This window comes from Equus asinus, chromosome X, assembly GCF_041296235.1.
Source record: "Equus asinus isolate D_3611 breed Donkey chromosome X, EquAss-T2T_v2, whole genome shotgun sequence".
NCBI classification, from domain to species: Eukaryota; Metazoa; Chordata; class Mammalia; order Perissodactyla; family Equidae; genus Equus; species Equus asinus.
In genome coordinates this window covers 70,362,620-70,506,798 of record NC_091820.1, presented here as the reverse complement: position 1 = coordinate 70,506,798, position 144,179 = coordinate 70,362,620, and the positions used below count along the sequence as shown (strand labels likewise).

Below are 144,179 nucleotides of genomic sequence, written 5' to 3'. Positions count from 1 at the left end.
GTGAGGCAGGCCAGTTGGCTGGAAACTCTCAGGCAGGACCTGAGGTAGCAGTCTTGAGGCAGAATTTCTTCTTTCTCAGGGAACCCTGAGTTTTTCTCTTATGTCCTGTCAAATGATTGGATGATGCCCACCCACATTATTGAGGTAACATCCTTTACTTAGACTCAACTGATTGAAGATGTTAACCCCATATGCAAAATACCTTCACAGTAACACTTAGCTTAGTTTTTGAGTAACTAGGTACCATAGCCTAGCCAAGTTGACACATAAAACTAACCCTAATACCATCATATGTTTTTGAATTTCACAAGCTATTTTGTATATACATAATAGTATAATGATTGTGAGTCTCAGTAATTGTTTAAAACAGAAATTTTAGCACTATTAAATAGCATAGCATCACACAAATGAACTCAAGGAAGAGACCAGCATAGTTCCAAAAGCATGAAGTCTGAAGTGAGACAAACCTGAGCCTGCCTCCTAATCCACATCCTACTAGCTATGTAACATTGTGCAAATCATTTACCTTTCAGTTTCAGTTTTCTTGTCCTTTAAAGATGCATGGGAATACATACTTTCAAGCGTTGCTGTAAAGTTGAAATGAGATGTTGTGTTGAAAACATCTAGGAAAGGACTTTAACAATAGGTATAACTTACTGGCTGCTTTCTATATGTTGAACACTCTTCTAAGCTCTTTCACACATCAATTCCTATAACCCTCACAATAATCTTAAGGGGTCCGTACTATTAGTATTCCCATTTTACAGATACAGAAATTAATGCTTGGAAACGTTAAGAAACTTTCTTAGCCAGCATTTGCATCCAGGCTGCCTGACATTGGAACCCAAGCTCTTAACCTACTACTTTGGTTTGAACAAATACAAGTATTTAGATCTGGGATCAGCAAACTACTGGCCACAGGCAGCAGGCCAAATATAGCCCATGCTCTGTTTTTGTATGCCCCATGAGCTAAGAAACTTTCTTACATTTTTAAGAAGTTGAAAGACAATCAAAAGAATACTACTACTTTGTGATATGTAAAAGGTACTTGAAACTGAAATTTCAATGTCCATAAATAAAGTTTTATTGGAACAAAGCTACACACGTTCATTTGCGTATAATTGTTTTCATGCTACAACAGCATTGTTGTGTAGTTTCTACAGAGAAAGGATGGCCAGTTAAACCTAAAATATTTGTTATCTGCTCCTGTATAGAAAACATTTGCCAGCCCCTGATCTATTTACCCTTTCTCCTAACTTTGGACAACATATCCATTTTATACATTTTGTGTTTGTGTGTCTCGTGAGAAAATAGCATGTGTGAGACTAAGAAAATTAAATTTATCAAACAGTGAGAAGAGTTTGGAGAGACAGAATTTGCCACTTCTTTTGATACTGTTATCAAACTATTAATACGATGATAGAAATGCAGAAAAAAATGGCTAGATAACACCATCTACTGAGAAAATTTGAGATTACAGAAGATGTGACCAAATCACTTTTTCTCAACTTTTGTAGCATCAGCATCACCTGGCTTCTTGGTTTGAAATACAGATTTGTGTATCACACTCCTCACATATTTTGGTAAGTAGGTCTGGAGTGCAGCCCATGAATATGTATTTTAAGCTAACAGCCTAAGTGATTCTGATGCAGCTGAGCCTTGAACACTCTTTGAGAAACATCAGTCTAACACAAAGCTTATACCTGGGGGAAACCAAAGACGCATGCCCATTTACATTTCCTCATCTTTTATGTATTTAGCTCAGACAGGTCAACATTGTATCTTGAGCAATGAACTTGGTAGAGAGAATAGTGCGATGATGTGCTGGTTGGAATTAGGGAGGCCTCAGGCTTCACCCCAGTCATACTGAGTCCCAGTGCTAAGACCAGAGCCAGAGACAGGGTTAGGTAATTTAAATCAGAACAGTGGGATTGGTGATGTGGGTGTGAGGAGGATATCTGATGAATTCCCCTAATAGGTCATGTACTGCTGATTTCGCCAGATTATATTGGCTCAGGAGTATAGAATTGTGGTCTGAAGGCACTACAAATGCACCATGCAGTTCCTGCTAAGAATCATCAACTGCAACCGTTTACTCTCCCGCCTTCAGTTTATGGTCCGGGTTCTATTAGGCTCTGCATGTGTATACACATGTGTATGTGCATCTGTATTCCTTTCTGTCTCAGGATTACCACGCAGTGAAGAGAAGCTGGTTAACAAAGGTGAGAGAAGCTAGTAGAAGCAAAGTTACTTGAGCAGTACTAGTAGTGGCACTGCTAACTTTTCTTTCTACTGTGGTACAAGTTAGGAGGTATGACACCTTTGAGCTAGATAGTATTATGAAAGTCAAACAGTACTGATAAAGAAACTGAAGCTTAGAGAAGACAAAAAACTGTAAAGGTCACTGTTATGGTCTAAATGTTTGTGTCACCTCAAAATTCATATGTTGACATCTTAATGTACAGTGTGATGGTTTTAGGAGGTGGGCCTTTGGGCAGTGCTTACGTCATGAAGGTAGAGTCCTCACAAATGAGATTAGCTTTCTTGTAAAAGAGACCCCACATAGCTCCCTACCACTTCTGCTATGTGAAGATACAGCAAGAAGTCTGTGACCCTGAATAGGGCCCTCATTCTACCATGCTGGCACATTGATTGATCTCAGACTTCCAGCCTCCAGAACTGTGAGAAATAAATGGGTCTTTTTTCTTTGTTTTTAAGCCACCCAGTCATTGGTATTTTGTTATAGCAGCCTGAACAGACTAAAACAGTTACACAGCTATTATATGGTAGAGCCACCTAGGACAGAAAGCCAGTTTTTTCTAACCTCAAAGCCCATGCATCTTTGATAATGATTAGCTGCTGGGCAAGCAATATGCAAACAAGCATGCACATAAAAATATCACAATTGTTACCATTTATGGAGAACTTTGTAAGACTAATATTATTTATTAATTTTTGTCTATAATATCTATCATGTTATCTTTCTATGATATTCATATATCATATAAGTATATTATATGTTAATATTTATAATATTTTTATCTATACTTACCACATAGGTATATTTATCTATCATATACCAATATATCATAGGTATATTATATTACATATTTATCTATCATATATGAATATTTGTGATATATGTATATATCATATATGTATATTTATATACATAATATTTCTCATATATGTTAATATTTATCTATCATAAATGTATATTTACTCTTTGCTGGATTTGATCTCCGCCATAGCTCTGTAAATGAAGTAAGATACATTATTATCTCCATCCTACTGATGAGGAAATAGGTTCTAAGAAGTCAAGACCACTCAGCTAGTATATGCAGAAGCTAGATTGGAATTCCGGTCAGTTTGACTCTAAATCTTTCTACTGTATAAAGACACAATCTCTTATGGAGAGTTAAATCAAGAACTATAGTTAGCAAAAAAAAAAAAATACAATCCATCATACATGTCTAACATAATGTGTTTAAACTACAAATGAACATAGATAATTTCTGGGGATTTCAATATTTAAAAGACTATTTATTTCACAGTAGTCATTGATGCAATGTGTATTTCCTGAATATCCCGTGAAACTTGCGGATGAGGTTACACTTCAAACTTTAAGGTGATTTCAACCCCAGCCTGCAGGTTGACTGCAACCTCATGAGAGATTCTGAGACAGTACCACACAACTAAGCCACTCCTATATTCCTAACCCTCAGAAACTGTGTGACATAAAAAATGTTTCTTGTTTTAAGGCACTAAATTTGGGGTAGCCTCCCTGTTTTAAACATTGCCCTCCAGAGTGGTACATTTGTTACAGTTGATGAAGCTACATTGATACATGATAATCACTCAAAGTTCATGGTTTACTCTAGACTTCACTCTCTATGTTGTCCATTCAGTGGGTTTGGACAAATGTATAATGACATGTATCCATCAGGATAATATCACACACAGTAGTTTCGCTGCCCTCCGAATCTCCTGTTCATCTCTCCCACCTCCAACCCCTGGCAACCACTGATCTTTTTAACATCCTCATTGTTTTGCCTTTTCTAGAATGTGGGAATCATAGAGTATGTAGCTGTGGGGAATCAGAATTTACCACCCAAAAATGTGTCTCTTTGGTTTATTTTTAAGAACAAAAGACTCAGAAAAAAACTTAACCCTTCCCCCTAACTGCTTAAAAGGATTTAAGATAGAAGGCCTGTTCCAGGACATTAGAGCTAATACCATAAGATAACTATATATAATACGAACTAGGTATGGTAGGCAGGGAGGAACCTAGCAAGGCCCATTTAATCGAAGTCCTCCCCATGTCCTATTGTTTTTACAAGGTTTGGTAAACATTTGTTTATAATGTTGCTTTTCCATCTCCATGTGAATTTCCTCCCTCCCCCTTGAAGTCCCAAACCTTCACCCCCAACGTCCTCCTTTGTCTTTAGCTGAAGATGGTATTTAAGGTGATGGCTTTAGCCATTTTGGTGAGTTCCTCAGGTTTTCTGGATTTCTCACATGTCTAAATGTTATTAAATTTGTTTGATTTTCTCCTATTATTCTGTCTCATGTCAATTTAATTCTTAGACCAACTAGACGGACCTAGAGGGTACAGAAATACTTCTTCCGTCCCTACATAGCCCTTACAGATTGCTTTCTTTCACTTGGTAATATGCATTTAAGGTTCCTCCATATCTTTTTGTGACATAATGGCACATTTTTTTTATTAGTGCTGAATAATATTTCATTGTCTAAATATACCATAGTTTATTTATCCCTTCACCTACTGAAGGACATTGCTTCCAAGTTTTGGCAATTATGAATAAAGCTGCTATAAATATCCTTGTTCATGTTTTCGTGTGAACATAAGTTTTCAGGTCTTTTGGGTAGACAGAAAGGAATGTGATTGCTGGATCATATGGTAAGAGTATCTTTAGGTTTGTAAGAAATGCCAAACTATTTTCCAAAGTGGCTATAACATTTTGCATTCCCACCAGCAATGAGAGTTCCTGTTGCTTCACATAATTTGATGTCAGTGTTCTAGATTTTGGCCACTCTAATAGCTGTGTAATGATATCTCAGGACTGTTTAATCTGCATTTTCCTGATGACGTGTGACGTATGGCATCTTTTCATATATTTATTTGCCATATGTATCTTCATCCTGGGTGAGGTGTCTGTTAAGGTCTTTGTCTCATTTTTTAATTGGGATATTTGTTTGTCTACTTATTGTTGAGTGTTGGGTGTTCTTTTTATATTTCAGATAATGCTCCTTTATCAGACGTGTCTCTTCTGAATATTTTCTCCCAGTCTTTGACTTGTTTTCCCCTTTGCTTTACACTGCCTTTCATAGAGCAGAAGTTTTAAATGTTAATGAAATCCAATTTGTCAATTATCTCTTCCATGGATCATGCCTTTGCTGTTGGATTTAAAAAGACATCACTGCATCTGCATACACATTAAGAATTGTTATGTCTTGGAGAATTGATCCCTTTATCATTATTTAATGCCCTTACTTGCCCTATAACTTTTCTTGCTCTGAGGAATGCTCTGTCTGCGAATATAGCGACTCTGCTTTCTTTTGATTAATTTTAGCATGGTATAATTCTCTCCATCCATTTATTTTTCATCTATGTATTTAAAATGGGTTTCTTGTAGAGAACATACAGTTGGGTTTTGTTTTTTGATCCACTCTGACAATCTCTCTGTTTCAAGTGGTACATTTAGAGCATTGACATTCAAAATGATTATTAATTTGGTTGGATTAATATCAACCATATTTGTTTCTGTTTTCTATTTGTTGCACTTGTTCTTTCTTCCTACTTTTATCTTTCACTACTTTTCTGCCTTTTCTAGTTTAATTGGGCATTTTGTATGATTCACTTTTCTCTCTTGCCTCTTACCATTTCAATTTTACATTCTCCATTCTGTAAGCTGTCACTTTCTGTATTTGCTTGTCTCTCCAGTCTTGATAGCAACTTTTTTTCCCTGTGGCCTCACCTCTCTTATGGATCCTAGGAAAGTTGTTGATTTTTCAGTCTTACAGCTTTTTACTTGATGTTAAGATGGAGTGGTGATTTCTAAGCTCTTTACATGTGAACTGGAAAGCCAGAAATGGTATTTTTTTTTATAGTAGAAAAGAACTGTAAGAATAGATTCATTTGGGATCATCCTATCATGTCTTAAAGGGGGTTAGAATAATCTAGGAAAACTTCTTTCTAGACATAGCTCATATGTCAGTAAACTTTTTCTGTAAAGGGCAGATAGTAAATATTTTCAACTTTGTGGAGTGCATCTAGTTAACTCTGCCGTTGTAGTATATATATGAATGAGCATCGCTGAGTTCCAACGAAACAGAAAAGAAAAAGGCAGTAAAGAGAAGCTGATATGATCAAAAGAGTGCTACTTTTCTAACAGTGAATAACCTCAGACTGCCTCATTTAATGCATACGACTTTGAAAGGGGCTCATTTCAGTGAAATTTCTTCCCCAACATTCCAGAGGTTCAGATAAGGCCTAAATCACAAACTTAAACTGTTAAATCTGATATTTAAATTCTTATCTCCAGATTATGTGCTAAATCAATGTTTTCTTTTTAAAATTTGTTTCATTTCATCACTGAAGCATCTCTCAAAATCTCCTTGTTAAGAAGAATAGGTTTTTTCCTGAGAGTACTTTTTGACCCCTATTATTACACAACTGGGTAAATGAAATGTTATGTTTCATCCATCACTGGGAATGATGACCAATAAAATTTAATGAGACTCACAGCAGTGACTCATCTGACCCAGAAATGACAACAATAAAAGAGTGGAAATTTTTCAAAACTTGAAAATTTTTACTTCTTTACATAAATTTGTACACATGGAGCCATCTAGTGTATACCTTTACTTATGATTTCTGGTCGTCTTTGAAAAATAGAAATTGTTGAACAAAAGTTGCTAATTCTCCTAGGGAAGCACAGAAGTCCAGGTATCTGGATTTCTGGGAATTATAGATACTGGGGTAATTAGCCCTATGTGATTTTCCTTTCATGCCCTCCTCCTGTGACAGCTGATCCCAGAAAATTAATTGTGATTTCAATCATGTCTTGTTCCTCCTCTCCTGAAATTTGAGATGTGGCTCATCAGCTGCTCTTGGCTCCAGGCCTTTGCTTCTTCCTACTACAAACCTTGGGAGAGAAATTTTTCTAAGTTAGATATCATTGTAACTTGTTGGCATCCCTCCATAGACAATAGTTATGAATGAGACAATGTGCCTAGGAGACTAAATAAAATATAAGCTGTGATTTTTACAGTGTGTTCTCCCTTAGCACTATAGGGTCAAGACTTATAAGAAGGTGCCCCAGGGAACGGATAGAATGATAATCCCTTCTTCTAGGAACTTGCAAAGTAGAGACTGAAGCAACATAACTGTGAATATCTGCCTGTCCTTTGGGGCAAGAGTTAGCCTTGCCAAAAAAAATAGGAGACCCAATTAAATTTGGATTTCAGATAAACAATGAATACATTTTTAGTATAATTATGTCTCAAGTACGGCGTGGAGCATAGCTACACCGAAACGGTATTTGTTGTTTATCTGAAATACAAATTTAGCTGGTTATCCCGTATCTTTATTTGCTAAGTCTAGTAACTCTAGCTAGAGTGTAAATATCCCCAGTGGTGTCTATACCATAGCACAGAGCCTGGGGAATAAGCTTACTAAGTCAGGATCAGAAACTTAAGACTTTGACAGGCATTTTTTTTTGTAGACTTACGGTTATCTCTCTGTGATCCAATATTTTGTGCCTCTTTCACTGTGTTTGGTAAATTCCTATGAAGTGCATCCCAGCTTGTCAGTTGGTTTGATGAAAAATATAGAGACAGTGCTTAAAACAACATATTTAAGTGAAGCTAAATCCTATCCTTGCAGACCGGCATGGAAACGTTCTGGAATTTGATGGTGATGATGTATGCACAACTCTGTGAATATATCAAACACACTAAATGGTACATGTTAAAAGGGTGAAAGTTGTGTGTGAATTACATCTCTATAAGGCTGTTATACAAAGGTACATATACAGGCATTCCTTCATATGAAGTAGTCAATATTGATGATATTCAATTTGTAAATATTTTTTATTCACTTTTTAAATTGGCATTTTTCTCTTGTAACAAACCAAATGTACTGGTTCTTCTTTTTCAACCTAAAAGAACAAAATCAATGTATCTTTGCTCATGAAAAGTTATCACATAACGTCTTAAAACTTCTTGAATAATGTTAGATAATCTAAAGTCATAATTTTAGCAATATATTGTTGGATTTGTAAAATATATAGATGTAATGTATATAACAATTGTAGAAAAAGAGGATAAAAGGATGAAACTATATAGAAGTAAAATTTTTGTATTTCACTGGGATTAAAGTATTACAAATCTTAAGCAGATTTTGACAAGATGTATATTGTAAGGCATAAGCCACCACTAAGAAAATAAGTCCAAAATTTTATTTAAAAAAATGTGTGAGGAATTAAAACGCTACACATAAAAACATCTGCTTAGTACAAATGAAGGCATTAAAAGGCAAGAGTAACAAAAAAGAGTTGAGACACACAGAAACAAAAAATGTTATATGTAAATATATATAGTAAATCAATAACCTAACTTTCCACTTAAGAAACTAGAAAAGAAGTGCAAAGTAAAATCAAAGTAAGCAGAAGGAAGTAACTAATAAAGACTGGAGGAGAAATAGATGAAATAGAAAGTAGAAAAACAAAGAAAAAATCAACGAAACTAAAAATTGGGTCTTTTTAAAAAAAATAACAAAGTTGGCAAACCTTTAGCTAAACTGACCCAGAAAAACAGAGAAGACTCAAATTACTAAAGTCAGTAATGTATGAGAGGACACCATTACTGACCTTAGAGAAAAAAAAGGCTTATAGGGAATATTATGAACAATTTTATGTTAACAATATACAACAGACTTTTGTGATAAAAACTTTCAACAAATTATGAATAGAATCGAAGTTTCTCAACCTGATAAAGGCCGTCAGTGAAAAACTCAGTTAATGGTGAAACTTCATACTTAAAGTTGAAAGATTTAAAGCTTTCCTCCTGTTTCCCCGTAAGTTCAGGAACAAGATAAGGTGCCTGTTCTCACCAGTTCTATCCATTATTGTACTGAAGGTTCTAGAAGCGAAAAAGAAATATAAGGCAACCAGATTTGAAAAGAAGGAGTAAAACTATCTCTCTTTGCAGATGACATGATCTTATATATAAGAACTCATAAAGAGTCAACAAACAAACCTTTTAGGTCTAATAAACAAGTTCAGCAAAATGTCAGGATATAATATTAATGTACAAAAAGAAATTGTTTTTCTATACACTAGCAGTGAACAACTAAAAATGAAGTTGAGAAAGCAATTACCTTTACAATAGCATAAAAAATAATAAAATAGTAATATAATTATTTTTTAATTTTAACAGTAAATGAATGAGTTGTACACTAAAATCTACACAGCATAGTTGAAAGGAATTAAAGAAAACTTAAATAAATGGAAAGACATCTGCATACATGGATCAAAAAACTTATTTTCAAGATGGCAGTTCCTTTGTAATGAATGGAAATAGAATGAACCCAGAATAACCAAAACAATCTTGAAAAAGAGGATTAAATATGGAGGACTAACACATCCGGATTTCAAGACTTGCTATAAAGCTACAGTAATCAAGATAGGGTGGTTCTGGCATAAGAATAGACATCTAAGGAGATTGAATTAGAATATATTAACTCCGGATGAATAGGAGATTTAACTTCTGTGTGGATAGGAGGCATGCAGGCCTAAAGCAATGCAACCACCTTTATTTTGCTGACACAGATTAGTTTTTCTTTCTTACGTGTAAGTTAGCCGCTAGTCCTTCTGTGTCCTAGTTGCAGAAAATATATTGCAAAGTTCTGTTGAAGTCAACCTTTCCCATTTTTCAAATAAATTTCTTCAGCAATCCTCTTCCACTCTGATCCTATTTTTGTATTCTCAAGCTGACTGAGGAGGTTCAAGATGGATAGAATATATTTTTGTACATTTACTTTGTTACATCTGTATATGGGATTTGCCTCATACTCAATTTACCTCTTATATCATTTCCTCAGTTAAAACAAGCATACAGTTACATAGAGGTACAACCATACATGGTGGAACCAGCAATCCAACACAGGTAGTGTGATTCTAGATTTCATTCTCTAAACAGTTATGCTTTGTTGCTAGTAATTAGTGCAACAAACATGCAAGTATGGGGATACTCCAGAAGACTTTGGGCATCCAGTGAGAGAATTGTGCATCTTCCGAGAACAAGAAAACCACAATCACAAACAGAAAGGCCCACGATAGAACTACTGGAATGCCAACAAATGTTCTCACATTAGCTCTTTTTTCTTTTAATTATGGTAAAATACACATAAAATTTACTATGTTAGCCATTTTTAAGTGCACAGTTCAGTAGTGTTAAGTACATCCACTTTGGTTTGCAACCAATCTCCAGAACTCTTTTCATCTCACAAAATTAAAAACTTTTTATCCTTAATTGGCAACTCTCCAGTCCACCATTCCCCAGCCCCTGGAAAGCACCATTCTACTCTCTGTCTTTATGAATGTGACTACTCTAGGTACCTCATATAAGTAGAATCATGTATTATTTATCTTTTTGCAACTGGCTTATTTCACTTAGCATAGTATCTTCAATATCCATCAATGTTGTAACATGTTTCAAAATACCCTTCTTTTCTTATTATATATATATATATAATTTTATATATATATGTGCCATATTTTGTTTGTCTATTCATCCATGGATGCACACTTGGGTTACTCATGCATTTTCACTATCGTGAGTAATGCTGCTATAAACATGGGTGTACGTATATCTCTTTGAGAACTTACATTCATTTACTATGGGTATATACCCAGAAGTGGAATTGCTGGATCATATTGTAATTTTATGTTTAATTATTGAGGAATGGTTGTACTGTTTTCCACAACAGCTACACCATTTTACATTCCCACCAGAAGTGTACAAGTGTTCCATTTTCTCCACACCCTCACCAACATTTGCTTTTTTTTTCTCAGTTTTTTTTTTATTGAGTTATTGATAGGTTACAATCTTGTGAAATTTCAATTGTACATTAATGTTTGTCAGTCATATTGTAGGTGCACCACTTCACCCTTTGTGCCCACCCCCCACCCCACCTTTCCCCTGGTATCCACTAAACTGTTCTCTTAGTTCACATTTTTAAATTCCTCCTATGAGTGGAGTCATACACAGATTATCCTTCTCTAGCTGGCTTATTTCACTTAACAGAATTCCCTCAAGGTCCATCCATGTTATTGCAAATGGAATGATTTTGTTCTGTTTTGCAGCTGAGTAGTATTCCATTGTATATATGTACCACATCTTCTTTATCCATTCGTCTGTTGATGGGTACTTAGGTTGCTTCCATGTCTTGGCTATTGTAAATACTGCTGCAGTGAACATTGGGGTACATAGGACTTTTGGGATCGCTGACTTCAAGCTCTTTGGATAAATACCCAGTGGTGGGATGGCTGGATTGTATGGTAGTTCTATTTTTAATTTTTTGATGTTTTCTTCTGAAAATTTTATCACTTACATTTAGTTCTTTGGTCAAATTTGAGTTAATTATTGTGTAAGGAGTAAAGTTAGTATCCAACTTCATTATTTTCCATGTAGATATTCAGTTTTATTAACACCATTTGTTGAAAGGACTGTTCTTTCCTCATTGAACGGTCTTAGAACCCTTGTTGAAATCATCTGACCATCTATCTGAAAGTATATATCTGGGCTCTATTTTATTCCATTGGTCTGTATGCCACTACTACATTGTTGTAATTACTGTGTCTTTGTAATAAGTTTTGAACCAGGAAGTATAAGTCCTCCAAATTTGATCTTCTTTTTCAAGATTGTTTTGGCTATTTGGGAGTCCCTTGTGATTCCATATGAATTTTAGAATGGATTTTTCTACTTCTGAAAAAATTGTTATTGGGATTTATTACAGATTTCATTGAATCTTTAGATCATTTTGGGTAGTACGTCATCTTAACAATATTATCTTCGGATCTATTTACACTGGATATCTTTCCATTTACATGTGTCTTCTTTCATTTCTTTCACCATCATTTTGTAGTTTTCAGTGTAGAAGTCTTTTGCCTCCTTGTTTATTTTTCCTCCTAAGCATTGTATTCCTTTTGATGTTATTGAAATTGGAATTGTTTTCTTGATTTCCTTTTTGGAATGTAAATTATTAGTGTATAGAAATGCAATTGATTTATGTGTGTCGATTGTGTATCTTGCATCTTTGCTGAATGTTTATCAATTTAACAGTTTTTTGGGTAATGTTTAAGTTGTCTACATGTCTACATGTAAGCTTGTAGTGTCTGTTAATGGAGGTAAGTTTATTTCTTCCTTTCCAATTTGGATGCTTTTTATTTTCTGTCTAATTTCTCCAACGAGGACTTGTAGTACTGTGTTGAATAAAAGTGGTGAAAACAGGTATTCATGCTTTGTTGAAAATTGAGTATTTGAAAAAATATCCACCTCTCCTAGTCTTTGCGGACTGGGTGTGTGCAGGAGAAGATCTTCATTCATCAGCCCACTCATGAAGGCTCAAGGTCCTCTCAGGCCTTTTCTGAAGATGCATCTTCTGTAAGTATATGTGTGTGCTTTTTTTTCCCTAATTTCCCCAAATTTATAGCTATTTTTAAATGTCTTAATTTCCCTAGGAGTATCACCTCTGCTTCTTCTCAGAGCTTAGAGGTTCTATTTTATTCATCTGTCTGTAATTTCTTGCTCTTAGACACCCCTGTAGCTTTCATGCATTAAGGCCCACTCCAACTGCTTTCATTGGTTTTCAACCTGACACCCAAACTGTGCCAGTGTTCCTATGAGTGCCCTGAGTTAGACGAGATAGAAAGCCATTCTGTTGGGCAGCTCTCAGTCAAGCCAGAATGTTGCAAGCAAGTTCCACCCTCTCCTTTTTTTCCCAGGAATTGGGCCTGTGCTATGCTGTAGCTCTGGAAAGGATTTGGACAAGGGAGAGCCAACACTTCATGAAATTTCCTGCTATTTTGAACGCGTCTTTTTCATGGTTAGGCATTCACTTGGTTACTGCAGTTTCTTACAGCCCAACCCATGCCCTCCAAGGAGAAAAATCTCCTTCCACTCTCAGCTACAAAAATTATTTTATCTACCAGTGGAGTATTATAGTCTTCGTGTAATAAACTTCATGTAAGTTGTCTATTCTATACTAAGTCTGCCTAGGCCAACATAAATCACCTGCAAATGCCCTGATGCAATCAGAACAGGTTCTACTGTTGCCTAATTAGAAGAGATATTAGTGTGACTTGGTAATATTTTGAGTCATTAACTTACTTTTTTCTCATTATATTTCCCTCTTCCCTTTCTCTTAATATATGAACGCAACTTGACTTTCATTGCCTTAGGAGAAATAGGTTGCAGGCAAGAAAACAGATACAGCTTGAAATTCTTTCTGACTTTGGATTCTCAAATTTTAAATATTCAGGAGAAGAGGACTTACAGGCAGATACAGAATGTCTTTAAGAAATAAGAAAAGAGAGAACTTTCTACTAGATAGTAAAATGATACTCCATGGTGGAAAAAAAAGACCAGGTATTTGAGAGAGGTGTGCGAGATCCAAAAACAGATACAGCACGTGTACTTGCAAATGACATCGTCAGTGACAAGAATTGAGAGAGGAATGACTGAATGGTGCATCTCAAAGGAATGGAGAACATGGCGGCTTTAGTGAAGATTCAGGGGTGTCATGCAGAGCATAGAAGTAGCAGAAGGCTTAGGCATGAGAAGACCATGCAGGTAGATACACTAACTTATGCAGCTAGAGGGGAGAACCCTGAATTAAATTTTTCTTTTCCTTTTTTTGTTTTTGTTACTTCATAGTCTGGTAGAATGAAAGTTTGGGTTCAAAAATTTTTTGAGTTATGGCAAATAAAAAACTATTTTCTCAACTTGAGTTTGCATTTTAAGATTTATATCAACTAAGTAAATATGCAGTTATGTGACTTGGGACAAGTGTTAACAATAGAAAGTATTGCCAATATGTCTAATTTATCTAAATAAGAAGACATGCAATAAATTTATGAATTATTATACTATCCCTTTTAAGAGAGTATAGAAAGGAGATAGTAGAGGAATGAAGTCAGCAAGATGGCAGAATAGGAGGTCCCCAGCCCTTATCTTTCCACCCAACCCCATTTGGAAACTATCCATGGATAAAAGAACCTTTGTGGGAGCTTCATGATCCAGGTAGGAGATTGTGACACCTTCATGGATTCCAAGACCAAGGAGAGCTGCTTAGAGAAGGCAGGCCTGTGCCACAGGGAGGAGGCCCACCAACCACAGACCAAACTGTAAGCCTGGAAGCAGCCCCATCCTCATCTGGACTCAGCTCCAGCCCCACTCGCCCATGATCAGGGAGGCAATCCTTTCTGCCTATGGTCCCAACAGGAACCATGTCCACCCATATCCCTGTAATGGACCCGCTGGTTGCAGACCTGACTGTGGACTCATAAGTAGCCCCATGACCCAGATCCAGCCCCACTTGACTGTCTCAGAGGAAATCCTGTCTGCCCAGGGAACTGACAGGAGTCATGCCCACTTAAGCCCCAGGTAACAAGCCAGCTCATTGCATACCTGGCTGTGGAACTGTAATCAGCTCATGATATGACTCCATCCCCGCTCAACCACAGACCCAAGGCAGTTCTGTTTTCTAGGGACCTGACAAGAGTCATGCCCACCCATGACTCTGATAGCAGACCTGCTGACTGTAGACCCTATAACACCACTGATGCCTGCAGAGCTCGCTCCATTCCTGCTTGTGTGCAGTCTTGGAGGGAGCTCTGTCCACTTATCGAACTGGCTCCAGACTTGCTAGCAGACACAGCTTTAGCCATGCCCACATTTGACCTGATATCTCTGCATAAAGATTCTGGCAGTAGTCTTACGTGGAAACTACCAACAAGATTGCCTACAGATCCTATTAGCAACAATACCAGAATCTCTGACCATGCTGAATGTTGAAGGTCTTTACCTGTCAAATCCAGTTTGTAAAAACCAAATAACTGGAAGACTACTACCCCTTCAAATGCACATACACAGACACAACAATACAAGGATCACAATAATCAGGCAAACAGGACACCACCAAAGGAAACTAATAAAGCTCCAGTACTTGACTCTAAAGAAATGAAGATTCATAAGCTACTTCACAAAGAATTCAAAATAATTGTCTTAAAGAAACTTCAATGAGCTACAAGAGAACATAGACAATTCAATAAAATCAGGAAAACAACATGTGGACAAAGTGAAAAATTCAATAAAGAAATAGATACCATAAAAATGATCCAAATAGAAATCTTTGAGCTGAAGAATGCAACAACTGCTCTGGAAAATTTAAAAGAGAGTTTCAACAACAGACTCTGTAAAACAGAAGAAAGAATCAGCAAACTGAAAGAAGGTCATTTAAAAATACCCATTCTGGCCAGTCTGGTGCTGCAGCAGTTAATTTTGCAAATTCCACTTTAGTGGCCTGGGGTTTGCCTGTTCTGATCCTGAGTGTGGACCTACATACCACTTATCAAGCCATGCTGTGACAGGAATGCCACATATAAAAAATGGAGGAAGATGGGCATGGGTATTACCTGAGGACCAATCTTCCTCAGCAAAAAGAGGAGGATTGGCAGCAGGTCTTAGCTCTAGGCTAGTCTTCCTCAAAAAAAAAAAAGTATATCCATTAGAAGAATAACAGAAAGAAGAATGCGAAGAGTTAAAAAGCCTATAGCCCTCATGAAACATCATGAAATAACCAGTATATGTATTATGAGATTCCTAGAAGAGAGAGAGATAAAGGGGCAGAAAGCTCATTTGAATAAATAATGACTGAAAACTCCACACATCTAGGGTCTGAAATGGGCATCCAGATTCCTGAAGTCCAGAGAATCTCAAGTAAGATAAACGGAAAGAAATTTACACCTAGTGCATTATAATGAAACTGATGAAAGTCAAAGGCAAAGAATTTTGAAAGCAGAAAGAAAAAAAAGGACATTTTGTGTATAAAGGAACCTCCATAAGACTATCTGCAGATTTCATAAAAACAGACATATCAACCTATGGAAAAGAATCAACACCCAAGAAATAAACCCATGCATATATGATCAACTAATATGTTGCAAGGGAATGAAGAATACTCAATGGAAAAAAGACAGTCTCTTCAATAAATGGTGCTGGGAAAATTGGGTGTTCACATACAAAACAATAAAACTAGACCCCTGTCTTACACCACTCACAAAAATTAACTCAAAATGGATTAAAAACTTAAATGTCAGACCTGAAACCATAAAACTCCTAGAAGAAAACATTTGGAAAAATATCCTTGACATTGATCTTCACTACCATTTGCTAAAAATTTTATTGTGGTCTAAATAGTTTATAACACTGTGAAATTTCAGTTGTACATAAATATTTGTCAAACACCGTGTAAATGTGCCCCTCCACGCCTTGGGCCACCCCCTTCCCCCTGGTAACCACTAAATTGTTCTCTTTGTCCATAACTTTGTTTATATTCCACATATGAGTGAAATCATATAGTGTTTGTCTTTCTCTGTCTGGGTTACTTCGCTTAACATGATGCCCTCAACGTCCATCCATGGGGTTGTGAATGGGATGATTATGTCTTTTTTTATGACTGAGTGATATTCCAGTGTGTTTATATATACCACATCTTCTTTATCCAGTCATCAGTCGTTGGGCACTTAGGTTGCTTCCACATCTTGGCTATTGTGAATAATACTGCAGTGAACATAGGGGTGCATAAGTCTCTTTGAATTGTTGATTCCAAGTTCTTTGGATAAATTCCCAGTAGTGGGATAGCTGGGTCATATGATAATTCTTGTTTTAGTTTTTTGTGCAATCTCCATACTGTTTTCCAAAGTGGCTGCACCAGTTTGCATTCCCACCAGCAGTGGATAAGGGTTCTCTTTTGTCTACAACCTCTCCAACATTTATTATTTTTTGTCTTGATGATTATAGCCATTCTAATGGGCATAAGGTAATATCTTAGTGTAGTTTTGATTTGCATCTCCCTGATGATAAGTGATGTTGAGCATCTTTTCATGTACCTATTGGCCATCTGTATATCTTCTTTGGAAAAATGTCTGTTCATATCCTCTGCCCACTGTTCAATTGGGTTGTTTATTTATTTGTAGTGCATTTGTGTGAGCTCTTTATAAATCAGGGAGATTAACCCCATATCAGATATATGATTTGCAAATATTTTCTCCCAATTGGTGAGTTGTTTTTTTCATTCCTTTGCCTTCCAGAAGCTCTTTTGTCTGATGAAGTCCGAGTTGTTTGCTTTTTCTTTTGTTTCCCTTGTCTGAGTGGACATCGTATTTATAAAGATCCTTTTAAGGCTGATGTCAGAGTGTACTGCCTGTAGTTTCTTCCCAAAGTTTTAAGGTTTCCTCTCTTACCTTCAAGTCTTTGATCCATTTTGAGTCTATTTTTATGTATGGAGAAAGGTAATGATCTCCTTTCATTCTTTTGCATGTTACTGTCCAGTTTTCCCAGCACCATTCATTTAAGAGAATTTCCTTTCTCCATTGTATGTTCTTGGCTCCTTTGTTGAAGATTAGTTGTCCGTATATGTGTCGTGTTATTTCTGGGCTTTCATTTCTATTCCATTGATCTGTGTGCCTGTTTTTATACCGGTACCATTCTGTTTTGATTACTATAGCTTTGTAATATGCTTTCAAGTCAGGGATTGCAATGCGACCAACTTTGTTCTTGTTCCTCAGGATTGCTTTGGTTTTGGAGTGTTGGTTTGTTTTTTTGAGGAAGATTAGCCCTGAGCTAACTGCTGCCAATCCTCCTCATTTTTTTCTGAGGAAGACTGGCCCTGAGCTAACATCCATGCCCATCTTCCTCTACTTTATATGTGGGACACCTACCACAGCATGGCTTTTGCCAAGCAGTGCTGTGTCCACACCTGGGATCCAAATTGGTGAACCCCAGGCTGCCGAGAAGTGGAACATGTGAACTAACTGCTGCACCACCAGGCTGGCCCCCAGGTTCTTTTTTCATTGCTCCTTTTTACAGTGTTCTTTATTTCAATATCCTTTATTTCTGCTCTAATTTTTATTTACCTCTTCCTGCTGACTTTGGGCTTTGTTTATTCTTTTTCTAATTCTCTTAGCTATAGTTTAAGACTCTTTATTTGAGCTTTTTCATATTTGTTAACATGGACCTGTATTGCTATAAATTTCCCTCTTAGGACCACTTTTGCTGCATCTCATAAGAGTTTACATGGTGCGTTTTTGTCCTCGTTTGTCTCCAAATATTTTTTTATTTCTCCCTTTATTTCTTTGATGACCCATTTGTTGTTCTGTAGCATGGTGTTTAGTCTTCACATTTTTGTTCCTTTTCTTGTAGTCAATTTCTAGTTTCATGGCATTATGGTTGGAAAAGATAGTAGATATGATTTCAGTCTTCTTAAGTTTATTGAAGTTTGCCTTGTTTCCCAATATATGGTCTATTGTTGAGAATGTTCCATGTGTGCTTGATAAGAATGTGTATTCTGCTGTTTTTGGATGGAATGCTCCATATATATCTATTAAGTTTATTTGGTCTAGGTTCTCATTTACGTCCACTATCTCTTTGTTGACTTTTTGTCTGGATGATCCATCCATTGATGTAAGTGGGATTTGTGGTCCCTTATTATTACTGTGCTGTCATTGATACCTCCTTTTAGGTTTGTCAATAGTTACTTTACATACTTTGGTGCTCCTGTGTTGGGTGCATACATGTTTATAAGTGTTATGTCTTCTTGGTGCAGAGTCCTGTTTATCATCATATACTGCCCCTGCATGTCCCTCTTTGCCTGTTTCATCTTGAAGTCTACTTTGTCTGATATAAGTATGGCAACATCTGCTTTCTTTTGTTTGCCAATAGCTTGGAGTATTGTCTTCCATCCCTTCACTCTGAGCCTATGTTTCTCTCTAAAGTTGAGATGTGTTTCCTGGAGGCAGCATATTGTTGTGTCTTGTTCTTTAATCCATCCTGCCACTCTGTATCTTTCGATTGGAGAATTCAATCCATTTACATTTAGAGTGATTATTGACATATGAGGGCTTAATACTGCCATGTTATCCCATGTTTCCCAGTTCTTCTGCATTTCCTTTCTTCTCATCCCATGTATTTCGACTACCAATTTGACTAGGTAGTTTTCTCTGTTGGTTTTCTTCTTTTCCTCTTATTTTATCGTAAATGTCTCTGTTCTAATTATTTGTTTAGTGGTTACCCTTAGGTTCATGTAAAAAAATCTCATAGTTGAGATAGTCCATTTCTTGATAGCCTCTTCTTTCCTTAGACTATGCTGATTTCATCCCTTTCCCCTTCCCCTTGTAAGCTATTTTTGTCGTATCCTTTTCCTTCTTGAGTCATGAGTTTGTGGTTAAAAAGATAAGATCACTGTAGTTTTGGTGTTTTCCTTTTGTTTATCTTTGATATTAGAGTTAAGTGTTTACTAACCTGATCTGATAGAGAGCTGCCGTTTTCTGATTATTGCCTACTTATTCGTCTCCTTGCTCAGGGCTTTGTAGTGCCTTTCCTATTTTTTTTTTTCAGGTATGAGGGCTTTTTTGATGATTTCTTGTAGGGGGCGTCTTGTGGCAGTGAATTCCCTAAATTTGTGTTTATCTGGGAAAGTTTTTATTTCTCTGTCACATCTGAAGGAGATTTTCACTGGATAGAATATTCTTGGCAGAAAGTTTTTGTCTTTCAGGATTTTGAAGATATTCCACTCTCTCCTAGCTTGTAAGGTTTCTGCTGAGAAATCCGCTGAAAGCCTGATAGGGGTTCCTTTGTAAGTTATTTTCCTCTGCCTTGTTGCCCATAGTATATTTTCTTTGTAGTTGACTTTTTCCAACTTCACTACTATATGCCTTGGAGTGGGTTTTTTACATTGACAAAGTTAGAAGATCTGGAGGTCTCTTTCAGATGGATTTCCAGCTCTCTCCCTAGGTTTGGGAAGTTCTCAGCTATTATTTCTTTGAACACGCTTTCTGCTCCATTCCCTTTCTTTTCCCTGTCTCGTATACCTATAGTCCTTTATGTTGCATTTGCTTATTGAGTCAGGTATTTCTCTGAGAGCCTCTTCATTTCCTTTTACTCTTAGCTCTCTCTTCTCCTCATTTCTATAGTATCCTGTAACTGGCTGATTCTCTCCTCCATATTGTCAGCTGTGTTGTTTAGGGAATCCAGAGTTTTCTTTATTTCATGCACTGTGATTTTCATCTCTACAATTCTGATTGTTTCTTCTTTATGGTTTCAATTTCCTTTGTGAAGAAGCTCCTGAATTCATTAATTTGTTTTTCTGTGTTTTCTTGTAACTCATTGAGATTTTTAAGATATCTGTTCTGAATTATTTGTCATTTAGGTTATGGTTTTCTGCTCCTTCAGGGTTGGTTTCTGGATACTTGTCAGTTTCCTTCTGGTCTCGAGCTTTAATATACCTACTCAGTATACTGCTTCATGGGGTAGATTTTTGCTTCCTCATGGTGTTATTATAAGATCACAACTGCCACATAATGCCACAGGATGGTGATCAGTGTCTGTGTATTCTGGGCCCAGCACAAGCAGGGGCTCCTCAGCTCCAGCCACTGAATCCTTTTCTCTCTGACCAACTGATCAATGGCAGATCTGGAGCACCAGGCAGGGGAGTGGTGCTCTTCCTCCCCAGCACTTCTCCCAGTCCCTGCTTTTCGCTGTGTGTGGAGCTCTGGGCAATTGCAGGACTGTGCACTTTCCCTTTCTCTGTCACTGCTGCCACACTCTCCACATCATGCTCTGGACGATTCTGGGGTTGAGGTACTGGGCCAGTGCCAGGATGCCTCTCTCGGTTGCACACTTTCCTCTCTGTGGCTGCCACACTCTTCACGCTGAGCTCCAGATAACTCTGGGGCTGGGTTACTAGTGCCCTCTCTCAACTGGCACACTCTCTGTACCAAAGCTCTGACGACTCTGGGGCTACACACTTTCCCTGCTGCCACCACCAAACTCTCTGCACCTTGCTCTGAGTGAACCTGGGGCTGGAGTGCCTGCGGCCTTTCCCCGCTGCCACTACCACGCTGACTGCACTGTGCTCTGAATGATTCTAGGGCTGGATTACCAGGCAGGGACGGTGCCCTTCTCACCTGAGCACTTCCTGCTGCTGCAGCCCATTTCTCTCACCAGAGGTCCTGCAGATCAGCTCACACTTCCTCCAGAGGATCCAGCCCCATCATCACCTTCAGGCATATGGCTGCATAGGTTTCCCAAACATCTTTTGTGATGTGTATATCTCCTCTGTTGGTGTATGAATGTCCTTTTGATTGTATCTTAGAGAGGAGAGTCCAAGGGAAGAGCTCATTCCACCATGATGCTGACATCACTCTCTTGGCAATCATATTTTGGCTATGACACCTAAGCACAAGGAACAAAAGTAACAATGAATGAGTAGGACTGCATCAAATTACAAAGCTTCTGTACAGCAAAGGAAATGATTAAAAAAATGAAAAGACAGCCTAGAGATGGGAGAAAATATTTGCAAATCATTTTATTGATAAAGAGTTAATGTGCACAATATATAAGGGATTCTTCGAACCAAATAGCAAAAAAAATCCTGATTAAAATTGGGCAAAATACGAATAGACATTTCTCCAAAGAAGACGAATAACAAACAAGTATTTGAAAAGGTGCTCAATCTCACTAATCATCAGTGAAGTGCAAATCAAAACCACAGTGAGATATCACCTCACACATCTTAGGAAGGCTATTATCAAAAAGACAACAAATAGCAAGTGTTGGCAAGGATGCAGAAAAAAGGCAACCCTTGTACAGGGTTGGTGGGAATGTAAATTGGTGCAGCCACCTTGGAAAACAATATGGAGTTTCTTCAAAAAAATTAAAAATAGAATTTCCCTTTGATCCAGCAATCCCACTCTGGATGTAATATCCAAAGTAATTGAAATCTGCATCTCAAAGAGATATCTGGAGTCCCATTTTCATTGTTGTATTATTCACAAGAGCCAAGATAGAGGAGCAGCCTAGATGTCCACGGATGGGTGAACAGACTTAAAAAATATGGTATATACATACAGTGGAATATTATTCAGCCTTTTAAAAGAGACAAATCCTGCCATTTGTAGCAACATGGATGGACCTGGGAGACATTATATGAAGAGGAATAAGCCAGACACAGATAGAAAAATACTGTGTGATCTCACTTCTATATAGAATCTCAAATAGTCAAACACATAGAAGCAGAGAGTAGAATGATGGTTTCCAGGGGCTAGACGGTAGAGGAAATGGGGAGGTATTGTTCAAAGGGTACAAAGTTTCAGTTTTGCAAGATAAGTTCTGGAGCTCTACTGTACAACATATGTTCTATGGTTAGCAACATAGTATTGTGTACTTAAAAATTTGCTAAGAAAGTAGATGTTAGGTTATGTGCTTTTACTACAAAAGGAAACAAAACAAAAACAAAGGGAGCACGTGCAACTTTTGGAGGTGATGGATAAGTTTATGGCATTAATTGTGATAATGGTTTTATGGGTATATCCTTATCTCCAAACGTGTCAAGCTGTATACAGTAAATATCTGCAGCTCTTTGTATCTCAATCATACCTCGATAAGAAAAAAATACCTAAATTTTGAAAGTTATTTTAGGTAATACATGTAAAGAATTTAGCACAGTGCTCATCACATAATAAATATTTAAGCATTAGTTATTTAAAAAGCACAAAGAACATGCATAACCTTTGAGTCCCTAGTGACTATTTCACTCACTATATCTAGGCCTACCCACTCCAGGAAAGCAGGTCTCTTCCAGCTCAAGAATATTGTAAAGGAGTCAGTTTTCCCTTTACCACTTTTCTGTGGTTTTCTAATGTAATTCTGGGTCGTTAAGTCCTCAAAGTAGATAATTAATAATAATTTAAAATATGTTCATCTAGAAACCACTGGAAAACTGTGGAAAACAGTAATACTCACATATATCCATTGCCTATGTCTTTTCTGGATAAATATGATGACCATTCTCCCTTACCCCTTTCCAGTTAGTGAGTGCCGTGTGACTGGTTCAATTCAATGAAACATGAGTGTGTGTCTCTTCTGGGCTGAGGAATTTAAAAGCCGCTCTGCTACTCCATAGTCTATCTTTTCCTGTCTTAGTGGTTTTGGAGGTCACATGTTGGGATGTTGGTGTCACAGTATGTAGAGATCCTGAATATCTCTGAGTCACAAGATGAAGAACAGTCCATTCCCATCTTCAACGCATGTAACCACACACCCAACACAGCCGGTATCATACTTTGCACGAGTGAGAAACAAACATCTGATATGCTAAACCAGCAAGATTTTGAGGTTTCTTTATTAGCCAAGCCTTGCTTGGCCCATTCTTATGACTGTAAATATTGTTACAGTTTCATCTTCCAGTGACTGATGAACCAGATTCTGAAAATTTCTTGGACATACCACCCTTTTTGTCCAGATTATCTGTATGATTCCAGATAATAAATTAAAAGCTTACATAGTCAGCAATAATATGTGACCACTCCTGGGCTTTGCTGAGTAATGCATGTGCTTCATTCTCTACTTTTCCACAGTCACTTTCAGATAATGAGTCTCATCCAGGGAGATGATTATCACATTCATGTATCATCCTTGGATTCAAACAAATCTGGCCCTACCACTTAGTAGCTATATGCTTTAGGGCAAGTTAATTAACCTCCCTGAGTTTCAGTTGTGTCATTTGTAAAATGAGACTAAAAGAAATCTATCTAGAAATGCTGTCAGGATAAAATGAGGTAATACATGGAAATCATTTAACACAGTACCTATTAAATAGAATATACATACTGTCATTTAAATGTTGCATCATTATAGAAGCAGCTTTTCTGCACCACTGTCTGTAGCAGGGGCATTTGAAGAACTTAAAAGACTTTTCATCTTAGCACTCAATCTGGCCTACCCTAATATGGTGATAGAAATGTTATTATTCCAAGAATCACTCAGTGCAGATGATTCCATCCCATGTCTACTTTCCCTGGAAGGCAGTCCAAACCAAGGGCAGGTATCATATCTGGGAACAATGCATGGTGAAGGATCCCAGGACTAGCAATGGTGGGTAACCTCAACCAGCCCCAAACCTGAAGGGCAAGGGAAGGGAGTAGTTATTGAAACCCAGAGAGAGATGTAGCTATAGAAGAGGGATACCCAACAGAAGCTGTGGCTTTCCATAAAGCAGGCACTGCCAAACTGCACCCTGGCAGGAAGAGAGCCAGGGAAATAAATATCCTAAACTTTCTCTCTTACTCACTGATTCCTGCCAATACCTCCGGTCGGACTAGTTCCCAAATGGAAGACAGAGAACAAAGAAGCTAGGTTGATAGAATCAGTAGCGGTCAGCCTCCCAGGACACAGAGCAGGGTGAAAAGAGTAGAAGGAGATCTGGAGGAGCAAAGGAAGAGCAGATACATTATTTTACCCAAGGCCTGAGTTTCTAGAGAATATTGCATAGAAGGAGGGTTGCATAGAGGCTGAAAGTGACTTTTTCCAAACTCGAGAGGGTACAGAGGTGGTGCTACCTTTCTTTACTCCATGAAGGAAGAAGGACAAAGGTGGCAGGACCTCAGAGAGGATAGCTGAGGGTTGAACATAGGGAGGCTATGAACTTCTGCTAGCTCAGAGTAGAATATAATTTACTTTATTAAAAATAAAGAAACATGACATCTGACTTTATGAAATAAGCATCCTACCTACCAAACACATACTATTACTTATTTGTGATTTTCCAATTCATAACAATAATTCTAGTTATTTTATCCTGGCAAAAGTTATAGGTTATCTTTCTATATCCATCCTATATGGGAAAGTTATAGGTTATCTTCTTATATATTCCTTCCACTTATCTTCCTAAAGACATGACCACTAGATATTTAAAAACGACACCCATATGTATCTGTGAACATTTTGCCATACTCATTTCCGGTCTTTTTTCTGCAAAGGTGCCAACTGCTAACATGAGGTTAGTGTATATCCTTACAGTCCATTGTTTTGCACTTTTACATACACATATAGTGACTTTTTTAAAAAGTTTACAGAACTGGAATCATTATATCGTCCCTTTTGAGAAACAATGTATCCTATCTGTCCTTGGATATGTTCCTCTCCAGTCATGACATACACTGTGAAGAACTTCTCATCTGACTGCCAGCTCTCTGGTTCCTTCCACATCCTCTGTATCAGGTGTATCCATTGTTCCAGCAACAGGACCACCTCCAGGTACACAAGTAATTGACATGCCTCATTTATGGGGCCATGGGAATTCCTGGACACTCTCCTACCCGATTTATGGTCACAGAAAACTCAGAGGTTATTTTCAGCACCTTTCCGCCTAGACATACTACACACTTATTCCTAATTTACAGCTGCTTCGGCATATTACCAAAGCTAGCTGTCTCCCCAGGCTTTATCCTAGGAAATAAGGTATATATCGTCTCTGCTCGGGGATCTCTAATCTTCTCTGGGGGTTCTACTGCTCTTAGGTCTCAGTTGAAGAAGCTAAGGACGTGGCAAGCTCCTCCTTCCCCCAAATGCACATTCATGTCTGTCTTCTTTCATTACTAACCGTCTCTTGAAGAATGTTTCTCTCCAAGCTCATTGTATCTTTATCTAGTCTTATTCGGGAATCAAGAAAACATCTGCTTCTAATTTAACATAACTTTTTGTTAAATCTTTTGTTCTTATCCCTAGATTAATGTCCTTTGAGTTTATAAGGTAGGATTTTATTCTTATAACTCCTGATTGGGAGTATAGTGCTTCAAATTGGAGATGGTTACAGAATGAGAGTGAATTCAGAGAAGTAAAGAACATCTCAGATAATATGTCAGTTCATTTTCTGTTACACAAGCAGAATTTAAAAAAAGATTCCCCTCCCTGTTACAGAATTGGTGAGTGGGCAGCTGCTTGAGTTAACAAATCAAGATAATGAGTGAAAATGGTAGCATTGAGAGATTTGGCCTACTACTGCCTAAACAACTAGAAAGAAACCATCCCTGGGGTTTGCAATGTGAGACGTGGTGTGGTTTTTATTTTTTCACATCTTTACTTAGATATAAATAATGTTCACTCATTTAAAGTTTAGCATTCATGTTTTTTAGTATATTAATAGAGTTCCCCAACTGTAACCACAAACTAAGTTTAGAACATTTTAATTAGTCTGAAAAGAAACAGTATGCTTCCCCCCAGCCCTAGGCAATCATTAATCTGTTTTAATTTTCTATATATTTCTCTCTTCTGGACATTTAATATAAATGGAAGCATACATTATGTGACCTTTTGTCTCTGGTTTCTTTCACGTAGGATAATACTTTCAAGGTTCTTCCATATTGCATCATGTATCAGTACTTTTTCCTTTTTATGGCTGAATGATATTCCATTGTATGGATATACCACATTTTTTATATTCATTTATCAAGTGATAGATATATTTCTTCTTTTCCCTTTTTTGACTATTATGAGTAATACTGCTATGAACAGTTATGCACATGTTTTTGTGTGAACAGATGTTCTGATTTCTGTTGGAGATGTACCTAGAAGTGGTATTGCTGAGTCATGTGGCAACTCTGTGTTTAACATTTTGAACAACCATCAGATTATTTTCCAAAGAGACTACACAATTTTACTTTCTCACCAACAATGTGTGAAGGTTTCAATTTCTCCAAATACTTGCCAAACCTGTTATACCCTGTCTTTTCCCAGTTTTAACCATCCTAGTGGGTGTGAAGTATTATTTTATGGTTTTGATTTGCATTTTCCTAAGGGCTAATGATTTTGAGCTTGTTGGATAAGCTTATTGGGCATTTATATATCTTCCTTGGAGAAATGTGTCTTCAAATCCTTTGCTTATTTTTAAATTGGATTATTTACCATTTTATCTATGTTATGTTTTTTAAAAATGTATTCTGGATACATGTCACTTACCAGATATCAGAGTTGTAATGACTTTGCCAGAGTCTGTGGCTTGTATTTTCACTTTCTTGATAGTGTCCTTTCTAGCACCAATGTTTTTAATTTTGATCAAGTATAATTTACCTATTTTTCTTTTGTTACTCTTCCTTGTTGTCATTTCTAAGAAAGCATTGCCTACCAGAGATCATGCAAATTAACTCCTATAATTTAATCTCAGAGTGTTGTAATGTCATCTCTTACATTTAAGTCTAAGAAACATTTATTTTTTAAATTTTTTTATTCTAGTAAAATATGCATTACATAAAATTTAACATTTTAAAGATTTTAAGTGTACACTTTGGTGACATTAAGTATATTCACATTGTGGCAATGTGCAACTATCACCACTATCCATTTCCAGAACTTTTTCATTATCCCCATCTGAAACTGTACTGGTGAAACATTCACAAGGACTCCTCCTCCTTGCTGGAGTCCTTGGGGACCCTGGTGTTGGGGTGGGTTGAAATTCTGAGACAGGGTTGTCAGCTTGGCACTGGGCCCTCCTGGGTCCCTGGGTTCACAAATGAGCCCCTGCAGCCTAGGTCACAGGCATCAATTGGCAACCCGAGGCCCCAGGAGACATCCAGGGCAGCAGGAACCAGCTGGTGCTGGAATGTGCTGGGAACTTCCTGGAACCTGCTGCGAGCCTGTTGCCATGGGAGCTACCTAGGCCCACAGGAACCAGCTAGTGCTGAGGTAAGCTGGGAACGTTTTTTCACGGGAGCCTGTCAGAAACCTGGCGCCAGGGAATTCAGCTGGCAGCATAGTGGACCAGGATCCCTGTGGTTATTGTATCAACTTGGGACCATGGGAGCCAGCATGTGCCAGAATGGATTGTGGACTTTGGTTCACTGGAGTCCTCTAGGAACCTGAAGCCAAGGAAGCTGCCTTCCCCCATGGAATCACCTGTGGTCACTGGTCACCTGGGACTGCTGGTCCTGGCCAGTTCCCTAGTGGGCTGGAAACTTGAATTTACCGGGCCCCTATGAAAACCTGGAGCCATTGGAGCTGGCAGGCACCAGTGTGAGACAACGGTTTGGCTTGGTGCAAAACTACTGAAAGCCTGGTGTTGCAGAAGCCACCCGGGTCTATGCGAGCTGCCTGGGGCTACTAGAGTCAGCAGGTGTTGGAATGAGCTAGGAGCCTGGCTTTGTGGGGTCTTGCTGGGAGCCTGATGCCACAGGGGCCACCTGGGGTCACTGGAGCTGACAGGTGTCAGGGTAAGATGGGGGCCTAGATTCATAGGAGCCCACCTGGTGTCTGGTGTCGCAGAAGCCATCCTGGGCCACCACAGTTGTCAGGCACCTGAGTGGACGGGGGCCTGGGTTCCTTGTGGTGGAAGCCAACTAGAAAGAACCATGAGAGGTCCCTGGGGCTGCTGGAGTAGGCAGGTGCTGGGGTGAGTAAGAAGCCTGAGTGTGGGAGCCACTGGGAGCCCTGTCATGGAAGCTGCTTGGGAAGCTGGAGTAGGCAGGGGCTGGAGTGAACCTGAGACTGGGTGCACTGGAGCCCACCAGAAACTTTACGCCAAAAATGCCACTTATGGCCGCCTGAAGCAGCAGGCACTGGGGTGAGATGGGAGCCTGGCTTCCTAGTGGTCTGGTGCCACTGGATCCACCTGGGGCTGACAGAATTGTCAAGTGAGGAAGTGAGCAGGGGTCTTGGTTCATGGGAGCCCACCAGGAGTCCTGTGTGGAAGCTGCTTGAAGCTGTGTGAGTTCCCTGAGGCCTCTGGAGTAAGCAGGCATTGGGGTGAGCTGGGGTCTGTGTTCATGGGAACCTGCTGGGAGCCTGGTGCCAAGGATGCCATTTGAGACTGCTGGAGATGCCCGTAGCTGCTGGAGCCAACAGGTACCAGGGTGAGTGTGGGGGTCTGTGTTCGTGGGAGCGTGCAGGGAGCCAACTAGAGCTGCAGGAGTCAGCCTGGTGCTGGGGTGGGTCTGCTCTGGTGTCCGTGGTGAAGTTGGGTGCTCACTTTACTCTCCTTCTCCAATGGGAATGCTGTTTCTCTCCACCCTGGGCTGCCTGGGCTTGGGGGAGGAGTAATGAGGTAGTGTGAATATATTTTTCTTATTTTCCTCAATGCATCTTTTCTTATTTTGGTGTTTCTCTCAGGTGCTGTGATCCCTCACCTGGAATCTTTCCTCTTGTGAAGGTATTTTCATGCATGGATAGTTCAAATTGATGTTGGGCGGGGCAATAGAAATTTCTATGCCACCAATTTGCTGACTTCACTCTCCACAAAGCTCTTTCTGATTTTGTCTTTTCAGGCCTATGTTTAAATAAGACTAGTTGTGCTCTGATGGCCAGAACCTCTATATGTCCCAATTCTGGTAAGGTCTAATTAGTTATGATCCAGATAGGATTATTTAACCACTTAGATAGTCTTTTAGCCACTTTGATACTGAATTTAGCATATGGAACTGGGCTGTTTGTGTAAGGGCCTCCATGACCTTAGATGAAATTTGAGCTTGGCAAATTCACCTGGCCTTTGGAGAGGAGAGGCCATCAAATTCTGATTCTCCATCACTGGGAATATAATTTAAACTATGTAGACCTGGATTTGATAGAGATTTCATAAACTGAGCCCTAATTTATGTATATATCACTAGGGCCTAATACACAGTGGATCCTTAATAAATGTTTGTGACACTATTTTGTTTGGTATACTATTTTTGAAGAATATCGATGTGCTTTTTACCTTTTAAAATTTACTCATGAGATTCTCCATATTTTGCTAATGTGCCCATTTCCCTCATTGTTTATGTATGCTCTGTTTGTATATGTGTGTGTCTAAGGGAGAGGATTAGGATTATGACAGGAATGCATAAAAGGAGAATGTCAATATTAAAGTTCTAGCACATAGAATAGCATTTTTTCCTAGTCTGTAGCAGGCAATAACCTTAAAAAGCAAATATTGCTGAGAGGAGAAAAGCTATAAAAACTTTTTAAAAGTTTCCTTTGACAGATGGAGAGCCAGGTTGGTGAAACAGGAAGTTTGTGTGTGGTATCTTCTACAGATTAGAAAGAAGATACTCCTTCCATTATTCAGCTTGGGGATTAGTGGCTCCAGCAAGGGGTATATGATATAAAGGAAGTCCATTACAAAGAGGAAAAGAAACGGGGAAACCTGTCCTTCTATCTCAAATAACTATGATAAGAGAGATGATGACAGAGAAAGACAGAATGATGACAGCTGACGAAACATGGGTGTTTTTTCTTTTCCTGAACTAAGATCTCAGGGTAGGATTCTTGTTAGAGAGCTTAAGGAAAAATCTGAAATCAGAGGAGTTTTTGCTCTATACCCCATTTGGGATTGTCAGAGGAGACTTCTTTTCAGTGTTCCTCATATCAAAATGGGGCAGCAACCACATCTGAACCAAGTTTATGGATGGCATAGTAAAGCAGAGGGAGGAACCGAGTTTACTTCCTCAGATTCTCCTTCAGCTCCTGCGTGATATAGAAGGGATTCAGAAGTTCCTGCACACCCTATGGAAACACAGGGAGAGTAGCTGATAGTGTTGTCTGGAGAGGAGTTATGATACAGGCCGAGGCCTGCAGAGTCAGGGATCCTGAGCACGGTCATAGTGATTACAGAAAAATCAAGAACCAACATTTTCTTTCCAATCTGAGTATAGTGTCTACATTTGTAAGACCTCACACTTGTTGAAAGAATATATAAATTAATAACTCCTTTTCTTATCTTTGTTAGCTTAAACAAGTCTGATCAGTCATCTCCACTATGCTGTGGTAGCAAGGGGCCTGACTCTATAACTCCTTTTCCCAAGTAGGTTTGACTGAGGGAAGTACAGTTATGTTTTAGTGTCCTGAGCCTATGCAGCTCTCTATTCTAACTGCTCAGATCTGCTCAGAGTTTGGCATCCCAGCTAGGCCATAGTGGCCCAAACATTATTTTCAAAGGCTGTTGGTGCAGCAGTAGCCCTGGGCAACATACATCTCTCTCCTCCTGGTCAATACCTGATCAAAATGAAGGAAGCCCAACTGGACCATCAAGAATATGGGATTCAGTCTTCACCTGCCTTACCAAGCATGACTCTGGGAACAGTCTCCCTATTGGTGCCATCTAGGTGTGATTAGAGCATTGGCAAGCTGGGTTGTGGTAGGTCCTTTGATCTTTTCCTACTGGCTCACACTCCTGTTTAACTTGACAGGCCAAGCTGTGCTCTGGGTTTCCGTGACACTCTGCTTCTACATTGATTTGGATAAGGTATGAGTTTAAAGATCCAACAGACCTGTGTGTGTGTGTTTATTTTTTTATGGCATCTATATGTCTCCATCTGTACCCCCAGAACTGAAGATATCTATAGTCCTCTAGAATTAAAGATGATGGCAGGGATAAGAAACAAAGGAGGGGAATTTTATTTTTGTATTTAAATATTTTAACTATTGGGACAATAAATACCAAAAAGTCATCCAAGCTGTACTTGACATAATCTAAAGCCACACTCTTTATAATCAGAGGAAATAGATTTTATTTCAATTCAATTTGTCAAAGTACAAATATTTCGGTACAACTTAGGTTGCTCTTTTTTAAAACTTAAAAGGTAATAGTACATTTTATGTGTCTCTCTGGATTTTATTTGTTGGTTTTACATACTAGAATACAAAGCCTGTTTAAAAGAACATATTACAGAAATTCTAAAATCGTACATTTAGTTGAAAATTACTTTCATAAAGAAATTTTTTCAACATTCCATCTTAAATATTTTTATAATGCAATAAACAGAAGCAAGAATTTAATAGTAAAATAATACCCAACTAGCATTTTTTTTGTGTGTTTTTTGTAGTGGATATATCCGTCATGTTTTCTACTGGATGAGTATACGTTAACAGAAAAGCATGTATTGGCACGTAAAAGATAATTATAGAATTAACCATGGATATTGAACATTTTGGTGTTTTCGTGTATTAATATTCTAGAATATCTTCTCAATTTTACTGCACTTTAAAAATTGTTTTGTGTTTTAAAACTCGTTTAATGGTAGGTGTTTACAGAGTTTACTGAAATGTTTAAGGAGACTATTATTTTCTAGAAAGTGAATCCCTGACACTCTAAAGCTGAGGTCACAGTTTGTATAAATATGATATTCACTATTTGACTGCACAGATTGTGTATAGGAAATTATAATAATATTTTACGAGTAGCAAATTTACCAAGACAACATGTTAAGGGATACCAAATCTATATGTGTACTTTGGAAGATGGCACTGTAAAAGAGTAAGTCTGTGAAAATTTAAACATACTGTGACCAGCATAACAAACTGTGTCAATGAGCTATTGTTTGGTTGTTTTTCTAGCCTCAACAGAGTGAAAGCTTTCCTCTTGGTAAACGTGAGGTATTATTCAGCTATTTGGGATAGTGTTTAAACAAGAGAATAACGTTTTACTGAAAATCAGACTTTATATTTTAAACCTTAGATGTTCTCTTTATATTAGTTATGTTTCAGATAATAATAGAGTACCTTTTTTCTGAAACATAAAATATTTTTAACTTCTCAAACTTTTAACTTAAAAATTACCAATGTTTTTATGACCTTTCATACCTTGGCCACTATCAATTTCCCTTAACCATTTTAACATGTTAAAGTAATGAGGCTAAAGCTAGACTATTGGATTTCCATTTATATTATCAGCTATGACAACACACACATTTAACACTTACATGTAATTCATGTTTGAAAACTTGTTTTGGCTTCACAAATGAGAGCAGTTGTAACTACATATTAAAGTGACACAAGAATTTTCATGTTTAATTACTAATTGAGGGAAATAACAAGTTTGTTCTTCCTTTTTTTTCTTCCTATTCCATTTCTTGAAATTATCCAGTTTCCTTCCCTTTGAAAAAGATAGTTTTATGGTAGCTTCATCACCACAACACATGCACCAGCTCTTCCAATGTTCACAGGAACTTCCTAACACAAAAAACAAAAACAAGGAAAGAAATGCTGTTTGGATGAACTCTGTCTTTAGCATAATACAGCACATTGAAGTTGAAAAAGTCCTTAGCTATTCTGATCCATTCTTCACCTTGTGTAAAGATAAGGGAAAATGCAGCCCTACTAACAGTCCAGTGTGGTGGAAGGAACATCGTCTTTAAAATGATGTAGACCTGAGCATGGGAGGCAGGTGATCTTGGGTAAGTTTCACCTCTATGATAATTTTCTCCTTTGAAAAATCACAGCTAATACCGCTCATCCTTCAAAGTTTTTGTTAGGGTTAAGTGAGATAACAAATGACAATAATTTGGCATATAATAGTTATAATCCCATTATCTGTTAGTTCTATTTTGAAAGTCACACAATGAAACAGTGAAAAGCCTGGAATAGTATCTAGGTCTCTTAGCTATTGATCTAAAATTTTCAGAAAAGGAAATTCAACAAGCTTAGATAAACATTTTGATTATTGTATTTGACCTAACTCCTAGTTTGCTAAAATTTTTTATTCTATTTCTAGCTGCTTCTAAGCAGTGATAAAGTAAGGAGCTATGTACATGGCAGAATTTGAGTGTTTCTCAGGGTCTTAATGAATCAAATTGTTGGAGGAAAGAGACAGAAACTCATAATGAGCTGTCATTATATTAACACATATTTATTTAGAACAGTAACAAGCTTACTATGTAGAATACAGAGCATCATGAAATCAGTATAAGAGAAGATGAAGTCAGATACCAAATACAATGTTTGCCTGTTTATGGTAATGGGGAAGAGTTAATCATATTTCATTTTTGATTAATCCATCATTTAATTAACAAAGCACCATTAGATATTTTGGAATAAATCTAGAGCTATCACTGGAAAAACCATCAGAAGCATCAGGTTTGCCTTTAGCATCCCCGAGACATCCATTCAGTGCCGGTTCTTGTACCCTCTTTAGAATTTCTCCTGTTAGATATGCACCACTCTTGAGAGGGTTTACTTACAGTCTTTTACTGTGCGGTAAACTCCTTGAGTGACTTATTTGCAATTAGGAGTGTTGCAATTTATACAATCTCTACAAGGATAGGATGGAAGGATTTTTCTCCTGGGCACCAGGCATTAAGAAGGGGCAGGCATTTGTGGAAGAGGACATTACTTTTTGGTTCTCAAGTCATAATACATACATAGAAAGTTGGTCAGAGGGTAAAGCTCTTGAATTAGGGAATATGATTCACTTTTCTTGAAAGGAATGAGTCCATGAAGACAAGCCAATATTCTGTCCCCTTTCATGTAAGGACCAAACGATCATGCTAATGATCAACTAGATCAACTAATAATTATAGCATAGATAAAGTGTGTACTACACATTTCACTAAAAGATTATGGTTAGGGCCCAGAGAGGAAACAAATGGAATTAATTACAAACTTATATTTTTAAATTCTTTATTAAAACCCGAAGTATACCAATTTGATTACTTTTCATGAGAATACCTCTTTCCATTCATCTTTCTGTGCATCATACGACTCAACGGTGTTCACATAACCATGTCCATCATATCCTCCAACCACATAGAGTTTTTCTCCAAGGGGACATACAGCCACACCATCTCGAGGAACGCTCAGAGGCGCCACAGTTGACCATGAATCACTTTTTGGATCATACCTTAAGAGGTTTAGGAAGACATATGAGAGAGGAAGTCCAGTAATGTTAAAATTAAAAATAATAGGCATTAATAAAATATATACTTATCTAATATAATCAATTAAAAACAACTTATAAATACCAAGTGTAGTTTGACTAGTAAATGTTAAGGATAAGTACACGACAAAATTCTCTTCAGCCACCAGAGGTCACTCAAAGCATATCAAAAATGTACTTCCTTTCCAAATACCATGCATTTCTTCCATCAGTACTCAGATTCTCTATGGGGAAATGTCACAGGTTAGCATCTTAACATTATGTGAACAATGCCCCCTCTCTCATTTATTATGCTGGTTGTAGAGCTTTTGTTTTTCCTTGTTTTTTGTTTATCAAAATCCTACACAATAGAGGTCTAATCCTGGTTGTATGAGAGCTTACATTTTAGTAAATCTGAATAAAATTGCCTTTCTGTGTTATAGAAGGTAGTATTCTGGTATTGATACTGTTTGTAGTTAGAATAACCTTAGTCTTATCCTATCTTTTTCCTCTATCAAAGTTTCTATTTATCTTCATAGGAGCCTAGGATTTTTTTCCATTTTTCTGGTTGACCCCTTATCCCCAGATCTTTTCTGTAAGCAAAATGAAAAACAATTCAGTAAGTAATAGTCTAATCCAGGAATTCTTTCCTAAAATTTAAACTTAAAAAAATTACATAATACTAGAATCTACAAGGGGTGAATAATAAAAGAAAACTCATGTAATTATACATGCAAATGCTCTCTGATTTTATATTGTCCCATTTGTAAAACTCAGTGACAAAGATTTCTTTTACAAAAAAGATTTTAATTTATTACATTTTATTAATTTCCTTGTATTTCTATTACCCCTCTTAAATCTGTTCTTATCTTGTTAATCATATTCTAAATTACTTGACCCCAGCTTTCTTATGAACTTGGTGTCAGATCCAGTAATATTTTTAATGAATTCTGAAATCGGCAATAATTAAGATAATGTCAATATTCAGTACATATTGTTGAGTGTCATGTAGCATATCACCTTAAATTCTGATGTTATCATAAAACTCAGAACCAGAAAATTCATAGTTGTATTCTTTAGTTAAGCTGAATCTTCCACACAATTGCCATTGTTAATTGATGCTGCACTCAGACAACAAAGCACACACACATATATGTATGGTTAACCAGGGCTCACAGAAGGATTTCCTTACAGATTTGCATCCAAAACCCAAGACTTTTATGCATTTACATGGTAATGTTCAAAAATCAGGCTAATGTTAATATAATCTGGATACTGCCTGATTAATAGACGGGTTTAGGAAATGTTGAATCTTTTGAGGAAAAAAACATTGGCAATATGGTTACTTTCTGTAAAGACAAACAAAAGCAGTTATTAAAGAAAAAGTTAGCCACTACACTACTTTCAAATTAAAATAGCATCACATTCCTCCTTTTTTGTTTATCTTTTGATTTTCTGTCTCTTCTTGCTTTGAATATAAGTGCATATTTTATCGTGGAAATAAAATGAGCCTGAAAGTAAAGAGAATTAATCATGAACTTATTCCTCCACTTAGGGTAATTAGGGATAATTTGCTTGACTTCTTTGCCTCCATTTTCTCATCAACATTATAGAAATAGTAATCTCTGATCCAACCAACATAAGCTTATGTGATGGTTTTAGAAACCTTTAATTTAAATGATGACCTCAAAAGATTACTTTTTATCCCCTATAGGATATTAACTAGTTTTGCATCTATTAACAGTTTTTTTTCAGCATTCTTAATTGTCTATATGCCTTTACTTCAGAGACTGTTTCGAACCAGTTTTAACATGTTACGGGTTACTTCACTAATTAATGAAACAAAATCTTTGACACATGTTAATGTTATATTTGTATGAAAGTCGTAATTATAATCTTTTGAAAATTATACTTTAGCCCTAGCCATTTTCTCAAGATCTTTTCAAGGAAAATGTTAATAAGGGGATAATAATGGTAATAACAATAACACTGATTACAAAAATAATATAAACAAAACCAATACCAGCAACTAACTTCTATCAAGTACTTAATATGTGCCAGGCATTGTGCTAAGCACATTAACATTTATTATACTGTACTCTATGTGGTTGATTCTATAATTACTCGCGTTTTTCACATGAGGAAACTGATGTTTAGAGATGTAAAGTAACTGGGTCAAGGTCACATAACTTGCAAATAGTAGACATGGGATTTGAACTCAGATCTGTGTGATTCTAAATCCAGTGCTTTTAACTAGTATACTGTACCTTTTTTGGTTCTTGTGAAGTGTCTTTTAACCCTTTAAAAAATTTTTTAATTGTATCTGACTTTTTTTTTTAAAGATTTTATTTTTTTCCTTTTTCTCCCCAAAGCCCCCCAGTACATAGTTGTATATTCTTCGTTGTGGGTCCTTCTAGTTGTGGCATGTGGGATGCTGCCTCAGCGTGGCTTGATGACCAGTGTCATGTCTGCGCCCAGGATTCGAACCAACGAAACACTGGGCCGCCTGCAGCGGAGTGCACAAACTTAACCACTCAGCCACGGGGCCAGCCCCGTATCTGAATTTTTTTAAAAAATAAGTATATAGGGAAATGTAAGTATGTCAGTAAATAAACTTAGACATGTAATTATTAGACTATGTAAATATTTAATTTTGTAGTCTGCCTTATGAACTTTTCTAAATCAAAAAAATATGAACTGCGTTTATATTTTTCCAGTTGTATGTATCAATGCCTATTTAAATTGGTATAAACACTTCAATCCAATGTAAGGGTAATTTTACTGTGAACTCTATAGTTTTAAAATGCAGCCCAATTCCTCTCTCTTTCAGGTCTTAACAGAATTTCACCATTTCAGGGGTTCCTGCAGTAAAGCCAGGAAAATTGTGGCATAATAATGGGAGAGAACATGGTGATTTAATTAAAATATTTTATGGAGCCAACCCTGATGGTCTAGTGGTTAAAGTTCAGTGCACTCGGCTTTGGTGGCCCAAGTTCAGTTCCCAGTCGTGGAACCACACCACTCATCTGTCAGTAGCTGTGCTGTTTTACTGGCTCACATAGAAGAACTAGAAGGACTTACAACTGGAATATACAACTATGTACTAGGGCTTTGGGTATGCACAAAGAAAAAAAAACAAAAAAAATAAATTATTGTATGTATTCTAGATATTTTCCTTATGAAATGTACACTTTTTTGAACCAAACCTAAGTTCTGTAGTCCTATACATTTAGATACAAGGAAGCAAGAAAATGCAACACATGTTATACCACTAAGATTCAACAAGAAGCCTCCTTAACTGCAATAGAAAAAAAAGCATGGATCTAGTATATATAAAGAAAGTGTCTTACTAATTTGGATTCCTTACAAGAAAATTGTTAGTATAAGGGCTTAGAGTTTTTTAAAGATTTTATTTTATTTTTTTTCCTTTTTCTCCCCGAAGCCCCCCACTACATAGTTGTATATTCTTCGTTGTGGGTCCTTCTAGTTGTGGCATGTGGGACGCTGCCTCAGCGTGGTTTGATGAGCAGTGTCATGTCCGTGCCCAGGATTCGAACCAACGAAACACTGGGCCGCCTGCAGCGGAGCGCGCGAACTTAACCACTCGGCCACGGGGCCAGCCCCATATAAGGGCTTAGAGTTTTGTCTGTCTCTCTGTATATATATTTACATGCTTTAACTTTTAATTCAGAAGAAAATATTGTTAAGTCAGGTTTGATTTTCATAGTAACAAATCTTGATGACTTTTTATTTACTAGATACAATTTTGTAGAGTATTGTGTTATTTTGTATAAAATCCTTTTAGAGAATTTCTAATATTTCTCTATAGAACAACATGAATTCTCCACACCAATATCATTCTTGGAACTCTCCCTCCCATGGACTTATCAGTCCAATATAGTTTTAAGTATTAATGGAAACATGAAATAGCATAATTAGTTTTACATGGATTTTTTGTACTTTTGAACAAAGCAAGTTTTCCCAAATATAATAATTCCTGATATTGTCTGTTTAGCTTAAGAGATGATTTAGTCTTGTGCATTACCAACAGTCTTATAAAGATGAGGCTTAGTTATTCTCAGGTATAGAAACATAAATATTTTTAGGCATAAGAATAGAATTCAATGCCTAGATACCATCACTTAAAATGAAAACTACACTTACTTTTTTTAATACAAGTATAGGTTTTTTTAATGCATGTATATATTGACAGGTGGGCTTGTAGCTAACCTTTTGTGTTTTCTATAATCTTTTGTGGTCTATAGAAGGCATCAATAAATTGTCTAGGCAATTTAAAATTTCGATAGAATATCCTTTTCTCAACTTCTTACAATGAATTTTAACAAATATTGAGTCTATTGTATTCTTCTGGTCTTTCTAAAAGTGAAACATGATTCCCCTTAGTTCCAGGCATACACACACACACACACACACATATACAGGATAAAGGCTTAAAATTTGGTACACGTGATGAAATTCTGTGTCAATAAAAGTAGAAATTATTGGCTTGAAGTTTATTTCTATCAGTTATTCTGAGTGTAATATACTGAACTTTTGGTTTTATACTGAAATGGAAAGTGAAATATGATTGGTTTCCAAACGTCTACAAACTCCACTTATATGAAAAAGTTTTTTTGCCATTTGTTTGTCATTTAACCAGAGAGGGCTTCAACTTTCACTTCTGTATGGTGATAGGGATGTACTAGGTTTTCAAGGCTCTTTCCATTAGTAATTATATATAATTTCATCATTGTGCTTCTGGATATAAATAAAAGAGTGAATTAATCTTTATCTTTTAAATATACAGGCAACTCAATCTGATTTTCATTTGGTTTATATCTTCTTTTCAATGTTGTATCACTGGGGAGTGGTGTCAGCAAGATAGTAGAGTAGGAAGCTCTGGGAACTCATTCCCTCACAGAAACAGTAAATAAACACACAGAGACTGGCTAAAGTAACTTTGTAGGAGTTCTGGAAATCAGTCAAAGATCCATATCAACCAAATAAATGCTTAGTCGTGAAAAAGCTACATTTAAATCAGTAGGAAATTTTGTTACATTTTTACTTGCCTTGTCCCACCCCCTCCCAGCACTCACCGCATGGATTGAAGAAAGCAGTTGCCCAGCCTTAGTTCCTTTCCTTGAACCAGAGATAAAAGAGCAGAGCTGATATGCAACAATCTAATTTGGGTGCTTTCTAAGGGATTATTCTCTTTGTTGCCTAACTCAGCTCAGACAGTCAAAAGTGGCACAGCTTAGATCCCTGGCTAGGAAAAACCATGGGGAGAAGTGCACATGGTTCATGAAAGCTGTGAGGACATAATAGATGCATAGACACCTGGGGCAAGAGATTACTGATTGAAGACTACAACACAGCAGCTAAGGCCCTGAGAAGCAGCAGCGATGAGATTCTTAAGGAAATTAAACATTTAAAAGCAGCCATGTATATATTGGATCAAAACAAACACACACAATGGCCCAGGAGGCCCATGAGCTCAGAAAAGGCCCAAGAAGACCTCAAGTCTTTATGTTGTGCTGGTTCCAAGTATAAAACATGACCTGCTATTTAGTGATGGGTTTCCTATGGGTTGAGCAAGTCTGCAGCTTGGGAGAGGTATCTATTATTTCAAATGCCCAATATTCAACAAAAGATCATAAAGGAAACAAGTAAGCAGGAAAACGAGTTTCATTCAAAAGAACAAAATATATCTGCAGAAACCACCCATGTAAAAACACAGGCATTTGACATACAAGATAAAGACATTAAGTTAACTGTCTGATATATGCTCAGATACTTACAAGGAAAACATCTAAAAGAAATCAAGAAAATGATAAATGAACACAATGAGAATGTCAACAAAGGAAAATAAATTATAAAGAAGAACAGAAATTCTGGTGCTGAAATATAAAATCACTGAACTGAAAAATTCACTAGAGGACTTAAGTAGGAGACTCGGGTAGGCAGAAGCAAGCATAAGTGAACTTGAAGACAAGGCATTTGAAATTATCAAGTCTGAGCAAAAAGAATGAAGAAAAGTGAACAGAGTTGTAGGGACTTATGAGACAAAATTATGTGGATCAATATCTGCATTTTGGGAGCCCCAGAAGAAGAATAAGAAAGTCAAAGAAAGAGTACTTGAAGTAATAATGGTTGAAAAATTCCCAAATTTGAGGAGAACATGAATCTATGAATCCAAGAATCTTAGTGAACTTAAAGTAGAACAAACCTAAAGAGACTGACATTGAGACGTATAGTAAAACTGTTGAACATCAGAGAGAAAGAGATAATGTTGAAATCAGCAAGAGAAAAGCAATTCATGACACACAAGTGATCCTCAGTAAGATTATGAGCAAAAAACTTCTCAGCAGAAGATAGAAAGCAGTGGATGACTTATTTAAAGTGCTAAAAGAAAAATCCTGTGAACTGAGAATTCTTTATCTGGCAAACCTATCCACCACATAAAGAGAAGAGATTAGTGGTACGAGAGGGGAAAGAGATTGGGGGCTGGGTGAAAGGGAAGAAGGGGCACAGATTTAGGGGGATGGAGAATAATCAGACTATTGGGGGTGAGCATGATGAAGTATATTCATAAATTTATAAATAACAATGTACACCCAAAATTTCACAATGTTATAAACCATTATGATCTCAATAAAATTACTTGAAAAAAAAAACTGTCCATCATAAGGATGGGGAAACTTAAGACATTCCCAGGTAAACATCAGGCAAAGGAGTTCATTACTGGCAAACCTGTCCTACAATAAATTCTAAAGTGAGTACTTCAAGTTGTAATGAAAGGATATTAGACAGGAAGTAAAAGTCCTAGATATATATGAAGTTCTCTGATAAAGGTAAATACATAGACAAATATAACAACTAGTTATTTTAACTTTGGCTTGCATCTCCACTTTTTATTCTTCTACAGGTCTTACAAGACAAAAGCAAGAAAATAGTTATAAAACTATGTTAATGGGTACACAATATGTAAAGTCAATTTGTGATTTCAATAACAAAGGGGAGAGTGCAGAGCTGTAAAGAATAGAGTATGTTTATGCAATTGAAGTTAAGTTGGTATCAATTTAAAACAGATTGGCAAACCTTTAGGATGTTATACGTAATCCCCATGGTAACCACACAGAAAAGAATTATAGAATACACAAAAAAGGAATTGAGAATGGAATGAAACCTGTCCCTATGAAAAACCAGCTAAACACAACAAAGGCAAGAAGAGAGGAAATGAGGGACAATATTGATATAAGACATATGAAAATAAAGAAGCAAATGGCAACATTTAAGTCCTCAGTAATTAACTGTAAATAGATTAAAGCCCCCAATCAAAAGGCATGCCTTGGCAGAATGGATTAAGAAAAAACAAACCCAGGATGTAACTATATGCTGTCTACAAAACACTCATTTTAGATCTAAGGCACCACAAGTCGAAAGCGAAAGGATGAAAAAAGATATTCTATGCAAATATTAACCCAAAGAGAGCAGGAGTGACTATATTAATATAATACAAAATAAACTTTAAGACAAAAGTTTTATGAAAGAAAAAGAAGCAGATTATATAATGATAAAAGTGTCAATTCACAAAAATATATACAATTATAAACATAAAAGGAGCAAACACCAGTGCTGCTAAATACATGAAAACAACATTGACAGAATTAGAGGGTGAAATAGCTCTACAGTAATAATAGGAGAATTTAATTCCCCACTTTCAAAAGTAGATAGAACAGCCAAATAGTAGCTCAATAACTACATGGAAAACTTGAACATTATAGACCAACTGGACTTAAATATATATGAAAAATTCTAGCCAACAAAAGAGCATGCATTTTTTCTCAATTGAACACTCTACATTATCCAGGATAGACCATATGTTATGGCACAAAACAAGTGTTCATAAACTTAAAAAGATTAAAAACCTGCAAGGTGTTTTCACAATGGAATGAACCTATAAATCAATAGCAGAAGGAAAATTGGAATATCTCCAAATATATGGAAATGAACAAACACACACTTAAACAACTAATAGGTCAAAGAGTATATTATAAGGGAAATTAGAAAATATCTTGAGACGAATGAAAATGAAAACATGACATACCATGTCTTATAGTATGCACAGAAAACAGTGCCGTGAGGAAAATCTATAGCTGGAAATGCTTACATTAAAAAGGGAGAAAAATTGAAAATCAACAACCTAACTTTACTCCTTAGAAAACTAGAAAAGAGAAACCAAACCCAAAGCTAGCATAAGGAAGGAAATAACAGAGATTAGAGCATAGAAAAATAATAGAATACAAAAACAATAGAGAAAATCAAGAACATCAAGAGTTGGTTGTGCAAAATAACCAAGAAAATTCACAAACCTTTAGCTAGATTGAGTACAAGAAAAAGAGAAAACTCACATAAGTAAAATCAGAAATGAAAGAAGGGGCATTAGTACTGATTTTACTGAAAAAAAGTATTATAAGAGACTACTGTGAACTATTGTATGCCAACAATTTGGATAACCTTTATGAAATGGACAAATTCCTAGTAACACAACCTATCAAGACTGAAGCATGATGAAATGGAAAATCTGAAGAGACTTATAATTGTAAGGAGATCAAAAATCTACTGACAAAGAAAAGCCTAGGGTCAGATGGCTTTACTGGTAAATTCTACCTAACATTTAGAGAAGAATTAACACCAATCCTTCTCAAATTCTTCCAAAAAATTAATGAGGAAATAACACTTCTGAACTCATACCATAAGGCCAGCGTTACACTGATACCAAAGCCAAAGACACTATAACAAAACTACCAATGAATATCTCTAACGAATACTGATGCAAACACTTATTTTCTACATAATATTAGTAAAATTAATTCACTGTCATTATTAAAATGATTATACACCATAATAAAATGGGATTTATTCTTGGAATGCATTACAAAAACCAATCAATGTAACACACCAAATTGACAGGATGAAAGGGTAAAAAACACGATTGTCTCAACTGATGCAGAAAAAATTGCATGACAAAATTTATCATTCTTTCATGATGAAAACAGTAACCAATCTAGGAATAGAAGAACACTACCTCAACATAATAAAGGCCATATATGGAAAACGCAGAGCTAACATCATACTCAGTGGTGACAGATGGAAGGCTCTTTTCTAAGATCAGGAACAAGATAAGAATGACAATTTTCATCAGTTCTATTCAACATAGTATTGAACCTCCTAGTCAGAGCAATTAGGTGAGAAAGAAATAAAATGCATCCACGTTCGAAAGGAAGAAATTAAAGAGACCAATAAATGGAAAGCTACCTCATGTTCCTGGATTAGACACAATATTGTTAAGATGTCACTACCACCCCAAATTATCTACAGATTTATTGCAATCTGTATCAAAATCCCAATAACATTTTTTGCAAAAATTAAAACAGTCCATTATAAATCCATATGGAATCTCAGGGAGCCAGAATAGCCAAAATAATTTTGAAAAAGTTGAACAAAGTTTGACTTCTCACATTTCCTGATTACAAAACTTACTACACAGCTACAGTAATAAAAACAGTGTGGTGCATATATACATATATGTATATTTATATATATATATCTCCCATGAAGTGCAATACAGGGCCCAGAAATAAACTGTCAGGTACATGGTTAAATAATTTTCAACAGTGCAGCCAAGACAAATCAATGGGGAAAATACAGTCCTTTCAACAAATGCTGATGGGAAAACTGGATAAGCACATGAAAAGTAATGAAGTTTGTTCTTTACCTTACTTCAAATGCGAAAATTAATTCAAATGGATCAAAGACCTGAACATAGAGCCAAAACTACAAAATTCGTATCAGAAAGCATAGGGGAAATGTTTCATGACAAGGTTTGGCAATGATTTTTTGGATATGACCCTAAAAGTACATGCCACAAAATAAAAAATAAATTGCATTTGATTAATAAAAACTTCTGCACATCAAAGGCACTATTAACACAGTGAAAAGGCAACCCACAGAATGGGAGAAACAATTTTCAAATCATATGTGAGAAGGGATTAATATACACAGCATATAAAGAACTCCTACAACTCAACAACAAAAAGACAATGTGATTAAAAAATAGGCATAAGACTTGAATAGACATTTCTCTAAAAAGATATACAAATGGTCAATAGCACCTCTTAAGATGCTTAATGTTACTAACCAGTAGGGAAACTCAAATCACAACCACAAAGAGACACCACTTCAAATCCATTCAAAACAAAACAAAACAGAAAATAAGTGTTGCTGATGACGTGCATATATTGGAACCCTTTTGCTTTGTTGATGGGAATATAAAATGGTGTAGCCACTTTGAAGAACAGTATGAAAGTTCTTCAAAAATTTAAAAATAGAATTACCATATGATAAAAGCAATTCCACTTCTGTGTATATATCCAAAAGCATTGAAAGAGTTTCAAACATTTGCACACCTATGTTCATAGCAGCATTATTCACATCCAAAGGTCGAAGCAACCCAACTATCCATTGATGAATGAATGGATAAACAAACTGTGGTATATACATATAATGTAATGTTGTTCAGCTTTAAAAAAGAAAAATCTGACAAATAGTATAAGATGGATGAAACAGGAAGAATTATGCTAAGTAAAATAAGCCAGTTACAAAAGGATAAGTACTTATGATTCCACTTTTAAGAGGTATGTAGCATTGTCAAATTCATAGAAACAGTAAAATGTCAGTTGCCAGTGGCTGAGGTGAGGGAGGAAGGGGGATTTATTGTTTAATGAGAATGAAGTTTCAATTTGAGGAGATAAAATTCTGGAGGTGCATGATGGTGATGTGTTCACAACAATGGGAACGTACTTAATGCCAATGAATTGTATAACTAAAAATGGTTAGGAGCTGGCCCAAAGGCACACTCCACTTTGGCGGCCCAGGGTTTCACTGGTTAGGATGCTGGGCACAGACCTAGCACCACTCATCAAGCCAAGCATCCCACATAGCAGAGCCAGAAGGAGCCACAGCTAGAATATACAACTATGTACCGGGGGTCTTTGGGGAGAAGAAGATTGGCAACAAATGTTAGCTCAGGTACCACTCTTCAAAAAACATGATTAAACTGGTAAATTTTATGTGATGTATATTTGCCACACTAAAAAATAATCTAGCTTAATAGAGAGGTGATCAACTATTACTTTGTTAACTGGGGAGAACTGGTACCGATAATCTCAGTGTCACATATATTTGGCTATAATATATTTATATTGGTTATAATCTATATAATATATTTTGATGCAATGATTGACCTTATTTATGTTTTGCATAAAGTCAAAATAAATTTTGTTTGCATCTCTTAAAAACTGATCTCAGGAGAAGCATTCCAGATATACACTGTAGCAAGGAGCTGATCTCTTAAGATTAAACTTTTTTTCAAAAAACTACCACAGTTCAATTATTCCCTATAAGAAAGTATTAAAGTTATCCATTATATTTCAGTTATATGTTTCTCAGAAGAAAAATAACAGTGTTCTTACTCCTGTTTTTAGTCTCTTCCTACATTCTATCCTATATATCACTGTTAGATCATTTCCTCCAAACTGCTTTCTTTGTGATATTCCACTTTCCCCCAAATTTAATTATCCCTTTGCCTACAAGGTAAAATCCAAAAGCTTTCACCCTGACATTTCAGGCTATCAAACAATCTGTTAGTTGTGTTTTGAACTGCCCTTCAAATTACATTTCAACCTAAAGTCTCTGCTCTTATCTATCAAGCTTTCTTGTTTACTTCCATGGTTTTGGTCATGCTTTTTCCTAGACCTGAAATTCCCTCCATTCTTTTCTATGCTTACAAAGTTCAAATTCTACCTACTGTATGATTTTCCATTGAGAACACCATCCCATATTCATCTCTGTCTTCTGAATTCTGATAACCTTACTGACTTTAAATTTGTCACTTGGTTAATTAGGTTAATATTATTTAACTATTATGTTTGCATATATAGAGAGATAGGTAGATAGATTCTATCTAGAAAGGGAATGTGCAAGTATAACTTAATGTCATGAATGACTTATTTTAACAAACATATCACACTTTATCCAAATTAATGTCTCCCATTCAAAGAAGTTAGCTTTGGGAAATTAAATACTTAATGCCATAGAGTCACTGTTCAGAAAATTATTAACATCTCTGTTTAGGAATTCTTTCTGTATGTTTTGTCGTGGTAAGTCTTCATGTTTTGAAGATTGATTTTATTTTCAGAACAGTAAAGTTATTTTGATTTGAGCTGGTGAATGGATTGAGTGATTATAGCTTTGCACAAAATTTCTTTAATCTTACATCTATTTTGTCTCTTTATTTTATAAGGTCCCTATCAATAAAAGCATTTTTTAAATATATTCTTTAAGATGGATCTAAAACACATCTGGAGGATTTCTTCAAAATATTATGAACCTAGGAGTAAGTGCAATTTTACGAAGTATTAATCCTCTGAATGGATTAACACATGTTTGGAAGACTACTTTCTGGTAGCCCAAAAGTCTTTCTCATTTCTGAAAAAATAAATAATCAAATAAGTACATACATAAATAAATAGAAACATTTACCGTTCCACACAATCAGAAAGCCTGGAGCAATGGTTAGAGGCAGGGGCTTCATGACCCCCGACAACATATAAGAATCCATTGTATGTTGTAACTCCCACACCTCCGCGTCTTTTGGACATTGGAGAACATGGACTCCACTTGTTAGTGTGTGGGTCAAAGCATTCCATTGATTTAAGGCAGGAACTTCCATCACGTCCACCAATAGCATATAGCCTGGAAAAAAGACAAATGTGTATGTATGTATGTTTTTGTGTGTGTGTTTGTGTGTGTGTGTGTGTGTATATATATATATATATATACATATATATATATAAATTTCCATATAGTGTTTGCAATTTGTGCATAGAGTGAAAGTGAAAGAATCTTGCACAAAGCATTTCAAGTTTTTAGCTATATATTCTACTCTCTTAGCATTTTGTAATGGATGGCCTGAGTTTGTGAATGGATGTTTAACCTGACGGCACCTGTCAAGGTCTACCCTACCTCAAACCTCCCCACTTAATCATTTTTGTGAAAGTTACTTTGACATACTAGATTAAAAGATCCCATGGGAAATTAACTACTGAGAAAGAATGGAGATATCAAAAGTGTTGGCAGTATTTGTCAATTATAACTCAATAAAGCTGTAAATTAAAAACAAAAAAAGTAGGATGTTTCCAAAGACCAACTCCAGCAATCCTACAACTTTAGGTAGGTTCAATTGCCTAGCATTAGAATCCCTGTTTTTATAAACTATTTAATATAAAAACATTTGTCACTAAGAAGACATTAACAATAAACAAGTGAGGGAATAGTATAGAACCTACACACCAGATTGTTTCCTAGGAAGATACATTAGCGATAACATTAATCCCATAAACTTTAAAATGCTATTTCCTTTGGTGAGTAGTATTTTTGCTCTAATTTAAATTTAATGCTGCCTCAATAAAGAAGATAAACGTTTACTAAACCATATGTCTAAAACTGCCCTTCATGCTCAGTTGTGAACAACAGCAAATCAACAAAACAAAAATTAGTCAAATTTGGTGATTTCAGCTTGTTCTGTAATTGCTAGGAGAGTGTTACTAAGCTGATATCATTCAGGTCAGGCCAGAGATAATCTGATTTAGGAATATTTTAAGCTCTAAGACACTGTAAGGCTGAGTCTCCTCTTAACTATTGACATTCCCTACTTCTACAAGGTGCTAAAAATCATCTGTGTCGAAAGTTCTACTGAACTCATTTATATGATGAGATATTGGCTTTAAGCATAGTCAGTACAGATAGATAAGGCTGTCTCCTGCCACTGACCCACCCTGGTGTCTGAAATTCTCATCACTCAAGTCCCTCCTATATGTTGGTCATTATCTCCAAAGGTCTCTTGTCAGAAACCACACAATTACCTGGAGGAAGTAACAATTCAAGCTGCTAGCAACTTCTAACACTGTCAGGTTTCACTATATTAGTTTGCTGTCATAGGCAAGTGATCAGAAAGATGGGACTAGATGTAATTCTAGAGTTGGGAACCCTGAACACTCAGGAGAGTGAATGGTAAAGAACAAAAAAGATCTGCCCTTTTACAAAGATAGACCAAAGTTTTGATAAGATTTAGTCATAATGTAAAAAGTGGTAGCTTCTTGAGGGTAAAATTGGAACTGGTTTGCCTACAAAGGTGCTTCTCAAATTTAATGGGCCCATAAGTCACTTGAGGATCCTGTTAAAATGCAAGTTCTGATTCAGAAGGTCTAGGGTGGGGCTAAGATTCAGCATTTGTAAGTAGATCTCAGGTAATATTGATGCTCCTGGTCCCAGGACCACACTTGAGTAGGAAGGGACTATGGAATATTCAATTAAATGTTCCTTTTAGACAAGCATTTTTCATCATAATGAAGGAAGGTTTTCAACAAAGTCCTTTTATTATTGATAACTAGGATCTCCTGATCATTGGGAATGCTTACAGATTGATGGATCATATCACTGAAATGCTGTCCCACGTGACCTGGGAGGAAAGAGCATGCATGTTGAGTTACTCACTTGTTGTTTAATGCTACAACACCAACTGTGCTTCTAAGAGATGACATACTGGCCACGTAATTCCACTGACGTCCCTCAGGGTCCCATCTTTCTACAGTATTTAGATAACTCCATCCATCGTGACCACCAACAGCGTACATTGGTCCTTCAAGTGTGGCTACACCTAAAGGATAAAAATAGCATGAGGGCTCACTTGGGTATGTCACACATAATGGATACTGTGTTGTTTTGCAAGCTACTGACTCCTTAAAAATTTATTTTTGTTTTTTAAATGATTTTGTGTACACATGAATAATTTGCTGATCTTGATATGAAACTAAATATGGTACTTTAACCCTAGGAAATTTTCCAGCATAGTTACCATATCATGGAAGGGTATCATAATAATGAAGTCAAAGGAGGTAGTGGAACGCATCATTTCTAGGGATGTAATAGAAAAAGGAAGCTGATTTTATTCCTGTCATAATTTGAATGCCATTTTTTGAATGTAAGGGATAGATGAGATGATACTGAATCTTAGATAAATCTTAGAATTGTGGGTTTACTGGTAGGTCTTTCTAATCCCTGCTTTTTATTATAGAGATCAAGAAAGATTCCCGTGAGATAACTAAATAGGGCTTTTTGAGGTTTAGTTGGAAGTTTGTTCTATTAGATACTATGAATAGCCCCTTTCTAACTGCTTCTCATCTGTTCTGGGAATTCACATAATTGGCTCCCTCCCCCATCACCTTCTTCACCATCTCAATCCGTCTCAGTGCTTTGTCCTCATCACCTCTCCTACCTCGTTAGTAATATCAATTAGATTTTAAAAACTTGCTCTGATTTCTCTGTAAGATATGTTTCCAAGGTACATCTAGGAATCACACTGACACAACCCAACTGGATAATCATATAGTCTATCATTTGACATAGACAATTCATCAGATAATTTGGGGCAAACAACATCAGTGCTAGATCTGCCACTTTTTAGCATTGAGCACTTTTTGGTGTAAAAGTTCTTAAAAAACAAGGCGATTGTTCTTTTTTTTCCCCAACAAACTCTATGATATTGAAAACGTATGGAGTCTAGCATGAAGAAAGATGTACCCTGACATATTTAGGAGAATAAAAGTTTCCCACTGCTCCAGAAGTCTCCACTTCATCTTTCCTAAACTTCTTGGGAACCTCTGGCTTAAGTATAACTTAGAGCTGGTCTCAATCAAAGTGATTTTTCTAAATATCCCTGCCTTGGACCTGTATCCTGATGCTTTTGCTGAAATATAGATTTACTTCTAATGGGAAAGAACATGATTCATCTAACAAGAAAGACAATGTCTCTCCATCATCAAGTGCCCTTTTTGCTAAATTTGAGCTTAGAAAAAAACTACCTGTTGTAATTTTATGTTGCTCAATAATATATTCCTTCTTAAAGATTTTATCCTTTCTAAAGTGGGGTGCGTTTAAAATACTGGGAGAAGGGAGGCAGGATTAACAAGTATGACATCTGAAAAACGTTTCACAGGCTTTTACTATTTGCTTAAGCTTTTCAACATTTTGAAGACATTTTGACTAAAGGGTTTGGCTAAATCCCAATAATATGTAGCTGAATTTAATTTTTATAAAGCTCTTCTAAGTTTACATTCTTTAGAAACTATTCAGGCATACCTCATTTTATTGTGCTTCACTTTATTACACATCGCAGATATTGCATTTTTTTATAAATTGAACATTTGTGGCAATCCTGCATTGAGCAAGTCTATCAGTGCCATTTTTCCAACGGCATTTGCTCACTTCATGTCAATGTGTCACGTTTTGGTAATTCTCGCAGTATTTCAAACTTTTCATTATTATATTTGTCATGGTGATCTGTGATGTTGCTATTATAATTGTTTTGGGCGCCAAAACAGTGTCCATATAAGACAGCAAACTTATTTGATATATGCGTGCATTCAGACTACTCCACAGATCGGTCATTTCTCAGTCTCCCTCCCTCTTTTAATACAAGGCTGCTTCATCTCAGGCGTCCTTATTCCCTGAGATACAATATTGAAACTAGGCCAATTAAGAATCCTACAATGGCCTCTATGTGTTCAAGTGATAGGAAGAGTCACATGTCTCTCACTTTACATCAAAAGCTAGAAATGAATAAGTTTAGTGAGGAAGGCAGGTTGAAAACCAAGACAGGCTGAAAGCTAGGCCTGCTGCACCATACAGTGAGTCAAGTTGTGAATTCAAAGGCAAAGTTCTTAAAGGAAATTAAAAGTGCTATTTCAGTGAACACATGAATAAGAAGAAAGCAAACAGCCTTATTGCTGATATGGAGAAAGTTTTAGTGGTCTGAACAGAAGATCAAACCAGCCGCAGCACTCCCTTACGCCAAAGCCTAATCCAGAGCAAGGCCCTAACTAACTCTCTTCAATTCTGTGAAGGCTGAGAGTGGTGAGGAAGCTGCAGAAGAAAAGTTTGAAGGTAGCAGAGGTTGGCACATGAGGTTTAAGGAAAGAAGCCATCTGCACAACATACAAGTGCAAGTTGAAGCAATAAGTGCTGATGTGGAAGCTGCAGCCAGTTATCCATAAGATCTAGCTAAGATAATGAATGAAGGCATCTACACTAAACAACAGATTTTCAGGGCGGATGAAATAGCCTTTTATTAGAAGAAAATGCCATCTAGGACTTTCATAGCTAGAAAGGAGAAGTCAATGCTTTCCTTCAAAGGGTCAAAGGACAAGCTGACTCTTGTTAGGGGCTAAAGCAGCTGGTGACAAACCAGCAATGCCAATGCTCATTTACCACTCTGAGAATCCTAGGGTCCTTAAGAATTATGCTAAATCTACAGCCTGTGCTCTATAAATGGAACAACAAAGTCTAGGTGATGGCACATCTGTTTACAACATAATTTGCTGTATATTTTAAGCCCACTGTTGAGATCTGCTGCTCAGAAAAAATGATTCCTTTCAAAATGTTACTGCTCATTGACAATGCACCTGGTCGTCCAAGAGCTCTGATGATGTACAAGATTAATGTTGTTTGCATGCCTGCTGACACATCTATTCTGCAGTCCATGGGTGAAGGAGCAATTTAAACTTTCAAGTCTTTTATTTAAGAAATAGATTTTGTAAGGCTATAGCTGCCATAGGCAGCGATTCCTCTGATGGATCTGGACAAAGTAAATTGAAAACCTGGAAAGGATTCACCTTTCTAGATGCCATTAAGAACATTCATGATTCATGGGAACAAGTCGAAATACCAACATGAACAGGAGTTTGGAAGAAGTTGATTCAAACCCTCATGGATGACTTCAAATCTTCAATGGAGGAAGTAACTGCAGATGTGGTGGAAATAGCAAGAGAACTAGAATTAGAAGTGGAGCCTGAAGATATGACTGAATTGCTGCAATCTCATGATAAAAATTTAATAGAAGAAGAATTGCTTCCTATGGATGAGGAAAGTGATTTCTTGAGATAGATTCTACTCATGGTGAAGATGCTGTGAATATTGTTGACATGACAACAAAACATTTAGAATATTATGTAAACTTAGTTGATAGAGCAGCAGCAGGGTTTGAGAGGACTAACTCCAATTTTGAAAGAAGTTCTACTGTGGGTAAAATGCTATCAAACATCATCACATGCTACAGAGAAATCATTCATGAGAGGAAGAGTCAATCCATGCAGCAAACTTCATTCTTATCTTATTTTAAGGAATTACCACAGCCACCTCGACCTTCAGCACCCATCACCCTGCTCAGTCAGCAGCCATCAACATGGAAGCAAGACCCTCCACCAGCAAAACAATTACGACTCACTGAAGACTCACAAGATGGTTATAGCATCTTTAGCAAAAAAGTATTTTTAATTAAGGCATGTACATTGTTTTTTAGACATAATGCTATTGCATACTTAATAGACTGCAGTATAACGTAAACATAACTTTTATATGTACTGGAAAACCAAAAAATTCGTGTGACTCACTTTATTGTGATATTCACTTTATTGCAGTGGTCTGGAACCAAACCTGCAATATCTCCAAGTTATGCCTCTATAACATTAAACTCTTACCTAAGCCGTGCCTGTGTGTTGACATGGGAGGCATCGTAGTCCAGATTTTGCCAACTGGATTAAAACATTCCACAGTATTCAAAGTTTTTAAACCATCTCTTCCTCCCACAACATAGAGCTTATTATCAATAACTGCAACTCCAAACTGAAGCCTACGGCCACTCATCGTGCCAATATGTAGCCAGCTGTTGGTCCTGAGATCATATTTTTCAATTGTTGTGGTACCTGTTAAAGGGATATTGAACAATGGTAAAAACCACTTGTATAAAAGTTTTTAATTGGCATCATTCACATTATATTTATGTACCTATATTTTATTTTATTTATTTTTTCTTTTCTTTTATTGAGTTATTGATAGGTTACAATCTTGTGAAATTTCAATTGTACATTAATGTTTGTCAGTCATGTTGTAGGTGCACCACTTCACCCTTTGTGCCCACCCCCCACCCCACCTTTCCCCTGGTATCCACTAAACTGTTCTTAGTCCATAATTTTAAATTCCTAATATGACTGGAGTCATACACAGATTATCTTTCTCTCGCTGGCTTATTTCACTTAACATAATTCTCTCAAGGTCCATCCATGTTATTGCAAATGGAATGATTTTGTTCTGTTTTGCAGCTGAGTAGTATTCCATTGTATATATGTACCACATCTTCTTTATCCATCCGTCTGTTGCTGGACACTTAGGTTGCTTCCACATCTTGGCTATTGTAAACAGTGCTGCAATAAACATTGGGGTGCATAGGACTTTTGGGATTGCTGACTTCAAGCTCTCTGGATAAATACCCAGTAGTGGGATGTCTGGATCGTATGGTAGTTCTATTTTTAATTTTTTGAGGAATCTCCATACTGTTTTCCATAGTGGCTGCACCAGTTTGCATTCCCACCAGCAGTGTATGAGGGTTCCTTTTTCTCCGCAACCTCTCCAACATTTGTTGCTATTAGTTTTAGATATTTTTGTCATTCTAGCGGGTGTAAGGTGATATCTTAGTGTAGTTTTGATTTGCATTTCCCTGATGGTCAGCGATGATGAGCATCTTTTCATGTGCCTATTGGCCATCAGTATATCTTCTTTGGAGAAATGTCTGTTCATGTCTCCCGCCCATTTTTTGATTGGGTTGTCTGATGTTTTGTTATTGAGTTGTGAGAGTTCTTTATATATTATGGATATTAAGCCTTTGTCAGATATATGACTTGCAAATATTTTTCCCCAGTTAGTGGGTTGTTTTTTTGTTTCAATCCTGCTTTCACTTGCCTTGAAGAAGCTCTTTAGTCTGATGAAGTCCCATTTGTTTATTCTTTCTATTGTTTCCCTTCTCTGAGAAGGCATGGTGTCCAAAAAGATCCTTTTAATACTGATGTCAAAGAGTGTACTGCCTACGTTTTCTTCTAGAAGCCTTATGGTTTCAGGTCTCACCTTTAGGTCTTTAATCCATTTTGAGTTTATTTTGGTGAATGGTAAAAAAGAATGGTCAATTTTCATTCTTTTACATGTGGCTTTCCAGTTTTCCCAGCACCATTTGTTGAAAAGACTTTCTTTTCTCCATTGTATGACCTCAGCTCCTTTGTCAAAGATAAGCTGTCCATAGATGTGTGGTTTTATTTCTGGGCTTTCAATTCTGTTCCATTGATCTGTGCACCTGTTTTTGTACCAGTACCATGCTGTTTTGATTACTGTAGCTTTGTAGTATGTTTTGAAGTCAGGGATTGTGATGCCTCCCGTTTTGTTCTTTTTTCTCAGGATTGCTTTAGAAATTCGGGGTCTTTTGTTGCCCCATATGAATTTTAGGATTCTTTGTTCTAATTCTGTAAAGAATGTCATTGGGATTCTGATTGGGATGGCGTTGAATCTGTAGATTGCTTTAGGTAGAACGGACACTTTAACTATGTTTATTCTTCCAATCCATGTACATGGAATGTCTTTCCATCTCCTTATGTCGTCATCCAATTCTCTCAGAAAGGCCTTGTAATTTTCATTATATAGGTCTTTCACTTCCTTAGTTAAATTTACCCCAAGGTATTTTATTCTTTTTGTTGCGATTGTGAATGGTATTGTATTCTTGAGTTCCTTTTCTGTTGGTTCATTACTGGAGTATAGAAATGCTACTGATCTATGCAAATTTATTTTATACCCTGCAACTTTGCTGTAGTTGTTGATTACTTCTAACAGTTTTCCAATGGATTCTTTGGGGTTTTCTATATATAAGATCATGTCGTCTGCAAACCGCGAGAGTTTCACTTCTTCCCTCCCTATTTGGATTCCTTTTATTCCTTTTTCTTGCCTGATTGCTCTGGCCAGGACCTCCAGTACTATGTTAAATAAGTGTGGTGATAGAGGGCATCCTTGTCTCGCTCCTGTTTTCAGGGGGATGGGGTTCAGTTTTAGCCCATTGAGTATGATGTTGGCTATGGGTTTGTCGTATATGGCCTTTATTATGTTGAGATAGTTTCCTTCTATGCCCATTTTGTTCAGAGTTGTTATCATAAATGGCTGTTGGATCTTGTCAAATGCCTTCTCTGCATCTATTGAGATGATCATGTGGTTTTTATTCCTCAGTTTGTTGATGTGGTGTATCACGTTGATTGATTTGCGGATGTTGAACCATCCCTGTGTCCCTGGTATGAATCCCACCTGATCCTGATGTACGATTCTTTTGATGAATTGCTGAATTTTGGTTGCCAAAATTTTGTTTAGAATTTTTGCATCTATGTTCATCAGTGATATTGGCCTGTAGTTCTCTTTTTTCGTGGTGTCCTTGTCAGGTTTTGGTATCAGCATGATGTTGGCCTCATAGAATGTGTTAGGAAGTGTTCCTTCTTCCCTAATTTTTTGGAATAGCTTGAAAAGGATAGGTATGAAATCCTCTCTGAAAGTTTGGTAGAATTCCCCAGGAAAGCCATCTGGTCCTGGGGTTTTATTCTTTGGGATGTTTTTGATTGCTGTTTCAATCTCTTTCCTTGTGATTGGGCTGTTCAAATTGTCTGCTTCTTTTTGAGTGAGCTTTGGGAGATTGTAGGAGTCCAAGAATTTATCCATTTCCTCTAGGTTATCCATTCTGTTGGCATATAGTTTTTTGTAGTATTCTCTTTTAATCTGTTGTATTTCTGCAGAGTCTGTTGTTATTTCTCCTCGCTCATTTCTGATTTTGTTTATTTGAGCTTTCTCCCTTTTTTTCTTTGTAAGTCTGGCTAGTGGTTTGCCAATTTTAGTTATCTTCTCAAAAAACCAGCTCTTTGTCTCAATAATCCTTTCTACTGCCTTTTTTGTTTCAATAGTATTTATTTCTGCTCTGATTTTTATTATTTCTCTCCTTCTGCTGACTTTGGGCTTCATTTGTTCCTTTTTCTATAGTTCAGTTAGGTGTGCTTTAAGGTTGCTTATTTGGGATTTTTCTTGTTTGTTAAGATGTGCCTGTATTGCGATGAATTTTCCTCTTAATACAGCTTTTGCTGTATCCCATATGAGTTGGTATGGCATGCTATCATTTTCATTTGTTTCCAGGTATTTTTTGATTTCTTATTTAAATTCTTCAATGATCCATTGCTTGTTCATTAGTGTGTTGTTTAGTCTCCACATCTTTGTGCCTTTCTCAGCTTTTTTCTTGTAATTAATTTCTATCCTTATAGCACTATGATCTGAGAAGATGCTTGTTATTATTTCAATTTTTTTAAACTTGTAGAGGCTTGCCTTGTTTCCCAACATATGGTCTATCCTAGAGAATGTTCCATTTGCACTTGAGACGAATGTGTATTCAGCTCTTTCAGGGTGGAGTGATCTATATATGTCTATTAAGTCCAATTGTTTTAATTTTTCATTTAGCTCCACTCTCTACTTGTTGATTTTCTGTCTGGATGATCTGTCCATTGATGTGAGTGGGGTGTTGAGGTCCCCTACTATTATTGTGTTGTTTTTAACATCTTCCTTTAGGTCTGTTAATAGTTGCTTTATGAATCTTGGTGCTCCTGTGTTGGGTGCATAGATATTTATAAGCCTTATTTCTTCTTGATGAAGTGTCCCTTTGATCATTATATATTGTCCCTCTGTGTCTCTCTTTACCTGTCTTATTTTGAAATCCACTTGGTCTGATATGAGAATTGCAACACCTGCCTTTTTTTCCTTGCTATTTGCTTGAAGTATTGTCCTCCACCCCTTCACCCTGAGTCTGTGTTTGTCCTTGGGGCTGAGGTGTGTTTCCTGGAGGCAACAAATTGTTGGATCGTGTTCTTTAATCCATTTTGCCACTCTGTGCCTTTTTATTGGAGAGTTCAGTCCATTCACATTGAGATGATTATTGATGCATGTGGACTTAATGCTGTTAATCTGTCGCTCATTATCTTGTTTTCCTGTGTTTCTTTTCCTGTGTGCTTTATCCTACCCATTTAATACTGCAATTTCTTATGCTGGGTTTCTTAGATTTTTCCTTATTTATGATTTGTGACTCTGTTCTGTACTTTATTTTAGTGTCTACCTTGAAGTTTGTATTTAGAATCTTGTGTATAATATAGTCTATTCTCTGGTGGTCTCTTACCTACTTGACCAATACTGATTTAGACCCTTTGCTCTTCCCCTCCTAAATAATTATTTTCATTTTTTATTCCAACTCGTCTTATTCATTTGTAGTAAGAGTGCTAAGATTGTCCTTGTTTTGGTAGTTTCCTTACCTTTACCCTAATGCTATAATTGAATATTTGCTATCCTGTTCTGGTTCTATCCATTGGTCTCCCTAGTCTGTGGATTGAGTCCCCTTTCTCCCTTTTTTCCTTTTTCAAGTATGAGAGCCTTGAAGATTTCTTGTAATGGAGGGCTTTTAGTTACAAATTCACTTAACTTTTGTTTGTTTGGAAAAGATTTAATTTCTCCCTCATATCTGAAGGAAATTCTTGCTGGATAGAGTATTCTTGGCTGAAGGATTTTATCCTTTAAAGCTTTGAATATATCACTCCATTCTCTTCTAGCTTGTAGGGTTTCTGTAGAGAAATCCACTGACAGTCTGATAGGGGCTCCTTTATAGGTTATGATCTTTTTTTCCCTTACTTCCCTGAGTATTCTCTCCTTATCATTCCTATTTGCCAACTTTACTACTATGTGCCTTGGGGTAGCTCTTTTTACATTGACAAATCTAGGAGATCTAAAACCCTCCTCTACACACATTTCTCTGTTGATCCCTAGATTTGGGAAGTTCTCTTCAATAATGTCGTTAAGCACACTTTCTGCTCCATTTTCCTTTTCCATATTCTCGGGAATTCCTATGATCCTTATGTTCTTACTCCTCATTGAATCCATTATCTCTCGGAGATTTTCCTCATTTTTTTTTAATTCTTAGTTCTCTTTCTTCCTCTGTCTGGCGCCATTCAGCCTGTCTGTCCTCGATTATGCTGATTTGCTCCTCTATGGTGTCTACACAGGCATTCAGGGAATCCGTATTCTGTTTTATCTGGTCCATTGTGTTTTTCATCTCAAGTAATTCTGTTTGATTCTTCTTTATGATTTCAATCTCTTTTGTGAAGTAACTCCAGAACTCGGCTTGTTTCTCTATCTTTGTCTCTACCTCAGTGAGTTTTTTGATTATAGCTGCTCTGGATTCATTATCACTTAGTTTACCTAATTCCAAGTCCTCAGGACTTAATTCTGTGTTTTTATTGTTTTCCTTCTGGTCTGGGGCTTTTATAAATTGCTGGATGGTAGAGGAGCGGTCTTTTCTCATGGTGGTAGAATTCAGTTGCAGTTACAGCCTGTCGCCACTAAATGGGGGTCGAGAGCGGCGTGTTATGAGCTCTCCACCTTGGGGCAAGATGGCTGCGCCCACTGGCTTCGCTGGGGGGGAGGGGCTGTTACTCACAGGCGCCTGTCTGTGTTCAGATCAGTTCTGTTCTCTGGTCTCCCAAGGCTCTTGATTTATGGGGTCCCCGCAGACGGAAGCTTTCCCCCCATCAGCGGGTCTCCACTGAATCAGCGGCAGGAGTCCTGGATGATCCCCCGGTCGCGTGGCCCCTCCCCCGCTCCTTCCCGACCCACACCGCAGCGATGGCAGACTCTAGGTGAGGGAGCGATGTTCTCTCCTACCGTTCCAGCGCCTCCGAAGGTGTAAGCAAAGTTTATGATCTCCACCTTCTTGGTATTGTAGGTCTCTAATGAGCTGGCATTATTTTTGTTCTCTGAAATTCAGTTCTTCCAATCTTTTGTTGTATTTTGGAGGGGAGAGAATCCCGGGTCAGCTCACCCTGCCATTTTGCCGACAGGCTTCTTTTGTGTACCTATATTTTATAGCATGGAATCAGTGACTGAAACTCAAATTAAATTAGTAGCTTGGATGATTCTCCAATCTGGCAGACAGGGCAAGGGTAATATTTTACCATTCCTGGATCCAACTGGAAGAGTCAGAATAAAATAGTTTATTTAATGTATATAGTTTATACACTCATAATGGCTTCTTTGTCTATACTAGGCTACTAGTAGTACTAACACAGATGTCAAACACCATATTTTACAACAGAATATTACCTTGGAACATATTATTGTTTACACATCCATTATGGTTTAAATTACCCATGACCATTCCATATATTAATTTATGCCCTTTTATTTTATTCAGTTTGGGGTGTGTGTCTGTGTGTGAGTGTGCGTTGATTTAAAATACAAGTGCCTAAAGGAACAAGAATGAAAATTCCTTTTAAATAGATCTTTGGGGTTGATTCATTCAATATTCTGTGATGATAGCACAAAGAATTGTAATTTATTATAATGATTATAAAGAATTATAATTTAGAATAGAATTATTATTTATTTTTTGTTTTAATTAAGAATAAATTCTGAGGTATTACCTCCTTTATGTGTTGTTAAAAGTTCATTTTCTACTCAATTACTGAAATACCAAGTTCACTACCATAGTATACTGTCACTACTGTCACAGTAAATTATCACTACTTCATAATAAATTGTCAGTTCAGTAGGCAATGCTTTTTCCCAGTCATTCACAATAGCTGCTGCTTTTTTTTTTTTTTTTTTTGCTGCTGCTATTTTTTGGTAAAAGTTGACGTTGCACAACAGGGGAAGTTTCTGACTAACCAAGGTTAAAATGAAAGAATTAGTATTCACACATACAATGTACCCAAGACAGCTTGTGACAGACTTAGGCAATTTATTCCAATTGCATAAAGCCAATCATAGGAATAAAAAAAAAAACTTTTCAGTTGTTCTTCTACTTGGAAATTTGTGGAGAAAATATAATCCATTAGTTATGATGCAAATATGGTTAACATCTGAAGTGTATCTAATAGCCAATTATAAGGCTATGATATAGGCTCGTATCAAGTCAAAATTTAAGCAGAGTACTATATATTATATCTATGGCTGCTTCTGAAAGCTTTTCTGTATATATTGGATTAGTGGAAACTGTTACTTTTCTCTAATTTTAAATATTTTCTGGTGAATAGGGCACTATAAGTATTTATATGTCTCAAGAGTTTGGGTTTTCACAATAAAGACTTGTGAATATTCAGGCATTCATTTACTCTTTCTCTTTAATCCCTACATCTTTCACTGATAATGTGGATTTGGCTGAAAGCTGACTTACAGATCAGCATTTGCTCTATTGACTACATTTACTGCTGAGAAGTCAAATAACACCACCTAGCAGAGTATCTTTTCTCCGCTAAATAGCTCTGGATGATACTGTTAAAACTGGAATATCTACAAAGACACACAATCTTCCTAAATCTGTTTCCTATCTGTTCCTTCCTATTTTAACTTTTTATTTCATACTCTTTTCTTTAGGAATTTACCAAAGTGCCAATTTAGATTTGGAGTGAAGGCTTGGCTGCACTAATTATTAAGATTATGGAGATATTAATGGTGAAGTAATTAGGAAACTCTACAAAACTACATTAATCAGCTATACATAGAAGATTTATACACTGAAAGGATGTAGAAGTCTGCTTTATGCCAGGTTAATTTTTTCCAGGCATTAGATTAAATATAGAAGGTAAATTTATCCCACATTTCTTATTTGCATCTATAAACATATATGACTGTTAGTTCTGGATCTTGAATTCTGAAGATTTTTTCAGCCCATTTGCCCACCTCCACTTTTGTTCCAACTAATCAAAATGTAAGCCCTCTAGCTGACTTACTATGGCAGCTCTATACTGATAGGGAAACTTAGATTTTTTTACTGATCTCTCTTCTTAGGACCCACTTTGTAACTGTTCTCTGTAAATTGACCTTCTGCCCTAAAACATTGCAAATGTTGTTTCGCAATTCATTTCTAAGCTCCTTTTTAACCCTCATTTATGATCTATTCAAGAAGGAACAAAACCATCCAAACTTTGTAGTATTGTTGGGAACATGATAGTTCCTGTGGTTGTGAATATATCTGATTTAGTGATTTCCTCCATCTACTTTTTAAATGATCTAAAAATGACCACATTAGCCTTTAATTTGTCCACTGCCATACTATCTCTAAGAATTAATTGTTTTTTAATAAATGAAAAGTTAATGAATACCTTGTATGTACAAAGTTTACCATTTGCTCATTTTTAAATTTTAACTCTGTGATCATACAACTTTCTGATGATTCTTTTAATATACATGGTAGGAATTATAGTTAATTCGAGCCACTTGTGTGCTCTCTATATTTAGTAGCTAATTCCAAGTTTACTGTATGAGTCAGAGAGGAAATTAAAGACTGAGGAAGTACTGTATTTCCTAGACATCAAAAGGTGAAAGTTTAAAAAGTATCTTTAAAAAAAGATAAATGAAAAAACTCTGTAAGAAAAGGCATATGATACAAATTCTTTGTTACAGCTTTGTGAGTGTAAATTGGTAAGTTTTTAAAATGTGATACTGATTTATATAGATATATGCTACTCCTTTAATGTTTTTGCTATACTTAGTTTTTTTCTTTATTTCTTTTTTGGTTCTTAAGTGCTCACCCTGGTTCTTCAGTAGATTCTAAGACCCTCAAAGAGAGAGGTCAGTTTTGTTGTTGCTCTTTCTTCTAAAATAGTGTCAGTATAGCAAAAAGGAACATAGAGAGTAAGAATTTCATTTCCAGTCTTTCTAGATGTTTGTACATGGGTTGGCTATCTAACCATAAGGGCTTTAGTTTCCTCATCTGCAAAACTGGGGTAATCTTGTAGCATTGTTGTAAGAATTACAAATGATGTTTGCAGAATGCCAATCAAATATCAGGTACTCAAAAATAGTAGTTTTTACTATTATTGTAGTTGTCTGCAACGTCCCATACAGCCTTTTATGTCTCCATACACTAGGTACTCAACGAGTCTCAAAATAATGGCCTTATTTCCTTCCATATCAAACTGCTAATAGAGTCAGGGATTATAGGTTCACATTACACTCCTTTTTAGAAACTGTTAAGTAGTTATAGATACGTGCTACCATTTTTTTGTGACACATTCATTTATGTAACATTAACTTAAACAACAGGAGCCTGAAAAAAGAAAAAAAAATAGAAAACAAACACAAAAACCAGACAAACACAAAATTTTCCATTTCTCACATTGCAGGTTAGGCTTTTTTAAAAAAAATCAGAAACTAAGGATAACTATGCTTACATTTTGTATTTAGTAACCTTTTAATTTAAATATCAAACAAGACACCTTTTAAAATGCTGCTAATATTCATTCTATTCAACAAAATGCAATAAAGTATCAAGTTTCCAGACGAGATTAATTATAGGATCTCATTTGTATTTGTTATTTTCTGAAGAACACTAGTTCTGTGAAGGTACTCTACTACTTTGGAAATAATCCCATTTGCAAGCTTTTGTTTTACAGGTTTATGATTAATTGGCACATTTCCTATATAGCCTTCCAATTTCCAGTTGCATATATCAAAAGAAAACTATCAGTTTCCAGTAGCACAGAACTCTGACTTTTGCATCATTTTATGCAAGTTGTCAAATGACATATCTATGTACGATTTGGCAAATTTTAAGTGGGTTGATTTTATTTCCTACACGGCCAACTCTTAATTACAAAATCCTTGCATCACTGTTTTGCCAACATGGGTCTATGACTGAGAAGTCAAGTGTGAAAATGCAGAGGTATACAAAAATAGGTTTTAAGAAGGGTTCAGGGTAGAAAAGATGGCTTTGGAAACATTTCCCTTTGATAAATTTCTTATGTAAAATTATTACTTTATTCCCAGATTTGAATTGCTGATCTTGTTGTCAACACTTCAAGATTCTTTGTAATTGACCTTTGAGCATGTAACAGGAAACTGACAGCAAGGAGTTAGAGGACATTCTTCAGTTTCAAAAAACAAATTTGGAGGACCTTGCCCCTTCCATTCATGATACACCTTAAATAATTTTTCCCTGAAAAGATATATTGCAAAGCAAATACTCAAATTTAAAAATTGCTGCCATAAAATACAAGTATTTAATTAGCCAACGCAAATTAAACAGTCATATTCCATAAGGTTCCAAAAAAAAAAAGGAAGTCACAAAATTACATAAAGTACCCTATTTAGGAAAATTAGCTTTAGATACACATTTAAATACGGCTTTAATGCCACCCTTATAATTTGGAGAGTGTTGAGAGTATATCTTCTTTTTTGAATAACTTCCTAAATTAATTAATTTGTTCCTGTTACCTTTCACAGCATTCATGCCTCCCAAAGCATAAAGTGCTCCCACAGTTGATTTTCTAGGCTTCGTCCGAGGGCTCTGCATCATAGGTCTTCTCTCAGGTAAGAGATGATACTTCATAGCTTCCATCAGGAGCTTCTGACACTCAAGATCACCAGTAAACAGGGAGTTGTTTTCAAGATCTGCCAGTAACTAAAAAGTAATGAGGAATGGTATGTGAAATGAAGAGCCCACCATTAGAAAGAATATCTTTTCATTTATATAACTGGAGAAAACTCAAGCTAAGTCAAATGTAGAAGTGTTATTATTTAATATTTTAAGTCACTTAGTAACATATTTTTATGTTCACTTATGAGTTAAAATGATTAAAAGCCTCTTGGTGGTAGCTAATGATCTCTGCAGATTTGTTTGACATATTTATTCATCTTTGGAATATGTACATCTATAACCCCAAGGAATGAAAGTGAAAAGGCACTCACAAAATGTGTTACTGAAAGCTATTAAAATGAATGGCTATGTCTGCACAATGCAAGCATCTCCCAGTCTACTGCATGCAGCTAGAGAAGCAGTCACCTTTTTGGTGGATTTAGGGGAGATGGTACAAACATGCCCAGTTAAAATATCACCCATAGAGGACTGCAGCTTTATCATCAAATCACTTCTGTAAAGTATTCTGAAAGCAGGTGCTTTTTATCTGTACATGCACACGTGTACATCAGTAAAGTACACGTGTTAGTAACTAGTCAATACATCAGCAATAGGAGATGATCAATACTTTCTAATCATCATTGCCTAGTAGACAATAAGATCCTAACTGAATGTGATAAAAGCTAATTTTCCTGAGATGAGTTGAGGAGGAATTAAGAGTTTGTTTCAGAATTTTACTAAGGATCATTTAGCTTGGTTTCTTGGAGTTTGGGGCCCACAGTGTCATAGGACATTAAGAGAAATAGCAAGAGGTTGCTGGAATGGAGGCACTAATCTCACTCTGTAAAATGTCCCTGAAGTTTCCTGTTCCGCACTGGCTAATCCCAACTCTGTTATCACACCACCTGTAATCTCTGATGGATCATTATTTTGACTTGGCTGGTGAGACCCCAGGCATTTCCTTAATGCATATGCTGCTTAAATTAGGTTGGACAACTGGGCTATATAACTTTTTTTCTTTTGAAAATATTCTTTAGAGATCGATCACCATTCTTTTCATATATTTCATTTCTGGACTATTTGTTTAAGGTCATTTTTTAAAATTGTTTTGGAAAATCTATATTCTGTATGCCGTTGCCCACCACTACCATCATCAGGAAAAGTTCACATAGTCTATATTCTATGCAAAAGATAGACTCAGGAGTGGGTTGTATATTTGGGCTGGAAATTTAGTCTCATTCCAACAAAGTAAGAGAAGTCCAAACTAAGCACTTTGCTGAAAGAATGTTATATAGACGTAAACCAGTGTAAAGATAAGGGCCTCTGATCCTTTACACCAGTGCATCTCAAATTTTTGCATATCTAAGAATAATCTGGAGAACTTGTTAAAACACATATTCCTTGACTTCACCCCCAGAAATTGTTTCAATAGATCTGTGATGGAGGCCTGAGGAGCTGAGTTTCTAACAAGCTCCCAAGCAATGCTATGCTGCTGGTCCAGGGACATGTTGAATAGTAATGCCTTAGAGAATCTGATTAATTACACAGACTCTCTCTGAGAATAGCACATATAAGTGTTCACACATTCACACAAACAAAATTTCTATAGATTCTCAACCTTGCATCTAAAATTACTGTGTATTTCAATGTTTCTCTTTTTTGGTGTTGCTATTGCCTTGCCCTTTTGAATAAATTTGCTATACCCAGGAGGGCAGTCAATGTTCTTTCATTGCTTATAGTTCCACGGGATTTAATTACCAGTTAAAGGTACAAAAAAAAATGTAGAGAAATAATCAGCAAATTAGCATTCTATTTTTCAATTTTGGGATTTAATTAGCAATTTTGTTGAAAATCGATTAATTTTAATGTTTATGAAACTACTGATCCACTAAGTCCAGATAAGACCCCTCCAGAATTCCAATGTGGATAATGTTTGAGGTCTTTAGCTACAGGCTGTATAATATATGAAGTGTGAATATGTGCAATATATTCATACATATATGACATGTATGTGTATATATGTATACACGTGTCTATATGTCATATATATATGTACAATGTACATATGTCATATATATATATCAATAGTAAATTGATCAAATTGCTACAGAGAAAAAATTGTGGCTATACCAATGGTAGAATTATGTAATGGGACTGCACTCCACACCTCACTAAACTTCACATACTAAAATTCAGTATTAGGTAGGTCAATCCTGAATCATATCGAAGGGTGTTTGTGTTTAGAATCATTTTTACTACAATCCTTCAGCATGCATGATGAAGATGCCATTATAATGATGCTCTAGTGCATCTGAAACCATTATAGTATGCTTTCAATCATAGCAGCTAATTACCCATGTTAGTAAGTATTATCCAGAATCTAACTCCTTCCTAGAGTCTTCTCTGGGATATTACTGTGCTGATTATTATCACCTTGCCTAGAAAGTGGGCAGGAAAAGAAAAAGAGTTAGCCTAGTCATTTTCTCTCCTTGTTACAAGTGCTGTTTGGTGAGAGAGAAAACTGAAGCTAATGAGAATGCTGAAGTTAAGGGATTATCTGTAGGGTTTTTTTTTTAATCCTTATTTCTTCTCTCTTCATCATTATCATTGCTAATTGAAGGCTGGATATGTCCTTCTGCGAAACAAATCCTATATACTCCAATTACCAGAAAGCCTCTGAATAAAATAAAATTAGACAAATAAGAAATGGATTAATGCCTAGTGGTAGTTTAGAACTATAATTTTCATTACCTGGGTAAATTTCCATACCTGTGGTGGAAGTAAAGGCAGTCTGATGTAAGAAAGCAGCATCGCTAGGTCTCGTTGCCTAGTCTGCACATCATGTCCTACCCACTCCATTAAAGCATGGAAAATGGTTTCTTCATCAGGCACATTAATGTCATCACTGCACAGAAGTTTTGAAATTTCATTGGCTGGAAGCAGGAGGAATTCTTGGTTCTTTATTACCTCGATGAAGTGTTCCTAGAAAAGAAAGGTCTTCTGAAACTTTGTACTTTAGAAACTTCTGAACAAAATAAGCATATCAAAGCATTATCACTTCGTTAAACTTCAGAAAAGGCCAAGGAGACAGATACATGCCTTTATAACAAACAGGTGCTATGGCTGCCCATGATGGGGGCATGAGGAAGCCTTCTGAAGCTGAGGAGCCAAATGGTCCCACTGGGAATTATTTATTGAACACAAGGAAAGGCCTTAACTGCTTCCTTCACAGGCCACATGGCTAGTGTGTGAGTTGATACCAGTGCTTTTCACTCCCAGCTGTTGTGGGTGACAAAGAGTTTATGACTCCAGAACTGAATGAATAATGTCAAGTTGATCTTTAGATAAAAACCTTAAGAGAAAGACTGAAAGTTTTCAGGGTGGAGGCTATCTTGAGGGCATGGGAGAGGTAGTTCTGGCTATGCATTTTAGGGAGCAATATAGTGAATTCCTTTGAGATGAGAAAAAGAGATTGAAGAAAAACTTGAAGAAAAACTCTTCTCTTATGGAACAGCATGATCTTCTATTAACCAAGGAAAAGGTATCTTTTACAATGGATAACGATCTATAGATTTAGCATAATCCAACAGGAACTCCTATGGAATTATTTTTTGCGGGGAGGAGCTGTCTTCCAATTTTTATATATTATACCTCAATTCTCCCTTCTATCATTGTGCTGTCTTGTATTTTGTTAAATATCAAATATCAGGCAGCCGTGTTTTAATTTTTTTCATCAAAACACCACTATATTTTTTCTGATTTATAATGTTACATATTTTTCTTTGACAGCACATTTATCATTTCCAACATTTTTCATAGTAAAGATCTCAAGCTTTAAATGCAATAAAATGCACTATATTTCTGAAATGGAGATAAACATGCTTAGTGGGTGACTCATGTTGCACAATAAGTAGATATTCTGGGAACAGCTTAACACAGCCTCTGAATAACTGGGGGATCTGGATAAATCAAATTACACCCTCAGCTCCACTTGAGTTTAGTCATTGTGGAACTGAGTTAGCCTAATAGCAAAATTATCCATGCAACAATCATCAAGTTTGATAGACCCATCAGGAAGCTCTGATACCATAAATTCCAAGTTAACGTGCCTGTTTAGACAAAGAGCACTCTTGTGACTAAGGCAAACAACTGAGAAAGAACTACTGTTCTTACTGTACTAGAGGTCCCTGGTTGAAAACTTTCTCACCTATAGCAAAATAATGGAGATAGTACTACAAGTAATAATACATTACACTGGTACAGCACTTCACACTTTACGGATTTCTTTCACAAACATTAAGTCATCACCAAAGTGATTTTGTGGGAGGTGGAATTATTCTGATGAGAAAACAGGTTATTATGAATTGTTTGATATCCTGTGTAGTAAATGGCAAAGTATGGACTCAAACCTAAGCCTTCAGGTCTACTTCATTTCATTTGATACTGCAACTGCATTTCATAAGTGACATAATTTTTATGAGAGGGTTAAGAAAAAGATACAGCACTCTAAAACATATGGTTATCTATTACTGGTAGTGTATGTAAACTCTGAAACTGTGCCAATATTAATGGCCCCATGTCTCATTCTCCTTTCTATCCACTCTCCAATGAATGAAAAGAAAATAATGAGAGTGAGAATGATCAAGCAAGAGAGAGAGAGAAAGGGAGATTGGCCCAGTGTGTAAAACCTACTCAATAGCTGATGTGGATCATAGTACACTCTATCAAATTTGGTTATACATTTGAGAAAGTTAAGAAATGATTAAAATGGTTTATATTATGGTCATATTTAGGTATAGCCAGAAATTATATTTTTTATTAGATTTGTTATGGCTTCAGAGTGGCTGCCTGATGAAACTACTGAAAATTTCTTGGCAATATAGTAAATTAATCTAAATAAAAATAAGTGTGTTGGTTTAAAGTACATGTGGCAACTGCAGTATCTAGTACTGTACAGAAATATTTAGTTAAGCTTAAAGATTAATTTTAAATTGTTTTATTTTGGAATTATTTTGCTCCTAATTTCAAGACAAACACTTTCTTCCTTGAACCTTCCCAAGAATCTTCTTTTGTACCTTTGGTTTGATAATCATTTTTTTAAATCCACACTTACATTGTTGTTAAACTTATTAAATCAATATAGCATACTTGACGAATGTTTCATCAATGCAGATTACTATTTATGTGATCGTGATGGTTAATTTTATGTGTCTACTTGACTGAGCCATGGAGTGTCAAGACTTTTGTCCAAACATTATTCTATGTGTGTCTGTGAGAGCGTTTCTGAATGAGGCCCACTCACATCAGGGAGGGCAATCTGTTTTACTCAAACTACAATTCAAATGACTGTAACTGAATCCTTAGAGTTTAACGTTATTCTTAGACCTTATAATTATTTGCATTTTATACTATCAATACAGTATTACAAAAGCATTATTATAGCAAGGCTTTTACTTATTTTACCGCATTTATAATAGACACTAAAATAACTAAAGGAGACAACAGTATTGTGTTCTTATGCACATCCTGCTTTAACACTCAGTTTCAGTCACATAATAGGAAAAGGAAGACAAGTTCATTTTGAGCAACAAAAATAATTCAAGCTGTTTATCAGAATGTGTTTTGTCTGCAAGAGTAAGATACCAGACAGGAAACTGTTAATACTTAGCTCAAGAATTTAAGTAATTTAACAGGAAGCTTTCATGTTTGGCTTTTGTGGTAAGATTAACCTTTGAACTATATAACTGCTGTTCCTATAGATTCTATGGCATCTGTATTTAGGACATAGGAATATAAATAGCATAATTAAGTGACATATGTTAAAATGCCAACTCATTATAATATGACTCTCCACATAATCGTATTGTCCTAGCAATATGTTTGAAACTTCAAATTTTGAACAATGAGTAGGAGTGGGAAGAAGAGGGGGCAAGTTTTATAAGAAATTTTTAGAGAATTCAAATATTAGAAATTTGAAAATTTTAAGGTCTGTATAAAACTCTAGAAAAATACTCTTTATTTATACACATCTCGATCCTAAAGTTGTACTGTTAATTTAATTTGTTATTTTTAAGTATTTCTCTATTGTTCACTTTTATGTACTCACCTTTTATTTTTGAATTTTAAAAAACTATACCAATATTCTTAGCTCAAAATATTTGTCTTTTGGTTGGGTTTCACAGAAAGATCCATCTCTTGTGTTATTCCCTACTTCAGAGGTTAAAAAGTTAATTTTCTTCTTTGCATCAGGGAATTATTAGCGTTAATGGTAAAGGTTCATTTAATATCCTCTGTCTACTTTTTCTTGTTTCCCCAATCTATATTTCATGTCACTGTCACTTGATTCATATTAACACATACAAACATGTTCATTTATTATAATTACTAATAGAATTAAGAGGGATTTTAAGTTAGTTAAGTTAAAGAATTGAACTGCAAATTGTTTTTAGCCAAAATACATGTTTTCATTAAGACATAAAGAGTCCATTCAGTAGAATTGTCTGATTTACTAATTATGATAGTTCTTAAGCTCTTCCAGTTAATATCTCTCCATCAATGTTAGCGTTTTTCTTATTGAATATTTAACTTTCATTAGAAATCATAATTTGTACAATTTCACAAACTAAACTTCTAATAGTGCAGAAACATCAGGGAAGTTATGTTTTCTTAATAGTCTGGATTCTACTTGAACTATGTACTTGTACAATTTAATTTTTGGCAGTATTTCCATTTCTCCAAGCTTTGAGATTTAATTAAACCTTTTTAGTTTCAAAAATGAGAATCTTGCTTGGGTACAGCTCAACCAGACAAATATTTTTATCTAATATCTATTCTGTGCAAGTCATTTGCAAATTATATGTTTACATTGTCTTTTACTTTTATCCCAACATTATAGTCTTTACTTAGGAAAGGTTTTATAATATATATACACACACACACATACATATCAGTAAACAAATCAGTAAGTTAGATATTGTGTTAATATATTATTATTACAAGTTAATTTGAAGCAATTGGTTTTACCATTGTATACTTATGTGCCACATTCAGGAGCTCCATACAGCCCTGGGCATCTCCAAATGATCGAATCCCTAAGCAGTTTGAAGGATGGAGTTGCTTTATGAGAAAATTGGAGCAGACTTCAATGACTTGAGTCAGCTGCAGGAGACAAGCTGCAGCCAGCAAATTTTCAATAGTATCTTCTTTCAATTGCAGGACACCTGGATGGTTTGAAAAAGTAAAGAATGATTCTATGTTCCACAAAGTAAGAGACAAATATGCTAGCTAGGTGAATTTTTAAATTTCTCTCATTACTAGGGCTATCTTTTCTAGTGTATAGTAACCACTCAGGGAATACCTTTTGAGGCCAACATATGCAAGGGATTCTGTATAAATAGTAATAAGATGGCTGAAGGGAGCCAGACTAGATTAGCAAAAACAGCTGTAGCACATGAACAGTGAATGCCATCATTGCAAAGAACAGCAAATTGTTGCTTCTTTATCACCTTAGACCTGCATCTAAATCTTATATCAAAAACTATCTACATTATGACTTGAGGAGCATTATGTCATATTGTATAAGGATCATACAATTGGCCATACAGGTAACTGTCATTTGTGTGGAAAAATATCTTGGCAAATAAGAAGAGCATTGAGCTTATAGGTCCATATTTTTGCATCTGCATTTATTAGCTGATAAGGATGGCTTTGCTCAAATATTATCCCTCAAGTTGATGCCTGTCACTGTCTCAAAAGAAAGAAAATCTTGCCAAGAGTCCTCAAATAAAGAACTGCTTATATGATGATTATTTTCTTAAGTATAAAAAACAAGCTTTGTTTAAAAATGCTTTAAAGAATTTTTAAAAATGAGGTTAGAGCAATTTAAGCTGTTCCCTTTATACTGACATATCTGTATTATTTTTGGAACAAGCATTATTGATGAATAATTGCAAATGTTTTAAGTTATTTTGATAAGTTATATTCTACTTTTTTGTTTTAGTCAAGCTATAGGTAAGTTATAAAGAATGATATTTCATGTGGATTATATAAACCATAAACTATTCCTTTATAATTTTACCTTGTAAAATACCTTAATATGTATTGTATATGGTTCCATAACCATAAAGAAAAGCGTAATACATACTGTGAGATGCTCTATATTTGGTTCAATCTCTAAAGTATGTTGTAAAGGGGTCCAGTCCATCAGCAGACTTTCTTGTAGTGTTTCTTTTCCTGGATTTTGAAGCAAGAGCCCTGCCCATATCTCATGGAACCCAGAGAAGTATGAATTATTCTCAGACTCAGATTTAAAGAGCCACCTGCTATAGACATTGAAACTTGGCCTGGTTATTAAGAAGAATATTAATTTCTTTGTTTATACCTTTTTAAATTGAGGTCACATTGATTTATAACATTATATAAATTTCAGGTGTATATCATTATATTTCAACTTCTATGGAATAGACTGGTATTTATACACAATGGAATATTATTCAACCATAAAAAGATGAAATCTTTCCATTTGCAACAAAATGGATGGACCTTGAGGGTATTATGCTAAGAATATTCATTTCTTAATGAATGAAACTATAAAACTCCTTGAAGGAAACAGTGAAAAAGCTCCGTGACGTTGGTCTTGGCAATGATTTCTTGGATAAGACACCAGAAGCAAAGGGAACAAAAGCTAAAATAAATAAGCAGGACTACATCAAACTAAAGAGCTTCTGCACAGCAAAGGAAACAAAAATAAATTGGAAAGGCAACCTGCAGAATGACAGAATACTTTTGCAAACCATATATCTGATAAGAGGTTAGTATCCAAAATATATAAAGGACTTATACAACTCAATAGCACAAAAGCAAGTAACCCAATTAAAAAATGGGCAAAGAACCTGAATAGACATTTTTCCAAAGAAGACATCCAAATGGCCAATAGGTACATGAAAAAGCACTCGAAATCACTAATCATCAGGGAAATTCAAATCAAAAACACAATGAGGTATCACCTCACACCTGTTAGGATGACTATTAGCAAAAAGACAAAAGATAACCAATGTTGGCGAGGCTCTGGAGAAAAGGGAACCCTTGTGCACTGTTGGTGGGAATGTAAACTGGCACAGCCATTATGAAAAACAGTATGCAGGTTCATGAAAAAATTAAAAAGTAGAACTACAATCCAAAGGAAAGGGAATCAGAATCTCGAAGAGATATCTGCACTCTCGTGTTTATTGCAGCATTATTCACAATAGCCAAGATATGGAAACAACCTAAATGTCCTTCGACGGATGAATGGGAAAAGAACATGTGGTATCTATATACACAGTGGACTACATTCAGCAATAAGGAAGATGGAAACCCTGCCATTTGTGACAACACGAATGAACCTGGAGGGCATTATCCTAAGTGAAATAAGCCAGAGAGAGAAAGATAAATACTGTATGGTATCACTTGTACATGGAATCTAAAAAAAAAAAAGAAAGCTGATTTCCTAGAAACAGTGAGTAGATTGGTGGTTGCCAGGGGCTGGGTGGGGGAAATGTGGAAATGTAGGTCAAAGAGTACAAACTTTCATAAGATGAGTAAGTTCTGAGGATCTAATATATAGCATGGTGACTACAATTAATAACACTGTATTGGGTACTGTATACTTCAAAGTTGCTGAGAATATATCTTAAGCATTCTCATCACACAAAAAGTTAATTATTTGAGATGATGTATGCAGTAATTATCTTGATTTGGTAATCATTCCACAACGTATATGTATATCAAATCACTTTTTATACTTTAAATATATACAATTACATTAGTCAAGTATTCTTCAATAAACTTGGAATAAACAAATAAATACTTCTTGGCCCCCAAACTCATCTTGTTACCTTTGTTTTATAGTTTGAGTAAATATGACTTTATTATTTCAAAGGAAGAGACTGACTAAATCTCTAATGTAGAGTTGGAATATCTCCCTTACACTCTCATTTTTACAAATGAGAATGTACCCACACTATTCAAGAGGGAAAGAGATACGTTCTTGTATCTCTGTGTTAAAATAGCTCTATTCTCTCATGGTCAAAAATTTTTACAGCATATTATTTATCTCCGGCTCTTATGTAGTATTAAATTTAAATCTTGATTCTGCCCCTTATTACCTTAGGAAAGCTACTTAACTGGTCTATCGTTCAGTTTTCTCACTTGTAGAGTAGGAATAATAATAATGCGAGTTATATAATGTAGGGTTATTATGAGTATTGAATGAATTAATACATGCCGAGCACTTACCTGTGTAGGCATACTGCACCAAAGAATTAAGTGCATTAGGATCGACTCCTTCCATCCTGACCTCTTCTTGTTTGGCTTCAAGCACATCATTAGTAAACATTGCAGCAAAATAATCAGACACTGCACTGAGAACCAACCTGGAAACAGCAATGTTTCATAGGAACTTAAATCAGTCCATAATCTCATTGAAAAGCATGAAATACCGTCAGTAAGTCTGTGACACTGGTGAGTCTGTTTTCTGAGTAAATCTTTCTCAGTTCAGTAAAGTGTGGTGAAATTAAAGAAGCAGATTAAGTCAGTCAATTTTCGTTTAGAGGGTTAGTGCTGTTTTTCTTCATCAATTTCTCTAAAGTTTAGCTCTTCTAAATATCACACAGGGAAATGGATCCTATATACTAATGCTTTATAAATATAGGAAGATAGAGAAGGGAACACTTGTTCACTGCTGGTGGGAGTGCAAACTGGTGCAGCCACTATGGAAACCAGTATGGAGTATCCTCAGATAATTAAGGATAGATCTACCATATGATTCAGCTATCCCACTGCTGGGTATTTATCCAAAGAACTTGAAAACACAAAGGCATAAAGATACTTGCACCACTATGTTCATTGCAGCATTGTACACAATAGCCAAGACTTGGAAGCAACCTAGGTGCCCATCAAGGGAAGAATGGATAAAGAAGATGTGATATTTATACACGATGGACTACTACTCAGGCATAAGAAATGATGAAATCCGGCCATTTGTGACAACATGGATGGACCTTGAGGGTATTATGCTGAGTGAAATAAGTCAGAGGGAGAAAGTCAAATACTATGTGATCTCACTCATAAGTAGAAGATAAAAACAACGACAAACAAACACATAGCATTGGAGATTGGATTGATGGTTATCATAGGGGAAGGGGGGAGGGGAGAGGGCAAAAGGGGTGATTAAGCTCGCATGTGAGGGGATGGACTATAATTAGTTTTTGGGTGGTGAACATGATGTAATCTACACAGAATTCAAAATATATTATGATGTACATCCGAAAATAAACAAATAAATGAAAAAAAAGAGAAAATAATACCAACAATTCAGACAAAGAGGGGAAAAAATATATTTTCCTTAATGTTCCAATTTGTAATCAATGGACTGATTCTTTTTCATCCATCCTTGCTATACTCACCAAATGTTCTGTCTGCATAAGGATACTTACCGATGGGCTGGGATTCGAAGGTGTCCAGCAATGAGTAGCACATCACAGAGTTGTTTCTCTTTCAAGTAGTTCTCCATTTTATGGAGAGTTTGCTCTGCATGGTTTACAGCAAGGAACTGCTCCTCAGACGTGTTGGCATTCATTTCTTCAGGACGTTGTGTATCTAATCTGAGAGGGAGGTAAGAGTGAGAATATGGTTTATTCTCTTAGTAAGTGTGCAAATGCCCATTAGAAATTTAGGCACATCAACTTTTAAAAGAAATATATTGGATTAAAGTAAAATTAAAATTTGTCCTTTGATCTTAAATATTTCACTATGATTAGTGCCTAACCTTCCATTAAAGTGTCATGCACAGTATTTATATCTGAAATGGAACCATAACTATATGTGGTTCAGCTGCAGGGCTAGTGGTAACTGTTATATGCCCAAACATAAACTTCAAAATACCAGCCTCTTTCTTTGATTTTTATTGGTATCACAATTACATCATTAGGCATGAAATTGTAGGCATGATTCAAAATATTCTAAAATTTGATTGTCCTGAAGCTTCTCCATGGAGTACTCATTACACATCAGAAATATTTCTGCTTGAAGAATCTCAAGCCTGAGTTCCATAACATTCTTTACAATATGTCAGTCCCATCAAGAAAATATACATATTTCTATCTTTTATATCTCTTTTCCAGCTTTACTGAGATATAGTTGACATACAGCACATATAAGTTTAAGGTGTACAGCGAGATGATTTGATCTATGTATGTATTCTGAAATGATTACCACAATAAGGTTAGTTAGACATCCATCACCTCCATAGTTACGATTTTTTGTGTGTGTGGTGAGAACATTTAAGATCTGTTCTCTTAGCAATTTTCATGTATACAATACAGTATTGTTAACTATAGTCACCATGCTGTACACTAGATCCCCAGAACTTGTTCATCTTCTAACTAAAAGTTTGAACCCTTGACTATTTAGGCAAATATGATGACTGTTGAATTTATCATAATGAAAGCACATCACACAATGGTGAAATTTAAATACTAACACAAGTACATAGAGGCTTACAATCAGTAGAAGCTTAAAAATTTGATGGTTGGATGAACACACAAATACTTTCCTTGTTACCTTTCTTGCTTCTAGGCATCATTTTCCAGCCACCAGTTGGGATTAGTTTTAGTTTCCCCCACCCCTAACTCAGACTGTGTTTTTTTGAAGACAAGGTCCAGGGTGACATTACTCTCCTTGTCTGTTTAATTCAAATATATGATTCATCTCTGAATCTTCTAAACCTTTAAAGACTCCTTGGAACATTCAATCACAATATTGTATAGATAATCAGGCTAACATGGTATGAATATCCCTAAAAATTGCCTGCTACAAAATGTGCTTGTTTATTTGTTTTGGAAAGGAACAATCCCTTGGCACCACAGACTGGAAAGCATTCAGGTTTCACTTAACTCACTTATCCTCATCTTTCCTCTGGTCAAGTAATGTTTGATTCACATTGAGGCAAACATTTGAAGTCTAATTACCTTAGCTAACTTCACATATACTCCATCCTGTATTGGAGAGGGGCATATTCTGAAGGAGTAATCTTGTGTCTCATCGAGAAATAAAAAATTATTATTCAAAGAGATATTGGTAGATCAAATTATAGCATCCAAAATATAACAGACATATTAATCTAAAAATATAAAAATATTGTAATCTACTCTTGATCATTATCTAAGAACATAATAAAATATATCAAACAAGCAAATCGACAATTAAACTAGTCTGTTGAAACTTAACCTGTTCTTTATAATTTCCCAGAGCATATAGATTGCAGTTCTCTTGCCCCCATTTTAGATACTGTAATATCAGGTCAAAAGTTACAATGGAAGCCACTGCATAAGAGAATGTTCTTCTCTTTTCTTCATTGTATGACAACTAAATTGTGACATGGGAGGCAGCATGATGGAGTGAAAAGAGCATTAATGCCTGGATTTAGTTCCTGCTTTTGTATTTACAAGCTGAGTGATCTAGGGCAAGTCACTTTATCTTTCTCAGCATTAATTTTCTCCTACAAAATAGGGATGAAAATAATACATATACTAATATTACCAATAATAAAGCTTATGTCACAGGGCTCTTCAGATGATTACATGAGAAAATGTACACGAAAGCCTCTGTACAGATGTTGTCTTGAGTTAAGTTACTCCTAACTACGAAAATGTACTTATTTCCAAAAATATCTTTAAAAACTTTTTGTTTTGAACTGTTATTTATTTAATTAATAAACTTTTTTTTTTGAGCAGTTATAGGATTACCGAAAATTTGAGAAGTACAGAGAATTCTTTACTTTTGGTTCTCACAAGTAGGAGGACATTTGTGGTTGTTACAACTAAAGAAGAGTGCTACTGGCATCAAGCAGGTAGAGGCCAGAGATGCTAGTAAACATCTTTTAATGCACGAGGAAGCCCTCTACAATAAAGAATTATTCAGCTCAAAATGTCAATGATGCCAAGTTTGAGAAACTCTTGTCTCTCCCTTAATTCTACAATTAGTTTTTTAGGCCTTTGAAAGCAGGGACTATGTATAATTTTTTTTATACAAATGCAGCTAATACAATGCTTTGGCACACAATCAACATATAATTGCTGATTTAATATTCAAGCCAAATTTCAGTGACTAAACATTACTCTATATTAACGTTTTTTTACTGTGGCAAAATGAGTAAATTCATTGAGTTCTGGGAAAGAGGAGGGAAATTTGGGCTATTGTTGCAAAGCACCATTATTTTAATGAAATTTTACCATACCAAAAATTGTGTTTATTTTTAAACATTACTTTTTATAACAGTTTTAGATTTACAAAAAAATTGAGATGATGACAGAGAGTTATCATATACCCATACTCAGTTTCCCCTATTATTAACATCTTACGTTAGTATGGTACACTTTTTACTATTAATAAACCAATGTTGATACATCATTGTCGACTAAAGTCCATATTTTATTTCAATTTCTTCACTTTTTACTTGATGTCTTTTTACTATTCCAAAATCTCATCCAGATACCACATTTGGTCACCATATCTCCTTAGGCTCCTCTTGGCTGTGACAGTTTCTCAGACTTTCCTTATTTTTGATGATGTCGAAAATGTTGAGGAGTATTGGTCAGGTATTTTATAGAATTTCCCTCAATTGGGATTTGTCTGCTTTTTTCTCACAATTAGGTGGGGTTCTGGATTTTCAGTAGGAAGACCAAAGAGGTAAAATACCATTCTCATCACATTATAGTAAGGATGCATTCTGTCAACATGACTGACCACTGTTGATGTTAACATTGGTCACCTGGCTGAGGTAGTGTTTGTCAAGTTTCTTCACTGTAAAGTTACTCTTTTTGCTCCATTTCCATCCTATTCTCTTTGAAGGGAAGTCACTATGTGCAGCCTACACTTAAGGAGTAAGAGACATTATAGTCTACTCCCTTGAAGGTAGAGTAGTTACGTAAATTATTTGGAATTCTACTGCATTGGATATGTCTTTTCTCATCTCTCTGTCTAATTATTTTTTATATCAGTATCAACTCATGGATATTTCTTTTATATTTTGGCTTATAATCCAGTACTACTTTATTAATTTTGTTGCTTAAATTGCTCCAGCTTTGGTCACTGAGAGCTCTTGCAGTTGGCTCCTGTGTCCCTTTCACATACCCAATCATTGTGGGGTTATTTTCAGCACTTCCTTACTTTCTGACACTAGAAGTTACCCTAGGTTCATCTTGTGTAGAATCAGCCATTTCTCCAAGAAGGCTTAGTTCCTTTTATTGGAGAAGCATCTTAGAAATCAAGATCTGAGCACTAGATATGCTCGTTGTGACTCTGTGTTACGGCTTCTAGGTTTTCTCAGCTGATGGAAAAAGGAAATATATGTGTATATACTAACCCAATAAAATATAAATATAAAATAAATTTAGGATGACATTGAACGTGTGAATGAGAATTGTAAACCAAAATAAAAACCAAAACAGAATTTAAAAAATCAGTTGTCCTAAATACAATTACTCTTCTCCTACCAGGATTCTTCAAATAGACTCTAATGAAAACAGAAAACTAAACAAATAATGTTTCCTTAAATGCCCATAGTGTCATACAATATACAAGCCACATTATATTCTCCAAGCAAGTGCTCAGCATTCAAAATGGGCTCATAAGAAATTGAGAAGTCAAGGATTATTGTTAGAAATCTTTCTTTAAGCACTCAGAGATGCAGTTTAAATGCTTACTTTGGGGAAGATGGCAGAGTAGCAAGACTCTGAACTCATCTCCTCCCACAGACACAATAAATCTACAACTACCTGTGGAACAATTCCTCTGAGAGCAATCTGGAACCTGGATAAAAAGAACCCTCACAACAAGGGACAACACTGACAGGGGTGGAAGAGGCAGAAATGCACCTCTGCTGAGGAAAAATATCACACCCTAGTTGCAGTACTTCCCAGCCAGGAGCAATCTTAAAGGTACTAAGCTTTTCCTGGAGGAGTGAGGGTATCTTAGCAGGGGTTCTATGCTACAATAGGGATCCTGACATTTAGATTCAGCACAACCGAGATGATATATGATAGATGATAGTGATCTGGATAAAAGGGTAGAGGAAATCACCAAAGCTGAACAGAAAAAAGAATTAAAAAGAATGAGGACAATCTAAGGGACCTCTAGGACAATATCAAGTGCACTAATATGTGTATTATAGGTGTCCCAGAGGGAGAAGAGAGAGACAAAGGGGCAGAGAACTTATTTGAAGAAATAATAACTGAAAACTTCATAACCTACGGAAGGAAACAGACATCCAGGTACAGGAAGTACAGAGAGTACCAAACAAGATAAACCCAAATAGGCCCACACCAAGACACATTATAATTAAAATATCTAAAATTAAAGATCAAGAGAGAATCCTAAAAGCTGCAAGAGAAAGGCAAAAAGTTACACACAAAGCAAACCCCATTAGGCTATCAGTTGACTTCTCAGCAGAAACCTTACAGGCTAGAAGGGAGTGGCACGATATATTCAAAGTGCTGAAAGGAAAAAACCTACAGCCAAGAATACTCTATTCAGTATGGGTATCAGTCATGGTGGAAGGTAAGATAAAGAGTTTTCCAGAAAAGCAAAAACTACAGGAGTTTATCACCACTAAACCAGCTTTACAAGAAATGTTAAAGGGACTTATTTTAGTGGAAAAGAAAAGACCACAAATAGGAATAAGAAAATTATCATAGAAAAAATATCACTGGTAAAGGCAAATATACAGTAAAGGGAGTGGATAACCACCTATAAAGCTAGTATGAAGGTCAAAAGACAAAAGTACTAAAAATATCTATCTCCATGGTAAGAGGTTAAGGGATACACATACACACAAAATAGGTTAAATGTGATATCAAAAACATAAAATTGTGTGTGTGGGGAGTAAAAGTGTAGGGCTTTTAGTAGGAAGTCAAAGTTAAGAGACCATGAACTTAATATAGGTTATTTACATAGGTTATTACATGTGAACCTCATAGTAATCACAAACCAAAAACTTACACTAAACACACAAAAAATAAAGAGAAAGGAACTGAAACATACTACTAAAGAAATCCATCAAATCACAAGAGAAGAGAGTAAGAGAAGAAGAAAGTAACAGAGAAGAACTATTAAAATACCCAGAAACACCACACATCTATGGACAGGTAATCTTTGACAAAGCAGCTGAGGGCCTACAATGGAGGAAAGAAAGTCTCTTCAACAAATGGTGCTGGGAAAACTGGACAGTCACATGTAAAAGAATGAAAATCAACCATTCTTTTTCACAATTTACTAAAATAAACTCAAAATGGATCAAAGACCTAAAGATTAGGCCTGAAACAATAAGTCTTCTAGAAGAGACTATCGGCAGTACACTCTTTGACATCAGCTTCAAAAGAATCTTTTTGGACACCATAACCCCTCACATGAGGGAAACAATAGAAAGAATAAACAAATGGGACTTCATCAGACTAAAGAGCTTCTTCAAGGCAAGGGAAAACAGGATTGAAACAAAAAAACAGCCCACTAATTGAGAAAAAATATTCACAAGTTATTTATCCGACAAAGGGTAAATCTCCATAATATACAAAGAACTCACACAACTCAACAATAAAAAATCAAACAACCCAATTACAAAATGGGCAGGGGACTTGAACAGACATTTCTCCAAAGAAGATATACGGATGGCCAATAGACACATGAAAAGATGCTCATCATCACTAATCATCAGGGAAATGCAAATCAAAACTACACTAAGATATAACCTTACACCTGTTAGAATGGCAAAAATATCCAAAACCAAGAGTGACAAATGTTGGAGAGGCTGTGGAGAATTTATCCACTTTATTTGGTTATCCAAAGATGGCATACAATTGATGATAGTAATTATAATGTTTTTTATTTTTGTAAATCAATAGTAATGTCTTTTCTTTTAATTTCAGATTTTAGTTGAATCTTCTCTTACTTTTTAGTCAATGCAGAGAAAGGTTTGCCAATTTTGTTATTTTCAAAGAACCAATTCTTGATTTCATTGGTTTTTTATTATGATTTTATTTATTTTTGTGTTAATGTGTATTATTCCTTTCCTTCTGTTGAGATCTAGTTTGTTCTTTTTTTTTATTTAAGGAATGAAGTTAGTTTTGATTTGACATCCTTTTTCTTTTTTACTGTATACATTTATAACTATAAATTATCTTCTTAGCACTGCTTTTGCTGCATCCAATGTTTTGGTATGTTGAAATTTCATTTTCATTAGCTCAAGATTTTTTCTAATTACCCTTGTGATTTTGTCTTTGCCTTTTGGTTGTTTAAGAGCATATTGTAATTTACACATATTTGTGGATTTGCTATTTTTCTTCTGCTATTGATTTCTATTTTACGCCATTGTGATCAGAAAAAGATACTCTGTATGATTTCAATCTTTAAAACTTACTAGGATATTACGCAGTCTGAGATATGATCTAAGCTTTAGAATATTCCACAAGCACTTAAGAAAAAAATCACTATTTTTCTATTGTTTGGTGGATTGCTCTGTATATATCTGTTAGGTTGAATTATTCTATAGTGTTCTTCTCTATTTCCTTATTGAACATATGTCTGGTTGTTATATGGATTATTGATATTGGGGTATTGAAGTCTCCTAATATTATTGTAGGTCCACATAATTCTCCCTTCAATTCTGTCAATGTTTTCTTCATCTAATTAGGAGCTGTGTTGTTTGTTGTTTCTATCTTTATAATTATTATATCTTATTGGTGAATTGACCCTTTTATCAGTATAGCCTTCTTTGTCTTTTGTAACAGTTTTTGACTTAAAGTTTATTTAGTTTAATATGAATATTCTATAGATATTTTCTTTGTGGTTACCACGGAGATTACATAAAACATCCTAAAGCCATAATATATTGTAATCTGATCCGAACTTAATTTTAATCATGTAGAAAAACTCTATTCTGTTACAACTGTGTCCCTCCTTTTTTGTTATAGACTTCACAAATTACATTTTTATGTATTGGATTCCCATAACTATAGATTTATAATCATTTTTTATGGTTTTGACTTCTTAAATCATGTAGATGAATAAAAAATAGTGTTATACATTGATATTACAATAATACTTTTTTATATTGTCATGCATCTTTCTTTGTCTGAGAACTTTATGTTTTGTTTGGCTTTGAGTTACCGTCTAGCATCATTTCATTTCAACTTGAAGGATTCTCTTTAACATTTCTTGTTGGGCAGGTCTAGTGGTAATAACCTGTCTCAGTATTTGTTTATCTGGGAATATCTTAATTTGTCCCTCATTTTTGAAGGATGGTTTTGCCAGATAGAGAATTCTCAGTTGATAGTTTTATTTTCTTTCAGTACTTTAAATATATCACCCCATTGATTTCTGTCCTGCAAGTTTTCTGCTGAGGGAACTACTGATAATCTTATTGATGATTCCTTGTATGTGAATGAGTCACTTCTCGCTGCTTTCAAAATGTTCTTTCACTTTCAACAGTTTGATTACAGTGTGTCTTGTCTGGGTCTCTTTGGGAGTTTATCCTACTTGGAGTTCATTTAGCTACGTGTATTTCAAATCTATATCTTTCTTCGAATTTGGGGAACTCTCTACCATTATTACTTCAGAGAGGCTCTCTGCCCCTTTTAATCTCTCCTCTTCTTCTGGGATTTCAGTTATGAATACACTGGTCTGTTTGATGATGTCCCATAAATCCCTAAGGCTTCATTAACTGTTTTTCATTCTGTTTTCTTTGTGTTTTTCAGATTTGATAATTTCATAAACTTGTCTTCAAGTTCACAGATTCTTTCTTATGCTGGTTTGAGTCTGATGCTGAAACCCTCTAGTGAATTTTCAATTCAGTATTGCATTTTTCAGACCCAGAATTTCTGTTTGTTTTTTAAAATAATTTCTATCTCAATATTCTTATATTCATATATTGTTTTCATGATTTCCTTTAGTTCTTTTTCTGTGTTTTCTGTTAGCTCTTTGAGGATGCTTAAGAAAGTTGTTTAAATTCTTTGTCTAAAAAGTCCAAAATCTGTTTTTTTAGGGTCAGTTTCTTGATATTTATTTTGTTTCATTTGAATGCGCCATATTTCCATGTTTATTTGTATGCCTTGTGGTCTTTTGTTAAAATTGGGCCTTTGGAAGAACAGCCACCTTCCCTAATCTTTGCATAATGGCTCTGTGTGAGGGAAGTCTTTCCCTAATCTGCCCAGCATGAAGGTTTGAGGTCTTCTCAGGGCTTTTCTGGGCATGCATCTTTTGTGGGTTTGCACGTATGCTTTTTATCCCAATCTCGCATATATACAATTGCTTATACATGTATTAATTTCTCTAAGTCTCACCACTGCTGCTTCTTGGGGCCTTAGATATTCTATTGTATTCACTTGCCCATAATCTCTTGCATCAAGGTGTCCAAGGGTCTACAGTTCCTCTGCAGCTTTTATGTGCTGTGGTGCCTGCCCCTACCTTCTGTGGCTTCCAACCTGAGATTCAAACTATACTGCCATTCTCATCTGAGCTCTGAGTTAGGCAATAATGAAATCAGTTTCTTGGGTAGCCTATAGACAGGCCAGAATGTTGCAGACAAGTTCCACTCTTTTCCTTGTATCCTGGGAAGGAAACCAAGAAATATGTTGCTTTCTTTCAATTATGCCATGCCACCCTGGGAAGGAGGTAGTACAAGAGCAAGCACAAATGCCATGAAATTTCCTACTGATGTGAATGTGATTTTTTCTTGATTGGGCATTTTCTTGGTTGCTGCATATCTTTGACTTATTTCCAGAGCTCCCACAAAGCTATTTTAATCAGTCTTTAGTTGTTTACTTGATATATACATGGTTAAACGAGGGTCTGGAGCTTCTTAATCCACCATCATGCTGACATCACAGAGGGTACTGTTTCTTGATTTTATTTGCTTTTTATTTGAAGTTCCTGTCTTTTTTTGAGTAACAGTAAAACAGACATCAGAAAAACCTTTAAGATTGCTTTTACTACAAAGCTATTTTGTAACAATTTTAATTTAAGAAAGAATGGAAAGCATTATCTTAAAAATTGGTGAGGGTGTTAATTTTGGCAGCCTCTTTTTAAAATAAATTAAAAAATTAAAATATGCACACTCTGTAAAGATATTCTTGGGGAGCCTCAGAGAAGCCTCTAAGTTCAAAGTTGAAAATCTGAATGCACTTACATTACGAGAATATGTCTTTTACCATAGTTCAAATGTGGTAAATGCACAGAACCAGGTGGTGCTAACACAGAGTGCATAATTAATATTTAGGCATTTCTGTTCTCAAATAGCTTCATATCGTTTTTTTCTGGTTTTCTTTTGTCAGGCGTTTGTCCCATTTTTCAAGTGAGCCATGGAGGTTAAATGGAAACTCAGGCTTCTTCTAAAGGTTCTGCCTAAGTTCCCAAAACTCATTATAGAAAAGATTGTTTTCTTACTGAGGGAATGTAAAGCCACAGAGAAAAATTAATTTCTTTTTTTAAAATTTCTTTGTACACGGAAATGATTGACTATACAAAAAATTGCTTTCTGAAATCCAGGGTACAACCTTATTGCTTAAATAAAATTCTTGTACTGACTCTCTTTTAGAGAGCTGTTAAAGCTTGATCCATGCGCTTTTCCTGGCAGATAGACGGCACTCAGTAAATGTCTGATCAATATATTAATTTATGCACATATTTTAACACTTTTTCAGTTTGAACTTTACTACATTTGGAGTCTTGAAAATTGATGAATTAAATCTCAACAACAAATCACAAACTTAAAGATTCCTCTTGCTAAGATAGCTATAGTACATATTGGGAAACTTGCAGTCATGCAGGTAATATTACTATTCTGAGTAGCATATTAAGCCAACATCCTAAACCTATATTAGGTAGAGAATTTCGTCTGAAGAAATGATGCATCCTTTTATGTGAAATAAGTATTTTAGTATATAACAGGGGATCATATTTTAAGATGTATGCTGCTGTAAATGACTAAAATTATTTGAAAGGATATACTATATATGGATAAAAAAGCAACAGCTTACAATGTTTCCATTAAATCCAAAGCATATGGCTATCTATGTAGGCATATCTGTTATTAATACTTAGGATAGTATATTTCAAAATTTTGTTATTTAATTATAATAAATGATGATGGCATCAAAGTTGAAAACACTTTCATCTAGTTCTCTAAAGTTTGTTTGATCTGGGATTTCTAGCTTCCAGAATTGTGAGAAAATAATGTTTTTTAAAAATTATTTTATTGAAGTCATATTGGCTTATAACATTGTGTGCATTTCAGGTGTAGATTATTATATTTTGGTTTCTGTTTAGACTGCATGGTATTCACCACCAATAGTCTAGGGTTTTTTTGTGTGTGTGAGGAAGATTGGCTCTGAGTTAACATCTGCTGCCAAGCTTTCTCTTTGTGCTTGAGGAAGATTTGTCACTGAGCTAACATCTGTGCCAATCTTCCTCTATTTTGTATGTGGGATGCTGCCACAGTATGGCTTGATGAGCTGTGTGCAGCTCTGCACCTGGGACCTGAACCTGTGAACCCTAGGACGCCGAGGTGGAGTGCACGAACTTAACCACTAAGCCACTGGGCGGCCCCAATAGTCTAGTTTTTATCCATCACCATACACACGTGCCCCTTTACCCCTTCTGCCCTCCTCCCACCCCTTTTCCCTCTGTTAACCACCAATCTGTTCTCTTTCTCTATGTGTTTGTTTCTTGTTTATCTTCCACATATGAGTCAAATCATATGGTATTTGTCTTTGTCTGACCTATTTTGCTTAGCATAATATGCTCAAGGTCCATCCATGTTGTGGAAAATGGCATGATTATGTATTTATTAGCTGAGTAGTATTCTATTGTGTGTGGGGTATATATACATATATATCACATCTTCTTTATCCATTCATCCATTGATGGGTGCTTGGGTTGCTTCTATGCCTTGGCTATTGGGAATAATGCTGTCATGAACACAGGGATACATAAAGTTTATGGACTACTGATTTCATGTTCCTTGGATAAACATCTAGTAGTGCAAAAATCTGGATCATATGGTATTTCTATTTTTAATTTTTTGAGAAATCTCCATACTGCTTTCCATAGTGGCTGCACCAGTTTGCATTTCCACCAGCAGTCTATGAGGGTTCCCTTTTCTCCACATCCTCTCCAATGCTTGTTATTTCTTGTCTTGTGAATTATAGCCATTCTGACAGGTGTGTGGTGATATCTCATTATAGTTTTGATTTTCATTTCATTAATAATTAATGATGCTGAACATCATTTTATGTGCCTATTGGCCATCTTTACATCTTTGGAAAAATGACTGTTCATATCCTCTGCCCATTTTTTGATTGGTTTGTTCATTTTTGTGTTGTTGAGTTGTATGAGTTCTTTATATATTTTGGACATTAGCCCCTTGTTGGATATGTGATTTGCAAATATTTTCTCCCAGTTGGTTGGCAGTCAGTTGGCAGGTTATCTTTGTTTCATTGATGGTTTCCTTTGCTGTGCAGGAACTTTTTAGTCCAATGTAGTCCCATTTGTTTATTTTTTCTTTTATTTCCCTTTTCTAAGTAGCCATGGTATTTGAAAGATACTGCTAAGACTGATGTTCAAGAGCATACTGCCTATGTTTTCTTCTAGGGATTTTATGGTTTCAGTTCTAACATTCAAGTCTTTAATCCATTTTGAGTTAATTTTTGTGTGTGGTCTACTTTCCTTCTTTTGCATGTGGCTGTCCAGTTTTTCCAATGCCATTTATTGAAGAGACTTTCCCTTCTCTATTGTATGTCCTTGGCTCCTTTGTCAAAGATGAGCTGTGCATAGACGTATGGTTTTATTTCTGGGCTTTCAGTTCTGTTCCATTGGTCTGTGTGTCTGTTTTTGTGCAGTACCATGCTGTTTTGGTTACTATAGCTTTGTAGTATATTTTGAATTCAGGAGGTTTGATACTTCCAATGTTGTCCTTTTTTCCCAGGATTCCTTTTGCTATGCGGGGTCTTTTGTTGTTCCATATAAGTTTTAAGATTCTTTGTTCTAGTTCCACGAAGAAAATCATTGGGATTCTGATTGGGATTGCATTGAAACTGCAGATTGCTTTAGGTAATGTGGACATTTTAGCTATGTTTATTCTTCTAATTCATGAGCATGAAATATCTTTCCATTTCCCTAAGTCTTCTTTAATTTCTTTCAATAATGTCTTATAGTTTTCTTTTGCTGTCTAGGTTAAATTTACTCCTCGGTATTTTATGCTTTTTTTGTGATTGTAAATGGGATTGTATCCTTGATTTCTCTTTCTGCTAGTCTCTTATTAGTGTATAGAAATGCAACTAAGTTTCGTATGTTGATTTTGTACCCTACAACTTTACTGTATTCATTAATTATTTCTAATACTTTTTTGATGGATTCTTTCAGGTTTTTTATATATAGAATCATGTCATTCACATAAATTAATGTTCAAGTCACCAAGTCTGTAGTGGTTTATTATGGCAGTCCTAGCAAACTAATGCAAACTATATATAAAATTAAATATACAGTCAGGTAATATTTTTCCTGACTCGTTATCTCATAAACACTTGCTGATAGCAACTATATGTATTTAATAATAATAAGTGACAAAATCACAAGAGATATAAAAAACTAGTATTAAATATTGGATTAGTTGTAAAAATTAATAAAATTTGAGAGGAGTCAGTATGGTGTAGTCAATAAGAATTTAGGCTTTTTACTCAGATAAATGCTTAATCTCAGTCCCAAAACTTCACTAAGTGACTTTAAGAAATTCAGTAAACTTCCCTAAAGCTCAACTCTTTCCATCTGTAAAATAGCACCAAGTCAAAAGAGATTTTTTTGAATGCAACAGAAGATGTTCATTAAATATTAGGCATTGTAGTCACCAGCAGCACTATCACCACCACCACTGTCATCATCATTATCATCATAATGACCATGTAGGGCTGGCATGATCAGTAAAAGCAACAGAAAAATACAGGTATCCTTAGGAGGATACAAAAAGAGTACAGGTGAGCTTAACCTTGAACTATAGACATGGCCTAGATAAGTACAAAAGAGTGAGAAAGGCATGGAAGGAATGGTGAACCAGGTGAACAATAGCTTGTAAGTATTGTAATTGCTGTTATTTGCCCCAGCTGGATTTCTCTTAGATGTTAGAAGGAATGTAGAAGTAGGAAAGTAAAAAGTAGACTATAAAAAGAGGTTAAACACCGAGAAAAGCAAAGGTCATTTACTAAACCTGGTGTGGGCGATGAAAACTGAGAAAAGGGAAATCTGGGGTCCGGAACTGAGACAATAGGAAGGAGTTGCTCAGAATGAATTAATCTGAAGGGCATTCTAGATGACAGTTGACAGTGACTTGACAAAGCAAAGAAAGTGAAAGCAGTTACCATTTGGCTGCAGTGAGGCCCCCTTTTGAAGGTCTTCTCTGAGTAAAAGAATGGTAATTCTGAGTCAGATACCTGGGAGCAGAAAAGTGCGCAGCATGTTCAGCACCAGCATTCAACTAACTTCTCTGGGGTATACAGATTACATGTGAAACAAAAGTGAAGGCAACAAGTAACAATTACATATTAGTTTTAATGAAATACAACAAGGACTAGAAAAAGAATAATATAGAATTGTGATTTAAACAGAAACAGTGTCAAGAGAAGTTGGTGATCTTTTTTTTGTTTGTTTTATTTGGGGAAAAGTAATTTAACTGAAGGGAGCTTCATGCTTTTTGTTGTTATTGTTACACCATGCTGGGCAAAAAGTGTCTGAAAAGAGGTTAAGAAGTCCAAAATGATGAGACAATCTCACAATCTACACATAAAAGACAGCCCCTTAGATATGAAGATTGATGTAGTTGGTTGAGGTTGGTGAAAGACCTATGAAGCAATTCTTAAAGCCTTGTGATTTTCAATAGGAATAGTGGGTAAGGCAAGGGGAGGTAGATAGTCCTCCAACCAGTTTTTAATATGGTATTAAAATGTTTGCTTATTTATTGTTTTCATGTGGTCTTATAAGACTGTTGATAGTATTTTGTAGCAGTGTTACTGTTTTTCATTTGCTTTATAAGATTCACAAAGCTGTGATTTTTATTAAATACAGAGGTCAGGTTTTCTGCATTAGAATTTTTAATAAGGTTTATTTGTTTAAATATAAGAACATATTTTATCATGAACGACCCTATCCTAGAAAACATCTTAATTTTTCTTGTAATTCTATCCAATATTTTCATATTATATATGAATATATTTCTATTAAAAATAATGATTTTAAGCTACTAATAAAAAATGAATAACTATAGAGTGCTGACTAGTAAGTTATGAAATCTGGTATAATCATTTGCAAGTAATGCAGCCAAATCACTCACTAAGTAAGTACATGCTGGTACAAGATTCCTTTTGGATACATTATTGTAATTAAGGCACATTTTCCACATTTCCCACAATATATTGAATCTGTGATGTCTATCAAGTGTTTCATTTAACATAAGCAGAAAATCTGTCAGAGCTGAAAATAGAACATATTGAAGCGTTCCAAATGTGAAGAGCTATACTTGTTTCCAATATGTTTGCAAGTATGCCAGGAGTGAATGTATTTTTCTTCCCTTCTTGATATCATCACAGAAGGCTATTTTTTATATATAAAAAGACCCATTAGCACCTTCCTTTCCCAAGCTTTCTTGGTATAACCTTAATGCTGTATTACAAAAATCATCTAAAGTTAATGTTCATGTCTGTGCAGATACACATACCACCGTTCTGCATCTTAGTGAAAGCATGCTACCAAGTATTTTAAGCCAATATCAAGATCAAGTCCTAGATCTAGATGCATATCTAAAAAATAAAAAGAAAAATGTATATTCTCATTTATGCCCTAAATGAAAATTAGATAGAGACTGTAATAAAGATATATTTGTGGAATATAAAACTAAGGCTTTGCGTATCATCAAATAAAGACAAAAGAATATATTTTTTGAAATCTCAGGAGAATGCTAGAAACTGAAGTGCTACTACCTAGAGTACCCTTTACTCCAAGTACTATTTGATTTTGCTGTTGTCTTCCTTAGTTTTAAAATAAGATTTAAGGAAAGAGAAAAAATCCACAGGACAAAGTAAGGAAAACTATTGATAGTGAATTTTAATGATGAACATTATAGAATATTGTTAGTTCTTAAATAATTGCTTTTCATGTTGTACTTGTGACCACTCTCTCTTCACTCTAAAATATAGTTAAAGATTTTCTATCCATTTTACATGCCTAAATAAACTATAATTAAATTAGTAATAAGGACAGGTTGGGGGTCATGCTAATATATTTACTGTGGGTAATGTTCAAATGTCTTCCAAATATGCATTCTTTGAGCAAAGTGAAATAAATATTTGCATGCTAACCAAGTGAATATATTTATTTATAAAAATAGCTTTTGCTCTTTTACATCCAAAAAAGTTTTTGTAAAAATAGCAAAACAAAAACATCTTCATGAGGCTGGAGTGGGGGCTGACAGAACTGATGCTTGCCTTATCGGGTACCTGTTATGAGCCTATTTCTCTTCAGAGTTGCTGCATATTATGAGGCACAATTTGAACAGCAGTATATCTAAATTCACTTTATAATGAACCAGATACTTTATAATTTTAACTATGGTGCAAGTTCCCATGCAAATATAAAGCAGTCTTTTATTTTTATCTACACTTATCAGAAAAGGAAGACTTACACACCCTCATACATTACCAATGTAATAATAATAATAGACTATTTATCGAGTATCAGTTATGAGCCAGGCAGTATACTAGATATTTTCTTATATATTAACCCATTTAATATTCACAGTCTGTACGTTAAATTTTTTCCCCTTTTTCAGATATGGAAACAGGCTCAGAAAAACTTTCCCCACATTACATGCTTAGTAAATGAAGAATTTGCTTTTAAACTAAGATCTGTCTGATCCTAAGGCTGATTTCTTTCTAGTATTCCATTTAATTACAATGCCATTTAAGTACTTACATTACATTGCACATTTAATTTATAAGATATTGGAATCTTTGTATTGTCTTCTAAACAGTTGTAATTTAGGCTAGTACAGATAAAGTATATATTTGTTCTAAAGAAAATATTAGAAAAGAAAATTCGTTGGAGACAGCAGTTCTGTAATTTCTGAACTATAATTTCAGAAATTATATTATCTTCTCAAAGCTTCTCAAATAGTTTATTATACTGATAAAATGTAAGGATTACAAATTAGTGACCTGGGAATCACATTTTTAGCTCATGCTATTTTAAGGAGGAAGACAACAGTTTTGGGATTGATTGGTTTAGAAGTCATTTATGAAATACATTAGTTTCCTGGGCTGACCTACTAATTTTAGCATTTTACATCCTTTACTTTTAGAGCTTGTTTCAGGAAGAGAGGGCTCATTTACTCTTCTCTTAAAAAATCTTATCTATGAATATTTTTAAAAAGAAATAAATTATGTTTTTCATTACCAGATTTTAGAGGAGACACAAGAAAGGAGGGAATGATGGTTCTCTTTCAAATAGTATTTTCAGATTGATGATGAAGTGTTTTGATTTATATTTTTTAGACTCCTGTACCAAATCTTTGATTTGTAGTGTATTTTGAAAACAGGGACTACAAGAAAAAACAAACGCTGTATAATGGGTTTCTTTCCTCTTTAATAGAGTTGGATGACTTTACTGCAATTTGCATATAAGGTTCATTTGAATATTTAGGCCATGCACAGTGTTTTTAGTTCTTTTTTCAGAGAGTGACGCTATTATCAAACCCAAAGTAGAGTTGCTGATGAGGTAGTGACAGAAGGAGAAATGCGGAACTGAAGTAATAATTGTACCCTCCCAGTGATCTAAGAATGCTCTACTCAAAGCAGCAGAGGGGATACAATCATCTAAGCCCATGTTTGGCACTCTCTGAGAATCACATCACTGTTTTGTTTGCTGCTTATATTTTTCATATTTCTAAACTATTTATAGGATCAAGTGAATCTGATTATATGTTTACCTCAGATGTTTAAAATATTCAGGACCTGTGACTGTAGATAAGGAACACAAGTGGTATCTTTCAGAATGTTGATATATGAATTGAAAGATAAATGTCATTCATACATGGAATGTAAGTTTTAAAAAACATAATAACGGGTTATTTTAGTCCTCAAAGCTGGATTAAATTTGAATCTAGAAAAGCAAAATATATTTTTTAGACTGAGTTGAATGTTTCTAAGGAATATTTTTTTTCCCTTTCACAGTACTTTTGAATTTGGCACTTAGATATTTAGGTAAGGCAGTGGGTCAGGATCCACTCAGTCAGTAAGGACTTCAGGAGAACAAATGAAAGGCTCAGAATGCGATGAGCCAGCCAAACAGGCAGATAGATGAAGATGAAGTGGGCAGAGATTTACGGAAAGACAGGGCGTGAAGTCAAAAGGCTGAACGTGAGAAACTCAAGAGGAATTAACAGAAAAAAAGAATTCCACAATAAAACCATTGTATATCATATTAGAAACTATTATATTAATTTCAATAATCCATAGAGCAAATCAAGCCACCTAAAAACACAATGACAAAATATGTGTGTCTTATTTCCCATGGTTTAGCCATAAAATTGTTATTATTTCTGGTTCCCACACAATGTTATAAAGTATTCCACTATACATTCTTTTGGAAGTTTTAGCTTCCCTTTTTATCATGCACAAAATATTTCAGGACCCACTACTAGTTAACAGGAAAGTACAGAAAGATGTAGCATTTTACTTCTCTTTGGGTGGAAATAATATCAAAATTAAACTATCAGAATCTATTATGTTAGAGTCATATATGTTTTAACATCGTCATAACAGTGGGAATTTTAATTGTGTACTCCCTCATTTGATTGGATTAAAAGCTGAGAGTTTCAATAATTCTCAAAATAACATCTGTTATTTTTCTAAATTGCTTAGTGATTTTATTCACTTCTATCTCTTCCCTAGATCGGTACATTTTCCCCTTCCTAATTATTTTGCAAAAATTAAATGAGCTGACATTTAAGTAAGTAGATAATAAAATCATTATCTTCTTTATATTAAATTATTGGATTGCTTTACTTAATTAACATATTCACAGTTAATTCACGGACCTATCACCATTTGCTTTTACTAAATGGAATGCCAAAGTATCAGTATATTCTATATTCACATTACCTATTATAAACGACCTGTCAAACTTCATTAATTTGGACTTCTCTAATTTAGAATTTGTAATACTTCAAATGGTAGACTAATACTGTTGAAAAGAGTTCACCAAGCTAATTAATCCAGAACAAAGGAAAATACTTACAATTACAGAGAAGACAGTTTTAAAGTAGAGTAGAAACATTCATTTACAAACCAAAAGTATAACCCTAGTATACACAGAGAAGAACAGATTGGGTTTTGATATACTCATTACAAATAATTCTTGAATAGACATTTAATTAATATTCCTACTAGGCCATATGCATTTAAAACAATTTTCTTTCTTTTTGCAATAGTGTTGGGATCAGAGTCCCATTACTATCATGTCCTGTGACCTAATGTAACCATGTAACCACAGGACCAGGAGCAGAATTTGCCAGCCCAAAATATGCCTCTCTGGCATAGGAATTATTTTGGGCTGATTATTTTTAAGAAACTGCAGACATAGGAGAAGCTCTGAAAACTGAGGAGAACTTACCCATTTGTAAGGGAAATTCACATTTATAAGAAAATTCTCCATTTGTAACGGTGCTTTCCTCTCTGTGCCAGGAAGGCGAGGATGATTAAATCTCTAGAAACTTATCAATAGAGAAGGCAATGACTTAAATCTACATAACAACATCACCCTTGTTTACTGTGCTGACCTCATTGTTTCTTTTATTGAGGTAACATTGGTTTATAACATTATATAAATTTCAGTTGTACACCATTATACAGAAATATACTATTTCAGTGTAGACTACATTGTGTTCACCCTCAGAGTCCATCTGCCATCTGTCACTGTACACACGTGCCCTTTTACCCCTTTCACCCTCTTCTCCCCATTCCCCTCTGGTAACCACCAATCTGTTCTCTGTGTCTAGGTGTTTGTTACTGTTGTTTTTTATCTTCCACATGAGTGAAATGACACAGTATTTGGCTTTCTCCATGTGACTTATTTCATTTAGCATAATACCCTGAAGGTCCATCCATGTTGTTGCAAATGGCAAGATTTCATCCTTTTTTATGGCTGAGTAGTATTCCATTGTATATACATGCCACTTCTTTTTTATCCATTCATCCATTGATGGATACTTAGGTTGTTTCCAAGTCCTGGCTATTGCGAATAATGCTGCAATGTACAGAGGAGTGCATATATCTTTTTGAATTAGTGTTTTTGTGTTCTTTGGATAAATACTCAAAGTAGTATAGCTGGATCATATGGTATTTCTATTCTTAATTTTTTAAAAAAAATTATGTTATTTAGGTCATATTGTCTTATAACATTGTGCAAATTTGAGGTATACAATATTATATATCAGTTTCTGCGTAAACTGCATCATCTTCACCATCAATAGTCTAGTTTTTATCCATCACCTCATCTTAATAACCAAATGTTAAGGCTATTTTTCAGAGGTGTAGGCCAGCCAGGAGCATGCACAGAAGAGAAAATTTTGACCTGCTAATGGAAACTAATTCCTGCCAGGAATTCCACATACCAGTCTGCCCTCTTTGATCCCTTAAACCTTACTCCATACCCTGAATCAGGGAGACAGAGTTGAGAGCCTTTCCTTCTTGTCTCCTTACCAATCAACTGCATAATAAACTGCTTCTTCCCTCAAAGATCGGTATAGCACAGTACTGTCTTCTGTGCACATTGGGTGGAGAGAACCCTTGCTCAGTACCACTAAGACTAATTAGTGGAAAGACATCAAATTCGAATGAACAGACTTTTTGACACAGGAAAAACATGAAGATAGTTTTCTTGTCTATGAAATGATTCCTCTGCACCGAATATCAAATGATGGGAAGATAGCACTTTTTCAATACTCACAGAAAATAATATGTAAATTGCTGATTCATTTAATTTAGCATATTTTTATTGAGAGACTACTATATACAAGGCACTGAACTGATGTATTATGCACCATAACACATGTGAACAGCCTACCACTTTCTACAGAAGGTCTTACAGTCAGATTCTCAAGAAACAAGGTTCACAGCCTAATGTTGTCCTATGTTTCCACATACAAGTAAAGCAAATATTAACCAAAATGGAATAGTGTTGTCTTGAAGTAACCGCTATCTTTTCCCCTCCCCACATGGATTCTTTATGCCTAAACTTAGCATATTTATTTTCCTCTCTAAGCTTCAGTCAAAGTAACTTTTTGAATATTGAGAAGAAATTCAAGAGGAATAAGGTTAGATAAAAGGTAAGCCTGGAAATTCATGGCAGCTTTGAAGAGGTTTTATGCCAGAAAGGTGTGTGTTAACACCTATGCCACCTAGAAACATAAGCAAAGACTTAAGACAAATCATGATTTTATTCTTCTTCCTATTTATATAAAAGTGAGGAGCAGGTATGAGAATTTCAGTTCCTTATTTTAAGGCAATCTTTATGTTCTGGAATGAATTCTAGGTACAATGCCAATATCAATAATAATCATAGTTAACACTGAATTATCACTTGCCATGTGAGAGGTACTTCTCAAAGTAGTCCACGTAAAGTAACTCATTTAATTCTCTCAACAACTCTGTTCTTATACTAATTTCATTCATAAAGAAACAGGCTCTGCAGAGTGTTAAGTAAACTGCTTGTCATAAAGCTGCTAAACAACACAATCAGAATTTGAATCCAGACAGCCTTTCTCTAGACAGCCAGAGTCTTAACTACTAAAGAAAATCTCTCTTTCTGGAGCTTCTGGTTTCATTTGTCTCTTTCTTGATTAATTTCAGAGATTAAATGCAGACTAATAATGACTAACCATATATTAAATTTTGTCAGGATCTGGATAATTATAACAGCTCGCATATGTCAGATTCTTTCAGGCATCCCAGAAGTTGGAAGGTTGCCCAAGAGACAGTTTGTGGTTCCAATTTTCTTACATATAGATTGGAAGTAATAGTTACAGAAACCTACAGAGAGAAGCATAACTTTAAAAGTGCACAGCATTCTGCTCTGCCTCCCTACAGCCATATTGTAACACACAGCTGTGAAGGAAATGGTTGTATCCATACTATATATTGTATCTATACTAAATTTGGAAGTAAAATACCCTTCAATTCTTAAGTAATTTGATTTATAAGTATTTTTGAGACACATTTAGGTAATTTCTTTATTGAAGTCTATTTAGTCTCTTCCCAAATGAATGATTTTCTAAAAAGAGTATAAGAATTCATTCATCCATTTAACAAATATTTATTGAATGCTTACTGAAAAAGGAAGAAAGACATGGAGGGTCTTCCGCCATCCATGGTTTCATGAGATGAATTATTATTTTCTGTGTAACTAAAATGATAAAACAAAATCTATATTTTTATGAGTAGCCATCAATTTTAGTTTCACAACATTATAGTTTGTGGAGAAGTATTTTTAGAAGAAAACATATACATTATACTCTATATTTATATTTAATATAATTATACTTTATATCTATATTTAATATAGTTTGCATTATTATATTTTACTTAGCTATTATTCTCCTGCAATCTAATTGGATACTATTTTCCATCATTTCTTATAATTTCTAATATAGTAAAAATAAAAATTAGTATAAAATGACAATATAGCACCCAAAGGCCACTCATTGTTTGGGGGGAAATTATTACTCATATAGCCAAGACTAGTAAGGGCTGAATAATATGTCTGACAGGCCCTGGTGAAAAATTGAACATTCTTGTCCTCCAGGAAAAAATAAGTAGGGAATATATGACTATATATGCAAGAGTATTATGCTCATGTACCTCAGATAGGATAATGAATGAGGCTACTTTAAACTTCAGACAAGGATATAATTTAGAATTTGTCCTTCAACTAAGAGCATTTTTCAATGAAGGACATAGTCTGAACTTAGTCGAGGGTGGGCTGGTTTGAATCCCACTCCACAGATCATGGAGACTGTACACACATACTGTGCAAAGTTAGAGTGTCAGGCTGTATAAGCAGAAATGTCCAAGTGAATCTCTCATAATCAGCTCTTATGAAGAATGCTTAAGACTCTCTTACTGTGTTAAGGGAAGTAAAAGACTTTAGCACTAAGTATGATATAATAAAGATCCCAAAGACAGGAGAGGAGGAAGGAAAATGAGTGATAGCATTTTACTGGCTCCCTGGAACATAGATAGATCTAAGACCATGACACTAGGGAGGTTACTTCTCCTCTGTTCCTTTTGAAGATAAATGTTTAGGAGTCCAGAGATATCTAGCAAATCTTTGGCAGTTTCTTAAAAATGAAGCAAACAACATCTACGTTGGTGGAAAAAGAAGATTTTTTTTTCATAGTTGTTAAGAAATCCAATAAGAAAAAAAACCAAAATAATGGAAAAGCTTTGTAATTTTAGCCTTGTGGTTTAGTGTAGTTAGAGATTCCAGAAGCAACATTTCTCAGGATCCATCTCTGGATGGCATCAGCACCAACTGATTCTAGTGAGTCTCTACTGCAACAGCAATGTGTAGTTTCTGGGAAGAGGGGTGGGATTGGGGATCACACAGACGTGTGATATCTCAAAGTGATAGTGGCAAGACAAAGGGAAGAATTTGTTCTTTTTTCTCTTTTTTTATCAGTTTTATTGGGTTATGATTGGCAAATAAAAATTGAGTATTTTGATTGTACAATGTGTTTTTTAAGGTTTACAATGTGAAGATTTAATATATGTATATATTGCGAAATGATTACCACAATCAAGTTAATTATCATATCTATCACTTCACATAGTTACTGTTTTGTGTGTGTGTGGTGGGAACACTGAAGATCTACTCTCTTATCAAATTTCAAGTATACAATACAGTATTATTACTGATATCACCATGCTGTACATTAGATCTCTATAGCTTACTCATCTTATAACTGAAAGTATATACTAGTTGACCAACATCTCCTCATTTTGTACACTCCTGTGTAAGATGGAAATATTCCCAAAATCAATCTACAAATTCAGTGCAATCCCTATCAAAATCACTACAGCTTTTTTTGCAGAAATAGGAAGCCTGATATTAAAACACATATGTAATAAGCAAGGGGCACTGCATAGTCAAAAAAATCTTGTAAAAGAATAAAGCTCGAGGACTCACACATTCTAATTTCAAATCCTGAGAAAGGAAAAACGCCTGAGAAGGAAAAGACTAGGAAAGGAGGTATGTGATGGAATATGGGCTTTGAAAAGCTCTCACATAAACCTGGAAATCTAGAAGGCTGCTTACATGCCCAGGGCTGGACACATTCTCAGAAAAGACCTGAGAAGACCCTAAGCTTTTAACTCGGGATGATGTATAGGCTCCATGCAAGCAGGAAGCGAAGGCTAAGGCAAAGTTATAAACAGGCTTGCTAAGTGTTGAAAGAGGTACTCAACACAGAGCCAGTCTGCAAAGACTTTAGTGATTGTACACGAAAAAGAATCATGTTTACAAAGATAGTTTAGAAATTCACTACGCAAACAAACATAAGCTACAAAGAGCAGCAAAAACAAATACCAGGAGGAATTGTAATCTGATATCCATAGCTGCCACATTATAATACTCAAAATGTCTAGTTTTCAACAAAACATTATGAGGCATGTGAAGAAACAAAGTCTGACCCACTCACAAGAAGAAATCAATAGAAACTGTTTCTGAGGAAATGCAGATTTGGTCTTAGACAAAGATTTTAAATCAACTGTTTTAAGTATCCTCAGAGAGCTAAAGGAGACCCTAGAAAAAAACTTGAAGGAAACTAGAAAAATAATGGCTCACTAAATAGAAGATATCAATAAAGTCAGAACTTGTAAAAAGAGCCCAAATAATTTCTGATGAAAAATGAACAGACTCTAAGAGACCTGTGGGATACCATCAAGTATACCAATGTACACATAATGAAAGTCCCAGAAAGAAGTAAGACAGAAGAAGGGACAGAAAGAATATCTGAAGAAATATTCACTGAAAATTTCTAAAACCTGATCAAAGAGCTGAGTCCACATGTACAAGAAATTCAACAAAACTTCAATAACGTTTTTATTATGCAAGATGAATAAATTCTAGAGATCTGCTGTTCAACATAGTGTCTATAGGTAACAATACCATATGTCTCATGTTAAGTGTTCTTACCACAAAAAAAAAGAAATTCAATTAGCTCCAACTAGAATAATCTCAGAGATTCACAATGAAACACAATATAATCAAACTCTCCAAAGGCAAAGACAAAGAGAGAATTTTTAAAGCACCAAGATATGTGAATCTTCATATACAAGATTAATAGATTTTTTCATTAGAAACCACATCAGTAGAATGAAACAATCAAAGTGCTAAGTAAAAAACAAAAATGTCTAACAAGAATTCTTTTATGGCAAAAGTATCCTTCAAAAATGAAGGAGAATTTAAGACATTCCATGAAAAGTAATAGCTGAAGAAGTTGGTCACTCATAGATCTGCCATACAAGAAATCCAAAATGGATTCCTTCAGGCTGAAATATAAGGACCCTAGACAGTAACTTGAAGCAATCCAAAGGAAGAACAAACACTGATAAAGGTAACTGAAGATGTGAAAACAATAAATAAATCCAGTGTCACTGTATTTTTAGTTTATAACTCTTATTTTTATCTATATTATTTAAAAGACAAATTAATAAAACAATAGTTTTGAATCCATGTTAGTGGGAGCACTATGCATAAAGATATAATTTGTGAAAATAACAACATAAAGCAGGAAACTGTGTAAGAACAGAGCTTTTTGTGCTATTAAAGATAAGTTAATAGTAATTCAAACTAGATTGTTATATATTTTAGATGTTAATTTATAATCTCCAGGCCAACCACTAACAAAAAAACTGAAAAGAAAGTGAGAAAGGAATGAAAATAGTACAGTAGAAAAAAAGTCAATTAAATACAAAAGAAGATGGTAATGGAGGAATTGAACAAAAAACATATAATACATATAAAAGAAATAACAAAATGGCAAAAGTAAGTCCTTCCTTATCAGTTATTACTTTAACTGTAAATCAATTAAAGTCACACATTAAAAGGCATAATTTTGCAGAATTGATTTAAAAAATAATCAACATGTAAGCTGTCTTCAAGAGACTCACTTTAGATCCAAAAACACAAATAGTTTGAAAGTGAAAGGAAGGAAATATATATTTAATGGAAATAGTTACCAGGAGTCCTGGTATGTTTACACTAATATCAAACAAAATAGATAAGTCAAAAATCATTATAAGAGACAAAGACATTGTAATTGATAAAAAATTAATCCATTAGGAAGACATAACAATTATAAGCATACATACCCAACAACACAGCAAGAAATCATATGACACAAAAACTGACAGAATTGAGGAGAGAAATAACAACAATAATAGTTGGAGGAGATTGGATCAAGATGGCAGAGTAGCAAGATCCTTAGCTCACCTCCTCCCGCCGACACACCAAAACTACAACTACATATAGAACAACAATTGTTGAGACCTACCTGAAGACTTGTAGAGCAGATTTTTCACAACTAAGGATATAAAGAAAAAGCCACATTAAGATGGGTAGGAGGGACAGAGATACAGTCTAGTCAGGACTCACACTTCTGGCTCAGAGATCCACAAGCAGGAGGGATATTATAACTGTGGATGTCTTCCGAGATGAGCAAGGAGCTTGAGCCCCACAATGGGCTCCCCAGCCTGGAGAATCTGTGCTTGGAAGATGAATCCTCATAGAGTCTGGCTTTGAAAACCAGCAAGGCTTAATCTAGGAGAGCTGGGGGGCTACAGGAAACCAAGACTCCACTCTGAAAGGGCACATGCACAAACTCACATTTGAAGTCCCAGTGTAAAGGCAGCAGTTTGAAAAGTGCCTGGGTTATAGATGAAGGAGATAACATCGACTAATTTTAGGGCATATGTCAGAGGGGCAGGGATCTGTTGGAACTTTGTCTGGGGGCAGAGCACTGGTAGGCCCTATTTTTCTTCCTCCTAACTAGCTGACCCAGCCCTGGTGGATGCTATTTCTGACACTTTCCATCTACCTTGTTAGCAGTTAGCAGTGCTTGCCCTGCCCCAGCATTCCCCTGCAGATCTTCCCTGGCTGACACCTCTCCAAAGTGGCTTCCTCCCTGCCCAACCCAGTGGGTGGCTTTGCCCAGCACCAGAGCCCCTCCAAAGGGCTCCCACCTTGAGGGGCCAGCCCAGCAACCAAAGTGCCCACAGCAATCATGGCTCCGGTACAACAGGAAGGTGCATGCAGTCTACACAGTGGACATACCTGGTGCACCTGGCTCTGGTGACCAGGGGGGATTGTGCTATTAGGCCCCATAGGACACCTTGTACATAAGGCCACCCCTTCAAGACTGGGAGATGTAGCTTATCTGCATAATACATAGAAACAAACAGTTAGGCAAAATGAGGAGACAAAGGAATATATTCCAAACAAAAGAAGAAGACAAAACCTCAGAAAAACAACTAAACAAAATGGAGATAAGCAATCAACCAGATAAAGAGTTTGAAGTAATGGTCATAAAGATGCTCACTGAACTGAGGAGAAGAATGGATGAATACAGTGAGATCTTCAACAAGGAGAAAATATAAAAAAGAACCAATCAGAGCTGAAGAATATAATAACTGAAATAAAAAATCCACTAGAGGGAATCAACACAGATTAGATGATGCGGAAGAACAGATCAGTGATCTAGAAGGCAGGGTAGTGGAAATCGCCCAATGGGAACAGCAAAAAACAAAATTTTAAATGAGGATAGCTTAAGGAACACATCTGGGACAGTATCAAGCATACTAGCATTTGCATTATAGGGGTTGCAGAAGAAGAAGAGAGAGAAAGGGACAGAAAACCTTTTTTAAGATAATGGCTGAAAACTTCCCCAACCTGGCAAAGGAAACAGACATCCACGTCCATGAAGCACAGAAAGTCCCAAATAAGATGAACTCAAAAAGACTCACACCAAGACATGTTGTAATTAAAATGTCAAAAGTAAAGATAAAGAGTAAATCTTAAAAGCAGCAAGAGAGAAACAACTACCTACATACAAGGCAACTCCTGTAAGACTATCAGCTTATTTTTCTGCAGAAAGTTTAGAAGCCAGAAGCAAGCAAAACAATATATTCAAATTGCTGAAAGGAAAAAGCTTACAACCAAGAATACTCTACCCAGCAAGGTTATCATTCAGAACTGAAGAAGAGACAAGCAAAAGCTAAAGGAGTTCAACACTGCTACTATGGCCTTACAAGAAATGCTAAAGGAAATTCTTTAAATGGAAAAGGAAAAGCCCTAACTAAAAATAAGAAAATTATGAAAGAAAAAATATCTCACTGGTAATGGCAAACATTGTAAAGGTAGTGAATCATCCATCTATATAGCTAATTTGAAGGTTAAAAGACAAAAGCAGTCAAATCATCTATAGCTACAATAATTAGTTAAAGGACACACAAAATAAAAAGATGTAAAATATGACATCAAAAACATAAAACATGGAGGGAGGGGAGTGAAAATGCAGTGCTTTTAGAATGTGTTAAAACTCAAGCAACATCAAAATAGACTGCTTTATACTGAGGCTGTTATATAAGAAACTCATGGGAGCCATAATCCAAAAACCTGTAGTAGATATAGAAAAAATAAAGAGAAAGGAATACAAACATAACACTAAAGAAAGTCATCAAATCACAAGAAGGGAGCAAGAGAAGACGAAAGGTACAAAGAAGAACTACAAAAACAACCAGAAAACAATTAACAAAATGGCAATAAGTACATACCTATCAATAATTACTTTAAATGTAAATGGACTAAATGCTCTGATCAAAAGACATAGGGTGGCTGAATGGATAAAAGAAACAAGACCGACATATGTGCTGTCTATAAGAGACTCACTTCAGTTCTAAAGACACACACAGACTGAAAGTGAAGGGATGGAAAAATATATTCTATGCAGATGGAAAGGAAAAGAAAGCTGAGGTAGCAATACTTATATCAGACAAAATAGACTTTAAAACAAAGCCTGTAACAGGAGACAAAGAAAGACATTACATAATGATAAAGGGATCAATTAAACAAGAGGATATAACACTTGTAAATATCTATGCACTCAACATAGGAACATCTAAATACATAAAACAAATATTACCAGACATAGAGGGAAAAACTGACAAGTAAGACAATAAAAGTAGGGGACTTTAGCACTCCACTTAGATCAATGTAAAGATCAACCAGACAGAAAATCAATAAGGAATCATTGGCCTTAAGTGACACATCAGGCGAGATGGACTTAATATATACAGAACGTTCCATCTAAAACTAGCAGAATACACATTGTTTCCAAGTGCCCATGGAACATTCTCCAAGATAGCTCACATGTTAGGCCACAAAACAAATCTCAAAAAATTTAAGAAGAACGAAATAATATCAAGCATCTTTTATCACCACAACAGTATGAAACTAGAATTCAGTTGCAAGAAGAAGACTGGAAAAAACACAAAAACATGGAGGCTAAACAATATGCTACTAAACAACAAATGGGTCAATAAAGAAATCAAAGAGGAAATAAAAAAACTTCTTGAGGAAAATGAAAATGGAGATGCAGTGCTCCAATATCTATAGGATGCAGCTAAGAGGGAAGTTTATAGCAATACTGGCCTACCTCAGGATCAAGAAAAATCTCAAACAAACAGTCTAATAATACACCTAAAGGAATCAGAAAAAGAAGAACAAAGCCCAAAGTTAGTAGAAGGAAGGAAATAATAAAGATCAAAGTGAAAATACATGAAATGATGCTAAAAAAATAAAGATTAATGACATTAAGAGCTGGTTCTTCGAAAGGATAAAAAAGATAAACTTTTAGCCAGACTCATCAAGAAAAAGAGAGGTCTCAAATAAAGAGAATAAAAATGAAGAGAAGTTACAACTGACAACCCAGAAATGCAAAGAATCATGAGATTACTATGAACAATTATATGCCAACAAATTGGACAATTTATAAGAAATGGATAAATTCTTAGAAATATACAATCTTCCAAGACTGAATCAGGAAGAAATAGAAAATCTGAATAGATTGATTACTAGTAATGTAATTGAATCAGTAAAAAAAAAAACTCCCACGAAACAAAAGTCCAGGACCCATACAGCTTCACAGGTGAATTCCACCACACAGTTAAAGAAGAGTTCATACCTATCTTTCTCAAACTACTCAAAAAAATCAAGAAGTAGGAATACTTCCAAACTCATTCTATGAGGCAAGCATTACCCTGAAACTAAAAACCAAAGACAGTACAAAAAAAGGAAATTACAGCCTAATGTTCCTTATGAACATAGAGGCAAAAATCTTCAGCAAAATATTAGAGAACCAAATTCAAAAATACACTAAATGAATCATACACCATGATCAATATGAATTCAAAAAGATCTATGCATCTCTATATTCACAGCATTATTCTCAATAGCCAAGATATGGAAGCAATCTGTGTCCATCAACAGATAAACGGATAAAGAAGATGTGGTATACACATATATATACACACACACCATGGAATATTACTCAGCCATAAAAAAGAATGAAATCTTGCCATTTGTGACAAAATGGATGGGCCTGGGGGTATCATGCTAAGAAAAATCAGTCTGACAGAAAAATAAAAATACTGTATGATTTCACTTATATGTGGAGTCCAAAAAACAAAACAAGTGAACAAATACAAAACAAAAACAAGTTCACAGATACAAAGAACAAACTCGTGGTCACCAGAGGGGATAGGGGCGGGAGGATGGGTGAAATAGGTGAAGAGTATTAAGAGGTATATGCTTCCAGTTATAAAATAAATAAGTCACATGGAGGTAATGCACAGCATAGGGAATATAGTCAATAATATGGTAATAACTTTGTACAGGTTACTGGACTTGCTGTGGTGATCGTTTTGTAATGATATAAAGGTCAAATCACTATGCTGTACACCTTAAAGTAATATAATATTGCATATCAACTATACTTCAATAAAAAAACAATAATAGTTGGGAACTTTAATATATTGAATTTCAATAATGGAACAACCAGACCGAAGCAACTATAAAGAAATAGAAGACTTGAGCAACACTATAAACTGACTAGACCTAACAGAAATATACAGAAGTCTCCATCCAACAACAGCAGAACACACATTCTTCTCAAGTGCACATAGAACCTTCTCCAGGATAGATCATATATTAGGACTAAAAACCAAGTCTTACTGAATTTTAAAAGGTTGAAAATATGCAAAGTGTCTTCTCTGACCACAGTGGAAGGAAACTAGAAATCAATAACGGAAGGAAAAATGGAAAATTCACAAATATGTGGAAATCAAACAATATATTCTTAAATAATCATTGGGTCAACCAAGAAATTGCAAGGGAGATGAAAAATAATTGAAGATGAATGAAAAAATACAACATACTTAAACGTATAGGATGCAGCAAAAGCAGTGCTCAGAGAGAATTTTACAGCTGTAAATACCAACATCAAAAAAGAAGAAAGATGTAATATCATAATTTATCTTTATACCTGAAGGAAATAGAAACAGAAGAGCAAAGTGAAAACAAACCTAGCAGAAGAAAGAAATAGTAATGATTACAATGGAATTTTTTTAAAAAAGAGAAAAATAAGAGAGAATTAATGAAACCAAAAATTGAATCTTTGAAAAGTTCAACAAAATTGGCAAACTTTACCTAAACTGACTAAGGAAAAGAGAGAGGACTCACTAAAATTGGTAATGTAATAGCGAACATTACTACTGATCTTACAGAAATAAAAAGGATTATAAGAGCAGACTATGAAAAATTCTATGCCAACAAATTGTGTCCTAGATGAAATGGAAAAATTCATAGAAACACATAAAATGCCAAACTGACTCAAGAAAATCTGAGCAGCCCTATAACAATTAAAGAAATTGAATCAATCAAAAACCTCCCACAAAGAAAAGGTCTGGACCAGATGTGTTCATTGGTAAATTGTATGAAGCATTTATAGAAGAATTAACACTAATCTTCAAACTCTTCCAAAAAATAGGATGGGGGAAATAGTTTCCAACTCATTTTATGAGGCCAACATTGCCATGTTGACAAGGACAAACAAAGACAATACAAGAAAAGAAAACACAGGGAAAACATCTGCAATGAATATAAATATAAAAATCATCAACAAAATACTAGGAAATCAAATCCAGCAGCATACTAAAAGGATTATACACAATGACCAAGTGGGATTTATCCCAGGAAGGTTGGGTCAACAATCAAAAATCAATCAATATAATAAAAGCATATTAGCAGAGTGAAGGGGAAAAAAATTGACGCAGAAAGAGCATTTGACAAAATCCAACACTTTTTCATGATTAAAATAAGACACTAGGAGTAGAAAGGCACTTCCTCAACCTGATAAAGGACATTGATGAAAAACTGACAGCTAAAATCATACCTAAATGTGAAAGAGACCCCAATGAAATACCACTTCATACACATTAGAATAGCTATTAAGAAACAAATAAACAAACATAACCAGAAAATAACAAGTATTGGTGAGTATGTGGAGAAATTGGAATCCTTGTACGTTGTTCGTGGGTATGTAAAATTATGCCACTGTGGAAAACTATAAAATTTCCTTAAAAAGTGAAACATAGAAGTACTATATATTCCAGCAATTCCAATTCCAGGTATATACCCAAAGAAGTGAAAGCAGGGATTCAAGCAGATATTTGTACAGTGTTCACAGCATCATTGTTCAGCATAGCCAAAAAGTGGAAACAACCCAAATATTCACCAACTGATGAATGGATAAACAAAATGTGATACACATATACAATGGAATATTATTCAGCATTAGAAAGAACTGAAATTCTGATATATGCTACAACGTGGATGAATCTTGAAGACATTATGCTAAATGAAATAAGCCAAAGAAAAAGACAAATATTGTATGGTTCCACTTATGCTATGTAACTAGAACAATCAAATTCATAGACATATAAAGTATAACAGTGGTTATCAGGGACTGAGGGGAGGGGGTATGGGGAGTTATTTTTCAATGAGTATAAATTTCATTTTGGGATGATGAAAAAGTCCTGGAGATGAACAGTAGTGATGGTGTGTGTGTGTACTAAAGGCCACTGAACTCTACAGTTAAAAATGGTGAAAATGGTAAATTTTACGTTATTTATGTTTTATCACAATGCTAATTGCTGAAAGAAATTCAAACAGATGGAAAGACATCCTGTGTTCATGGATTGGGAGACTTAATATTTTTAAGATGGCAATACTTCCCAAAACAATCTACAGATTCAAGGCAATCCCTATTAAAATCGCTACAGCGTTTTTTGCAGAAATGGAAAACTTGATATTAAAATGCATACATAATAGCAAGGGGCACTGCATAGCCAAAATAAACTTGTAAAAGTAGAGTAAAGTTAGAGGATTCATACATCCTGATTTCAAATCTTAGTACAAAGCTACAGTAATCAAGACAATGTGGTACTTGGATTAGGAGAGACATACAGACCAATGGAATATAATTGAGAGTTCAAAAATAAATGCACAGATCTATGGTAAATTGATTTTTGACAAAGGTGCCAAGACCAGTCAATGGGGGAAGAATAGTCTCTTCGAAAATGGTGCTGTGAAAACTTGATATCTACATACAAAAGAATAAATTTGGACCCTTACCTCAAATCACATACAACAAAAAAAACCTCAAAATGAATCAAAGATCTTAAATGTAAGAGCTAAAACTATAAAACTCTTGGAAGAAAACATAGGGGTAAATCTTCATTATCTTGGATTTTGCAATAGTTTAGATATAACACCAAAAGTAGAGGTGACAAAAGAAAAAATTAATGAATTGGACTTCATTAAAATTAAGATCTTTTGAGTTCCAGAGGAAACAATAAAGAGAGTGAAAAGACAATCCACATAGTGGGAGAAAATATTTTCAAACCACATACCTGATAAGGGACTTGTATCTATAACATATAAAAAACCAACTAAACACCAAAAGACAACCCAGGTCACCCCTAACCAAGTATTTGAATAGACAGTTCTTCAGTGAAGATATACAAATGGCTAACAAGCACATTAAAAGATGCTTAAAATAATTAACCATTAGGGAAATGTTAATCGAAACCACAATGAGATACCACAATGAGATACCACTAGGATGGCTATAATTAAAAAAAGAAGTTTTGACAATGATGCAGAGAAACTGGAAGCTTCATATGCTGCTGATGTGAATGTGGTGCAGCCACTGTAGAAAACTGTTTGGGAGATCCTAAAAAAGTTAGATAAAGAATTACCATATTACTCAACAATTCCTGATCCTAGATATATACTCAAAATAATTTAAAATAGGTGTTTAAACAAAAATTTGTATATGAATGCTCATAGAAGCACTATCCACAATAGTTAAAAGGTAGAACCAACCCAAATATATCAACTGATGAATGGATAAACAATTTGTGGTAAACACAATGGAATATTATTCAGCCATGTAAAGGAATGAAGTACTGATACCTGTTAAAACATGGATGAACCTCGAAACATTATGCTAAGTGAAAGAAACAGAAACAAAAGGCCACATGTTGCATGATCCCATTTATATGAAATATCCAGAATAGGCAAATTCACAGAGACAGAAAGCAGATTAATGATTGCCAAGGCAGAGGGAAAGAGGAGGAGGAAGAATGACTGCTTAATGGTTATGGTGTTCCCTTTTAGGGTGATCAAAACCTTTGGGAACTAGATAGCAAGGATAGTTTCACAACACTGTGAATGCCCTAAATGCTACTGAAGTTTTTACTTTAAAAGTGGCTAACATGGTGAATTTTATGTGAATTTTACCGCAATATAAATATTTTATTGAGCACATCTATTATGTTCAAGGTACTGTGCTAGATACACTGCAGAGGAAAACATGCTGAGACACAGTCCCTTTCCTAAAGGAATTTATGATCTTAAGGGAATGTAAGTTCAAAAACAATGTAAAGAGGTACAAATAAAAACATGGGCTTGAGAGGAAGAAGATATTATTTATAGCTTCAGAGTATTGGGAAAGGCTTCAAAAAGGAGGTGATAATTTACATAACCTTCAAATCATGTGTTAGTATACAGGCATATATCAGACGTATGTAGCAGCCTGTTAATCAATTAATAGGTATAGCCTGCCTGCTATGAATAAGGTACTGTGCTTTCTGCTGATAATACAGTAGTGAATACAAGAGACATTTCCATGGGCTACACTCTGTTATGGAAACCTGATGATGTTAATTAAACAACAACAAACATAAGCATTTTGAAGGAAAATTATAGTGCACCCTGTGATTACAGCAGGGTGATTTCACCTTCTCCTAATTGTTCAAGGGGAATGGTGGAAGCAAGCATTCTAGAGGGAACCATAAGACCCTGATAGAGCATGGCAAGATTCATAGAACTGAGAGAAATGAAGTATAGGTGATCATGTAATTTATCTTGCAAATGTGACCACATTTTAGACTGAAAGGGAATTGCTATCAATAATTATGCCAGGACAACAGGAATAAATTGGAACTCTCCCTAAGGAAAACCCTGGATTAGAATCAACTCAAATAAAGCTGAACAGGGCAAAAGAGGGGGAGTTAGTAAATAATGAAGTCAAGAAGGTAGGCCAGATTAATCAGGGCTTTGTAGGAAATTGTATGTGTTTTCAACATATTCCCAAGAACAAAGAGAAGCATTTTAACAAGAGGGAATGGCATGACTGGATTTATGCTTTTAAGCAGCACTCTATCAGTAATATGAAGAGATTGAAGTGGATAAAGTGGTGAAATAAGTAGGTTCAAGGATGTGAATGTAGGTAGGATCAAATGGATTTTGGCAAATGAGTCTGAGAAGGCAGTATGTAGCATACTGTTGATGATGATGATACTAGTCTTCCAATTTTGTGCTTAAGGTAGTAGGAAATCGGGATTCATTGACAGTTTTCAAAAAGGGTAGTATGATCAGATTTTGATAACCTTATTATTGGAGATAAATTACCTATAAATTTAAGCAAACCCTTATCAAGGTAATTTATTTATTTTTCCTTTTTTTAAAAAAATAAATTTTACTGAGGAAGCTTAGCCCTGAGCTAACATCTGTTGCCAATCTTCCTCTCTTTTTTTTTCTTGCTTGAGAAAGATTAGCCCTGAGCTAACATCTCTGCCAATCTTCCTCCACTTCATATGTTGGCTGCATGGCTGAGGAGTGGTGTAGGTCTGGCCTGGGTTCCCAACCCGTGAACCTGGGCCACTGAAGAGGAGCGCGCCGAACTTAACCACTATGCCACAGGGCCGGCCCCGGACATAGCTTATTTTTAACCTGGATCAACTCCCATGGTACATATTTTATAATCTTACAACTCATCTCTCTTGGAAATATAGTCTATTTGTCATATATTATACTTCTGTGAGTTTCAAGGGTTAAACTGTAGTTTATGAATACATTTGTAATCAATTATGTGTGCATTTTATAGTTTTATAATATTGAACATATTCTCCATCAATTTCATTAAATTTCTACAGGATCCTTTTTTAAACCATACTTTTTACCTTGCTACAACAAAAAATGTCCTTTCAAACCCCTCTTTTTGTGATTTAAGCACCATGATTAACATTTTCCTAACATTATTCAAAACTCAAAGGATACAACGTCATAAAAACCCCACAAATTTATTTATTAAGTAGATAGACAATCTGAGCTATTTCATAGTTTCATAAAATAATAATTTAACAGTAGGAAGAAATATTCGGCCTTAGTCTTGTGAAAAATGCAGTGGTTCACTGATTTGATTTAGATGAGAAATTACTGCATGAAATAGGATCATGAAAGTTACCAGAGGGGAAGCCAGGAGGGAGGATGGTGAAAGGAGCAATAGGGCATATGGGTACAGTGACAGATGGTAATTAGTCTTTGGGTGGTGAACATGATGAGTCTACACAGAAACTGAAAGATAATGACGTACACCTTAAATTTATGTAATGTTATGAACCAATGCTACCTCAATAAAAAATTAAATAAACTGTAAAAAAAGTGTTTCTAATTTTAACAATGCTTAAGTGCTTCAAAGAAACATGGTTTTCTTTAGTTTTCTTATAGCACATAAATTTTTTCATTCTCATCCTTTAATTTTATTCTTTTTCTATAGCCTAGCCATTGCTTGTAAAACATACATGTTTGTTATTTATTTTCTCAGAGGAGTCAGCTTTTTATAGAGGCATTTTGCTATGGGTGTCTTCATCCCCAATGGAGTTGTTGATTTATGTTTCTTTTCTGTGTGACAATTGTTGATGATTTTAATGAAGCTGTCTTTCCACACTGACTACTGTGTGTTTCCCAGCATTCAGAAATAGATAAGCCAAAATAACACTGTGAAAAATACAGTACAAAATCTAATATTTGGCTTGGAGGGGGGCCAGGTAGATATGCTAACAAACACTTGCTAGTACCCACAGCAGAAAATGACAGCTAAGCAATAACTTGAATTTCTGTTTGTATTTCTATTTCCAAGGATAACAGTTTTAAAGTGAAGATTTGTGGTTCTTTGTAAACAAAAGTATGTTTGAATTACTCCATTTTGCATTTCATACCAGAGAGTCAGGTTCTGTAAAATCTTTCACATACACTCAGTTCTAAATAAGGCATAAGATATTATTTAAGGAGCCATTGGAAAGCAAAGCATTTACAGAGAGAAATTTCACAAATTGTCTACTGGTTCTTCCCTTCCTCACGTATAAAGTGCAATTTGATCATTAGTCTACACATCGAGTCACTCAGTTAACAAAATAAGTACTTAATATATTCAATGCTGTATGCAAAGTGTTTGGTGGCTATCTCTCTCTTTCTATAATGCAAGGTTATTGCTTTTCAACGAGCTAATACACAGGCACCTGTATACAAACAAACAGACATGAGAAAATGTACATTTAATATCTCTTGTCAAAATTTCTATATTTATCATTTATAATCTACTTTTTTCCAGAGAGGATTGTGGTGGCTGGAAACATTAAAAGATATACTAAAGAACCATTGCAATCAGACAAAATTACAAAAGATAGCTCTCAATACAAGCAAAGAAACAACTGAAAATAAGACAATGAATTACCCAGAACCTGGTATAAATTACTATAGCAGAACAGTAAAATCTATTCTGAGCTTGCTGTAATCCAAACCAAACAGAAAACACATTCTGTCATATACTTTTCTAAGAAACAGAAGCATACAAGTTCATTGGGAGAGACAGGCTTCTTCTTGGCATAAAGGTAAATAGAAACCTGAGTGCTGACTCATTAAATAGTGAACATTTTGTTACTCACTGGACAATTTATTTGACTAATTTTATAAAAGACAGACAGATTTCACAAACCAATGTTTCTCTTAATGCCTTTTTATAAAAACTGAAGGCATTAAATTAAATTGTAAATTCAGTAAAGGCATTTGCTTGGGTTACCACATTACAAAATTCAGGATTGTTGCTTTTGGATCAGCTAACATAACAGAGTGACAGAATTTACAAAACCAAGTTAATGGAAAATTAGCATGTGCTCTAGACCAATGGTTCTCAAACACCAATCAGATCTATTCAGTGGAGGTGTTACATCAGTATCACTTAGTGAACTTTTCAAAAAATATACATGCCTGGGCCACACCCCCAGAAATTTTGATGCAGTATCCTGTTTTTAAGAAATGGTCCTTAAGTGATTTTGATACACTACTATATACTGTCTCTCTCAAATATCACTGCTTTCAACTGAGCTTGTCAAGTACTGGATGATAATTCATTACTGAATTCTCTGATAAAGTACAATTCAATGAATATTTATTGAGCACCTTCTATGTACCAAGCACTGGAATATCTAGGCAATAAGACAGGTAGAATTTCTTGTAGAGCTTGTATTCTGGAGTGAGGGGTATTAGACACACAAATAAACAAATAAGATAATTTCAACAGTGACTAGTGTTATGAAGAAAACAGAATAAGGTGATGTAGGATAGAGAATGAATGGCCAGATGAGAATTGGTTAGTTGATGGAGAGAAGGTAAATACTGAAGTACTAGGAGCATTAAAATGTTGGTATGAACATTTTAGAAAGAATGTCTGAACATAGAAATATTCATTAATAAAGCTGGAATGAAATCTACATGGTAATGATAAACATCAGAGTCTGCCCTTTAAGCGAGATTTCTACAATTTCGTGATATTACAAAGTAACTGTAATCTTTTTTTTCATAGAAACAATGACAACTGCAAGCTAAATGATAAGGTTGGTGATCACTCTCACACTTTATCCCTGTTGGCAAAAAGGAGAGGTTGCATAGTGTTCCTTGCTGGAGTTTTGGGTATTTCAGGTACTAAGTGAAAACTGAAATGTAAGGTTTTATGTGTATCTGTATTTTAAAGCAATAAACAATACAGGAAAAGAAAAAAAACTGTGGATGCCAGGTAAGAGGGCTTTAAAAACAAACCACCAACCTCAGTGATGAATGCAGTTTACTTTACTAAATAAATTTTGTAATATTTAAAAATGAAATAAACTATAATTGATTATTTATAGGGAATCTATTCCATTATAAAATTCTTCTCCTAGACATATTTCAAAACAAACCTAAAACTAGTTCTCGTGACATGGTTATCATGTGTCACAAAATCAGAGTTGTGACAGTTTTATATAATCTTCTACTAGTTAATATATAATATTCAGGACCTCTTAAGAAGTAAATATTTCAAATATTTTCTATGTGGATTCTCTCTCTTTCTCTTTCTTTCTCTCTCTCTCTCTCTCTATAATATTCACCAAATATGTACACACCATTTAGTTCCACACTACAGTTTTAAATTAAAGCATATATATTTAAAAATGTATTTTCATAACAAGATAATAAATCTAATTCATGAGAAAATAATGACAAGCGGTCTTTAAGTATGTTATTGACCGAATCTTCACGAGAAATGACAAGTTTTTTAAATGCCATCTTCTTAATTAGGACACAACATTTTGATATAGTGTTATAAAGTTACACACCAGGGACTTTTAGCACTGAATAAACTATAATGCATTAGATTACCACATACAGGTAGGTGTATGCTGAAATGTTAAAACTTACAGGGTATGCTAAAACATTAAATATAGTTACCATTCCTTTTTCCGGCTTTATTGAAGTATAATTGACAAATAAATTTGTAAGCTATTTGAAGTGCACATAGTGATGATTTGATATAGGTATACATTGTGAAAGGATTCTCCCCATCTAGTTAGTTAACTCATCCATCACCTCACATATTAATTAATTAATTTTTGCTGAGAACATTTAAGTTCTACTCTCCTAGCAAATTTCAATTATGCAATACAGTGTTATCAACTATAGTGCCATGTTAAATTAGATCCTTAGACTGTATTCATCTTACTGCTGAAAATTTGTGCCCATTTACCAACCTCTCCCTATTTTCCCCACCCCAGCCTCTGTCAATCACTTTTCTATTCTGTCTCTATTCTTTTTTTAAAAACAGTATACTCAGCAACTCTAGCTATTTTCAGATAACAGAATCGCCTTGCTTCATTTTACAACTGCCTTCCTCAGTCTATGTTATATATTTATATTTTGTTCTTTTCTGCACTTTTTTTTCGCAGCTATATTGAGATATAATTGACATATAATATTGTGTAAGTTTAAGGTGTACAACATGATGATTTTATATACGTATATATATTGCAAAATGATTACCACAATAGGGTTAGTTAACACCTCCATCACACATAATTATTTAATTTTTGCGATAAGAACATTTAAGATCTATTCTCGTAGCAACCTTCAAGTATACAATACAGTATTGTTACCTATAGTCACCATGCTGTACAATAGATCCCTAGAATTTATTCATCTTATAACTGGAAATTGTGCACTTGACCAACATCCTCCCATCTCTCCCACCCCCTAGACCCTGGCAACCAGCAATCTACCAATCTACTCTCTTTTTATATCCGTTTGGCTTTTTTTAGATTCGACATTTAAGTGAGATCATACAGTATTTGTTTTTCTCTGTCTGACTTATTTCTCTTGGTATAATGCCCTCAAGGTCCATGTTGTCGCAAATGACAGGTTTCCTTCTTTTATATGGCTGAATAATATTCTATCATATGTGTGTATATATACATATATACATTCAGACAGTGCATGAAACTGTATATATATAGTTACACATATATACACAGACATACACACACTCACACACACACATATACACATCACATTTTCTTTATCTGTTCATCCATCAATGGACACTTAGGTTGTTTCTATGCCTTGGCTAATGTGAATAATGCTGCATTGAACATGGGACTGCATATATCTCTTTGAGACACTGATTTCATTTCCTTAGGATATATACACTGAAGTGAGATTGCTAGATCATATGGTAGTACTATTTTTAATTTTTTGAGGAAGATCCAAACTGATTTCCCTAGCAGCTGCACCATTTTACATTCCCACCAACAAAAGGGTTCCCTTTTCTCAACATCCTTGCCAACACTTGATATCTTTCGTATTTTTTATAATAGCCATTGTAACAGTTGTGAGGTGAAATCTCCTTGTGATTTTGAGTTGCATTTCCCTGATGATAAGCGATATTGAGCATCTATTGCAGACTTGACCAACACGCTCCCATCTCCCCGACCCCGTAGCCCCTGGCAACCACCAATCTACCAGTCTACTATCTTTTTATATCAGTTTGGCTTTTTTAGGTTCGATATTTAAGTGAGATCATACAGTATTTGTACATATTCATGTACCTGTTGGCCATTTGTATGTCTTCTTTGGAAAAATGTCTATTGAAGTCTGCTGCCCATTTTTAAATCAAATTATTATTATTATTTTGGTATTGAGTTATATGAAATAGTCATATATTTTAGATATTAACCTCTTCTTAGATAAATGGTTTACAATTATTTTCTCCCATTCTGTAGGTTGTCTTCATTTTCTTGATTGTATTTTTTTTTGGTGTTTCCTTTACCTTTTTCTTTTTTTTTTGAGGAAGATTAGCCCTGAGTTAACATCTGCCACCAATCCTCCTTTTTTGGCTGAGGAAGATTGGCCCTGAGCTAACATCTATGCCCATCTTCCTCTATTTTTTTATATGTGGGATGCCTGCCACAGCATGGCTTGACAAGCAGTAAGTAGGTCCACACCTGGGATCCGAAGGAGCAAACCCTGGGCCACCGAAACGGAATGTGCGACCTTACCATTATGCCACCAGACCGGCCCCTCCTTTACCTTTTTTAACGTAAATAAAGGCTTTCTTTTAAACAAGTAAACACTACGTAGTATTACATAAGATTTACATGGATCTTGATCAAGAACCCAATTGATTTTACTTTGATGATATAGTAAAATTCTGTTAGAAAAATCTTACAAAAATATGCACATTCATGTCTCCGTAATTTGGTTGTCAATGCACTACAACTAAATAAGTTTGGTGAGATACCTATGCATAATATCTGTATTTCAATACCAGCATAATGTTAAGTGTTTCTTAATAGAGGTTTCTAAGTTTTGAAATGTGGTGATAAATTCTAGAATTTGTTCTTCTTGGTAAAGTTTCTTTTCTGTCTTTTGGATTGTATTTCCAATTATATCTCTATCTCAGGTTTAAATTGAATTAAAATATTCTCTCATTTTCTAAAGTGGATTTCTGGAATGGTACTGTTTACAAGGCAACATATTCTAGTAATCGAAGCAATGGATGGAATACGATACATTTAAGAATCCATTTCAATACACCATTGCCTTACTTGGATTGTGGTAAAATTAATATAACAACATATGGAAAATAGGAATAGAGGACTGCAAATAAACATGATCCTTATTGAAACCAGTAGCAGAGAAGCCAGGGCTATTTATGGCTTAACAGAGAACAATGATTGCTTTGAAAAAGAGGAAGTAATCTCCAAAAATAAACGTGGAAATCAGCAAGATGGATAAAGACGGAATATTCTAGCCATGAGGAGTTTTTATAGTACTCCTCAAATTACACTTTGCCTACTTAAGGGGCCACTATGAGAAGTCTAGAAGCAAGACTGAAGCACTATTGTCACTGGGTTTTTAAAAGTAAATGCTGGCCAGCAACATTTCCTTTAGGTGTCTGGACTTTACCTTAACATAAACATTTCCTCGATATAGAGAAACAGCTACTTTTTTTATGAAACTACTTGGCACCTAATTATTGTCCAAAGAAATAAACATATCACACACACACACACGCGCACACACACACACACACAGTGCATCAGTAGTTAATATACTGGGACTAAGGGTACAGTTTTGGTTTTATTTAATACTAATGGTACAGTTTTTGTAAGCAATTTTTTTCTAATTTACTTTACAAAATACTAACATTACCTATGGCCTATGCAAATGCTACTATTATAACATTACTACATTCTATGTTGCATTATAGTCATTAGTGTACATATTTTATGTTCTCTACTAGAATTGTAAACAACTGGAAAGCATTTACTTTATACTTCATTCTGTCAAGGTACTTTGGATATATTATGCATTCTAAATATTTATTGAATGTATGAATGAAGTAGTAATTTTGGGGGGATTTTTACTTTCATGTGATTTTTGTTTTCCAGACATGAGAGGAATTTACGGTAATACACTTTCTTGACTTTCATTTACTATTTTATATCAGTGTAAAAAACTTCCAGTCAGAATTATTTTAGCTTCTCTAACAGGAGAGAAAGCATCGTGATATAGAAAATTTAATCTAAATAGAGTGTCAAATCAAAACACTTGTGAAAAATGAGCAAGACTCAGCTAGCGGGAAGGTTCAAGGCTTAAAGTATCTCAGCTAAGGCTGTCAACATGACAGAATTTTCATGGCTGTCTGTTGTAGAAAAAATCCCTTCACGTCTCACAAAGTGCTTCTACAACAACAGTTGACAAACTGTGGCCCATGGGCCAAATCCAGTCAGCCATCTGTTTCGTATGGTTCATAGGCTAGAAATGGATTTTACATTTTTAAATGGTTAAGAAAACCAAAAGGACACAGGAAAATTATATGCAATTCCAAATTCAATGTCCATAAATATGGTCTCATTGGAGCACTGTCACACGAATTCATTTACATGTTATCTCTGGCTGCTTTTGCACTAAAGTCAGAGCTGAGTAGTTGCAGCAGAGACTGGATGGCCTGCAAAGCCCAAAATATTTACTCTGTTCCTTTACAGAAAAAGTTTACCTATTCCTGTTTTAAAAATTTCATTGCATTCATGTCCCACAATGTGCTTCTAGAACATACAGCGACGATTTATAAGTTTTTATTATCTTATAAGCTATATTTTGTTAATTCGATTTTACCACAATCCAAATAACAAAAGTACATATTAAAATGGATTCTGAAATTTCTCACATTCCATCCACTGCTTGCATTACTAGAAAATTTTACCTGCTAAACATTACCACTCCAGATATCCATTTTAGGAAATGTAGGAAGGATGCTTGTAATTGACTAGATTATGAAGATATGTGAAAATCTTCTCAAATGAGAAATTAAATGAAGGAATTGGTAAAATAACAATGATTTATCCCTATCATAAAATAATTAACTGAATGATTAAGCAATGGCAAAATAGTTAGGAGGCAGTTTTTATCACCTATAAGAACTACAGTATGCTTAACAATCTGCATTATCCTATAAGATGAATGAGGTATGAGGAAAATTGTTCAACAAATGTAAAATAATGTTAACATTTATTGAACATTTATATGTGAGACATTGTTCCAACGACCCTATATTTATTGCCTCAATTAATCTTCCACACTGCCATATAGGATAGGTGCATGCACTGTCTTCATTTTAAAAATGAGACGAACTGAGGCACAAAGAGGTTGAATAACTCACTAGAGCTCATAACACAAATAAGTGTCAGAACTGGCCTTTGAATTCGGATACTCTGACTCCAAAGTGCACCCTATCGTGCCTTTTTATATAGGGTGTGGTAGGAAAATACCCCAGGACACAAACACACTTTACTTGGGTTGGGTGTGGGGCCACAAATACCTTTTTTTTTGGAGAAAACAATGGGCATTTTAAGTTCGCTAGCATGACTAGAAGATAAATTCCATTGCTCATGTCAATTAATTTTTTCTTCAGCATATTAGCAATTTTGTCAGTGTGCTTTTTCATTCCCATTAGTTTTATAAAACAAATAATGTCTGATATTTTGAGTAAATCGAATACAAACTGAAGTAGACTACGAAAATAATGATTCTTCTTGGGAGAGCAAACCATAAAACTACAAAGTCACACTTTGTCTGCTGTCCATAACAATTACCGATTCTTCTCTATGTTTGCAACCAGCAGCACAGAGCAGATCAAGAGACAGGAGGAAAACTGATTTGCATTTGGACAGCAGCAAGAGAGTATTGTTATGTACAAGCTCAAGTCTGACCTTTCAGTGATGCCTGCTTAAAATTCATAGATATTGACTCAAGAAAGTAATATTGGCAAATTTCTATTGCTGCTCTTCACTCACAGCTCACTCTGAAAGTCAACCAGGTATATTTTTATAATGGCATATTACTTTAGATGTTCTGTAGAGAAATGGCAAATTATAAAAAAAATCATAAAAACAGGATGTTTATTATTGCTGAATCCCAGAAAAAAAATCATTGCATGTAAAAATCAGATATATCAAGTAAAACAAAGACAAAGAAATTACCATGAATATGGTGTTCTAGCAGAAGAGAGCAAGATACTTTTCAGATAGGGAGAAGACATAAAAAGAACTGGACACTCTGTGAAAAATCAGAGCGTTTTTTATATTTAAACAAAAATGATGATAAAAGTTTGAGTTGAGAGAAAAATAGTTTAATGTCCTCCTTACTACCCCGTTAAATGCAGCAGATATTGGCTAATGGTGAGAAGCCCTCATAAGTAGAAATTTCCACAGTGGTAGCAAAGATGAGTGATTAAGATGGTTCTCAAAATGAAGGTATTTTACAAATCAAATAAGTTAAATAATAGGCTTTAATTCAATAAATAAAGTGTGTTCTGATGTCACAATGTATACCATTCTCACTACTAGTAATAAACCATTTCATGTATTCTGTGCTTTAGAGCCTTCAGTGTCCTTCACTAATGGTATTGCATGCATCAATAAAAAAGAAGGAAAGCTTTGAAAATATTAGAGATGCAAATGGTTTAATCGTTAAAAATACTTAATAGTCTACTAGCTTACAAATGCTTCTTAGATACACTTTCAGAATTAACCAATTACCATTCAACAAACACGAGTAATTCTCTTTCTATGTACTTATAAATTAATGTTTGTGATTTAGTGTAAAATTTTTTAAAAATAGACATACATGTTTAAATTCTGAGTTTTACAAACACCTGTAAATTACATTTTTAAAGTATGTGATGATCAAGCTATTTAAAAAGGACAATCAACTATCTATACAGTCTTGTTTTAATATAACCTCGGGAGAACTATCATTATATTTGATTCATTCAAAATGATAACACAATGAAACACGATGTATTAATTTTACATAGCATATTGCCCACATGGGCGTTTTCCACACTTTTGACAGATTGATATTTTTCCTAAATAATGAATAGAATTCTCATGCACCTGTAAAGATCTATGCTATGCTGGAAGGATAAAAGGAAATAATTTTATGCAAGGGAAAATACCTATTATTTGAGCTTGACTGGAAGCAATACCAGATGTTTCATGAATTTTCATGTTTTTGCCAGTAGTTTCTTCTCATTTTAATACCACAGAACTTTGAGTAGAACCAGCAATTTGTATCCATTTATTTTTGCAAGCCACTTTCAACATAAAAGTAAAAAATCTGTGATAGGCCCTTTCTAGTGTATAGCTGTCAACAGAAGACTAAACTATCCAGAGGGTGAGAAAGGAGATTTTAAGAATCTTATGTCAATTCTGGCAATTCAACTTGAAGAAGAAAAACTTGAAGGATAATTTTAAAAGTTGTCTTAGAAGTTTTACACAGATATTTTATCATCAGTTTTATATTGTCGAGAGGAGAATAAGAGAACAGGGCCTGGATTGTTTTAGTGTATTTGTTGGTTAGCTGTCAGAGAAACTGTTACTGGAATTACTTCCTCATTTCTTGAATAAAGTTGCAAAATGGATCTACTTAAGAATAACTGCATAAATATAAACTAATTCAGTTCTTTATTATGCATACTACTAATGGGCAGAAGCCAAAAGAGCAGATGATTCCTCAATCAGAGATCCTTCTTGCCTTGTTCTTGAACGTCTGACTGTATGGAAAAGCCCTCATACAGTGACAGACAACTTGCAGAGCACAACATTTACTCCTGAACTGACTGATTATTGTAAATATTTTCTGCAAACAATGGAATGAAAAAGATGATTTAACTATTTCTATGATATCAAGGTTTGTGAAATGTCCTAATTTATATCTCTGATGTGTCAGTTATCTGACATAAAAGTCACAATTATTTGAAATATTTAACTCCAAGAGATTCTGTAATCAGCCTAATCTAAGCACTATTTAACATCATCTATAATGATGAGTGGACACTCATAATTTTATCAGAAGGACGGAGTTGAATATGCTGCTTAGCAAGCAGTGTGGTGAAAGTCCTGGAGTTAGGAAATTTGACTTATAGTCCTAGTTTTGCCACTAATTAGCTGTAGTCATTCTATGTTTTAGGCTTTACTTTCTGCACCTGTGCAGTTCTTTAAACGTCCTTTCTAATTAAAATCCTAAGATATCTCTAAATATGCAATTATTATAGACACAATTCAGTCAAAGTAAAAAGGATGAAAAAATCTCAGAGGAGAAATTTCCATTTTATTCAGATATACAGTAGTTATGAAAATAATTATAGCATACGTACTTGCTGTGATAATCTGTGGCAAGTTCAAGTGTATGTACAATACTTTGTATAAAAATAAAAATCATCTTGATCAGTTGCAAGATGTATGCTAGTTGCTATCAAAGTTGCTTCATCATTAAGCAAGCCAAGTTATTAAGATCAGCCAAATGCTTCTGAAAAGTAATTATTTAACATATTAAATACTTGGATTCATAATTTGTAGAGAAAGGCTTAATTTTTCATCTCATTTTCTAGCTTGCTTAAAAATGACAATAAACCATTTTTCCTTTTTATTGTTTTTCAGTTTGTGTTACACTTTTAGACTTATATACTTTTAATGTGTTAGCCCATGCAGAGAGCAAAGAAAACACAGAAGGTGAAGAAAGCAACTCTGAAGTACCAAAAAAAAGTAAGGAGAAAGTAACAGAAGAGCAGCCAATTAGTTACCGGAACTGAGAAGAGGTAGGTCTGCAGGCAGTGTACCAGAATATAATCAGTATTTTCAATAAATGTCTATAGTATATACAGCATTATCTTAGTAATCATTGTCCAACCTTCAGAACAGCTCAACTGAGAGTTGAGGGACCCTAGTAAAGATAAACTGTCATTGGTTACATTGTTTCTAGGTTTGAAAAATTGAAAATAACAAAAAATTTCTATGTGGTTTAAACTTATTTCTATTTTTGGATTAGCCTATGTTTGCATTTCAAGATGTCTTGAGTCATTAACCGTACTTCCGTCTTAATTATCCTGGATAGCCTCTATATTAAACACTAGAGGATCTGAACTGAGTCGCTGCCTTGTAATTGCTCTTAAAGCTTTATTGGCAGGGGAGTGTTTTTCCATTCCAACTGGATTATGAACTTCTTAAGGATAGGATCTCTGTTTTTATTCCTTTGTCATCCTTTCACAGAACCTAATACAGTTCATTACATATGGGAGGGGTAAGAATAAATTAATGCTGCTATTTTTTTAAAGCATTTTCCTGGTCAACACTTGAGATCTTGTCAATGTAAATCACAGATTCAAGTGCATCTACAATTCTTACATGAAGTATAATCGATTATTATACTGTATAATTGAATATACTTTATATTAAGCCCTGGTGTTTTATTTATTATGTGTTTACCATTACCAATATATCAGGGATTAGGATCCTATAGGAATCCTGACAAATTGGGCTTGTAGGAACTGATCAAATATTTTTTAAAGTTTAGTTCAGAAGTTTGTTAAAAATTCAGATTCCTAAATCCCACCTCAAAAGTAATAAATTCTCTGGTCATGGACACTGAGCAACTACATTTTTAACAAGCTCCCCAGATGATTCTTGGGCACAGTGAAGTCCAAGATCCTACTTTGCGCTATCAGGAAAGAGAACTGTCCTAGGAGTAGCTCATTTAACTAGCATCTCTGAAAAAGATCTCCCTCTCTCACTCTGTTACAACCTTTGTAACCTTAGAGATTTAACAGTGGTGCTTTTCCTCCTATTCTTGCTGAGTTTCTAGCCTTGGCTTCCCATTCTTGTTTTTTGTGTCACCTTTATTCCAGATTCAGACCTCCAGATTTGTGGCCTTGGCCAGGTAAACTGACTATAACTCCTAATTGAAGCTCCCTTTATTTAATGATCTGGTTTTAATGTTCTTAACCTTTTGATTATACCCTGATTTTGGTTAATTCACTATGACTCAACAAGAAGCTCTTGAGCTACTTTTCCTCATGAAAGGCTTTTAGTGATACATTTTGGAGGTGAAAATAATAGAGGTTCATAACTAGCAATGGGAAAATTGAGTAGATTTTAAGGTATAAGTTACATCTCTAAGAAGATGGGTATTATCACACTGGGCTGGCTCTCATGATAATTCTTTGCTTATACTTGGTGAAATTTCTAATGTAGTTTCCTGGTTGCCTAATTAACCTGGAATAGGAAGTGCTTCAAGATTAGGGTATTTAAATAGTATCGACCTAGGGGTTTTGTACTTGGACTTTACTTCTCCAGAGAAAATGAAAACCTCTATTGTCTCACCAAGGTATTTTGCCATTTTATATTTTTGACTTTTCTCAAAGAAAAAAGTTTAATAGAGTATGGTTTTATGTCTCTTTTATAAGATTATCTGCTATATCTAGCCTTTTTTTAATAATAACGCAGACTGTCATCACTGTTCTGAAAAACATTTTCTTTCTGAAGCATATGTAGTCTATACTGTAGTCTTTACATATATAGAATTTAATAATAAAAGCTCAAGATTAATGAAACTATCCTAAGGAAATACAGCAAGGTTTCTCTGTTCTTATAACTAATTTTTCAGTCAAAAGAAGTACTTTCCTCTTCCAGGTGAGGTACTATATTCTTCATTACAATAGCAATTGGACTCAGTATGAGTATACTAAAGGTTTTCTGGTCCCTTTTTACATGAGCAGTATATCATTTCATGGAATCTTGAAAAAATGCAAATGACTTACTAGTGGATGATACAAACTTCTTTCTTATTTATTATAGTAAAATTCGGAAATGTGATAATAGATAATAAAACTTTTAAGACATCTACTCCTCTCAATAAACTAAGTATAAAAGGAATTTACCTTAATATAGTGAAGACTGTATATGAAAAGCCCACAGTTAAAATCATACTCAACAGTAAAAAAAAATGAATGTGAATGTTTTTTCTCTAAGGTCAGGAAGAAGACAAGGATGCCCACTCTTATCACTTCATTTCACCATAATACTGAAAATCCTAGCCAGAACAATTAGGAATAAAAAGAAATAAAAGTCATCCAAATCAGAAAGAAAGAAGAAAAATTATCTATGTCTGCAGACAACATGATCTTATATGTAGATAACCCTAAAGACTCCTCAAAAAAATTGGCAGAACTAATCAATGTATTCAGTAAAGTTGCAGGACACAAAATCAACATATAAAAATTACTTGTGTTTTTATGCACTAACAATGACCTATCTGAAAAGGAAATTAAGAAAAACATCCCATTTACAAAAGCATCAAAAGGAATGAAACACTTAGGAATAGACTTAACTAAGAGTGTAAAAGACTTGTACAGTGAAAATTACAAAACATTGATGACAGAAATTAAAGAAGACACAAATAAATGAAAAGATAGCCCTGTTCATGGATAGGAAAAAATAAAACTGTTAAAATGTCCATAATACTCAAAGCTATCTACAGATTCAGTACAATCTCCATCAAAATCTTAATGGCATTTTTTCACAGAAATAGAAAAAACAATCCTAAAATTCATATGGAACTACAAAAGACCCCAAATAACCAAGGCAATCTTGAGAAAGAAGAACAAAGCTAGAGGTATCACATTTCCTGATTTGAAAATATACTACAAAGCTACAGTAATTAAAACAGTATGATACTGGCATAAATAGACATATAGACCAATAGAGTAGAGTTGAGAACACAGAAAAACCCCAACACATATATAGTTAACTGATCTTTGACAGGGGTGCCAAGAATACATAATGGGGAAAGGACAGCCTCTTCAACAAATGGTGTTGGAAAAAACTGGATATCTACATGCAAAAGAATGAAATAGAGCCTTATCTTAGACCATACACAAAAATCAACTCACAATGGATTAAAGATTTAAATGTAAGACCTGAAACTATAAAACTCCCAGCAGAAATCATAGGGGAAAAGCTTCATGATATTGGTCTTGGCAATGATTTCTTGGATATAACACCAAAAGCACAAGCAACAAAAGCAAAAATAGACCATGCGGATACATCAAACTGAAAAGGTTTTGCACAGCAAAGGAAACAAGAGTGAAAAGGCAACCTATGGAATGGACAAAAATATTTGCAAACCATCTATCTGGTAAGCAGTTAATATCCAAACTGTATTAAAATCCCACACAACTCAGTAGCAAAGAAACGAAAAACCTGATTAAAATGGGCAAGGGACTTGAATAGACATTTCTGCAAAGAAGACATACAAGTGCCCAAATGGGGATATGAAAAGCTGCTCAACACCACTAATCATCAGGGAAATAAAAATCAAAACCACAATAAGATATCACCTCACACCTATTAGAATGGCTATTACTAAACAAAAATATAATAATCAAATGATAACAAGTGTTGGCAAGGATGTGGAGAAATTGGAACCCTTGTACAATGTTGGAGGGAATGTAAAATGGTGCAGCTGCTAGGGAAATCAGTTTGGAGCTTCCCCAAAAAATTAAAAATAGAATTACTATATATGATCCAGCAATCCTACTTCTGGGTGTATATCCACAAAAAAATTGAACTCAGTATCTTGAAGAGATATCTGCATTTCCATGTTCATTGCAGCATTAGTTACAATAGCCAAGACTTGGAAACAACCTAAGTGTCCATCAATGGGTGAATGAATAAAGACAATGTGGTATGTACATACAATGGGATATTATTCATCCTTAAGAAGAGAGAAATCATGCCATATGCAACAAGATGAATGATTCTGAAGGACATCACGCTAGGTGAACTAAGCCAGTCATAGAAGGACAAAAACTGCATGATTTCACTTATATGAGGTACTTAAAATAATCAAACTCATAAAAACAGAGAGTAGAATGGTGGTTTCCAGGGGTTGGAGAGAGTGGGAAATACGGATTTGCTATTTAACAGGTATAAAGTTTCGGTTATACAAGGTAATATGTTTTATAGATCTGCTATACAACATTGTGCCTATAGTTAACACTACTCTATTGTGCACTTAAAATTTTGTTGAGAGGGTAGATCTCACGTTAAGTGTTCTTACCGCAATAAAAAATAAAATAAAAGCTAAAAGATGTTTAAAAAATTAAATATCACTCATTCAAATTTATTAGTGAACTGTCCTGAGTCCTAGAATTTCATTCAACCAAACCTTGATTAAAAAAAATCACACTCTTTTGGATCTAAACATCCTAAATGGATATTCCACATGTCAAGTCCTGTATTTTCTATTTTTCTCACCACATTTTTTGTTCCTTAAAGTATTATATCTTTCTTTCCAACATTCGTTACTTTGTTCTTCCTGTGAAATGGTGCTGTTTGAGAATCTGAGCAAAGCAAGTGGAACTTCTCCTTAAAATTATTCACAGACGCAAAACATTTCTGCAAATTCTTGGGGGTTAATAAGCCCTGACTCTAAGATAAAGTCCAGAGAGTCCTTATCTTGTCTTTTTTTTTTTTAAGATTGTCACCTGAGCTAACATCTGTTGTCAATCTTTTTTTCCCTTCTTCTCCTCAAAGCCTCCCAGTACATACTTGTATATTCTAGTTGCAGGTCCTTCCAGTTCTGCCTAAGAAAACATAATGCATACAGTAGGGGTTCAATAAATACTTGTTGAATGGAGGAAACAATAAACAAATACCAATGTCTTAGTTAAGCAATTGGCTTGTTGAATGTTACAAGAGACTTCAGGGTAAACTAAATAGTTGTGTTGCTTATAGTTTTATGTGACGATCTGTTACACATGAAGTTGTTTATTAGCGTTGTTGTAGCTACTATAATCAATATTAGTTAGAAAAGAACACCTAAATGCCACTGTGCTGACAGTAGTCTATTTTTACAGGAAAAAGGTGGACAAAAGATTTAACAGATAGCTTCTACTGAGTGAGATAGCAGTGGAATGATCAAGAACCAATCACTTATGATAAAGACCTGCTAAAAAAAGTTGCAAGTTGTTTAGTATGGCTATTACAAAAGCAATAGCAATAGACAGGGTGTGAGGAGGGCAAGAGATTGCCATTCTGTAAGTAGCATTTGAAAGCATGTAAGGGTAAGGCACTTTGACTACTAGTAACAGGCTAAGAAAGGTTAACCAGGAGTAACAAAGGAGTAACAAAGGATTCATTTCTGATAGTCTCATTAAAAATGATCATTGATATTGCTCTCTTTCAGTGCAAATGCTAGTGACATGCATTATGTCTATACATTGATTGAGAAATACATATTTTACAGTGTTTTCAGAGTAAAACCTTATGTAATGCTTTTTGTTTAAGATTTCAATAATACCTGTACCATCCTAAAACATCAGATAACTGAAAACTATTTGATTTCAATTTTCTCACTTTTAGTTACCCTTCCTCAGGTAATTCTTTTAAAGTCTATTTACAAAATCTTATTTCTCAAACACTAGGGCTACACATTTTCCATTCTATTTAGTGAAATTATACTCTGAATAGAACAGAATCACCAATAATAAAATATACTCAATGGCTATACTTTTTATCTTAGCATGGAAGGATAAAGATTTTTATATGAGGAAGCTTGTTTTACATCTGTTATTGCTTTCCTCCTGAGTAATGAACCATAGGTAGCAATGTGAAGAAATAGAAAAAAAAAGTGGCAGGCCATGTTTTCATTTGGAAACACCAATAAATATATGCCACCTCAGTAGTATTCATGGTGTCCTCAGTGATTAAATAAAAATGATTTTCTCTTATATCCACCTATGACCCTATTAGTTGCTATGCACTTAAAAGTTGGTCCACACCAAATGATAGCCACAATCAGTATCCTCAGGATAGGATTGGAAACTGCATACAGTTTTTAGATGTTGTCAGAATTTCAGCTGACTTCCCGAGGATTGCCTTTAAGACATTATCTTGTTGCCAATGTATAAGATTTTTGCATGAAGGAAGTAATAGCCCACTGATTTTGATTTAGTATCTTTTTAATCATTTGCCAAAGAACAAAAATAAACAAAACAAACAAAATACAAGTACTCAGTTCTTAAAACTGGGTGGTCTTCGGGGCTGGCCCCGTGGCCGAGTGGTTAAGTTCGTGCGCTCCACTGCAGGCGGCCCAGTGTTTCGTTGGTTCGAATCCTGGGTGCGGACATGGCACTGCTCGTCAGACCACGCTGAGGCAGCGTCCCACATGCCACAACTAGAAGAACCCACAACGAAGAATACACAACTATGTACCGGGGGGCTTTGGGGAGAAAAAGGAAAAAATAAAATCTTTAAAAAAACAAAAACAAAAACAAAAAACTGGGTGGTCTTCTAGTATTAGTATATGAAATGTTTACTAGGACAATCTTTGCTAAAATGTACTTTTTTACAAAAAAAAGTGATACGATAATGATAGTATAGAAAGTCCCCACAAACCCCACACCCAGTTTCTCCTATGATTAATATCTTATATTAGTATGACACATTTGTCACAATTAATTAACCAATATTGCTACATTATTATTAACTAAAGTTAATTCTTTATTCAGATTTTTTCAGTTTTTACCTAAGGTCCTTTTTCTGTTCCACATCACATTTACTTGTCCTATTTTCTTAGGCTTCTCCTGGTTGTGATGGTTTCTCAGACTTTCCTTATTTTTTTATCACATTGACAGTTTGAGGATTACAGACCAGGCATTTTTTAAAAATGTCCTGTTATTTGGATTTGTCTGATGTTTTTCACATGATAGGATTAGGGGGGTGATGGGTTTTGTGGAGGAAATGCCATTCTCATAACATCATATCAAGTGCACATGCTGTCTATACAACTGAGCAGTTTTGTTGTAAACCTTGATTACTTGGCTGTGGTAGTATTTGTCACCGTAAATGTACTGTCCCCCACCCCCATGCTTCCACAGTAGTTACTCCTTGGAAAGAAGTCACTATGTGCAGCCCACACTTAAGGCACAGAATTCACTCCACCTCCTTGAGGGCAGGGTACGTACATAAATTATTTGGGATTCTTCTGCACAAGACATTTGTCTTTTCTCTCTCATTTATTTATTTATGCAACCATTTATTTATATCAATATGGACTTATAAATGTTTATTTTTTACTTTGGTTTATAATCCAATACTATTTTATTTTGCTGCTAAAATTGTTCCAGCTTTGGTCATTAGAAGCTTTTTCAGTTGGCTTGTGTCCCTTTGACATACCCCCATCATTATTTTTTTGAAGACTTCCCTACTTTATAGCACTAAAAGATGTTCCAGGTTCATCTTGCAAAAAATTATTATTATTATTATTATTATTATTATTATTATTATCATCATTTTGTGGTGAGGAAGATTTGCCCCGAGCCAGCATCCACACCAATCCTCCTCCACTTTGTATATGGGATGCCTCCACAGCATGGCCGATGAGTGGAGCAAGTCCATGCCCAGGATCGGAACCTGTGAACCCGAGCTGCTGAAGCAGAGCATGTGGACCTTTAACCACTCGGCCATGGGGCCGGCCCCCACAAAATATTATATTTTGACTTGTTTCTTTATTAAGAATTCAGTATTTGTCAGTACTCCTCCTTGATTTCAGTTTTTTACTCCTTCAAATATAAGAATTTCACGCTGATATACATACACACATATACATATATATATATGAGGGTGTGTGTGTAACATTGCAATTATTTTCACTTATAAAGTCATAGGAAAGACATCAACATGATTAGCGTTAAGGGGCAGATATCTTACAAAAAGTCAGAAATAAGACATACAAGTTTAAGAAACAAACTTTAAACTAAAGTACTAACTGACTGAACATTTAAGCAATGTGTAACAGGTCAATGTAATTAATATGCTGCTCTTAAAGTCACATATTAAATAGTGCCATAAATTTTGAGTCCTTTACTTCTATTTCCAAATGTAGAAATGAAATGATACTTGCCCTTTAAATATCAGACATAACAACTATAGGTTCTTAATCATAGTATTTAAAGGAACATGGCCTTAATATATCGCCAGATCCCTAGACAGAAAGAAGTCCTAAATTTTTCAAATATTAAATATATTTTAATTAGTGTTAATTTAAATATATATCCAATACCACAATGCTAAGAATGAGACATGAAGACCATGGTACCTCACTCTCAGGAATGAGGCTGTGAGTAGTAGCAAGGATTTAAAATCAACCAATAGATGTTCCATCTCTAAAAAGGTTAGTAATCATTTCATGAAGTTTAAATTATTTATTAAAATGCTCTAAATTAGTAAAGTAAATGAATAACATGTAATTTTGTATGGTACATGTTAAACCATAAGCAAAGGGATTTAATCTTTAAACCTATTAAACTTTCTATAAACAACAGTAAAATTGTGGTTTGTTCCCTATGCTTTCCTTTGAGGTAACAGTTTCTACTGAATAATGCAGTGTAAAATTAAGTAAAGCAGGTCTCATTATTAACTTTAGAAAGCCACATTATTTTTGCCTTATAAGAAGATAAAACAGCAACAACAGATATCCAACAAAACAATACCCAGAGAAACATCATTTGTAGATGTGAACACCATCTTCACGTGCAAAGATTTTCCTTGGGAGAATGTGAAATATATGTAAAGTATTTAGTGCCTGGCACATAGTAAGTGTCTACAAAAAGTACTTATTATTGTTATTACTATTATTTTCTGAGGAAGATTTGCCCTGAGCTAACATCTGTGCCAATCTTCCCCCACTTTATATGTGGGTCACCACCACAGCATGGCTGACAAGCGGTGCAGGTCTGTGCCAAGATCTGAACCTGCAAACCCAGACTGCTGAAGTGGAGTGCACCAAAATTAACCACTACGCCACAGGGCCGGTCGCGGTACTTATTATTTTTAATGTTTTATTATTATTGCTACCTGTCCAAAATCATCTCCTACCACGCTCCCCATTGAGGACTCTACTGTAGCTGCATTGGCCTCCTTATGTTTGAACATATCAAGCACACTCTCATCTCAGGGCTTTTGAAATTGCTGTTCTGTCTTCCTGGAAAGCTCTCCCTGTAAATACCCATATAGGTTATTACCTACTTTATGAGAAAGAATATTATAATAAGTTTCACTGTTAAAGATTTAAGATTTTCTTTTTGCATAAATATTTCCCAAGCATATTCCACATCACAGATGGATTTGTGCTGAGGACGAACACACACAATATATTTGGCCCTATCTGATAGTTTTGTTAGGAAAGAAAACACACCATCGCTTTTCTGTTTTCACAAAGGTCACAGGCCTCTATAGATGAGGCATTTGGTCTGCTGGCTGAATACCCAGATCCTCAGAGGACAAAACGACATCGTGGTCACAGGATGGCCGGAAAGTCACCTCTGTGGCCATGGGATATGCATGTAATCTTAAAATCACTACATAGTCATGCATCACTTAACAACGGGGATACATTCTGAGACATGCGTCGTTAGGCGATTTTGTTGTTGTCTGAACATCACAGAGTGTACTTATACAAATCTAGATGGTATAGCCTACTACACACCCAGGCTATATGGTACCAATCTTATCGGACCACTATCATACATGCAGTCCGTTGTTGACTGAAACATCGTTACGTGGTGCATGACTGTAATGAACAAGAGGTCAGGGAATATTTTTGAGTTCACTAGTTAAGTTAAGGATGTTTTGGATATTAATCAATGGACTGTGTGGGAACATGTGACATTGATTTGAATAGAAAAAGATGGATGGTGGTTAAGGGCTCCCTTATGGCACAGCAGCAGTAATCTGTCACTTGCTTCAAATTCTTGAGTCAGATATCCTCATGACTTCCCCCTTCACTTTATTTAGATCTCTCCTCAAATGTTACCTCATCAGAAAGGCCTTCCCTATCTGAAGGAGTATCCCCTTCTTCACTCTCTTCCTTCTAATTATTTTTTCTTCATACTACTTATAAACATTTAAGTATTATATTTTTGGTTTATTGCCACCTCTCTCCATTAAAATGTATACTCCATGAAAACAGGTTGTCTGTTTTGATCCTATTTTATCCCTAGCACCTAGAAGTATGCCTGATGCACAATGGGAGCTCAATATTTGTCGAATGAATTATTAATGAATTTTAAGTGTTATTCATCCCATCTCCCCTTCTTTGGATTATCACAGTATACAATGACAGCTGCTCTTTTTATTCTAGGCAAACCTCACTTGAAAATTGGAAAGGACTCAAGAGGAAAGTAAATTTGGAGTTTTGTCTAATAATGCAACACCAGCAAAGATGTACAAAATTACACATTGTATAGTTGGTAGGTTATGCAAAAGGCTAAAAGCCTCAGCAGGTAGGATGAGGATATGATCCCCATTCCTGAAAATTCCTTAAAACTCAACAGCCCTGTGAACCTCCAATCTGTACTGAGGCATGTTGTTCTGGGCCCATACACAGGCAATCAGCATTTTATTCAATGCTCTCAAGCACAGTGAGGAGATAACTTCATTTGGAACAGTGACACACACCTGGAGACTTATGCAACCATTTCTTTATGAGCAGTTAAAAAATATTTTATATATGTACAATTTCATAACTGAATATTCTGTCATATAAGAAGCATGATCATAAGACTGTGTTAAAAATATTTGTTCTCATTTTGGGAATGCTAGGGATGAGATAAAGAAAGGACACTGAGCAAGGTAGTTATGGGGGAGCAAAGATGCAGAGTGAGTAGATATCTAGGACAAGAAGAAAATGATAATTGAGCCCAGGTCTCTGATGACGGGTATACTGGTGTGTGCATACTCACAGTGCAGGATCACGATACAGAGATTTTCCTAAATGAAGTACGTATTTATAATTCAATTACAAAGAAATGTATTTGGGTTTTTAAATCCCCAAGCCAACATATTAATATAACTTTAATACCTTGGCTTTACTATCTGTTTTAGGAATAATTGTAGGTTATTCAGTTATATTGCAGGCTAGTAATTTAGTCCATTCTCTATTCACTCTCTGCAACATCTGTAGAAAGCAGGGTGACTTAAAGATCCTTACTTTGCCCTGTTAGAGCCCATCTTGTACTAGTGGGATAATTCTCCACACTGACTGCCAATTTGTTTGTTTGTTTGTTTTTTAACCACAAGAGTTCTGTTGAGGGGATGGCAGGCTACTGCCAACTTCTCAGGATATTTTCCTCTGCTCCCCAGTCTTGCTGAAGAAGAGAGGCATTAGAGAAGAAGGACATGAGAATTCTCCTTCTCAAACTCTCCTTAATCGAGACATAGCAATTCAGAATGGGTAATGATAGATTAATAAGCCATCATATTTCAATTAATAAGGTCCTCAATTTACCCGATCTCTTCTGCTTAAAATATCCCTGGCACAACTGTAAAACCATGTCCTGTATTTATTTTAAGAAAATATTAACTTTCTACTCTAACCATAGGATATTTAACAGAACCTTTTTGTAGAACATGAAACTATCAGGAATAAAATAAAAAGAAACATATTTTTAAAAAATATTACTTGGTGATGCTTTATATTTTATATTTTATCTGGTATTTTATTTTAGCAAGTAATTTATTGTAAATACATTCTCATGCTGGAAAATCAATTCAGGGATCCTCAAATAACTCTGTCAGGAGATCACAGTAGATAATTTAAATTTCTATACAACAGTTTCAATGCGTTTAATATTGACCACCAAATTCAGCAAATTTTAAAACTGTTCAAGGTGAGGAGAGATAATTTGAAAACCTGCTGAATTTAAAAGTATAGATTATATATTACTTTGAAACTTCAATTAGTTGTACCAAATACAACCTGCAATGCCAACAGTTATATAGCATTTTCTTGGGTAATAGCAAAAATATTTAGGAAAATTCATACATACACACTTTATTTCTTAAGACCTCTGTATCACAAACAATCTAATATTATATTTAAAGTCATTTCACGAAGTCTTTTGCATGTTTACATTTCAACAAGAAGACCGAGTTCCTTTATATAGCATTTTGCACAGTTGATTTGTCTTTTGTCACAATGTTGTTATGTTGCTTTTTCTATTGATGTTATGTTTTGGATTTATGGAAGCAAGGGACTGCCAGGCAGATATATTGGAAAAACTCATATCTAGAAGCAAATTTGCCAGTCCTTGCCCTCTATACTTATGAAGGGACACAGTAATACCAAATATCCAGATTTCCAAATAAATTAGCATAGCTTTATGTTGAACTGTTATATAATTTAAAACATATCAAAATATGCCTTTCTTTATAGCACTTTTACACTTTAATAACATTGCCAAGATCATCAGTTGTGTCTACAGCATGTTGGGGAAAAAAAATCTGGTAATGAAAAAGAAAACAAAAGTAAAGATCTACTAGTTAAGTTATATTGGACAATATCAGAGGAGGGAACATAATTTTCTTCCACTCAAACAATACTGGTGGACACAAAAATAAAGATAGTCAAATATTTTATGAACTATACTGAAACGATACTGTACCACTTATTTCATTTTAATGTCCTGAAATAGCTGACATGTTCTATTTCCTACTTTAAGATCTCACTGCTGTAAGCAACATTTTATTACCTGCTTTATGCAAAATATTTTCACGATTGCAAACTAACTATGAAACTAATACAACTTGAAATAAATCTCAAATGCCAAAAAAAGCTTTTCCATATTCTCACATAAAGATAACATATTTATGAAGCATCAATATAGCAGTTATGTACTAAAGAACAGATAATGATGTCCTGAGCAGTCAGAGCTTTTATTTTGTCAGAGTTGGCCTAACTCAGTCAGAAAGAGTTCTATGTGATTCATCATATTTGCACAACTATTTGAACAACCAAGCGACAGAGAATATTTACAGAAAATTAGTAATTGTAATAAACATCTTTTAGAACTGAAACAGAATTCTTAATGGGATAGGAGAAGTAAATTCATAACCCTAAAACATATTTCCCAATAATTATCAAAACATACGTATTATTACTGTTTTCCTTTATAGATTTAGAGGAGGGAGTTTCTTGGAGACCCTGATTGGCTGCATACAATTTCAGAGATCATTATGGCACTTTTATTTAAACACTAAATGAGAGTTTTTTAGAGGATAAGTTAGCCCAGTTATGGCTCTCAGTTATGCGATGGAAAACTCCTACCTTGCTGGAGAATCGTCTGTAGTGTCATCAGCCATCATCTCCAAATCTTGTGAGTGTTTCTCACAGGCTTCTTTGAACAAATTCTCCTCTGGAACAGCTTTAGGAGTATCTTCATTTGCTCGAAGATGTTCTATCAGGTTTAGTGGGTGCCAATTCTGAAGGGCTCTTTGATGGGCAGGGGATGGCCCTGGCACTGGTACCAGTATGTTGTGGTGGACAGGACTGTTGCTTTTCTTCAGTCCGTTTCTGTCCCGAGAGTGGTTCTTCAATCTGCCCTGAACCGGGGTCCCTCTATGCTCATATCCTTCCTGCTGAAGGCAGTTTCCAGTGTTGGGCGAACCTTGAGAAGGATGACTAAACCACCTCCAGCGTAGTCTTAAGATCTGTTTCACATCAAACTCTTTCTTGCCAGACACTGACATCGTTGCAGAAAGACAAAAGCCTTCTCTCACAGAAAGGAAACGGAGCCTTTGTTATCTCTTGTTTCTCTCCCTCTTCTGTAGAACTAACAAAAGCACAAGCGCCGAGAGCAGTCTTTCTTGCTTCCCCCCAACCCCTGCTGCCTGTGGTACACTGTGAATACTTCTAGCTTTCTAGCTGAAGCAGAAAGCTGCAGCTAACAGTGTAGGTGGGAACCCATACTGACAGGATGATGAGGTCAGACCTTAAACAAGTAAATCAGCTTAGCACAGGAAAGTAGTTACCACAACACACTCCAGCTGCTAGATCTGTGCACTCGCAGCCCTCCCGCCTGGACTTCGAATATCTAACCCAGCTTCTTCCTTACCGGGTGAAGTAGCTGCAGCTTAAACCCAGGCAAGCCAGCAAAAGCAAAGTGTTTAAATTCACTTCCTTCTAGATTCCCCCCACTCACCCCACCCTCTGCCAGATTCGTTTTCCGGTAGCCCACTTCTAAAAATGTGCCACTTGGTCCTAGGAGAATTTGTAACAGGGGATTCATTATGATCTATTTTGGGGTGCTTATGCAAATTTTGAAGGTGGTTCATTAAGGGAAAGCATCTTGTATCAGTCCCCTTGTGCAGGTTTCTAGTTATTTTTACAAAACATCTGAAAATGTGAATGTCTTTATATAAATATGTGCTTGAAAACCTGAACAGTTTCAGAAACATAAGAAAGTGTTGGTTATCCATGACTAAACCCACACGCCCCACTAAGGGATGTGTTAATGCTACTTTAAGTCTACACCTGAAGGAAGAGAGCAGTGTTTTTCCAAGTTGGCTAGGTTAGAAGAGATGTCATCTCTCAGTGACCAAAGCTTGAACAAGAATAGTCCATTCTGGCTCCATGCCTGTCGAAACACCTCCTTATCATGCTCTTTACTTTCACAGGAAGTGCTAAAGGTCTATTTTCTTCATTCAAAAGTCCTTATGAGAGAATGCAAAAAGGCACATTTTGAATTAATTCCAAATTGCCACAGAATTCAGTAACAACTGTACAGAAAGTACTTCAAGATCTGAATCAGGATCACGACTTTGTATAGAGGTAAATGTTTCTATAATAGTCATGTATCAGGAATGCATTCACCAATGCCATTTTGAAATTTAGTTTGTACTTTATCCAGCTTCCATGTCCTGCATACAGGTGACAATGGGGAAATTGTACCAGTGTATCCTTAGAAAGAATACTGATAAGGTTTTGGTTTTAGTTCTGGCTTTATGGTTAATGAGCTGTATGATCTTGGACAAGTCACTTTACTTCTTTGCACTACAGTTTCTTCATGCATAATATGCATAGGCTGAACAGATTCTAAGTTCTGCTCCAGTGGATTTTAAAAACTTGGAAATAGAGAATGAAATGAATATCTTTTTCTAAGTTATGGTAGATATTTCACTTGCAGTTTTCTATAAATCTAATTATACCTTTCCCTTTCTGCTCTTGTTTTTGTAGGTGTAATGGTAAATTTATGTGTCAACTTGCTGGGCTATGCAGTGCCAAGATATTTGGTTAAACATTATTTTGGGTGTTTCTGTGAGGGTAGTTTTGGATGAGTGTAATATTTAAATCGATAGACTGAGTAAAGTAGAATGTCTTCCCTAATGTGGTTTGAAGGTCCAATCAGTTGAAGTTCTGAATAAACAGACAGCTGACCCTTCCCTGAATAAGAGGAAACTCCTCCTGCCAGACTGCCTTCAATCTGGGACATCATTTCATTCCTGACCTCAGACTCACACTGAAATATTGGCTCTTCCTGTGTCTCAAGCCTGCCAGTCTTTGGACTGGAACTATACCATCAGCTCTCCTGGGTCTCCAACTTGCTGACTGCATTACTTGGGACTTGTCAGCCTCTATAATCATATGAGCCAATTCCTTATAATAAATCTGTCTATATATCTATCTATCCATCCATCATCTATCTATCTAGATCTATAGGTAGATATAGATATATCTTCCTCTGGAGAACCCTGAGTGATATAGTAGATTTTTTTCTAGTACTAAGAAATTAATAAATACACATTGATAGATATATAGTGGATTTTATATCAGTTACAACCAGGTTATTCCCATCTCCAACTTCCCAATCTATTTTCCAACAGGCCCCTTAAGCCTCAGTGTTAGCATCTATCATCTTCTCTCCTTGGTGAGTGTGTTGTCTGTTGCTGGGATTTAGCATGTAAATAATTGAAGAGAATCTCAAATAGTTCTTCTGATAAGCCCTAGGCATATCAGTGAGTACTGGCAACTAAACACGAATTGCCTTTCTGTTATCTGGGTAGGTAACATTCCAAGTAAACTCCCTGGAGTCAAGATTTGTGTTTTAGACCTTTGTATTCCCCATTGTGCCTAAAACCCAATGTTTTAGAGTAAGCAAACTTAACACCAGGCAGAATGAATAAAACGTTATAATAGAGGTGCAAATAATATGTGGTAGGTGCAGGAAGAAGTACTAAATTGGCCATTTAAGTAGCTCTAAATAATACCTTCTTGGATACCAGGAGTCTACAACCTTACTTTTCTAGTATGTTTCCTGAACTTATTATGATTCAGATATAATTGTGTATCTCCCTGTGGACCTTTTACAATAAGATGAACAGTAACTAATACCTGTCAAAATCTAAACATTGATAGCACAATATTCTGTATGATTATACCGATAATGTGCTTTTTAAAGTATACAGATTATGGCCATTTTCCTAGATCTTTCCTGGATCTTAGTCATTGTAGAATGACTAAGAAAATATATAGATCTAGAAGATAATTGAATAGAATAATATTTTATGAAGAATGAGAGTTCCTTTTAAATTTAAGCATATTCAGACAGAAATAAAGAAAATGTGAAGATAAGAACGATATCTTATTCATCATTTCATTCCTATTGCCTTATTATCTACTTGACACCCAGTAACTATTTAATATATGTAGAATTAGCAAATGACAAATTCTAAATGAATATAATATCGTGTGAATTTACTGTTTCAATAAAGTGCTAGAATTTTAAAATGAAACTGCAAAACGGTTATGGGCTAAAATACGTTTATAAATAATTAATGATTATACAAGTGGGGGAACAAGCCTGAAAACCAGATGAAATCTCCTGGCAACTTAGCAGCCATGTGCTCTCTTGATATTGTATTCTGAGCAAAATACTGGCCAGAAAATTCAATTAGTCAGCTTCTAAGACACTTCAGAAGTTAACATTATTTGAAAGTACTTAAGAATACTTAGTTTTATTTCTTTCCCATAATTATCTGATTGCACAACTTAAAGAAAAATAACATAGCCATAGACTTCTGTGTATTAAAAGTTGCACATCAACAATCTAGTATGGTCCTGAGGTGGAACTATTCACTTGGCACAAGCCACACTGGGCAGCACTAAAATGGTGGAAAGAAAAGCAGTATCTGATTTGGAAAGCTTGGGTGCTAAATATACAACTTGAAACCCATCCTGCCCTAAGTCACTGCACCCAAAATCACTATAAAATTTTGAAGAAGGTTAAAAAACATTAACATTGACTTATAGCCCCAGTCAGCCTCCTGACAATTGCAAGAAGAGATCAAAGAATTCAATGACATTGCTGTAAAAAATAAAAAAAAAAAACTCCTTCCATTTACGTCCACTTATTTAGGTGAAAAATATTTTTCAGCGCTCACATCTATAAAAACAAACAAACAAAAATAAATTAAAAGATGTTGACTTCTGTCTCATCCTAGCCAAAAGCAATATTCATTCTTTGATAATAACTAAGTACCAAAACAGCCCCATATGCCTGTACTAATGATGCATTCCTGATAAAATTTTAATATTTATTTAATATCTTTTACAAATATAAAATACACCTATGTTGGGGCGGCCTTGTGGCTGAGTGGTTAAGTTCACACGCTCTGCTTCAGCAGCCCCAGGTTTGTGGGTTCAGATCCCGACCTCTGACCTACTGCACTCATCAGCCATGCTGTGGAGGCATCCCACATACACACTAGAGGAAGACTGGCAGAGATGTTAGCTCAGGGCTAATCTTCCTCAAAGCAATAAATAAATAAATAAATATATAAAGTAAAATGCACCTATGTTGTTTTGTTTAATTATTATACTAATTATAATGCTCCCTTAATGAAAGAATTATACTTAGTGTCAAAGGAAATTTAAAAAATACAATTCAATTTATATATGCATTTTTGTTGCAGGAATTACGACAAGATAGTCAATAAAATACTTTTAAGCAAAAATATATTACGTTAGGAAATAATTCTTTTAGAAAAGTGAAATAAAAATATAGGTTCAAGGAGAAATGAACTATTTAAAATTTCTGCTTGTAGGGGCCGGCCCCATGGCCGAGTGGTTAAGTTCATGAGCTCCGCTGCGGCGGCCCAGAGTTTCACTGGTTGGAATCCTGGGCACAGACATGGCATTGCTCATCAAGCCATGCTGAGGCAGCGTCCCACATGCTACAACTAGAAGGACTCACAACTAAGAATATACAACTATGTACCAGGGGTCTTTAGGGAGGAAAAGGAAAAATAAAATCTTTAAAATCTCTGCTTGTAAATGAAAGTTTTTCCATGTATTGTTAAATGAATGACAGAGCTATCAAATCACCACAGTATTTAGATTCCATTGGATATATTTGAAAGAGTGATTTAAAAGATTTATTTTAAAATATCAATATATACAAATATGCTGGAAATTACTTCCTTTGCAATTGTTTAAATTTATGATGCAATATTTTAAATGTGAACTTTGTAATGTATCAGGCTGTACACTGATTTTCAAAATTTGTAGGAGTTATGTGGAGCAAAAATGTTTGAAAACTGCTGAAGGCTAACTCAATTTTGAAAGATCATCACTTTGATTTTAATCCCCTTGTCATTCCATTTCATAAGTAAGTTAATTAGAGGTGTTCTACAGTAGCTTTCTACAAATCTTCCCCATTTATTCCCCCCAGAAGTTCCCTTGAAATTTGAGTGCTGTCACTATGTTTATCTTGCAACTGTTCACTTGGATATAATTATTCTCAAACTTTAGTGAGCCAAGACTTTACACATATTACTTATTAAAACTGCAGATTCTGATTCAGTAGTTTTCAGGTAGAGTCCAGAAACATAACTTTCACTGATCACCCTAGGTGATTCTCTTTGTAGGTGGCCCACAGACCACAATTTAAGAAACAGTATTTTAAAGTAATCAGTGGGAACTGGGAGACAGGGACAATTATCCTCATTAAACAATGTTCAAAGGAACAGTGGGAGGTAAAAATAAACTTGTGCTTTGATCACAATCCACGTATCACCTTTGTTCAACATATCAACTCATATATTTTGAACATTTTTGTATTCATTTGGAGCCTGAGTTTACTGTCTGAAGATATATATCAAGCTATGTACAAATGTTTTCTCTTTTTAATATTGTATTGGAAGCTAAAACCACTCACTGCTGAGTTAAAGCAGTAATTAGGTTAACTCACCTATAAATAGCAGTACATACACATCTATAGGAATATACACGTGACAATTTTCCAGGCACATAATTAGAATTGAGCTGGACCCCGATAAGTAATAGAGGAAAGTGGAGAGATATATTATGTGTTTTTCCTCTATTCCCTACAGTGGGTGGCAAAGTGCTGCACGGAGAAACAAGCTGGTTCTGCTACTTGTTAGTACTGTGACCATGAGCAAATTGCTCAGCTCTCATTTATTCATTCATTCAACAAAAAAATGATGGAGAAACAAGAAGCTGGGAAGCAGTCTCAAGGAACATTCAAGTTATAGAAGGTTGACAGCCAAAATCTAGGGACAAAGCTGGGTGGGGATCAGGAGAGAGCAGCCAGAGCACATGGGAGATACTGTATAGGCATGTAGCCACTGAGGACCCCACTAGACATTGAATTAATGCCTGATTAAACTCTGAGGAAGGGCATGCATGCCCTGGGAAGACTCACATTATCTGCATCTTGGATTGCTAAGTATCCCATCTGCTATCTCAGTCGGTTTCCTTTTTATGCCATTCATAAAAAGGGGGCAAAAAAATAATGAACGATATGTCCCTAGTTGAATACAACTATTTCTTCCCATTGCTTATTTCCTTAACAGATGTTTTTCATTTATGCATTCATTCATTCATTCATCAAACAAAAGTTTATTGAGGGTCTACTCTGTGCCAAACTTTGAAGATGAAAATATGATTACATTGCTCTTGCTCACAAGAGCTTACCTTTTGCACTATTGACCATCCTATCCTTTTTGAAACATTCTCCTCCTTATCTTTCATAATATACTGTCTCTTTCTAGTCTCTGACTGTGCCTTGGTTTTCACCACTCTCTCCTTTTCACCTGACACCAACCTATGAGCAGGTCCCAGGTTTCAGCCTTGGCCCATTGCTTTTACTCATTTACATGAACTGTCTTGTAAACTTTATTGGTCTCAATTGTATGAGCTGTGATCTCTGTGTCAGTGATTCCTAAATCTTTCTCTTCAGCCACACTATCATCTATACTTTGGTTTCAGTTCTCTAGCTGCCTATCAGATATTACTATATAAAAAGATGTTTATCTTTATTTCATGACTATGAACTCTCAGGAATCTGTATGCTGAGGTAACAGTGTATAAGACAAAAAGAATACCAGTTATTCCAGAAGATGATTAACTTGAGTTAAAATTTTA

General features: G+C 35.3%; 1 protein-coding gene across 1 annotated transcript; it reads right to left on the bottom strand.

The window, feature by feature from the left end:
* Positions 1-31,598: 31,598 nt before the first annotated feature.
* On the bottom strand, positions 31,599-137,920 carry KLHL4 (kelch like family member 4). The gene is made up of 11 exons (XM_014865010.3): positions 137,064-137,920; positions 75,635-75,802; positions 74,436-74,572; positions 71,184-71,380; positions 66,930-67,142; positions 64,019-64,205; positions 53,401-53,625; positions 49,361-49,523; positions 47,348-47,560; positions 34,558-34,729; positions 31,599-33,063 (listed from the first exon to the last, which is right to left on the bottom strand). The coding sequence occupies exons 1-11, from the start codon at positions 137,483-137,485 to the stop codon at positions 33,004-33,006; spliced, it is 2,157 nt and encodes a 718-aa protein (XP_014720496.1). The 5' UTR covers positions 137,486-137,920; the 3' UTR covers positions 31,599-33,003.
* Positions 137,921-144,179: the final 6,259 nt, after the last annotated feature.

Coding starts and splice junctions, on each gene's coding strand:
- KLHL4 (XM_014865010.3), bottom strand. CDS start 137,485: ATGTCAGTGTCTGGCAAGAAAGAGTTTGATGTGAAACAGATCTTAAGA. Junction 64,206..66,929: donor TGCCTTTACTTCCACCACAG/GTATGGAAATTT, acceptor ATTACTTTTTAG/TTACTGGCAGATCTTGAAAA. Junction 34,730..47,347: donor CTTTCTGATTGTGTGGAACG/GTAAATGTTTCT, acceptor AAACCTCTTAAG/GTATGATCCAAAAAGTGATT.